Below are 106,817 nucleotides of genomic sequence, written 5' to 3'. Positions count from 1 at the left end.
TAATAAACATCTTAAATAAATTATAAATTTTTAAAGCTGTGAAGTTGTTATACAATTTCAATTTAATTCAATTTATTTAATTTATGTAGCACCAAATCACAACAAAGCTGCCTCAAGGCGCTTCACACAAGTAAGGTCTAACCTTACCAACCCCTCGAGCAAGCATACAGGCAACAGTAGTAAGGAAAAACTCCCTCTAATGATTTGAGAAAGAAACCTCAAGCAGACCAGACTCAGGGGTGACCCTCTGCTTGGGCGATGCTACCGACACACTTCATACATTTTACTTATGTAAAAGGCACATGTATAACAAGCCGTGAATTAAGTTGGATACTAAAGAAAGCAAAAAGGATTTGTATTGAGTCACAAGACAGAGGGACTGAGTTCGAAATAATGTGCAGCAGGCTAGGGTGATAAAGGATCCAGATGGAAATGTGCTGATAAGCAAAGAGAGTGTGTTGAGAAAGTCAAGGAAGTACTTTGAGGAACTGTTAAATAAAGAAAATGAGAAGGAGAGATGAATGGATGATGTGATGTGCTACATATCAATAAGGATGACATATGGACAGCTGTGAAGATGCTGAAGAGATGAAAGGTAGTTGGTTAAGATGATACCTGAAAACTCAAGGAAAAGTTTACTACCAATTTTTAAGAAAAAGGGTGCTGTGCCAAAAAAAAAAAAAAAGGGTGCTGTGTGCCAGGGGGCTTTGTGCTCCCTGTAGGGTCTCCCAAGGGAAACAGGTCCTAGGTGACGGGTCAGACTAAGGGCAGCTCAGAACCTCCATGACCAGTGAAAGATCAAGGACCGAGACGTCGCCCGGTATGGCGGAGCCGGGGTCCCACCCTGGAGCCAGGCCTGGGGTTGGGGCTCGTGCACGAGCGCCTGGTGGTCAGGCCTTAGCCCATGGGGCCCGGCCGGGCTCAGCCCGAAGGAGCAATGTGGGTTCACCCCCTGTGGGTTCACCACCTGCAGAGGGGGCCATGGGGGTCGGGTGCAGAGAGGATTGGGTGGCGATCGAGGGCGGGTGGCCCAGCTGCCCGGTCCATGCTCACAGCCCATGGCTGTTGGGACGTGGAATGTCCCCTCGCTGGGGGGCAAGGAGCCTGAGCTTGTGCGGGAGATTGAGGGATACCGACTAGAGATAGTTGGGCTCACCTCCACGCACAGCATGGGCCCTGGTACCCAACTCCTGGAGAGGGGCTGGACGCTTCATTTTTTTGGCGTTGCCCACGGGGAGAGGCAGAGAGCTGGGGTTGCATTGCTTATTGCTCCCCAGCTCAGTCGCCATGTGTTGGAGTTCACTCCGGTGAACGAGAGGGTCGTGTCCCTACGCCTTCAGGTTGGGGACAGGTCTCTCACCGTTGTCTCAGCCTACGGGCCAAGCAGCAGTGCAGAGTACCCAACCTTCCTGGAGTCTCTGGGAGGGGTACTAGATAGTGCTCCGACTGGGGACTCCATTGTTCTCCTGGGGGATTTTAACGCCCACGTGGGCGGCGACAGTGAGACCTGGAGGGGTGTGATCGGGAAGCACGGCCTCCCCGATCTGAACCTGAGTGGTGTTCAGTTGTTGGACTTCTGTGCTAGTCACAGTTTGTCCATCACGAACACCATGTTCGAGCACAAGGGTGTCCATAAGTGTACGTGGCACCAGGACACCCTGAGCCGGAGGTCGATGATCGACTTTGTAGTCGTATCATCTGACCTTCGGCCACGTGTCTCGGACACTCGAGTAAAGAGGGGCAGAGCTGTTGACCGATCACCACCTGGTGGTGAGTTGGATCCGCTGGGAGGGGAGGAAGCCGGTCAGACCTGGCAGGTCCAAACGTATCATGAGGGTCTGCTGGGAATGACTGGCGGAACCCTCTGTCAGGGAGGTCTTCAACTCCCACCTCCGGGAGAGCTTCTCCCAGATCCCGGGGGAGGTTGGAGACATGGAGTCCGAGTGGACCATGTTCTCCACCTCTGTTGATGCGGCTGCTTGGAGCTGTGGTCGCAAGGTCTCTGGTGCCTGTCGCGGCGGTAATCCCTGAACCCGGTGGTGGACACCGGAAGTAAGGGATGCCGTCAAGCTGAAGAAGGAGTCCTACTTATCTTTGTTGGTAGGCAGGACCCCAGAGGCAGCTGACAGGTACCGGCAGGCCAAGCATGCCGCAGCCCGTGCAGTCGCAGAGGCAAAAACTCGGGTCTGGGAGGAGTTCGGGGAGGCTATGGAGGAGGACTATCGGTCGGCCTCAAAGAGATTCTGGCAAACCGTCCGACACCTCAGGAGGCGGAAGCAGCTTTCCACCAGCACTGTTTACGGTGCAAGTGGGGAGCTGTTGACCCTGACTGGGGATGTTGTTGGGCGGTGGAAGGAGTACTTCGAGGATCTCCTCAATCCCATCGTCACGTCTTCCGAAGAGGAAGCAGAGACTGGGGACCCAGAGGCGGACTCATCCATCACCCAGGCAGAAGTCACCGAGGTGGTTAGAAAGCTCCTCTGTGGCAAGGCTCCTGGGGTGGTGGTGGAAATCCATCCTGAGTACCTTAAGCCTCTGGATGTTGTGGGACTGTCTTGCCTCTGCAACATCGCGTGGCGATCGGGGACAGTGCCTCTGGATTGGCAGACTGGGGTGGTGGTCCCTCTGTTTAAGAAGGGGGACCGGAGGGTTGTGTTCCAACTATAGGGGGATCACACTCCTCAGCCTCCCCGGTAAGGTCTATTCCAGAGTACTGGAGTGGAGAATTCGACCAATGGTTGAACCTCGGATTCAGGAGGAGCAGTGTGGTTTTCGTCCTGGTTGCAGCACACTGGACCAGCTCTACACGCTCCATCCATCGGGTGCTCGAAGGTTCATGGGAGTTCGCCCAACCAGTCCACATGTGTTTTGTGGATCTGGAGAAGGCGTTCGACCGTGTCCCTCGGGGCACCCTGTGGGGAGTGCTCTGGGAGTACGGGGTCCGGGGTCCTTTGCTAAGGGCTATCCGGTCCCTGTACGACCGCAGCAGGAGCTTGGTTCGCATTGCCGGTAGTAAGTCAAACCTGTTTCCAGTGCATGTTGGCCTCTGCCAGGGCTGCCCTTTGTCACCGGTTCTGTTCATTATTTTTATGGACAGAATTTCTAGGCGCAGCCTGGGTGTAGAGGGGGTCTGGTTTGGGAACCACAGAATCTCGTCTCTGCTGTTTGCGGACAATGTGGTTCTGTTGGCTTCATCAATCAGGACCTTCAGCGTGCACTGGGGCGGTTTGCAGCCGAGTGTGAGGCGTCTGGGATGAAAATCAGCACCTCCAAATCCGAGGCCATGGTTCTCAACCGGAAAAAGGTGCTTTGCCCTCTTCAGGTCAGTGGAGTGTCCTTGCCTTAAGTGGAGGAGTTTAAGTATCTCGGGGTCTTGTTCACGAGTGAGGGACGGATGGAGCGTGAGATCGATAGACGGATCGGTGCAGCATCTGCAGTGATGCGGTCGCTGTATCGGACCGTCGTGGTGAAGAGAGAGCTGAGTAGGGGGGAAATGCTCTCGATTTACCGATCGATCTACGTTCTGATCCTCACCTATGGTCATGAGATTTGGCTCATGACCGAAAGAACGAGATCGCGGGTACAAGCGGCCGAGATGAGTTTCCTCCGCAGGGTGGCTGGGCGCTCCCTTAGAGATAGGGTGAGGAGCTCGGTCACTTGGGAGGAGCTCAGAGTCGAGCCGCTGCTCCTCCACGTCGAAACGAATCAGTTGAGGTGGCTCGGGCATCTTTTCCGGATGCCCCATGGACGCCTCGCTGGAGAGGTGTTCCGGGCATGTCCCATTGGGAGGAGGCCCCAGGGAAGACCCAGGACACGCTGGAAGGATTACATCTCTCGGCTGGCTTGGGAACGCCTTGGGGTTCCCCCGGAGGAGCTGGGGGAGGTGTGTGTGGATCGGGAGGTCTGGGCGGCTTTGCTTGAGCTGCTGCCCCCGCGACCCGACTCCGGATAAAGCGGAACAAAATGGATGGATGGATGGGTGCTGTGCCAGAGAATTAAAGCTGATCAGTCACAGCATGAAGTTTTATGAAAGAGTAATGGAAATAGACTGAGAGGTCAGGTGATGATCCTTGAAGAGCAATATGTCTCCTACACAGCAAATTCACCAGTGTAAAACTAACACTGACAGTATTAAATAAACACTGCCGGTGTACATATGGCCCTACTCTGGCCAGAGTGGGACCATATGTACGCTGTCAGTGTTAATTTAACACTGGTAATTTTACTGTGTACCAGGAAAGAGCACTGCAGATGTCATATTGTCTTTGAATGAATGAATTAATTTATTTCTTTTATTTATTTATCTTTGAAAGTGTTGATGGAGAAGTATAGAGAAGGCCAGAAGTAGCTGTATTGTATGTTTGTGGATTTAGAGAAGCTTATCAGAGGGTGCTGATAGAGAAGTTATAGTATTGTATGAGGAAGTTGGTAGTATGTGAACGTGGCACAGAATATGTATGCGGACAGTGTCTTAGTGATTAGGGTTGTGATTAGAACAACAAATGGGTTGAAGATGGAGGCAGAGTTGCATCTGAAATGTTGATGCACAGGTTGACAGACAAGATCAGACAGGAGTCTACGTTGACTATGATATTTAAGGATTTGCATTGTGATCTGTAATGAGAGGTAACAAGTTGAGGCAAACCTGAGGAAGTATAGAGTAAGGTTCTAGAGAGGAGGGGAATGAAAGTCAGTGACACAAGATGGTGTACATGTGCATGAAAGAGAAGAAACGCAGTAGAATGGTATGGTTGCAACAAGCAGATGTGGTGAAGGTGGATGAAGAGAATGCAGGGAGGGTGGAGTTATTGGAGGACTGTGACAGGTGTGATATATGACAGAAACATATCTACCAGAGTGAAAGGGAAGATTTACAAGATGGTAGTGAGCCCAGCTATGTTGTATGCCTTAGAGGTCGTAGCACTAATAAAAAAGAAAAGAGACGCAGCTGGAGGTGGCAGATCTGAAGATACTGCAATTTTCCTTGGAAATAGTGAAAATGGACAAGATTACGGAGGGGCAGTGGAGGTATGACCATTTAAACCAAAGTGAGAGAAGCCAGACTGACTTGGTTTGGGGCTGTGCAGAGGAGGAATACAATGTATATCAGGAGAAGGATGCTGAGGATGAAGCCATCAGGAAGCAGGAGAAGAGGAAAGGCAAAGTGGAGGTTTATGAATGTGGTGTAGAGGTGGGCGATACTGGGAATTTTGGTATTGATCCGATACCAAGTAAACACAGGCCCAGTATCACCGATATCGTTACCGATACTTTTTCATATTTAAGCTTCATAGATCCAAAGGATCCAAAAGACCTAGGATAGAATTTCGCCAAACATTGTACGTGACAACAAAATATTGTATTAACACAATCAACATTTTTGTTTAAAAAATATCACTCAACACAACTTAAAACAAAATCTCCTGAGGTAGAGGGCTGACTCGAGAAGAGCGCTGAGTGGGTGGGCCAGGCTGAGCCTACCTGCATGGCTGTTGGCTGGCGCCGCTGAGCCACGTGATGGCGCAACAACAAAAGACCAGAGGGGGGAGGGTGCGCTGCTCTGTGTTGTGTGACACAGTGCAGAGTTGCTCTTACAGACAGAGAGTAGACTTTGATGAATCTGCATGCGCAGCAGTCAGTGCGGAGAGAAAAAAAGCTTGAGTATCGATCTTTTTACACGAGGATCGCTCGATATCAATACCAGCATTGGTATCGATATTATCGATATTAGGATCGATCCGCCCACCTCTAATGTGGTGGTTGGTGTGACAGAAGAAGATTCAGGAGACAGGGTGAGATGGAGATGGATGATCTGATGTGGTGTCCCGTAATGGGAGTAATGATTATGCTATCATTCTAACGTCACTGTAAATATAAGCAATGAGTCAGCATTTGGCTGTACTTCACAGTGCAAGTGATTATTTAGATCAGGATTAAACAAAATTTACATTTAAACAGATGAAATTGGTGGCTCTTTCTACACTGGTGTTAACAACAAGCAGGATCTAAGCCTGTAACCTGGAAACCAGGTAGTCAGAATAAAGCTGTCCTAGTCTAACAAAGAGTCAAATCCACTCCTTTATTAAAACGGGAGTTCATGTGCTCCTGCTGTAAATCCTTTTACCCAGCAGAGGTGATACGAGAACAACTGAAGCAGAGCTTCAAGCATGAACTAGTTTCAACACATTTTGTTTGGAAAGCTTCATTGCTTCAACAAGGCTTCATTTACTCATCACTCACTATAACTTTGTGATGCTGGATAGAGCGATGTCACTTCCTTACGGCAGATTAGGGGTAGGGCGTCACCACCGAGCTGCCAACGAACCTTTGTCTGTAAACACACACACACACAGTCTAGATGGAAGTATTCTGTTCGTGTCTGTGTGGTTTTATTTTTTTCACGGGTTCGGGTTTTTGCACAAAAATACTTAATAACAATCTAGTTTGTGGCCGAAGTTAATTTTATTTGTGAAATCTAGTACTGTAAAGTAAAACATAACCCATATTCATCAGTTTAACAAACCAGGAGCAATGTTTGCTTTTACCCATATATCCAAACCAACACATTTTGGACCAAGCCAATGATCACAACTGACTGATGCTTTTGTCTTGTAACAGTTATTTTGCAGCAGCAGCAGCAGCAGCAGCAGCAGCAACAACAACAACAACAACAACAATAATAATAATAACAATAACACAATGTGAAAATGCTTTACAATATCAAAATAATAGGCCATTAACACAAAATTAACCACAAAGATCAAAGCAAACAAAAGAACAGAGAGAAGCCTAAATACCAAAAACCCACTTAATTTAAATATATTTAATTGATTGTTTCTATGTAATATGGAGTTGCGTCAGAAGGACATCCAGCGTAAAACAAGAGAGCAGCCGAGGGGACTTTTACTTGTTTTACAGATCAGCGCTGCAGGCCGTCAGCCGCCATCTTTGTACTCCTCCTGTTTTCACGCTTTTGTTTCTCAGCTGGGAAGCTCTCTTCATAATAAAAGTCTGTGGTTTTAACATAACAACTATAGACTGGTGCGTTTGTACAACTGTTCTCTGTCCCACCGCTCATGGATAATCACTAAATTCATTTTTAAATCGTAAAATAGGTAAATAAACAAATAAATAAAGAAAGAAAGAAATGCGGGTAATAACAGCAAAAGCTGTATGTTTTCCCTGAAATGATAGCATATTTATAGCCTTTTCAAAACAAGTGTAGTACTGCTTATGTATTTGTGATATAAACTCATAATACTGTGATTTGGACATGTTTTAATGAATTAATTAATGGTTGCTACAATTTACAAGATAATTAGTGCTAATACTACAAGCATTTTGTTGTTTACTTATTGATTGTGATAATATAGACTTAGTGCATGATAAAAGGACATTTCAGAAGCCACCCCCCCCAAAAATACAATGTGCTTTTATTTTGAAATCTTACCTGGATGTATTTGTAATGCAAACATTCCGGATGCCAACCGCCAATAAATACAAGAAGAAGAAGAAGATGGCTGTATTTGTTACTTTTCAGTCGGCTCAAGTCTGATGCGTGAAAACCGATGACGTCTCAACACATTCCCATTATATATTAAAAATATTTTCAGTAGGAGCCGACCAGAAGATTTTTGGAGGGGGGGCAGTAAATATTTGAAAAAAAAAATCTGTCTATGATAAAGTTTGTCATCGAGCTTCAAGAAATGGCTGGAAAGAAGTCTTCTCTGCGGAAACAACAGCATGGAGAGGATGACGATGATCCCATGAAGGACAAAACACAACCCAGCGGGTAATTACGTATGGCTAATTGGTGGCCAAGTGGTTAATGCGCTTGGTTTCAGTCAGAAGGTTCCGGGGTTCAAATCCCACCCCTGCCACTATTTCTCCATGTAATGGGAGTTGCGTCAGGAGGGCATCCGGCGTAAAACCTGTGCCAATTCAACATGCAGATCCAACTTGGATTTGCTGTGGCGACCCGAGTGCAAACAAGGGAGCAGCCGAAGGGACTTACTAAGTTGTTAGCTTATTAAGGCAACAGAAAGTTGCCGGTTCTCCCCCTGAGGAAAGCATGTTTAATGACTCATTTAAAATCAACATTGTATGTTATTGTCATATACACAGCAAACACAGTCTGCATAGTACAACGAGATTAGGGGTGGAGATTAGGGGGGCTGCCTCCTTAAAATGTGCACGCAATGCAATCCCAGACAATATAACATAATAAACAACAATATAACATAAAGAAACATGCGAAGTCCTTTGCTGAAATGTAAATTGTGTAACATATGGACAGTGCAAACAGTGCAGCAATTGAGAGAGTGCAAAAGGAAATGTAAAACTGTATGACAACTATAGGCAATATAAACAATGTAACAATTGAAAAATGTGTAAAAGTCCTGTGCTACAAATGAGATAGATATGGTGTGGCTCAGTACTAATATAGTCCCATTTTTAATGCAGATTATTGTTCAACATGGTGATGGTTTTGGGGAAGAAACTGTCTCTGAGTCTGTTTGTCCTGGCCTGTATGCACCTGTAGCGCCTGCCAGAGGGCAACAGGTTGAAGAGGTGAAAGCTGGGGTGTGTATTGTCCTTGAGAATGTTCTTGGCCCTACTAAGACAACGGGAGGTGTAGATGGTGGAAATGGGGGGGCAGAGGACAGCCAATGATTTTTTTGGGCAGTGTTTGCTACCCTCTGCAGTCTCTTCCTGTCAGCTTCAGTGCAGCTGGAGTGCCACACTGACACTGCGTAGGTCAGCAGGCTCTCTATAGTGGAGCGATAGAAGGTCACCAGCAGGGTGTGCTTAATTGCTCCTTCCTAAGCACACTCAAGAAGTGTAGTTGCTGCTGGGCCTTCTTGACCAGTGCTGTGGTGTTGACTGACCAGGAGAAGTCAGCAGAGATGTGAACCCCTAGGAACTTAAAGGACTCCACTCGCTCCACGCATTCGCCATTGATGTACAGGGGGACAGGGGCAGCTTTCTTTCGATGGAAGTCCAGGATGAGTTCCTTAGTGTTTGTGATGTTTAGTGCCAAGTTGTTGGCTGCACTCCACTCAACCAGTTTTTGGACCTCATCTCTGTAGGCCGCTTTGTTTCCCCCTGTTATCAGCCCCACCACTGTTGTGTCATCAGCAAATTTGACGATGATGTTCTCTGAGTGGGTGGGGGTGCAGTCAGATGTGTACAGCGAGTAGAGGAGTGGGCTCAGCACACAGCCCTGGGGGGAGCCGGTACTGAGAGTACGGAAGGAGGAGAAGTGAGGGCCAAGCTTCACCTGCTGTGGTCAGTTGACCAGGAAGTCTTTGATCTAGGAGCAGGTAGGCAGTGGGATCCCCAGGTTGGATAACTTGGGGATAAGAATGTCCGGTATTATGGTATTAAAAGCTGAGCTATAGTCAATGAAGAGCATCCTGACGTAGCTCCCTTGTTTCTCCAGGTGAGTCAGTGCTGAGTAAAGGGCGGTTGTTATTGCATCTTCTGTGGATCTGTTAGACCGGTATGCGAACTGATGCTGGTCCAGGGTAGGGGGGAGACAAGCTTTGATGATAATGAAAGAGAAATATATATATATATATATATATATATATATATATATATATATATATATATATATTAAACATTAACATTGCGTAGGAAGTAGCGGGGAGACGTCAGAGAAATAAGCCATTTCACAGTTACGAGTGCGCATGCCTGGGAGAGCCTATAGCACTTCTGGGTCAACGGTCACAGGACCCTAGCACCGGTGCCACAGACCGAACGGTTCTCCCGTAAAAAATGGGTCCACCCTGTTTCCACTGCGCATGCATCATTTTGGAGCTCTGAGACAGTCTCTTCACCCAAAGCGATCAAATGGATTAATGGGATTATTAACCATCAGATGACAAGGTAAAACCTCCTACATCATTCTACAGTCGGTTTTAAACAGAAACAAGACGATACTTGGTGACGCTTTGAAAATGACCAACACGCAGTAAACGCATCAGCTGGCAGCTCGTGTAGCTGCGGCGCTCTGATTGCTTCCTCCGTATTTTAGGATGAAATAATGCTGAATCTATATGGAAATGATTGTTGTACAACAGCTTCTGATAGCTGTCTCTGAGATAGATGATGACTGGAGTGCAGTTTGAAGCATAAATGTGGTGATAAACAGTGAACCGCGGCTAATGATGCTTGCGCAGTGAAGGCAGGGGGGACGGATTTTCGGTCTGCGACATCGGTTGCTGCAGGCTTAAACAATACGGCTGGAGTTTGCGTGCCACGGCTAATGACGCTTGTGTAGTGAAGGCAGGGGGTACGGATTTTTGGTCTGCGACACCGGTTGCTGCAGGCTTAAACAATACGGCTGGAGTTTACGTGTCTGCTTTCTTCTTCATTGCTGTCACAATTACCCATGTTTTTGCTCAATCTCGCTTGGCTGAAGGCCATTTGTCCCTCTAAGAAGTTGACGCCAACCGCACAGGACCGCGTAACTAGTTAGTATCCCGGAGTCTCGTTTCTTATCAGAATTAACCAGACAAATCGGTCCACCAACAAAGAACGGTGAGAATAAACACTGACAGGAGCCGCTGGGAGCAAAAGAGCGATTGATCTGTTTATCCTTTCCATGTCCGGGCCAGGTGAGGTTTCCCGTGTTGAGTCAAATTAATCCACAGGCTCCTGGTGGTGCCCTTCCGTCTCTACCTGTCTTCCCGGCACGCTGGACACTGCACGGCGGGTCATGGGAATAATGCTGCTGGATTGCTAGTCGGCATTGCTTATGGTCCGAACTACGACGGTATCTGATCATCTTCGAACCTCCAACTTTTGTTCTTGATTATTGAAAACATTCTTGGTCCAATAATTTCACCTAGCCCCCAGCCTTCCGTCTTAATCATGGCCCCAGTTCAGAGAAGAAAAAACACAAAATAGAACCGCAGTCCTATTCCATTATTCCTAGCTGGGATATCCAGGTCTCCACTTTAAAACACTGTAATTTTCATAGTAAATGCTTCATACCACATTATAACGAATACAATCCCCCCGACTCATTGAGAAAATGATGTAATGCAGATATTGTTTTCTTTGGAGGTTTGTAAACGCTTCGTTATTACATCTGATTACATCTGATTCTTTGTTATAGATACTGAGAGTTGTCAGTGTATTCCTTTGTTCTATTTTGCTCTAATAAAGTCCTAAAAAAAAAAACTCTTCAGACCCCGCTGGACACTCAGTTAAGAGCACCGAGATCCAACTACAAACTTTTTAATTGCAGCAACTTTTTTTTTTTAACCACAGCTGCTGGCAGCAGACAGACACAAAATACCAGACAGAGAGAAATTACTTGGATTTAAATAGCTCCGCTCACACCCGTTGGCTGTCCCACAATGCAGTGCGTCACCTGAGAGTGTGAGATGGCTTATTCCCAGTGATGTCATAGAGGAAACACAACAACAAGAACAAATTTGGCTGCTGTTGGTGATGAATTTTGTGTGTTTGGAAGATGAAAACATACCCATTTATGTTACAAAACACTATTAGTGTCATCTGTATATCTAGGCAAACTGTAAAGCATGAATTGTTCTTTGTATTTGTCATTTATTTGAGATGTGTGAACTATCCAAGTGCACCTTCTATTTTGCTCTTAGTCTTTGAAGTTCAAGTCAAATCAGACAAAGTCTGTTCCATAGATAGCCCAGATTCATGTGCACAGTACATCAAAATATCTAAATGTCCCCTTGAACTTTACTAGGTTGGAGTCATGTTTGGATCAACCCATGGATTCAAGCAGCATCCATGAAGTCATCAAGTACATACCATCATCGCTATCAGGTTAGGTGACTTAATCCAGAGTAATTCACAGTTAAAAGATCTGCAGAACAGACTGACCTGCAGTTCATGGCCCACTGAGAACTGTAGTTCCATAAGTGCAGTTGGCAAGTGTTTGTTTTGAAGTGCTGGAGAATTAGACTAGTTTTGATAACTGTAATGAAAAGATAATTTAAATATGAACAGGGTGTGATTATGACTGGGGCTAACTAGTTAAGATCAGGTCATTTCTACTCATACAGGAAATCCAATGTTGCCACTCAGTATGATAATGATAATGAGTGTTCTTGAATTTCCCCGTGTAAACATTAGTGTCAGTAATATATAACTAACATTTCTACCCAAATGGTTTTAAGCAGTTGTACTCTTTTATGTGTTCATGGACACTTCCATTTCTTCTCCAAGACAAACATTATGATGCTGATACCACCGAACCAATCAGCTGTGGTCTTCAGACATTGGAGGAGCTGTTGTCATGGAAACGGAGTGAGGCAAACCCCTTAAATGTGGCAATTGTCCCTTTGGCACCTCGGGAGCCTCCTTTGGCCAGGTGTCCACGACGGACCCTTGTATCTCATGATATGATGGGTGGATATATAGATGACAGGTATGAACACATGTAAGACTCCTACAGCAACATATATTCAAATTTGAAACTTCTCATACAGTGCAGCCAGTGTTAATTTTGGTGTATTCATGGGGTTCTTGATAATAACTAGATAAAACAATACTTTGTCTTAGAAATGTGTTAATGTCATCAACCTGTGAAGTAGGCATGACAAAAACTTAAGATCTGCATGACAAAAACTTTAGATCTGCCAGACTGAGGTACTCTTGATCTTTTTTGAGTTTGTTTAATGTTGCTTAGTATAATAACAATACATCTCACATGGAATGGAAGCCAGTGAATTGAGGCTAGTTTGGAGTAATATGGTCACATGTTGGTTACAAGTCTTGCAGAATCATTTTCAACCACAATGGAAAAAGTCTGTTGGACTTACATACACACACATACACACACCGGTGACAGACTCCTGTCCTGTCCAGGATGTAGCCTTCCTTGTGCTCTGTGACTGCTGGGGTAGGCTCCAGCCCCCTGCAACCCTTAATTGGACAAAGTGGCTGAAGATGAGTGTGTGTGTACACACTATCTGTTTGTGCGGAATAACTAACTGTTTCCATTTTATTGATGAAAGTCTGTGCATTTCCAAATAGGGTTTCCTTTAAATCTCCATTTTCAACTGCTTTTTTCTCCATTGAAAAAAAAAAAAAAAAAAAACACTTACTGGGTTTTGCATCTGAACTCTTCATATATATGCACTATAAGGCAAACATGGTCATGTTTATTTATTTTTTAGTTTTGCCAGAAGTTGTTTACACATGTTTTCCCCCCAGTACTTTTTATAAAGCAAAAGTAGATTATGGACAGGTCTGTAATTATAAGGAGAAGCAATACTGTGTTTAAAGTTGTTTTTAAAGAAGTGGTTTAACCATACCAGCAGGGTGGGTTTTCTGCTATGAGCCATTTTTTGTCACTGTGGTCAATATGTGTATCACAACAAACAGTAGAATATGCCACATAATGCAGTGTATTGTTGTTTTCATAACACAAGAATATCAGGTGCTATTTTCTCACACCTAATTTGTGGATATGGTGATTTGACAAACATTTCTGCCATGAAGATTCTTGTGTTTTTGATTTATGCTGCTGCTCATCTATTCCAACATGAGATTCTTTGTTGTTTTCCTTTCATAATGGTGTGTCTAAATTTTGTGTTAAGGTTTGCCCAGGGGACAAACTCAGAAGCTCCCTATGCCTTCTACCACTGGCAGTATATTGATATCTTCAACTACTTCACACATAAATTGGTGACTGTTCCTCCAGTTGTGTGGACAAATGCTGCACATAAACATGGAGTTGCTGTCTTGGGTGAGCAGAAAAAGACAGAATCACTTACATACTGGTAACTATTTGTGTAGATCTGTTGGTGTTTGAAATTCTGAATGCATGTTTGACAAGTTAAAATTGTATATCTGAACTGGAGCCTGATTTGGATGGAACTGACTTTCACTTTTATATTCTGAATATGTGAGTTTGGAAACTGATCAAATTAAATGAAAACGGATTACAGTTTTAAAAAAAATCTTTTCCCATTGTGATGACACAATTAATTTACCTTCATGTTTCTGTTAGCTCTGTTAGATATTTTGACTCGGCTCACTCAGGAACGAAACTTTAATATTTTCCCACATGCAGATGAGCAATAGTAGTGTTTTGACAAAAACAAAAAGAAACACATTGTGGGTAAAAAATGAAACATGATTCAGGGCTGTTTACATGATACTGCATGCCTGACTTAAGTCTCATGGAAGCCATAGCAATCTGAAGAATAGTTTATAACTTCATGGAGCATGATTTTACAGCCCTGGAAAGTTTTCAGAAGTTTACTTATTGATTTGATTTAGCACAACCCTTGATTGATGACATTTTGTGAATTGCTGAAAATGGGTAGGGTGCATGTGTATGTTTATGCTCACAGGGTTCTCACAGAGCCTTAAAAAGCTTAAAAGGATTGAATTTGTTAATCTAAAAATATGGCCTTAATTAGTATTAAACTGCCTTAAATCGGTTGTTCGGAACTCTTCAAAATGCGAAGACATGAGCAGTAGGATTTTATTATGGTGGCTGGGAAGTGCAAAAACAGTTTTACAATCAGGAGAAGACTTTTGCAAGAAGTCTCAAAACAAATTTACAAATGACAGATTTTGACGGAAAGGGAATGTACCAAATGACAAATATTCCTGTTCTGTCACATTAACCATTTGGTACATTTACTTTCTGTCAAAATCTGCCGTTTGTTAATTTGTTTTTGGACTTGTAAAAGTGTTGTGCTCTTTGTAAGTGTTTTGACATTCGGAATTTTGATTTGCATTTCCCAGCCACCGTATTTTATTCATATTTTCTTCTGACATTGCAATTAAAAATATCAAAATAAATGGCAAGTTCTGTTTTTAATAATTCAGTGAAATCCTCTTGTAATGTTGCGTAAAGCAAGATGACAGAATGATCAGAGCAGAGACGCTTTCTGCTAGTGAGACGTAATATAAGTGATGATGTGTTACAATAAACATTTGGGCAAATTTGTCCGTAGTCTTTAGCAATTTTTATTGCCCCCCCTTCCCCCTTTTCTTCTTATTATTGTAATGTTCTTAGATTTCTTTCTGACTGTTTCAAAATGTCTTTAGTCTGTCTTGTCTTAAGCTGTCTGTATTCTGTGCACAGGAGAAATGAAAGCTCTTGCACAAATAATCATCAGAAAAATGTTTAAGAATCATCAACATGTGCCAATAATATTGAGAGTTTTACAAATAATTTTAATCAAAAGTCAAAGAAATTAGTTGGTTCCACAATATAACAGATCAGAATAAGTAATAAACAAGAGCAACTGGAGATTTCTGACGTCTGCCACTCCGGATCCAGATCACCTCCAAAATTCAGTGGAGTCTTCCATGCCCTAATACCTATCTGTGGTGCAAATTTGGTAATAATCCATGATGTAGTTTTGACGTAATCCTTCAAAGCCTATATAAAGTGAAATTTTGATCCAGAATCCCGATCCAGATCCAGATCACCTCCAAAATTCAGTGGAGTCTTCCATGCCCTAATATCTATCTGTGGTGCAAATTTGGTGAGAATCCATGCAGTAGTTTTGACGTAATCCTTCAAAACCTATATAAAGAGAAATCTTGATCCAGAATCCCAATCCGGATCCAGATCACCTCCAAAATTCAGTGGAGTCTTCCACGCCCTAATATCTATCTGTGGTGCAAATGTGGTCAGAATCTGTTCAGTAGTTTTGACATAATCCTTCAAAGCCTATATAAAGTGAAATCTTGATCCAGAATCCGGATCCGGATCCAGATCACCTCCAAAATTCAGTGGAGTCTTCCATGCCCTAATATCTATCTGTGGTGCAAATTTGGTGAGAATCCATGCAGTAGTTTTGACGTAATCCTTCAAAGCCTACATAAAGAGAAATCTTGATCCAGAATCCCAATCCGGATCCAGATCACCTCCAAAATTCAGTGGAGTCTTCCATGCCCTAATATCTATCTGTGGTGCAAATTTGGTGAGAATCTGTGCAGTAGTTTTGACATAATCCTTCAAAGCCTATATAAAGTGAAATCTTGATCCAGAATCCTGATCCGGATCCAGATCACCTCCAAAATGTAGTGGAGTCTTCCATGGCTTAATATGTATCTATGTTGAAAATGTATCCGTTAAAATCCGTGCAATAGTTTTGACGTAATCCTGCTAACAGTAATCCTTCAAAGCCTAAATAAAGTGAAACTTGATCCAGAATCCGGATCCAGATCACTTCCAAAATTTAATGGAGTCTTCCTTGGTCTAACATCTATCTGTGGTGAAAATTTCATCAAAATCCGTGCAAACGTTTTGACATAATCTTGCTCACAGACAGACAGACACACAGGGAGGTGATGGTTAGTGATTAAGTGTTGGGCTTGAGACCAGAGGATCCTTGGTTCAAATCCCACCCTGATCGGAAGATTACTAAGAGCCCTTGGGCAAAGTTGTTATTCCCCTAGTTGCTCCTGGTGTGTAGTGGGCACCTTGCATGGCAACAGCCTGACATCGGGGTGAATGTGAGGCATTGACGTGTAAAGCGCTTTGAGCGTCTGATGCAGATAGAAAAGCGCTATATAAATGCAGTCCATTTACCATTTACAGACAGACAAATAAATAAACAAACACAGATGATTTTATTACGTCCTTGGCGGACGTAAAAATGTCCAATTGAGAAATGAATCCTCTCATTTTCTAGAAATATAATGTAACAAAAGAACAGAATTTCAAAATCCATGTCTTAGAAATTAAAAAGCTTTTTTTGTTTGGTGTACTTTCTTTCTGTCTCCCACTCTCTCGCTGCCGTTGTGTCTTGTTCTGACATGTTCCTAGCTGCTTCATGTAAAAATCATATTGTGTAATAAACCTGCTTTTCCAGGAACGTTCATCACGGAGTGGACTGACGGAGCCGCTGTGTGCGAGGCCTTCCTGAAAGGGGAGGAATCTTACCGATCAGTGGCCGATAAGCTCGTCCAGATCAGTTGTTATTATGGCTTTGATGGCTGGCTCATTAACATCGAGAACACCCTGAGTGTGAGTTACATTTGTATGCTGTGCATCAAGATAAAATCATTTGCTGCTTAAAATGCAGTTATCCTTTAATTTTACCACGCACAGGCGCTCACGAGGCAGCACTGATTTCGGTCCTGTGTGTCTGTCTATGTGGTAGAGTTTTGATCTGATTTGGACCAAATGTGGTGGCATGATTGAGGGTCAGCCAAAGACTGTGTGATTTAATCTTGATAAAAATGGCTTAAGAGTCAAGGCCACAGGGCAAGGTCAAAATGTGCCTCAGGTCTGAGAGTTGCTCTCATTTGGTATAAAAGCTATAGATCCTTTGCTAATTAACTAATTTCCCATTAAGATTAAGAAATTCTGACCCTGATTTGTGACCTATCATTTCAAATAGTGGGGTGTCTGGGTCTTGAAGGTACTGCATGATTGCCACTCCCTGGTGTTTGGAGAGTAGAACAGAGACAACTGCCACAGTGGGCGCCATCTGTGTTTGCATCAGGGCCAGTACACACCATGAACACTCACTCTTCACACTCCTACCATCAGGCTGATGCTACAGGAGTCTGAAGTCCAGGACTACTAGGCTGGTGAACAGTCTGAAGTCCAGGACTACTAGGCTGGTGAACAGCTTCTGCCCACAGGCCATTAAGCTCCTCTATAACTCCCTAACACACTGACCCCTCCACCACCTGAGTGACTGTTATTTCACTGTCATTCTTCTCCTCATCATTTTTACTATCGTCCTCTACGTATTTATCGTAGATCCTATGTATTTATTATAATAGCTCTGTTCACTATTTATGCACCCATGCACCTTACGACTCCTGCACAGCAGGAATGCTGCTTAAAACTACACAATATTGCACAAAATTGCCAATTCTGCATAAACTGCACATCCGCACATCCTCTAAAATGTACATCCCTTAAATAGTGTATATAGTACATTCTTCAGTCTAATAATGTGTATTTTATAATGTGTTCTTTTTTTCTTTTTTTTTTTACTCATCTGATGTGAACTTTCTACATGCAAAGAATTTCATTGTGTGGAATAACTGCCTGTTTTACTGTGCACATGACAATAAAAAAGTCTTTACAAAGTCTAAACAAAAAAGTCTTTGGTTTTCAATTTTGTAGTAAACTTTAAAGTTAGGGGAGGTGATGGTCTAGTGATTAAGCATTGGACTTCAGACCAGAGGATACTCAGTTCAAAACCCAGCCAGACTGGAAAATCATTAGGGGCCCTTGGGCAAGGTCCTTAACCCCCAATTGCTCCCGGTGTGGAGTGAGTGCCTTGCATGGCAGCACCCTGACATCAGTGTGAGTGTGAATGGGTGAATATGAGGCATTGTAAAGCGCTTTGAGCTTCTGCTGCAGATGGAAAAGCTGTATGTAAATGCAGTTACCATTACCTCAAATTATTTATTTTAAAAAATGTAACTGAAAAAAAAAAAGCTATATGATTTTGCTTCCCACCTGTCCCATCTGTGTGCAGTTTGCCTTTTCTACCTGTTTGTGTGGGTTCCTTCCGCATGCTCCGGCTTTCTCCCACATCCTAAAACATGCATGTGGAAACTTTAAATTAACCATAGGTGTGTGAATGTGTTTGTCTGTTTAGATGTGGCCTTCTGATAGATTGGCGTTACATTCAGGGCGTACCCACCTCATGCCTTATGACTGCTGGGATAGGCTCCAGTCCCCCGACACAACTCCACATTACAGGGAGACTGGATGGGGGTGGCCTTGAACTGGAAACCTTTCACTTTGGAAACAAGCGCACTTTACCAATTGACCACCGCCCCGCGACAAATGAGAAGCTGAAGGGACTTACTAATTTATCGTCAAGCAGACAAAAAGGACTGATCACACAACCTCTCAATGGACAGATGTAATAATAAGAACACAAAATATGACAACAGACATAAAGTTTGCATTTCATTCATCCTATAAAGCTAACACATTGTGTTTGCAGGAGGCTGCAGTGAAGAACATGCCTTTGTTCCTGCGCTACCTGACAGACCAGATGCATGAGCGAGTCCCCGGTAGCCTGATTGTGTGGTATGACAGCGTGATAGCAAGTGGACAGCTAAAATGGCAGAATGAACTTAATGAGTCCAACAGGTAAAGACAGGTGCATTTACAAGTGAATAAGTGTGCTGAAGTGCTTGCATGTCACAAACTGTGAATTTACAGATACGTTTCTGCTGTATGTTCAGCTCAAAGCCTCAGAATATTTGTGTTATGAAGATGGGAAACTGAATCTAATTGAACAAACATCAGCAGTGTCTTTGGACAGACCAAGAAGAGGAAATGTGAGCTGAACACACAGTGTTCAGTTCTGCAGTCACTAGAATGGAAGAGAGTTAAAGACAAAAATTACAAATCATCTACAAAAATCAACTAACAAAACCTACAATTCTGCACAATTTATGCTAATCACAAACCACAGTTTACGGACCTAAAAGAAGGCAACAGGACACAGGGAAAGAAGTACAGCATTTTTCTGTTTTAAATGTGATATAAAGTATACAGACAGTTTGGGTAACATAAGCAAGGAGGGATATACTTAAATAGGGCTGAGGAAAAATATATAATCACAGATGGACAAAATTTTTGATGATGGCCAGGCTCACACATAAACAGGGCGTTCAATCACAAGAGCTTAAGTTTAAAAACAAACAACAATCTATGAATAGGCAATGACTACATGGGCAATAGGTATACTGATAGGGGTTGCGTATCGCCTAGTTAGCAAGGATGTGAACAAAGTGATCAGTTGAGGTGGAGCAGGTTAAGATCAAGTGTTGAGATGGATATAAATTTAAACTGACTTTGCCGATACCCTATGTATGATGGTCTACTCTTCATTTGGAATTCTTACATGCGAGATAAATCATCTTCAGATGCTGTGGTTGACTTGTCTAGGAAGGGCTTGTGTAGTATAGGTACCAGTATCTCATATGTCCTTCATCCATGTCTCCATTATAGGATGTTTTTTAATGCATGTGATGGTTTTTTCACCAATTACAACTGGACGGAGCAGAGTTTGGAGTCGATGAGCAACTACAGCATGGTCCAAGGTCGCCAGGCTGACATCTATATTGGGGTGGATGTGTTTGCCCGAGGCGATGTGGTGGGAGGCGAGTTTGAAACAAATAAGGTACACACTGCATATCCTGACTGTCTAGGTTGAACTTTTGTGCTTTCTTGTTTGGCAGAAAAAAAGTCTGCGGGTCAAAGAGTCTTCTCTTTCCGTGCCCCTGTCTTGTGGAATGGTCTCCCAAGCCTCAGTAACACACTCAGATTCTGTGGAGACTTTCAAGAACAGACTTAATGTTGGGGAAGTGTAATGACACGGACCCACAACAGGGAGCGCAAATGAACGGTCAATGGGTAGTCAAATAAATACAATTTATTGTGGCAAATGTGCACAACAGGTCGAATACTATTTTTAGACAGTCAATTACAAAAGTCAACAGGTGACGTGTGGGCAGGTCCGAGGGTAGGAGACGCCTATCCAGAGAAGAGCCGGGACCCACAAGGTTCCGCCGCCAACGAAAACCTGCAGCAAACCGAAGCCGCCAAGTCCCGAGTCCCCAGGTGACCTCTACTTCAGCTGTCAGATCCGGTACTTCTGGCAGGAACAGAAGACAGGTTAATGGTGGGTGTGTGCACACCCAGCAGAACAATCAGCAATTCAGTTCAGTTCCTTTTGTGGGAGAATCTCCACCTCCGACACAAAAACACAGAAACGTGCAGAGACCAACTGTTACTTCTCTGGTTTGGAAAGAGGAGTGAAGTCCGTCACTCTTCTACGTCCAAAACCCAGCTCCCAGCTGACTGAAGATAACTGGTACTCCTGCAAAGGTTTTCAAAAGGCAATGATACGTGCGTTCAGCACAGACACGGCTGAGAGTTTTACCTGAGTGGTAAACTGATATATATCGGCAGAGATGTGGTGTCTCCTCCAGTCTTATATGGGATGGGATGGTGATGAGATGATTTCTGACAGCTGGTAGTCCTGGCTCCTGGGTGGTGACTGCGCCCTCTGCTGCCTGAAACCCGACAACAGGCAGGGCGCCCTCTGGCATTGGCCAGCAGTACCTCCTCTTCGGGTGGCCCACATAACACTTAAGACTCATCTTTTTTCTCAGTCCTATGGTTAGCATGTTGTGTTAGCATTCTTTTTAATTTTTTAATTTTTTTTATTGTGCTTTTTTGATCTTTTAATTGTGCTTTTTGATCTTTTAATTTATTTTATATTACTTTTTAACTCTTTTGCGTGAGATGCCTTGAGGCGACGCTGTCGTGAATTGGCACGTTATGAATTGAATAAATTGAAATTGAATTGGCACCAGCTGTCATCCATCCTTCCATCCATCCTTCCATCCATCCACTCCTTCACTCTTCCGTCTTTTCTTTGATGTTACAGGCTTTGGAAGTCATTCGGAAGCACAACTTCTCTGCAGCTATATTTGCTCCTGGCTGGGTGTACGAATGCCACGCTAAGAAGGAATTTCGGAAGAATCAGGACAAGTGAGAGCAAACAATGCCTTAAATCATACGTAAATACATACATAGACTGTTTTCTAAAACATACTAAGCTTATGTTGAGAGAAAATTCCAAACAGTAGAGGGACATGACTAGAGACAGGTTCTAAACTGAACCTGTCTTGTTTGCAGGTTCTGGTCTTTGCTGTCAGAATACCTGTACATCCACCGGCAAACATCTCTACCTTTTATTAGTTCCTTTTGCCAGGGCTTTGGGAAATCTCTGTACTGGAGGGGACAGGTAGGTAAAGAAAAACTATTAGGTAACAATATTGAATGTCAGCACCAGTACTTTACTTACACAATGATAAAATTTGAAGTTTTATATCTGTAATGTCAGAACTATAATGATTTTTATTCCAGTCTGCTTTGTAGAATAGACCAATACTTCATCTGTGGTCTACCTAAAAATATAATGCACTGACTCTGATTACTGCAGAAAACTGTGGTTAAGAGTTTTAACAAGACAGAGATCATTTAATCAAATTGTACCAATCTTTGTATCTCCAAATTGTATTCTGATTCACATTAAAAGAGCTTGCAAAATTTTTAAAGCTGCACTGTTGATAATGTAAATCCCTGTGTTGTACACTGCAGTGCATTTGAGTATTTAAATTGTTCGTTGGTACTCTACATGTCTTTTCTGTTAATCCAATAATTTTCTTGGTAAATAATCCTTCTGTATAAAGGTTTTTTTTTTGCATAATAACTGAGGCCTTGTCTTTATGCAGAAAGAGGTAAAAAAGAACTGGTTCAACCTGAGTGCGCAGGAGCTCCAGCCTTTGTACCTCAATATGGAGATCAATGAGGGAGGTTGGTGGAGGAGTCACGGCTGCCCAGAGGATGCTTGGAACGGGGGCTGCTCACTGTTTCTCGAGGGCCTCATTCCTGCTACTTACACATTACCAGTTTGTACCAAGTATGTGGTTTTTGTTTTGCTTGTTCATGTCACCTTTACTTTAAAACAGTGTGTGCAGGTTGTAGCAGGTCCACATTCCTCAATGTGCTATCATTTGTGTGTATGTATGTGTTGTACAGGATCTTCTCCCTCCATTTACCTCTTGCAGCCAAGACCCTAGTAGTGTTCATCTATAAGCAATCGAATGGAATCTCAGTCTCCCTGAAACTGAATATAACAGATGTCAGTCTTTGCACATATGGGGACATACAAGATGTCAACTGTGAGTGTCTGATATTGTAAGATGAAAGGTTAAAGTACTTTAAAGTTAAGTAAAATGCAGCTATACAAAAAAACCAAAAACTCATTTGGAAATGGGAACAACAATTAAGGAGTCTAGAAGACACAAAGAGCTTTACCCCTGAGAGCCCTTAGGGTGTTTTCTTAATTTTACTATACCTTAAGAAATTCCACTTTTAAGATACTTTCTTTTGGTATAATGCCCATATGTTGCATATCAAAATGTTCAGAAAATCATAGCTTTTTGAATGTGATACATATATTTGTCTAGAACACTGTGTAAAGATATGATCTATTAATACTAATATGATGAAATGTTGAAGAGGACGCAGGAGAGCATCATTAGGACTCTGAGGGTTAAAGAAAAATTAAGTATTTGGCCATCGATGATCTCTGACAGGAAAGGCTCAGTGGTCTGTAGTTTTGATTGTGTCTCATAGAAAACTATCCATCCATTTTTTGAACCCACTTATTCCAGTTTAGACTCATGGGGAGCTGGAGCCTTTCATTAATTCATTTCTTTCTGTCATTGGGCAAGAGGCAGGGCACAATCTGTACATGCCACCAGTCTATCACAGGACAGATGCAGATAGACAATTTTGAGTCACCAATTCACTGAACTTGCTTGTTTTTGGCAGTGAGAGGAAGCCGGAGCACCCAGAGGGAGCCCATGCAAATATGGGTAGAACATACATACTCCACACAGAGAGAGGACCAGGTTAGAAGCAAACCTGGGACCTTGAAGCTGTCAGGCTACAATGCTAGCCACTAAGCCACCAGGCTACCCCTCACCGGAATCCTAAACAAATAAAATAAATAAAAATAATAATCTCTTGAGTCATAGGAGCCCCAAATAAGTTAAGATTAAATTAAAATCAGCTCTGACGCACACCCATTAACCAATGTAGAGAGGATAACTTTGAATAAATATTGAAGCTTGGCACTGTTGCAGCTGGTGCAAAGGCCCAATCCCAGTACACTTCCTTCACCCTACCACTTCACCCTTATCCTGCACATTCTCATCAGTGTGTAAAATGAAGGGAAAGTGTGAAGTGGTAGGGTGAAGGAAGGGTATTGGAATTGGGCCAAAGTCATCATTGATCATCGACTTTACTTTTTATACATTTGTTGGCTTTTTAAACTGCATTCCTGAGTGTGCCTGTCCAACTGCCCCAGATAGTCGATGCCTGTAGTTTGTTTTGAATGATTGGTTTTGCCCTTGTGCAGGGTTTCTCTTTGTTGCTCATGCCTTCCTCCCTTTCTGCTGCTGACTTGCTTGTCCTCGCAGTTTGCAGGGCCTCTTGGCATGGGGACCCTGGCGTCCACCTTCGGCCCCGTGTTGGTCCCATGTCTTGTGGTTATGGACACGTCCTGTACCTTGGAATCATTGGAGTGGGTCTGTTGGGTGTTTTGGTTCTTTACTTGCTTTGCCTGTGTTGGGTGGGGGTACGTAGAGACATTGTTCTCTGGATCTGGGGAGCTGTCAGGGACCTGGGGCTTCACATGATTGGTTTCAGTCATCAGCTCAGCATTCTTGTGTCTTTGAGCAATCTGTTTGGTGAGGGGACTCACTTCTTTAGGAGGCATTCTGTTACTTCTCTGCATGTCTATCAATGATAACACTCTCTTGGATGATCTTATCTTCACGAAACAGCCTTGATATGAATTGTTTTCCTCTTCACCCCATTCCCTGCTGTTTTTTTTTCTGATCTCTTATTGTTGACTTCACTCCTTGCATAAGCACATGTGTGTGCATAAGGGTCTAAAGGTGTGAACCAGATGTCTACAGAAAAAACAAAAACACATGATCAGTCATTTTCTTAAGATTTGTTTGTCATGAAAAAGTTCAAGTATTGTAACAGTACATATTTTTGCTGTATAGTTTTAATAATTTATTATTATACTACTTGTCCTGCAGTAGACTGGCATCCTGTCCAGGGTCTAACCTGACTCATGCCCTGAAACTGTTGGGATAGGCTCCAGCACACTCATTACCCTTGATTGGAGTAAGTGGGTGTAGAAAATGAATAAATTAATGAACTACTTCTTGTCATTATTAAACAAGGATGTAATATCATTACAAACAGTTAAGAGTGATTTTTTCCCTCCTCCAAATATTTACCATAGATGTCATTGTCTGCAGTTACTAGTGTGCTTCCTGTGCCGCTGGATGAAGACCACCAGCTGGTGAGCCAGGTTTCAAAGATATGTGGTGGATTAAATCCAGGTGGATGGAGTGTCAGGTAAAATCCATAACGCTTGTTTTAGGACTGAATCACCAAGCTGATTTTTTTTTTTTTTTTAGCACAAAAGGGAACTAGGAGAATGAATACATTTGCCAGGAACCAAAGTATCCTTCATTTCATTCATCTATTTTCTGACGCTTATCCAGGTCTGGATCGCGGAGCAGCAAAGTATCCTGTCTTGCAATAATTCATTATTGCAGTCATTTTTTAAAATAATCATCTGCACCAGAAATTAGTTGTTTCTTTTCCAGGCCAGTCTTTTCATGAAGTTTCATGTGCATCAGTTGATGACTTTTACTTAATAATCACACTAATATTTCAACAGACTTGGGTGAAAACACAAGTTCTTTGGTGGTGGAAAATAGGTAGTTATTAAAACATGTTACATAGACTGTAGCAGTTTAGGAAACATGTTACAGATAGTCATAGTTATAGCATACTCATAGTCCAAACTGTTCGCTTCACCTCCATGAAGAACTTGCTAACAGATGGTCCGGTCGTTAGCTGGTAAGCTTTCAAACTGTGTTTTTTCAGATGCTGTTTAGATATTTATGGACCGGGAGCACATAACTAGTACTCATTGTGCGCGCGTGTGCTTCAAATCATTGATCTGCAGACAGCACACAGAGGAAAACGCTTTTCCTACAATCTGTCATTGCTTTCCTCCTGTGAAGTGCTTCCCTTGTGTTTTCTGCTCTGCCTCAGTTATTTTTAGAATGCATAAGCCCACTGAGTACCAGTTATGTCCATGCCTGTTTATGGAGTATGTTTATGTCCGACTTGGATTTTCTAATAGTATTTTTTGCTTCCTGATTAGTAAAAAAAAAAAAAACGCATTGCGGACCGATTGTCATGGTAACCGGTCCGGATATGAGAAAATATCCGAGTGGTAATCAGTCAATCAGAACGCGAGTAGTGTCGCAGCCATTTAATAGTTGTAATTATTGTATCTCTGGACATATATTAAAGAGTAGGTGACACCAAAAAATGTGCACAAATAATCACTAAAAATTATGTTGATATTTTCAAAAATCCTGAACATTAAAAGTTGATAAGTGCGCAGGTGAAGGATAAACAGCTGTCTGAAGCCTGCGCTCTATTTCAGCCCTCAGCCGCAGCCATATTGTTGCTATGTAAGAGCAGGACCTACTGATTCAAGCCCAAATCAATTGCAAACACAATGGAGGTCGAGCTGCTTTCTGACAGTTTTTTTTTCATGGACATTGTCAAGCTGGTAGTATAGAGAATACTTTTTTTTTTTTTTTTTTTAGAAATGGCATGTGAAATCATTGATGGACTCTGACAGCGATTTGATGCTGCCCATTCTTCTTGCTTTGACCAGGTGTTCACTGTTGGAGTTGCACGGTTGTGCTCTTCGTGAAGTCTGTGTCAATATCCAGCGGGATGGAGAGCCCAAAGATACGCCCTTCAGCTGCAGGCTGGGAGAAATCATGGTGAGTCAATGTTTTCAAGGTGAAAATTCTGGTCTTTGAATAATCACAGCGGTGTTGGTCGCAGTATATACAATTGTCAATAATAATAATAACAATAAACTTTATCTGGATAGCTCTGTCGCTGAGTATGCATTTCAAAGTACTTTTGCAATAAAAAATAGCACATTCACAAATCTAAATTATTGTACTCAAAACTCAGATTAAAAACAAAACGAAAAATACATCCAGTAATTGACATAATATCAATGACTCTCAGTTTACAGCACCCAGTCCCAGAAATGTAATCAGACAGAAACAACCTCATGTGAATACCGGACCCAGCTGATTAGCATTAATATATTATTTATATGATACGAGTTATATGTCTGTGAGAAGAGATGTCCTAAGTCTTGATTCTGTTGTGAAAGTGTAGGAACACGGACCCACAACAGGGGGCGCAAATGAACAGACAATGGAGGAGTCAAATAACACTGTTTTTACTGTTGTGAAAACAGGCACAACAACACAGCCGATTACAATATTGAGACTGAGTCCAATTACAACAGTGTCGTGTGGGCAGGCTCGACGATAGGAGACGTCTGTCCAAGTCGAACCGGAACCAACCCGATTTCCTCTGCCACCGAACCCCGGGAATACTGGAGCCGCCAAGTCCCGAATTCCCAGGGGGCCACTGCCTCCGCTCGTCGGATCCGGTACTGCTGGCAAGGAACAAAAACAGTCAGGTGTGGATGCGGCTGCACCCAGCAACACGGAGGGTGGAGAGTCCACCTCCACCTCTCGTTAACAACAATACAGGAGTGTAGGAAGGTGAGTACTTATCCAACTGTTGTCCCGTAGTCTGCTGTCCTACTAATACTCAACAAGAAATACAACAATGGTTATTTATATGTTCGGGCAGAGATTGTTACCTCTTTGGTTAGGCGATATCTCGGCAAATGAGGTGGAGATGCCGTCCTGCTGATATACCTCCCTGTTGATTAGAATCAGCTGTCTCCAGTGATGGGTGACAGCTGTCATCCTGGCTGCTCCTGTAAGGCGGCAGCGCCCTCCGGTGCCTGGAGCCCGCACTCCAGGCAGGGCGCCCTCTAATGGTGGTGGGCCAGCAGTACCTCCTCTTCAGCGGCCCACACAACAGGACCCCCCCCTCAACGGGCGCCTCCTGGCGCACAACCGGGTTTGTCTGGGTGACGACGGTAGAAGTCGGCCAGGAGGGCCGGGTCCAGGATGAGGCCCTTCTTCACCCAGGAGCGTTCTTCGGGGCCGTACCCTTCCCAGTCCACCAGATACTGAAAACCCCGGCCCATCCGTCGGACGTCGAGGAGCCGGCGTACGGTCCAAGCCGGCTCTCCGTCGATGATACGGGCAGGAGGTGGTGTCGGACCCGGAGTGCAGAGGGGTGAGGTGTGATGGGGTTTGATCCTGGAGACGTGGAACACTGGATGAATCCGCAGTGAGGCCGGAAGCTGGAGCCTCACTGCGGCGGGATTGATGATCTTGAGAATCTTGTACGGCCCAATGTATCGTTCCTGTAGTTTTGGGGAGTCCACTTGTAGGGGAATGTCCTTGGTGGACAACCACACTTCCTGCCCGGGACGATACGTGGGAGCCGGGGCCCGCCGCCGGTCTGCATGGTTCTTCGCCCTCGTCCGGGCCCTTAACAAAGCAGAACCGGCGGCACGCCACACCCGACGGCATTTCCGTAGGTGGGCCTGGACCGAGGGCACACCGACCTCTCCCTCAACCACCGGAAACAACGGAGGCTGATACCCCAAGCACACCTCAAAAGGGGAGAGGCCGGTGGCTGATGACACTTGACTGTTGTGGGCGTACTCGATCCAGGCCAGGTGGGTACTCCAGGCCGTCGGGTGCGCGGCTGTCACACAGCGTAGGGTCTGCTCCATTTCTTGGTTGGCCTGTTCTGCTTGTCCGTTGGTCTGGGGGTGATACCCGGATGAGAGACTGACCATGGCCCCCAGTTCCCGGCAAAAGCTCCTCCAAATGTGTGAGGAGAACTGGGGACCACGATCGGAGACAATGTCTGATGGTATCCCATGCAGACGGACGACGTGGTGGACTAGGAGGTCTGCTGTCTCCTGGGCCGTTGGTAGCTTCGGGAGGGCCACGAAGTGGGCCGCCTTGGAGAATCGGTCCACTATCGTGAGGATGACGGTGTTTCCCTGGGACGGCGGGAGACCCGTGACAAAATCCAGGCCGATGTGGGACCAGGGGCGATGAGGGACGGGCAGTGGCTGTAGCAAACCCGAGGTCTTGCGGTGATCGGCCTTGCCCCTGGCGCAGGTGGTACAGGCCTGGATGTAACCCCGGACGTCGGCCTCTAGGGACGCCCACCAGAAGCGCTGCCGGACGACTGCCACGGTTCTTCGCACCCCAGGATGACAGGAGAGCTTAGAACCGTGACAGAAGTCCAGGACTGCAGCCCTAGCCTCTGGTGGGACGTAGAGTTTATTCTTCGGTCCGGTTCCGGGGTCCGGGTCTCGTGTCAGGGCCTCCCGGACGGTCTTCTCCACGTCCCAGGTGAGGGCGGCCACGATAGCGGACTCCGGGATGATGGGATCCGGGGGATCCGACGACTCCATTTTGACCTCATCTTCATGTACCCGGGACAAAGCATCTGATCTTTGATTTTTGGTCCCGGGACGGTAGGTGATCCGGAAGTCAAAACGGCCGAAGAACAGTGACCAGCGGGCTTGCCTGGGATTCAGCCGCTTGGCGGTCCTGATATACTCCAGGTTCCGGTGGTCAGTGAAAACCGTGAATGGCACGGACGTTCCCTCCAACAGATGTCTCCACTCCTCAAGAGCCTCTTTCACCGCAAGGAGCTCTCGATTGCCGACGTCATAGTTCCGTTCGGCTGGGGTCAACCTGCGGGAAAAATAGGCACACGGGTGAAGGACCTTATCGGTCTTCCTGCTCTGGGACAGCACGGCTCCTGTCCCTGAGTCCGAGGCGTCCACTTCAACCACTAACTGGCGACTAGGATCGGGCTGCACCAGAACAGGTGCAGACGAGAAGCGCCGTTTCAACTCCTTGAACGCGGCTTCGCAACGATCCGACCAGGTGAAGGGGACTTTTGGTGAGGTCAGGGCTGTCAGGGGGCTAACTACTTGACTGTAGCCCTTAATGAACCTCCTGTAGAAATTAGCAAAGCCTAGGAACTGTTGCAACTTCCTACGGCTTGTGGGTTGGGGCCAGTCTCTCACCGCCGCAACCTTGGCCGGATCAGGAGCGACGGAGTTGGAGGAGATAATGAACCCCAAGAAGGACAAAGACGTGCGGTGGAACTCACACTTCTCGCCCTTCACAAACAGCCGGTTCTCCAACAACCGCTGCAGGACCTGACGTACATGCTGGACATGGGTCTCAGGGTCCGGAGAAAAGATGAGTATATCGTCTAGATATACGAAGACGAACCGGTGCAGGAAATCCCGCAAGACATAATTAACCAACGCTTGGAATGTTGCGGGAGCGTTTGTGAGACCGAACGGCATGACCAGGTACTCAAAGTGACCTAAGGGGGTGTTAAATGCCGTCTTCCACTCGTCTCCCTTCCGGATCCGAACCAGGTGGTACGCATTTCTAAGATCGAGCTTGGTGAAAATTTGGGCTCCATGCAGGGGTGTGAACACTGAATCCAACAGGGGCAACGGGTATCGGTTGCGAACCGTGATCTCGTTCAGCCCCCTATAATCAATGCATGGACGAAGTCCGCCGTCTATTTTACCCACAAAAAAGAAACCTGCGCCCATCGGGGAGGTGGAATTCCGGATCAACCCGGCAGCTACCGAGTCCCGGATGTAGGTCTCCATTGATTCGCGCTCAGGCCGTGAGAGGTTGTACAGCCTACTGGACGGGATCTCACTGCCCGGAACCAAATCAATGGCACAATCATACGGACGGTGGGGGGGAAGAGTGAGAGCCAGATCCTTGCTGAACACGTCGACAAGGTCGTGGTACTCCACCGGCACCGTCCCCAGATTGGGCGGGACTCTGACCTCCTCCTTAGCACGGGAGCCGGGACGAACCGAGGAACCTAGACACACCCGATGGCAGGTCTCGCTCCACTGAACCACTACCCCGGACGGCCAATCAATCCGGGGATTGTGCTTCAACATCCAGGGAAATCCTAAAACCACACGGGAGGTGGCCTGAGTCACAAAAAACTCGATCACCTCCCGGTGATTTCCTGACACCACCGGAGTTACAGGTGGTGTCTTATGCGTGATTGGAGGGAGTAGGGAGCCATCTAGTGCCCGAACCTGTACAGGCGAGGTAAGCGCCACCAGAGGGAGCCCTATCTCCCTGGCCCATCTGCTGTCCAACAGATTCCCCTCAGAGCCCGTGTCCACCAGTGCTGGGGCCTTCAGGGTTGAGTCCTCATAAAGGATCGTAACTGGGAGTCGTGTGGCAATGTGGGTGTGTCCCACGTGAATGTCTCGGCCCACCCCTAGCCCAGTCTCTAGGGGCGGGCGTTGGAGTTTAACCGCTCGGGGCAGTCTCTCATATGGTGCTCTATTGCACCACAAGCAAAACAAGCTCCGTGGGCCCATCTCCTCTGTGCATCTGGTGCCCTAAATGTTGCCCTACTCGTGTCCATAGCTTCGTCAGCAGGGGGAGCTGTGACCCCACGGAGCGCAGGGGCCGTGGAGCGTGGGGAAGGCGGAGCGCGGTCGGAACCGGAAGGGAGAGGGACGGCGCGTGCCCGGCCACGCCCTTCGTCTCATTCCCACCGACGTTCTTCTAACCGGTTGTCTAACCGTATGACAAGATCGATGAGCCCTTCTAAATCCCGCGGTTCGTCCTTAGCCACCAGGTGCTCCTTAAGAACCAAAGACAGTCCGTTTACAAAGGCGGCGCGGAGGGCAGTGCTATTCCAGCCGGACCTCGCAGCCGCAATGCGGAAGTCGACTGCATAGGCAGCTGCGCTCCGACGCCCCTGTCTCATTGACAGTAGCACGGTTGAAGCGGTTTCTCCTCTATTAGGGTGATCGAACACGGTTCTGAGCTCCCTCACAAACCCATCATATGTCAGAAGGAGCTGTGAATTCTGCTCCCAGAGCGCTGTAGCCCAAGCGCGTGCCTCACCGCGAAGCAGGTTTATTACATAAGCTACTTTGCTAGCATCAGTCGAGTACATGACGGGACGCTGTGCGAAGACGAGCAAGCACTGCATAAGAAAATCTGCGCACGTCTCCACACAGCCTCCGTACGGTTCTGGAGGGCTTATGTAAGCTTCAGGGGAAGGTGGGGGGGGTCGTTGAACGACCAGTGGAACATCGCTGTTACGCACAGGGTCGACGGGAGGGAGAGCCGCAGCGGCGCCCGGGGGGCGCGCTTCCACTTGTGCGGCGAGAGCCTCCACCCTGCGGTTCAGGAGGACGTTCTGCTCGGTCATTAAATCCATCCGAGTCGTGAAAGCGGTGAGGATCCGCTGCAACTCACCGATTACCCCTCCCGAGGACGCCTGCGCGTCCTGTTCTTCCATTGCCCGTTCAACAGCCGGTTGACGCCCCTCGGGATCCATGACGCTGGCCGAGATATCCTGTTGTGAAAGTGTAGGAACACGGACCCACAACAGGGGGCACAAATGAACGGACAATGGAGGAGTCAAATAACACTGTTTTTACTGTTGTGAAAACAGGCACAACAACACAGCCGATTACAATATTGAGACTGAGTCCAATTACAACAGTGTCGTGTGGGCAGGCTCGACGATAGGAGACGTCTGTCCAAGTCGAACCGGAACCAACCCGATTTCCTCTGCCACCGAACCCCGGGAATACTGGAGCCGCCAAGTCCCGAATTCCCAGGTGGCCACTGCCTCCGCTCGTCGGATCCGGTACTGCTGGCAAGGAACAAAAACAGTCAGGTGTGGATGCGGCTGCACCCAGCAACACGGAGGGTGGAGAGTCCACCTCCACCTCTCGTTAACAACAATACAGGAGTGTAGGAAGGTGAGTACTTATCCAACTGTTGTCCCGTAGTCTGCTGTCCTACTAATACTCAACAAGAAATACAACAATGGTTATTTATATGTTCGGGCAGAGATTATCTCTGTGGTTAGGCGATATCTCGGCAAATGAGGTGGAGATGCCGTCCTGCTGATATACCTCCCTGTTGATTAGAATCAGCTGTCTCCAGTGATGGGTGACAGCTGTCATCCTGGCTGCTCCTGTAAGGCGGCAGCGCCCTCCGGTGCCTGGAGCCCGCACTCCAGGCAGGGCGCCCTCTAATGGTGGTGGGCCAGCAGTACCTCCTCTTCAGCGGCCCACACAACAGATTCAGCTTATCTCAGCAAGCAGACTGTTCCGCATTATATGAGAAAGCCCTTTTGCTCACTGACTTTTTCTTTACCTTTGGAACACATGGCAAACCTACATTCTGAGAGCACAGAGCATGGGCCGGTACGTAAGGTCTTACAAGGTCTATCAGGTAGAAGGGTGAGCGCACAATTTAAAATGTTATAAGTTAACAACAATCTGTAAAAAATGTACCTTCTCATGAACAAGAAGCCCATGAAATGAAGCTAAGGGTTTCTCTTTCTCTTTCTAGTTAGAACTCTTGCAGTAGCATTCTGAATGAGGCAATCCAGAAATAAAGACATTAAAATAACATATTCTAGATGAAATAAAGATATGGTCACATTAGTAAAACACAGATGCTCAAAATGAGAGCAACAGCTGATTTATTTTATTTTATTTTTTGTCAATATTGTTGTAAGGTCAGGATGATCACTGCCGTCTTATTGTGATTTTAAATATTCTCTTTAAACAAGATCTGTGTAGTGTAGTGTTACTTGCATGCAAGCATTGTGGTATAATTTTTACCAAAGACAAGCGATGCACAAACAACAAATATATTATGATGATGTGCAAATACCAGAGATGATTATGTTGTGTACTGCTGATAACATTTAACAGATGTTTAGAAGGATAAGCATATACTACTTAATAGTGTTTAGAAGAACACATCTGATATATTCAGTGGTGGGCACAGATAACCAAAAAATTTACTTTGATAACAGATAATCAGATAACTGAAAAGTTATCTTTGATAAAGATAAACCGATAAACCACACAAAAATGTATCGGAAGTTACAGATAACCGATAAATTCCAGTGTTGTCTCTGGTACATTTGCAACTACTAACAAGCTGAATTTGAGTTTTAACACCACGATCGCTTTTAAAAGCGACAAGACTCAGTGAGTCAGCATTTTTATGTTTGAGCATGCTGCCCCCTGCTGGAAGCTACACGGCTACAGCACTGAAACACCCTGAGAGCAGTCACAAAACCAGCTCTCTACCAAGCACAATGCTCCGGTCAGGCGGTGGTCTTGAAAAATAAAGGCATCCTGACTTATGGTTTTGTGTGAATACTGATAGAATAACGCCATTAATGTCAATTCTGTCATTTGTACAAAGTTAAAATATAACATATATCTTTTAATGTTGAATAATGCACTAATTCTGAGGTTTTGTAACACACACAGACAGATCGCAAAGGATTCTGGGTAAAAGGTGCCTATGCTAAACACTGATTGGTTCAATCATTCATTATGTAAACCAACACGTTAATGTGACGTGTGTCGTGTGTTGGTGTTTACAGATAATTGAGATAAATGTGCTTTTGTAAAATATTCCATTTTTTATTTGTAAAAATAGGCATTTTTACGGAGCCCTGGAAGTGTCATCGCAAAATGTTTTACATGTGGAGAGAATGTGCGCACGTTTTATGATGTTGTAAAACGTGCACTCAATACTGTTGACACATAAATGTTGGCTTTACATTGTACGATAGAATTTTTTGGACCGAGTTTCAGGTTAATCGCGCGTCCTGCATCGTGTAGTGTACATGGAGTAACAAGCTGCGTTTAACATCTGACGACCACCTCCTGATCGCCGATCGTATGGTCGAATGAAAATCAAACCTGTTTATTATTCTGGTCGGCCGTCATGAGGGTATCCTGCTGCTGCAGAGCTACAAGTGTCCAGCCGTTCGCACTGTGCCTGTGCAAACACTGCAGAGCTGTCTTGTTGTTGTTGTTGTTGTTGTTTTTAAACTTAATTTGTAAAAAAAAAAAAAGAGATACTGCCATGAACACCACTGGCCAGTAGATGGCAGTAGAAGTTTGCAGAGGGTAGAACTATATACATGTGTTAGGAAACGTTTAACAGGTGGGTCTCAACTGTTTTTAAATTTTAAAAAAATGTTTGCTGTTGTTCAGCTGGGTTTACTGCGTTATCGGTCTAAAAGTTATTGGAGGACAATTCATTGGAAGATAATTAGTCCGATAATGGTTTTTAAAGTTATCTAAAAAGATAATCCGATAACGAAAACATTATCTTCGATAATTATCTGTATCAGATTATCGGAAGTGTCCCCACCACTGGATATATTCAGATGTTATATGCAAAAACATATGTTGTGTGGAAAAAATGTATGCTATTTTTTGAAAATGCTATGAGACAAGAAATTGAAATTAAGGGTGAAAATTAAGTTAAGAACTTAAATTTTTAGAAAGGAAAATTGAATTAAATCAAACATACCAGTGGAAAATTATAATTTGGGGTTTTATTATTATTATTTAAAAAACTGGATTGAAGAAAGTTCTCACAGAGGGTCGAAGCAGGAAGGAAAAATAAAACAAGGCTTGCATGTGCACAGCCCTGAATGGTGAATTTCCATGACTCAGAATTGAACTTGCAAGACCTGGGTACATTCCAGAAAACCAATCCTGGATACCTCCCAAAAAAATGACATTGATTTTAGAGTAAGTGTTATGTGTCGGGCGCAGCTCGGAGAACCGACCAGCGTTTGAAGGACCCAGTATGAAATAAGCAGAGCACGGTACAAAGGCTAACTGAATTTAATACATAACAGTGATACAAAAATAACAAAGTGCGGTCTGGCGTGGTGCGCTCCCAGCAGCGCTAACGGTCCGGAGCCAGAAGCTGTTCGGACCCAAGGACCCCGCCGACACCCCCCAGGTGGCCGCAACAAACCGAGTCTGTGAAAGAAGGAACCATTATGTGAGTCCACACTCTACACACAGAGAGAACACTTAAAGGTGTACAAACAGCAAACACTTCCTGGCTTGATTACTAATCAGCTTCCCAACCTGCAGGCATGGAACATCCAGTTCACAAAACTCCACTGCAGTGGAAGCCGATACATGACTAACATACAGCTCAATATAATAAAGGTGTGAGGGACACCACATTTACTGACTGTATAAATGTTAGTCACAAAATCTAACGTACCTCAGGAAGTGTGCTGACGAGTGTGAGACCTCACCCCCTCCTCTTTCACAGACCGTGCATCAAACCCTGGACGTTCTCTGCATCCACTGATGATGAGATGGCTCCCGAGACGACGATCTCACCCGTCTGGTCACAAGGTCGAGTCTCTGGCAAATACACACTGTGCACTCCAGTCTTAAATGCCACCATGTTCCAATCCATGCAGATGCACCACAGCTGTGAGTCCTGATGAGCCTCAGGTGATCAGGGTGAGGTCCTGATAAACTCAGCAACACAGCCACTCAGTTCCAAATGCAAGCCACCTGGAAGGAAAAACAAAAGACAGAAACAAAAAGGCAGCCAGGCCCCCCAGCCATACAACAGTAAGACTTGCTATATTTATAAAAGTTTGTTTTTGATTACTGTGAATTTACTTCCTTTGCCGGCAAATAAAGGCTGTTACTTTGGGACTTGGATCTTTTTCTGAATTTTCTGGACATTTTCTTTTTGAACAGTTGAGCACAGCTAAAACACTTTGACTCGTCTGGTGATCAAGGACTTTCTCTGAAGTCTCCTATACACTTTGAGCATGAACGTGAAGATGAAAGTTCAGTTCTCATTTCTTCTACTACAAGTTAAACATCTTAGTGCTGTAATATGGCAAACAACATAATCAGGAACCCAGCAAACATAACGCTGACATTTTGCCACCTTGCCAGATGTTTAAATAAACATGAATTTTATTCTGTAAGGCCAAAATAGAATATGTCTAATTAAATGTAAGTTAAAGGTAACATCAGAAGAACCATTAATTCATCATAGTCTACCATCTGATTACAGTCTGAGTTGGTTGGACAAACCCTAAAGTGGGATTAAATAGTTAAATATTCTGATGTGAAAAATCATTTCCTTTGAATTTATTTGGGAACATATTTTAATTTCAGTAAAACTGGGGAGGGTCTCCTTCTTTTGCCTCTAAACTTTGAAGTCACCAACACCCTCCCGTCTAGAAAAGTGTGAATTAGCTTTCAATGGGCCAAGAGGAGACTGCACAGATACTGTTGCACTGTTACTGAACATCACCTTTATGATCTATTTAAATATAAGACATCTTGTTCTTGCTTTTCTTTAAGATCTTGGATGCAGCCAGTCTTCAGATGCCCACTGAGCAGGTTCAGGGTTTGTGCATTTATGACATTGTGTGGCTACGTGGTGTTGGTCCGTCATCAGAATCTACCTCCCCCCTTCTACATCTCAATGCCACCCTACACTGGGACTACCCTGCTGAGCTTGTGCGGCACTACAGAGTGTACTGGCGACGACTGAGAGGACATGATCCCCGAGTCCCAGCAGGTCAGCTGGGCTTAGTGGCCCGGGCATACGGAAATCTGTTTAGGGTGACAGAACTCGTGGTCCCAGAGCCCCCCTGCCTGATAGAGCTTGTGGTTGAGCCGGTGACCAAGAAGGGCTTCCCAGTCCCTGAAAGCTACTGGGGAAGAAGACGTCTCAGCTACACAGAGGACCAGATGGTGAACATGTGAATAGCATCAGGCTGCTTCTCCTGAGCTTCATATTAAATGATGCTACAATACAATAACTTACCTCTGACTCGAAACACAAGGTGATGGTACGTGTAAGCATATCAAGACAGTAAAGGCTATAGCAAGGTGACATTTGACCACAGTGACCTTGACCTTCACTCAATTGAGTGACCTCTGGCTGACCTTGCCAGGGCAATTCTGTAATCCACCTGTGTGCACCATGTTTGGGCCAAATTGGGTTGAAAATCAAATTTCTTGACCTTAACCTTTGCCCAAACAAAACTTTTAATGCCAATTTTGGAGCCAACTTTCAATGACATAGAAAGATACAACACAAACAAATGTTTCTCTAATTATAGTAGCATTTCAGTATTTTTTTTTAGTTGCCTTTCTCTTTGGATTAATTTTTTTCTTGGCTTAAATGGCAAGAGAAAAAATTGAAGTGCTTCTGAATGACCAGTTATTTGCACCTTGATTTGTTTCAGGAACAAATCTTGAATCTTGACCAAAAAAAAAAAGTCCCTGATATGAAAAAGATCTTTTGCTTTAAAATGACACATGTTGTTACTTTGTATACTGTATTCAAGGTTATCATGCTTGTTCTGACATTTGTAAAAGTTGATTTGAATTGCATGGACTTAATATAATTATGCAATATAATTTATTTACAAATCAGATCAGATTATACCTTTTTATAGTACAGCGGATAGGCAAAATGATTGTGCATTTTGTGATGAAAGCGTGAGATTTGGCACACACATTCAAAATTAAATGAATACTACGTAATTTCAGATGTGGAGGTATCCTGGAGCTGATCTCTCATGACCTACAGGGGTCTATATTAAAAAATGTTCCAATCATATTGAAAGGTATATCATATGATTTGTCTGATCATAATGATTCCAAAGAGGTATAGTTTAGAATATCCTTGACTAAATGTTGTGGGGTCTTCTTTGTCTTTCGGCTGTTCCCGTTAGGGGTCGCCACAGCAGATCAATCGTTTCCATCTCACCCTGTCCTCTGTATCTTCCTCTGTCACACCAACCACCTGCATGTCCTCTCTCAGCACATCTATGAACTTCCTCTTTGGTCTCCCTCTTCTCCTCCTGCCTGGTGGATCCATCCTCAGCATCCTTCTCCCTATATACCCTGGGTCCCTCCTCTGCACATGTCCAAACCATCTCAATCTCGCCTCTCACTTTATCTCCAAACCGTCCCACCTGAGCTGTCCCTCTGATATGTTCATTCCTAATCTTGTCCATTCTTGTCACTCCCAAAGAGAATCTCAACATCTTCAGCTCTGCCACCTCCAGCTCTGCCTCCTGTCTTTTTGTTAGTGCCACTGTCTCTAAACCATACAACATAGCTGGTCTCACTACTGTTTTGTAAACTTTCCCCTTCACTCTTGCTGATATTCTTCGGTCACAAATCACTCCTGCCACCTTTCTCCACCCACTCCACCCTGCCTGCACTCTCTTCTTCACCTCTCTACCACACTCTCCATTACTTTGAACAGTTGACCCCAAATATTTAAACTCATCTACTTTCACCACTTCTACTCCTTGTAACTGCACTATTCCACTGGGCTCCCTCTCATTCACACACATGTACATGTCCTGCACTACCCTAACATACTTCTCTGCCACTCCAGACTTCCTCATACAATACCACAACTCTTCTCTTGGCACCCTATCATAAGCTTTTTCTAAATCCACAAACACACAATGTAACTCTTTCTGTCCTTCTCTGTACTTTTCCAACAGTATTCTCAGAGTAAACATTGCATCTGTAGTGCTCTTTCTCGGCATGAAACCATATTGCTGCTCACAGATCTTCACCTGTTTTCTAAGCCTAGCTTCTACTACTCTTTCCCATAACTTCATGCTGTGGCTGATCAGCTTTATGCCTCTGTAGTTACTGCAGCTCTGCACATCACCCTTGTTCTTGAAAATAGGAACCAGCACACTTCGTCTCCACTCCTCAGGCATCCTCTCACTTTCCAAGATTTTATTAAACAATCTGGTTAGAAACTCTACTGCCATCTCTCCTAGACATTTCCATGCCTCCACTGGAATGTCATCTGGACCAACTGCCTTTCCACTCTTCATCCTCTTCATAGCAGCCCTCACTTCTTCCTTGCTAATCTCTTGTACTTCCTGATTTACTCTCACTACATCATGTAGCCTTTTCTCTCGCTCATTTTCTTTATTCATCAACTCTTCAAAATATTCCCTCCACCTTCTCAGCACACACTCCTCACTTGTCAGCACATTACCATGTGCATCTTTTACCACCCTAACCTGCTGCACATCCTTTCCAGCTCTGTCCCTTTGTCTGGCCAATCGGTACAAGTCCTTTTCTCCTTCCTTACTATTCAACTTCTTGTACAGCTCTCAATATGCCTTTTCCTTTGCTTTTGCCACTTCTCTTTTCGCCTTACGCCGCATCTCCTTGTACTCCTGTCTACTTTCTTCATCTCTCCGACTATCCCAAAACTTTTTCGCCAGCCTCTTTCTCCTTATGCTTTCCTGGACCTCTTCATTCCACCACCAAGTCTCCTTGTCTTCCTTCCACTGTCCAGATGTCATACCCAGTACTACCCTAGCTGTCTCCGTCACCATATCTGCAGTACTTTTCCAGTTGTCCAAAATTGCTTCCCCTCCAACCAGTGCTTCTCTCACCTGCTCGCTAAATTTCACACAACAGCCTTCCTCCTTCAGCTTCCACCATCTGATCCTTTGTTGAGCTCTCACTCTCTTCTTCTTCTTTACCTCTAAAGTCATCCTACAAACAACCATCCTATGCTGTCTAATGACACTCTCTCCTGCTACCACCTTACAGTCTGTGATTTCTTTTAGCTTGCATCTCCTATAAAGAATGTAGTCCACCTGTGTGCACCTTCCTCCACTCTTATATGTTACCCTGTGCTCCTCCCTTTTCTTAAAGTAGGTATTCACCACAGCCATTTCCATCTTTTTTGCAAAATCAACTACCATCTGTCCTTCCCCATTCCTATCCATTCCATATCTACCCATTACTTCCCCATCACCTCTGTTCCCTTCACCAACATGCTCATTGTAGTCCGCTCCTATCACCAATCTTTCATGCTTGGGCACACTCTCCACCACCTCATCTAACACACTCCAGAAATCTTCTTTCTCCTTCATCTCACACCCTACCTGTGGGGCATATGCACTGATGATATTCATCATCACCCCTTCAATTTCCAACTTCACACTCATCACCCTGTCAGACACTCGCTTAACCTCCAACACACTTTTAACATACTCTTCCTTTAAAATGACCCCAACACCATTTCTCTTCCTGTCCTCACCATGGTACAACAACTTGTACCCACCGCCGATGCTCCTGCTCTTACTTCCCTTCCACTTGGTCTCTTGCACACACAATATGTCTAACTTTCTCCTCTCCATCATATCAGCCAGCTCTCTCCCTTTACCAGTCATACTACCAACATTCAAAGTCCCCACTCTCATTTCCACCCTTCTAGTTAAATTTGCACCAATTTTGGTAATAAAGTGACTATTGTCGTCATTCTTGCTGTTTTTATCCTGTAACTCCACAACATTTAGTCAAGGATATGCTAAACGATACCTTTTTGGAATCATGATCATACAAATCATATGATATATCTTTCAATATGATTGGAACACATTAAAATTTTGACCCCTGTGTAATTTTCATCTGAAAATAAGTATTAGTTAATTTAGAATATGAGTGTCAAATTTGGTGCTTTAGTCACAACATGAACAATTGTTATGAAAATTTTAGCTAAGGCGCTCCACTATTAAAGAGACCAACCACCACATCATTAATGAGTTTGGTGGAAATCTCTGTTGGCTGACATCTACAGGAAGAAAATTTGTTTTGGCTTTTCAAAATTTTGTATAGTTTCAAATACATTGAACAAGAATGTCTGTTGTGTGTAATTCCAATTTAACAATGTTTATATGTATTTTATTAGCCTCATAGTAATATCTAATTCCCAAAAAATATATCACCAAGTGTATTTATACATGAAGAATATCAGTAACATTTGTGAGTCTTATGCATGTCATAAAAATTATCCATTGATATTTGCTCAGAATCAATCAAAGATTAACAGCACAAATCATTAAAATATGCATATACATGTAGAGTGCATTAGGTAGGGCATCTGTTGTAACACGTGTGCCAAATCAACAAGCAGATCCATGTCAGATCTGCTGTGGTGACAAGGAGCAAAAAGGGACAAACCAAAAGAAATGACTGTGTATGTTATAAAAATGTTTATGGTGTAATCCTTTGCAAATGAGTAACGGAGCTGTCAGTCAAAATTGGTAAAAATAAAGAGGATGCACACTCGTGTGTCAGATGGCTTAGTGTTGGCTTAATCTCTTAAGTAAATAAAAAAGAAGATCCTCCCTCAAACATGCCTTTTATGTTTAGATACTTTAGAAATAAAAATAACCAGCTCTGTTGTGGACCTAACCGTACTACAACATTGGGATTTGAGTAAAGAGAATATTGACGGTTGTGCTTTCAAAACTTAAAGCTGTAAGATTTATAACATTTTTTGGGGGGGGGGGGGGGGGGGGTTGGTTACTTAAGGTGCTGCGACAGACTGGCATCCTGTCCTGGGTGTATCCCGCCTCACGCTCTATGACTGCTGTGTTAGGCTCTAGCCCCCCGCGACCCTTAATTGGACTAAGTGGTTGAAGATGAGTGAGTGAGTGGTTACATATGTGATATGAAGAAGAGCTATGTGATACGGAGGACCAAAAAAAAGGCTTCCTGGTATAAATTCTATAATATACTGTGTTTAGGGCAGTACAGTGACTTAGCTGTTAGCACGGTTGACTCACAGCAAGGTCGGATCACTTCCCACCTGTGCCTTTTTGTGTAGACTTTACATGTTCACCCTGTGTTCATGTGGGTTCCCCCCGGGTGCTTCGGCTTCCTTCCACTTCCAAAGACATGCAGGTTAGGTGAATTGGAAACTTTAAAATTGTGTTTGACTGTCTACCTCTGGCCCTGAGACAGACTGTCATCCTGTCCAGTGTGTACTCCTTCTCTCACCCTATGGCTGCTGGGATAGGCTTCAGCTCCCCCCCACCGCCCCTAAATGACCCTTAATTGGAGGAAGTGGGTATAATAATAATGAGCATCTTTTAATTGTTGATCGATATAAAAGCCACAAGAGCGTTTAAAAAATTTTTTTTTTTATTTGTTCTTATGGCTAAAATTTACAGAAGTGAATCTTTAAATCAAAGACTGACCATCTTATTTTGGTTTAGCAGAGAGCAGATTATAAAAAGCTTGGGATTGATTTGATTGTCGGCGACAATATAGCTGGCATCCCAGAGGCAGTGTCACGCCTGCTGTATGATCATCTTCATCATCTGTAGGGCCATCGGGCCCTGGTCTGAGGGAATCTGACAATACACAGGGACATTGGCAAAAAAATGGTATGAAACACTTTAGCAACAAACAGCAACAGGATCAAAAAATAACATATAATCAAGAGACTAAAGAAACAAACTACAAATATGTCGACACAGGACTTGAGCAAAAACAGCTCCTTCTAAAGTACAGGCATTTTAGAGCTCACCATGTGTCCAGCTTTCAGGATCCAGTAGAAGGAAAAGTTCTTGTAGATCTTGACAAAAGCTCCTGTTAAGCCCGGGGATGTCGGGTCATCCAGAGCAGTCCATCTTAGCTTGTTAAAACCAGGAAGCCCTGCCCACTTCAGCTGCTTCATCCACAACTCCTGACCTGAAACAAGGCATGTTGATTCATGTGGGTGTTTACAGGATGGTTTGTGCTTCAATCAGCAAACAGAGAACATAGATCTTCTGTAACTTTTAGTTTAATTTTAGCTTCTGATTTGGGTTCCTGTTTTATTTTGACAGACATTTCACTTATTTTTCAGTTATTCACTTCCTTTTGATTTCGCACACTGGTAGATCATTCCTTCACTTGCGTTAATTTGGTTAATGCTCACGTCTTTCAGTTCCCAGAGCCTGAGTGTTTCCAGCCTTTGCTAAGACGTCTTGTGTAATTATTCTTCATGTTTCTTGCTTAGCTACTGACTTCATTCTACTGACTCATCTCATGTTTTCGTGCCTAACCTCTATTGGATACCTTCTGCCTAGTTTTGGATTGTTTTCTCAAGGACTATCTTGCATGTGTCAGACATTCCCTATTGGACTGATCACCTGTTGCTGTAGGTTTGAGGACTTTGCTCACATAACATCCTGTGTCTGGATAACATCGGTGTGTGGATCGGGAGGTCTGGGCGGCTTTGCTTGAGCTGCTGCCCCCGCAACCCGACTCCGGATAAAGCGGAGAAAATGGATGGATGGACATCCTGTGTCCGTCTCTGCGTTTGGGTCTTCCTTACTGTGTAAAAGCCATCTTTATTCATACTTTGAATTTTTTAAAAGATTGGTGAGCAAGTAAACTCACAACCCAACATCACATGTATCACTTAGCAACAAATTAGAGATACTAAACAAATACTATATCCCAGTGTTAAGTGCTGGACATCATAGCCAGTCTGTGCACAGGTACTGTGTGTGCTTTATGTGCTGAGGAAGAATCTCTGGATTTTTCCCAGTAAATACTGATGTTCATCAGGGATGTGTTCTGGTTCCTACACTGTTCAATGCTTGCATGGACTGAGTGTTGGGTTGGGTTGTGGAAACCAGCAGCCTGGATGCTTTTGACTTCATGGACAAGGCTGTGATCTTTGCATAGTCAATCAGTACCCTGATTGCAGCTCTTGAGAAGAGAGAGGAATGAGAGTGTCTGGGTTTGTAATTGTTTTGCATCAAGACTAAGATTCAGGCTTTCAATGACTTCAGTGACCTTCATGTCTTTGGGTCTCTGGCCATGAAGATTGAGACACACCTGGAAAGAGCTTATGGAGTTATGAGGTCGCTGGACAGAGATCTTCTGATGATGACACTGTCTTTGCATGACAACTAAGGTCAAAGTCTTCAGGGTTTTGGTGCCTCCTACTTACTGTATGGTTGTAAGACCTGGACACTAACAAGTGACCTAAGGTGATAAACGGATATCTTCAGTATGAGGTCTCTTCAGAATATCTCTGGGTACCACTGGAATTACTGTGTTAAAAGAACAGTTACTTAGGGAGACTGAGATGAGTAGAATCACTTGCACTGTGATGGAACATCAGTTAAGACATGGCCATGTGATGCATTTTTCTGGGCATATAGGTGTCTCAATGTTGAGAACCACAGTGACTGGACAAGGTCAAGGGGACATTCACATTTCACCTGCCTGTGGCTTATGAATGGTTCTTCTCAAGTGGTGGGAATGAATCAGTTGTCTGCCTAGGTAGCTAGCATCTAGGACCCTGAGCACTGTTGCAGATTTTGCAAGGACACATGCTCCCAGATGTGGCCAGTGTTAAATAGATATTATAATTACCAAATAATCTCACAGGTTTTAATCATATCACAAACCACTGGTGGTGGTCAATCACACAGCTTAGCATCTACAGTTGTGCTCAAAAGTTTACATATCCTGTGCAAGAAGTAGAAGAGTGAGAAAAGCCACCAAGACACCCAGACAACCCAGAAGTTATAACCTTATGTGGCTGTGATTGGAGAAATTATGCACAGTGCAAGCTTTGCATTTTGTATCACCAGTTATACAGCTTCATGATGAAGTGGCATAGAGGAGGATTTTCTTAAAAAGAAGACCTGAAAGTTTAGTTACAAACTGCCAGAAAGTACATCTGAGATGCAAGCCTGGATTTGATCTGTTTTGGTGAAAGAAAATCCTTCTGTGCTCTACTCCACTATGAAGCTAAGAGTAGTGATGCAAAATGCAAAACTTGCACTGTGCATAATTTCTCCAATCACAGCCATATAAGCCCATAAATTCTCCTGAGTTGTCTGGGTGTCTTGGTGGCTTTCCTCACTCTTCTCCTTCTTGCACAGTTATTCAGTTCTTGAGAACTGTCTACTCCATGCAGATTTACCATAAAGTGCCATACTGTTTGTATTTCTTTGTAATTAATGTAAATAAAGTCCAAGACATATTCAGTGGCAGTTTTACCATCAGAGAGCCTCATCCACAAACTACCACAAAAGACTCCAAGCTGTCATTGATGTTAAAGGGGGCAACACATGGTATTAAGAACAGGGGTATGCAAACTTTTGATCAGGGTCATTTGGGTAGTTTGTGTTGTCATTATGATTTCAAAAGAGTAAACACAGTTGTTTGACAATAAATGGCTTCACCCAACCACTAACCGTGAGTGAAACAAAGTTTTTGTGTTATTATTCATATTCTCTGAAAAATGGCCAAAAAAAACCCCTAAACTTCTGCCAGGGTATGTAAACTTTTGAGTACTACTGTAGATAGAAGTCAGGATGCAAAGTGAGTTACCCATGGTGTCCACAATGAGGTCCAGCTGTCCATTGTAGACCGTGACGTTGATGCCAGCAGTCAGCAGCTGGTCCACAATATCGACCACCGGCCTCATAAAGTCTCCTGCCATGTTGCTGAACACTTTCTCTGCTTGACCTGAACACAAAGCCAAGAAATAGTTCAACAAACAGAATTTAGAATAAAATGTGTCATTCAAAATAATGCATCTGCTGTGGCAACCCCAAGAGAAAAAGGAAGAAACTGAAAGAATTTGCTTTTTAAATATTTATTCAACATATTACACTACATGCAGAGATGAGGTGAAAAACTAGAAAAAAAAAACGTAAATATACAGGAAAATGTTATATTTTATGATGGCGCGACTTACCTCCCCAAGTGACATTGTGGGGGATGATGCCAAGTTTCTTCCTGATTGGTCCGTTCATCAGCTCACTCAGTGACTGGCCGTGTAAGCGCCAGATGTGGCGACGTGTCAGCAGAGCTGGTTGAAATCATTTTCCAAACATCACAAGTATGCAAAAACCTCTTAAAGGACATTTAGAAAATGCAAACATCTATAGATAAGCCATGTCAATAACCAGCTTGAAATCATTAAGCTTCATAACAGTTCATTAGACTGAAATAGTCACTCAGCACAGCATCTTACAGATGAAGTCCTCGTCCGATGAAGTGTTCACTTTGTCAACTGGCGTCTGGGTCAGTATGTTGTAAAAGTTGACGTTATTGGTGTTCTGACATGAAACCAAAATAAAAGCATGTTATTACCATTTCTAGTTTTTACATTATTTATTACCAGCACTACATTTGATCACTTTGTCTATTTTTGATTTTACTTGGTGCTACATGTGTGTTCTTGGTCTTATCACTATGATGTCTTCATGTTTGATTTTATTGTTTGTATTTTGTGTGAGCTTCATAATTTTTTAATGCCTTTGCAAACTACACTTTTTTGAAATTATAGTAATAAATATGAAATCAAAATGTACCCATCCTGTGCAGAAGCTGAACTGTATGATAATGACAAAGTAGTTTTTTTAAAGAATAGACATTATTGTAATTATAGTGTAAACATGACAAATAAGTCTGACAAAGATTCTGAAATCACATTTTTTTTCTCCATACAGTAACAGATGTAGTTCTTAACCTGATTAGAACCTGTACACTGGTGATATCACCACTTACAAACAAAAGATCAAATGTTGTGAAAAAAAAAATTCTGATTTGCTCCACTTTAGCTGGTAATGTGAACGCAGCCAAATGCTTTTTTTTTTTTAAGTTCAAGACTGAAATGCTGTAGGACAATTTAGCTATTTTTGAAAAATAACCATAACACCATCCGAATTTTCACATAATTATGCGCAACAACAATAACTATTACACTTGTCTTTAACAAATGTATAAATAGAACTTAAATTCAAAGAAATACCTTATAATGGAAGTGATGCATAAGGCTGCATTGTTTTACAGGGAAAATGTATTGGTTCTTTCAAACAGCCTGTGCATGATGAAAATGAACCTGACAGTGTTAAGAAGTTTGCAGTGTGGAGCTATTGTCAGCTGTGGATCCTGTACCTGCTCCACCACAGACTCAGTCACAGACCATAACTCAGTGGCTTTCTCAAACTGCTCCTTTTCCACAGCTTGCTTCACAGCATCCACTGCACTGTTCACGTCCGCCAGGCCGTAGTCGTCCAGCAGAGACTGCACAGAAAAAGCAACACTGAAAGTACACTATGTGCCCAATAAGAAAACAATGATCGATCACTTCAGGTGTCACTTCAGAAAAGAGCCTCCTGTTAGCACAGAGAGCTACTCTACACTCAAAACTGACATTCTGATGCCAGCATCACTACTCAGAAAATTTATGTAAACCAAACACAGATGGAACTCTAAAGTGTGTTTAAAAAGGCAGTGATCAGACCACAAAAAGATTATTTCAGCAGCAACAGTGTGTTCAACCAAAAAGCCAGCATAGTACTGTATTTACCGCCATACTATGTGACTTAATCGGCAACTAACAGACTGACAGATCAACAAAAACTAAAAACAACAACAATGGAGTAAAAAAAAAAAAAAAAACTCCAATTTGTTACATCCATTTTCTATACCAGCTTACTTATTAAGGGTAACGGGGCTGGAGCCTTGTTACATTTAAATTAATTTCAGTAAATTTATTATCAGCAAAAAGAGTATGGAACTTACTCATTGGGGATTAATCCCTGCACATCACCAGTACAGCCCAAGGTGCAAGCATAATAATGGGTAGTCAAGTCCATCCCAAGAAGAAACTCTAATCTAATGCAACTTCTATGCCACTCTAGTCAGATGCATCTTATTTATAAAAAAGTAAGTCCCTTCGGCTGCTCCCTTGTTTGCACTCGGGGTCGCCATAGCAAATCCAAGGTGGATCTGCATGTTGATTTGGCACAGGTTTTACGCCGGATGCCCTTCCTGACGCAACTCCACATTACATGGACAAATGTGGCAGGGGTGGGATTTGAACCCAGAACCTTCCGAATTGAAACCAAGCGCATTAACCACTTGGCCACCACCCCTGCATGCATCTTATTTATGAAAGTTGTTTAAAACAAATTTAAAAATCTTTACCGTAGTGTAGAGGTAAGGTCCCCAGGTCATGACAGAGTCTGTGGATAAATAAGTCTTTTAGTAACCAGTGTCGTCATGACAACAGTAATGATGAAAGTAAACTTAAAAACAAACACACACAACTTCTTGCCATATTTCATAGTGACTGCTAAATTATAATGTTTCCTTCTGCCAAATACAGTCTGTATTTGGGAGACACCTGTTCAACTGAAGGAACCTGATTTAGTTCATGATGTGTAGGACACATAGGATCTGCAATGTACAGGCACTTAAAGTTTGACATATTAGTTAGTTTTACACTGGTGATTTTACTGTGTATGGTCAAACGTTTCTGATGCTGTTAAGCATGTTCAACATCTGAGTGATACTGACCTAGAGGGGAAATCCACGAGTCCCCAAGTGCCACACCAGCAAAGTTACATTTCATTGTTCCTCGAGCAATGGCCTGGACACACAACAGACATGTAGAACATGAAAATATAATGTCTTGATTCAACACTTACTTTCATATCAGTAAGAAGTTTCAAGATCCATCATACCTCACAGCACTAATGTGTGTTATGGACTCAACAGCAATCAGACTTTGTCATATTCTGTCAACATATTTACACACTGTTTTGTAACCATAAAATTGTGGTTTACTACTAGAAATTACAGGTAAACCCTGTCGAATTGTACTTTAAATCCTGTTTTAGTAATATTCATCTGGCAGTTAATGAGGGGACTTTACAATCTAACTGGTCTCATGTTCACTGAAATAAAATGTTAATATGAAAAATGGTCAAATTCTATTGTTAGTCTCACAAATTAAAGTTCTCACCTTGGTGAGTTCCATGGAAATAGCTGCTGCCATCTTTCCTCCATAAGACTCAGAAAAGATATAGAATGGTACACTCTGCAGACATTAATATTAATTCACATTTACAACTGGCATGTGAGGGTTTCTTTTAGCAAACATGAATTTTATAGATCTGTTTATAATGTAATTATGTTTCTTAATGGAAGGGCAGATCACTGTAAATACTTATTAGTGATTATTATGAAAGTTGATGACACTGATCACTAAAAAAAACCCTACAACTTTATAGATTTGTTAAAAGAAGTACTTTATAAGATGAAAATGAACAAATAGAAAATTTTATGCCATGTTAGCTGGCTATCTAAGATAAAAACTAAGAACAATTTAATTTTAAGCCATGTTAGCTGTCTATTTAATATGAAAATGAACAAATCATCTACTTTTAAACTGTTATAACTGCCTATTTGACAACTATAAGTTCTGCTTGTCAAAAGAAATTGCTGTCTGTATGGCAAAAAATTCCCTGTCCTAAAACTCAAGAGCTGTAAAACCCTGAATCAAAATTTTTATATAAGGTCTCTCGACTGTTTATTCATGTGATAGGTTAAGTTTTGGTGAAAATAAGACTGGCTGACAGCCAAAAATCAACTTAGTTGTGTCCTTTGCCCTTACGGGCAATTTACTTGTAAACTATGTTATCTGGCTATCTAATGTGAAAACTAACAAATCATCTAATTTTAAACTATGTTAGCTGGCTGTCTTAACATGAAAATTAACAAGTCAGCTAATTTTAAGCCATGTTTTCTGGCTATCTAACATGAAAACTAACAAATCATCTACACTGAACAAAAATATATGAAATGTAACACTTTTGTTTTTGCTCCCATTTCCCATGAGCTGAACTCAAAGATCTAAAACATTTTCTACATACACTAAAGGCCTATTTCTCTGAAATATTGTTCACAAATCTGTCTAAATCTGTTAGTGAGAACTTCTCCATTGCTGAAATAATCCATCCCACCACACAGGTGCGGCATATCAATATGCTGATTAGACGGTATGATTATTGCACAGGTGTGCCTTAGGCTGGCCACAATAAAAGGCCACTCTAAAATGATCAGTTTTATCACACAGCACAATGCCACAGATGTTGCAAGTTTTGAGGGAGCATGCAATTGGCACGCTGACTGTAGGAATGTCCACTGGAGCTGTTGCCATGAACTGAATGTTCATTTCTCTACCATAAGCTGTCTCCAAAGGCATTTTAGAGAATTTGGCAGTGCATCCAATGGGCCTCACAACAACAGACCACATGTAACCACACTAGCCCAGGACCTCCACTTCCAGCATGTTCACCTCCAAGATCATCTGACCAGCCACCCGGACAGCTGCTGCAACAATCTGTTTGCAGAACCAAAGAATTTCTGCACAAACTGTCAGAAACCATCTCATGGAAGCTTATCTGCATACTCGTCGTCATCGGGGTCTCAACCTGACTGCAGTCCATCGTTGTAACCGAGTTGAGAGGGTAAATGCTTACATTTGATGGTGTCTGGCTGCTGAGCAACTCTATACAAAGGAGATGTGTTGGACTGCGTGAGGCAAATGGTAGTCACACTTACTGATTTTCTGACCCCCTCCCCCGACCCTCCCAATAAAGCAAAACTGCATATTTCAGAGTGGTCTTTTATTGTGGCCAGCCTAAGGCACACCTGTGCAATATTCATGCTGTCTAATCAGCATCTTGACATGCCAAACCTGTGAGGCGGGATGGATTATCTCAGCAATGGAGAAGTTCTCACTAACACACATTCAGACAGATTTGTGAACAAATGTATACAAAATGTTTTGGATCTTTGAGTGAAAAATGCGAGCAAAAACAAAAATCTTGCATTTCTATTTTTTCAGTGTGTATTTTTAAGTCATGTTATCTGGTTATCTAACATGAAAACTAACAAGTAGCTAATTTTAAACCATGTTTTCTGGCTATCTAACAGAAAAAATAAGTCAGCTACTTGGCTGACTATGTGAGATCAATGCTAACAGGTTGACTTATTTTAATCCATGTTAACTGGCTACTTAACATGGTTTAATTAAATAATTTCTAAGATAATATTACAGGCTTGAATCACCTGAAATTTATAGCCAGCTAAGTTGTCCTTCAGTTCTGACTGTATTTTTCTAATGATAACATTAACATGAAATCTCTGTTTTTATGGATGAAGCTTAATTATATGAAAAGTATTGTTTTGAATGGTTATCAAACTTCTAAATATTGTCTGTCTCAGAACTGGATAATGCCACTGACTTGAGTCAAATCTGAAAAACATAAACAACTGTTGATTGACAGACATGCAACCTTTGAACTTAGACAATTTTGACAGTGTGCAAACATTAAGCAGATATACCTGAAACTCTGCCTTCTCTGTAAAGAAGTGTTTGAGCAGGACCAGCATGTCTGATGCCACCATGGCAACATTGGTCGCATAACCATCTGATTTGTCTGTGTAGCTAAAGCCGGTGCCCACGGGATTGTCGACGAACAACAGACTGGCTGCCTGCACCTGGAAGAGCCAGGGAATCACCATGACAACCAGAATTTCCAACATTTATACTTATGGACAGCATCCTTTTGTACAATACATCCAATCACTGATAGCCTATGAAAACAATCACAAAATATGTTCATCACAACACTCTAGTATCACAAAAGAAATGAAATGCAAAAATCTGATGAGTCTGCAGCTACTACAAAGTTATGAACAGCAAAAAGTCAGGGTCAAAAGAGATTATTCATACAGACATAAGTGAAAGCTCCCAGTTACAGTTTGCTTCACGCACACTTTGCAGAGCAGGTAGCTCAGTCTGGTGTCCCCTCCAGGAGGACTCACATCCACTTCATGCCACAGAAACTGGAGATAAATACAGACCCGATGAGCCTCAGGGCCTATAAGGACTAACTACTTCATGTGCACTTTACCTGCAACTAACTTAAGTGAGGCTTGATCTGGATGTCCAACATTGCAAAGACCTTCAACAAAAGTACAGCACGTCTCAAAGTATAATAAAATGTTTAATGTAACAGCTGAATCGACTGTCCCATTTGTTCCGAGATACAGATCGGAAATATGTACAAACACGTGAATGCAATAGTTTTAATCACTAAATTCTTACTTATTGGACTTACCCAGGTTGTCTTTCTGGGTTTTTGGTCAGTAGTTAAAGGTCCAATCTCCTCAAAGTTGCCAAAGCCGGTTCCTGAGCCTCCCGGTCCACCCTGAGGACATATGGGGACACATCCTCATTATCTTTGAACATTTAAATCAGAGGTCTCAAACTGATTCCAGAAAAGGCCAAGAGCGTGCAGGTTTTCTTTGCAACTACCCACTCCACCAGGTGATTTCACTGATTAACATCACTTTGAGCAGATACAATCAGTTATAATTTGCTGTCACAAATTTTCAATTTTAAGTCATCTGGAATGCAGCAAACAGCAGCTTCTTTGCATTTAAAAACACAGACACACACACAAACAGTAGTTCATTTCCATTTGCAGCAGTGGGCACAGTAACAAAGAGCCCTCTAAGCACAATAGGGGAAACCAGGGCACGGTGAATCAAGCAGCACAGTGAATCAGTAGCCATATCTGCAAAACTACATATATATTTGCAGCAGTTATGCCATATTTTTATGCATAAAGATATCCCCCTTATAAATTAGTGTTTTGTTTTTGGATACATTAATGGTAAAACTAAGAGGCAAGTGAAGTCAGTTTTTTCCTATCTAAAGGTAAATTTGTGGATGTCATTGTCTTTGTATTTATTTCTCAACAGAGGAAAGGTGGCCCAAAAATTTATTAGTTAGAAGACTACCCCGTCCAACTGATGAGCATGTGTTATGTCTTCTCCAGACTATCAGCTATTTGATAACATGACTCGTGTGTGTCACATGCCCCCGGGGCACAGTGAATAAGTGCAGAAAGTGATTTACTAAGCCCCAGTATCAAATGGATGAAAAATATTATTTGTTGAAGCTTATACATTTATTTTTCCATGAATTAATTCTATAATTTGTGTATATAAACAACCGTTTTCATGTTTGAACAGAAATGATGACAGTTATAATAGTTTCTAAAGGACTTATATCACTATATAAGACTCTCACACATTACATAGCTGGTTTGCTGGATTATAGTTTGTATATGCATCAGCATATATTTAATAATTTTGAAGAAATCTTTATAATCATGTGTTTTTTCATTATATTCTAAGTTGATTCACTGTGCCCCATGAATTAGTGTCCGGGACACAGTGAATCAAACATTTTAAAATCTATTTTAAACACCTTAAATTACACTTAGGGAGATATAAATAACACAGCCTTATAAACAATAACTTGCTGTATTAAATCCACAACAAAATGACCTAAACCTATGCATAATGTGTTTATGCTGCCACAAAACAACATTTCTGATCCACCGTGCCCCGGTTTCCCCTAAATTTGGTTAGGATCACTGTGGATCTGGTCCTACCTGCAGCCACATAATTAGGGGCAGGTTCTGGTACCCTTCAGACTGACTGTCAGCGTAGTAAAGCCACCAGAACATGTGCGCCCCATCTCTTACTTCCACATAATTCCAGGCTTCTTTACCTGCCAAAGGCTTGGGCAGAACTGCAAAAACAGTTCAACACATTTGTTATTTTCACTCTTCAGTTCCTAGTTGATATAATACAACTCAGTGACTAGGACAATAAACGTTTAAGTAGCCAGTAATGACACCCGATTAGTTACTTCCGTTTTGCAGTCCGCTGATGTAACTTTAGCTGAATGTTAATGTTAACGGAACAACACACAGGCGAGCACCGTACCTTTACCGACCATATAAACAAGTAAAATCACACCGACAGCTGCATGTGATCGGCCCATTGTTACAGAGTAAAGGGAAGAAAACGTCACATGATCACATGAGCTGACCCGAGGTCAGCTGACCGAACTTTTCCCACTGTCACGTGATCAAATCACCACTGAGACTGGTTGGATTTTCAATATAAAAGCAGAAGCGTTTAAATATGTTAAAAAAGGTTGTAATACTGGCAAAAATTTGTCTTTTTTAAAAAACGTAAACTTCATTTTGTCCATAAAACACAATGACAAACCATGAGGGAAAATAGTAAATAAAATAGTTTAAAAATGTTTACAAACATATACATCATTTAAAAAGATGTCTACTGGAGAAACATGTGCCACATTTTGTAATAATTCTATCTTTTGATTTTTAATTTTTCCTTTTTGTTGATTTTGTTATTTTATATTAAAGCATTATAGAAAAACAAAGAACCTTAGTCATACTTGTTGTGTTGTTCTTAAAACTAATTCAGTGAAAGCTGCTCTGATTCTATGTTCAAGAAAAACAAACAGACAAAGAAACAAAAACTCTCCCCTGTTCTGTGTTTACTTTTGCAGGGAAACTTTTCTTGTTCTCCACTACAAACTGATTGCATGTGCATTGCCAGTTGTCTTGTTCTTGAATGGTCTTAATAGATCATGTCATTAAATATCTAAGCATTTTTGAATAATTCCACATTTATAAACCACAAATAACCAATTTCTTGCCAAATTACATATGTTTTGCTGGTAAACTTCACTCTCCACAATATATTAATGAAAGAATATCCCTTTTTTTTATTGTTAACTGAATTGTATCCACAATTATTACATCCATCAGCCAAAAGAAGACAGGTGAAGGTTATGTGATTTCCCCTGTATTTGACTAAAGGTAAATGTTTAAAAAAGAAAAAGAACAACAATGTGTCAAAAAAATTCTTATTAAATTTTGTGTAAATATTTTACATGCTTTTCTAATTTGGCAACCCAGCCGATAACATTCTGAATGTTTACGACGTCAACATTCATATAAACAGGCCTTCTGGCCCCCTCTGCAAATCATTCATGGACATTACAGATGTATTTGGATTCCAGCAATGCATTCAGGCTTCGACACACATTAGTGGAAATACCCTGGATTTGGTCCTTGTTCATGGTATCACTGTCACAGATATTAACATTGTGTCTCTTGTGTCAGTGGTTTCAGATCATTCACTTGTTAATTTTACAGTCTCTTTGCCTTGTACACTGCAACGAGACACTTATTTATCATCACCCCCAAACATACTCGCCTTGGTTCAATGATTACTTACGTGGCCTCAAGTATAGAGATCTAGAGCGAAAATGGCATAGTTCACAATTAGATGTCTTCCACCTCTCGTGGCATGATGCTGTTCTAGACTAGAAGCATGCACTACGGGCTACAAAATGGGCCTATTAGACTAATTTGATTAACCCTCTGTGGTCTGCCGGCCACAGAGGCTTCTCTTATCATTTTGTGGAATGATTTCCCTGCAGAGATAAAACAGTCACATTCCGCAGAGACATTCAAGTCCAGACTTAAGACATATCTATCTCCCTCCCATATGGCTAGCATACTGGCATAATATGGAATTATGCATTCTATCCCTTTAACTCATCTTATTAGCAACAGAACAGGTCTCACCCTCACTTCATCTAAATTCTGGGTCTGTTAGTGAAGCTCAAGGCTAGCTGCCAGCGATCACCGTAGTATTGGCCCTATTGAGGTTTCAAATCCCACAAAATCTCTCAAAACTTTGGAGAGGTCTCTGTGCTGCGAGATGTCAGCAACAATGAAAACTGCAATGAGACGCTTTGATCAGGCTGCACTTTAACTGCTGCACACGGACAGCAGCATTAACATCGCAACATAAACCTCATTTAATATTGTGCCCAAAACTCTTGTGAATATATTATCTGGGTTTACAGACATTGTTATTATGTTTGTTTTACGTAAACATGCGAGAAGCTCAGGTTGTTCCTCTGTTATTTTCAATGGGAATCACTGTGAGCTGCGATTGCTTGCTGTTCACGTCGTTCTGGGGGAAAGTGAAGTTTGCTCTTTAACGTCCTGCTTATTGTCTTTTACAGCATTGTTTGTCCTCTTTGTTCCAGAGTAATATATATAATATGTCTGAAATTTGGTTTGCGTTCATGAAGCTCCACACCAATTAAATGTAGCAGATACGGATTATTTGGAATATTTGTTTTAGCAAGTTTTCAGGGTCTCATGCATGCAGTCTCTTATTAATGTGATGAAAAGAATAAAAATTACATTTCAGTAGTATAATGTTCATTTGCAATTGTCATCATGTGGATTCTCTGTGTTGTTTAGACTACAGTGACTCTTTGGCACGCAAGTGATTATGGGATATCTCAATAGGGCGAATTGCGCTTTCCTGTCAATTTACTGCTAGTGAACTCATACCTTAGGTGCAGTTGACTGATTCTGCTGTTTTATCTCTCTCCGAGGCACTGATGATATTGCGCAAGGCTGACGGCTGTGCACCACAGGGTGCTGGACTGATGACGAGATGCCCTGGCTGAAGTTGACGCAGCACAGTGCAATGTGCTTTTGGAATGTACTGTTCCATGAGGACAGCTTGTGCTGTGGCTTAATGATGACCTGATGGATGAATGCTGGCCCTGCACCCCAGGTTGCTGGATTTATTTCATGACGCCCTGCGATGCCAGTGACTGTGTGCTCCTGTCAATAATGCACCTTTGTTTTTGATACTATTCTGGTTTTTCTGTTTCCTCTTTCTTCAGCTTGATAAAAACTTTGTGAAAACCTTGTAACTGTTAGAATGGCCTAAGCAGTGGGTCAGCCCTGTGTAGCGGCTGCACTCCGCATTGTGTTGTTATGACTCCGCCCATTCGCTCCCCTCGGGATGCGAACTCACGATCCTCTGCATGGAAGTCAGACTCTCTAACCAGAAGGCTAAAACCCAAGGCTCTGGCCTTATGACCAGAGAATCCTTTTGAGCTGTTGGGAGTGAGGTTTACTAACTACATCTGCACAGCGACACCTGCTGGCCTCCATTACACTTGCTTACAAGGACCTCCTGAAGCACAACCTCAAGAACTGCCCCATCGACTCAAACACCTGGGAAGAATAAGTGAGGTACCAAACCAGCTGGCGAGCAATCAACCACACCGGAGTGGAAGTCTTCAAAAAGATGTGGACAAACAACACAGAGGAGAAGAGGAGAAAGAGCAAGGAGAGAGAGCGAGCAAGATCCTGACCGGCAGAAGCTTCCCGCAGCTACTATGTGCAGCATCTGTCAGAAACAGTGTGAATCAAGAAGACTGGGCCTGTTCAGTCATCTCCGCTTTCATCATCCCGTCAGGGAATTGATCAAAAGACAATCTTCGCCACTACTGAGGGACTGCCACGATGTCTCCTACTTTTTGTGTGAAAGGTCCTAATATAAATTTTTCTCATTAACTTGGACACAGTATAGTTCGTAGATACTCTCAGTTTAACTGATTAGTGTTTTATTTCCGCAAAATGTGCTTTTTTAACTGAACAGAAAGCGCGTTCTTATTTTGAAAATATCCGGCGGAACACGTTGTAGCATCCGGCTGTGATCATGGCTGCCCACAACAACTCGATTCGCGTGCGTTTATTCTTTGACTATCCTCCGCCGGCTCTCGTTGGCTGCCGCATGTGTTGGCTTCTGGTGGATCTGAACAAATGTCGTGTGGTGGCGGATTTGGAAAGCATCATCAGGGAGAAGTTTGATATCAGCCGCAGGAGCATCGTCAACCTGTTCGTGGAAGACTGCTACCTGCCGCACACGGAGAGCGTGCACGTGGTGCGCGACAACGACAGCGTCAGGTTCGAGACAAAACTGCTCATTCTGACGTGTAAAGGGGTCTCAGTGGCTAAAATCAATATGAAAGATAACCTTTGTGGTTATATTTGACTGAGCTTTCGCTTTAAGTCCCATAGTTAAACGTGCGTGTGTGTGGAATCTACCAAAGACAAGTAAATATTAGGCCTGAAACGGTTTCTTTTAGACTTGTGTAACGTATGTCACGGAAATCCATGATTATAGTGAGGCACACTACACCCCCTTTAACACTTAGGTTATTAGCCATGGTCTCAGCAATATTGGAAAATGGCCCATTCACCCTATTGATATCCCACAATCCCTTGCACGCCAGAGAGCCACTGCAGTCAAAAGAACATGAAGAAATCACATGACAACAATTGCAAATTAATATTATACATCAGCAATAAAGGTTTGAAAGGGTTTGAATTTTAAACAATACTTCTGATACTATCCAACTTTCAAATCTGCATGTAGCCACCTTCAGAGTTATGCAACAGCTTTGCACATTTCTGGATATCTTGTTCTTGTGCTTTATTGGAATTTTGATCAAGTCTGGGTCCAGTCTCACAAACTGTGCAGAAGATGCATATCTGCTTGTAGTACTTGTGCCTAAATTGCTACATGTGCATTAGTGTTTGTACAAGCTTAGACATTTTAATCCTTCAGCCAACATTTTATCCTGCAGCCAACTTCCTGAAGGATAGGAAGCAGCACGTGAGGCTGGGGAAGAATGTCTTGGACTCCCGGACCACCAGTATCAGTACTCCTCAGGGCTGTGTCCTCTCTCCTCTGCTTTTCTCCCTGTACACCAACTGCTGCACCTCTGATCACCAGTCTGTCAAGCTTATCAAGTTTGCAGATGACACCACCCTTATCGGACTCATCTCTGATGGGGATGAGTCCGCCTATAGGCTGGAGGTCCAACAACTGGTGTCCTGGTGCAGCTATAACAACTTGGTGCTGAACACAGAGAAGACAGTGGAGATTATTGTGGACTTTAGGAATAACACAGCCCCCCTCCCCTTCATTACCCTGTCAGACACCCCCATCATCATATAGTGGACACCTTCTGTTTCCTGGGAATCACTCTAACCCTGGACCTCAGGTGGGAGTCCACCATTACTTCTGTTGTCAAGTTGGCCCAGCAGAGGATGTACTTCCTGCGGCAGTTGAAGAAATTCAACCTGCCAGCAAGGATCATGGTGCAGTTTTACACTGCCATCATCGAGTCCACCCTCATCACCTCCATCACCGTATGGTACACTGGAGCCACCACCAGGGACATACAGAGACTACAGCGCATTGTATGCTCTGCTGAGAAGGTGATTGGCTGCAACCTTCCATCTCTTCAGGACCTGTACATCTGCAGGACACTGGGGCGTTCAGGTTAGATCAGAGCCGATCCTTCTCACCCTGGATATAGCCTTTTTGACCTCCTCCCCTCAGGCAGGAGGTTACGATCCCTTCGGACCAGAACCTCCCACCATAAGAACAATTTTCCCCTCTGCTGTTAGCCTCCTTAACAAGAACCTTTAGAACTCTACATTGTTGCTATCACCACTAACGACCCTGTGTTATGTACTCTGTTTGCACAGATCACATATGGGTGTGTGTGTGTGTGTGTGTGTATATGGGTGCGTATATGTATATACATCTTATATATTTATCTTAGCTTATACATTCTGTACATTTTGTGACATTGTTATAGTGTAAAGTTTTATTATACGAGGTCTGTTAGAAAAGTATCCGACCTTTTTATTTTTTTCAAAAACCATATGGATTTGAATCACGTGTGATTGCATCAGCCAAGCTTGAACCTTTGTGCGCATGCGTGAGTTTTTTCACGCCTGTCGGTTGCGTCATTCGCCTGTGAGCAGTGGTCCACCCCTCTCGTCGGATTTTTATTGCGAATAAATGTCTGAACGATTTGGAGCTTTGCTGCATCAATTTTTTCCAGAAACTGAGAGAGACCTCCAGATGGACACCATTCGGAAAATTCAGATGGCTTTCAGGGACGATTTTATGGGGATTACACAGATTAAGGAGTGCTCCAGCCGGTTTAAAGCCCGCCCACAGCTGCTGAGAGTGCGCCGCGCTCCAAGCGCCGATCGACAGGCTGAATCAACTAGATCATTTCCAACGTGAAGGCTTTGTTGATCCGGGACGTCGTCTGACTTACACAAAAATGGCAGGAGATGTGGACATCAGTACTTTTTCGGCACATTCCACTGTTACAGGAGTTTTTTTTTCATGGAGAAGTGGGCGATGCGCCACAGAGCCATTCATGGCGCGGCACAAAACCACCTCCGTGTTGGTCTCACAGGACGGCTTTGAGGTGGCTTTCAGGCGGCTTTCGGTGGTTTTTCAGTCGTGTGACTATCTGAGAAATTGTGGATGAGCCTGGACATGCCAGAACATGTCCTGTGAGGCTTTATCACTGCGTTGCTTTGCGCCATGTGGCACCTCCGCGACGCGCGGAATTCCTCCACACGTCTGTCTCAATGTGCCGAAAAAGTGCTGACGTCCACGTCTTCCGCAATTCCTGTGCAACGTCCCGGATAAAACACAGCGTCCAGTTTGGAAATGAACGGCACATTCCACTGTTACAGGAGTTTTTGTCATGGAAAGAGGAGCGCACCCCCTCCCTCGCAGTGTGCAGCCTGTTGACTCCGCGCACGCAGACACACAGACGCACACCAACAGCTCCGCATTTTAGACGGCTTTTGAAGAAGACGGCCACCGTTTTAATCGGCCGTCTTATCCAAACAGCAGGACGGATCACTCTTCAGCCTCCATGTTATTGTCCCGCATTAAGACTAGAGCGAGGCTGCAGCACAATGACGTCAGATTCTGTGTCGTTTTATGCTTTGTGGATAAAATAAATAATTCACGGTAATCGCGAATATGAAAAATAATCGCGATTGACGAATATTGTAATAATTGTGGCAGCCCTAGCTGTTGGCACTCTTTAAACCGGCTGGAGCACTCCTTAATCTGTGTAATCCCCATAAAATCGTCCCTGAAAGCCATCTGAATTTTCCGAATGGTGTCCACCTGGAGGTCTCTCAGTTTCTGGAAAAATTTGATGCAGCAAAGCTCCAAATCGTTCAGACATTTATTTGCAATAAAAATCCGACGAGAGGGGTGGACCACTGCTCACACAAAGCCTGCTCACAGGCGAATGATGCAAACGACAGGCATGAAAAAACTCACGCATGCGCACGAAGGTTCAAGCTTGGCTGATGCAATCACACGTGATTCAAATGCATATGGTTTTTGAAAAAAATAAAAAGGTCAGATACTTTTCTAATAGACCTCGTATATTACTTGTTTTACTGCTCTATTTTTTTATGTTAACACCAAATACCGCAGCAATTTCCTAATGTTGTGAACTTGTTTACTCATATGGCAGTAAAACTTTTCTGATTTTGAAGACTAGAATACAGTTAACAAAAATAATATAATGAAAAGGAAATGCATGGTTATCTGCAGGGCCTCAGGATAAGACCTCTATATTAACTTGCATTATTTTTTTCAACCAGATGTTAAAATTTTGTAGTGTAGTCTTTAACGCATTCTTGCATTTTATTTTTATTTAAGGAAGTCTCACACCTGGCTGTGTTTGGCACTGCTTTGGTCCATATTGAGTCGGGTTGCAACTTGGCTCACGTCAGGTGTTTTCCTCCCAGTGGGGTGAAGCAGCTCTGGCTGTGTTTTGGTGTAGAGTGTTTCTGAGTAAAGGCTCTGCACAATTTGTATAGCTCGGCACAAGTCGTACTGGTTATGAAAATGTTCAAAGTTTTTGGGTTATTTTCTCAAGAACCTGATAAGTCCCTTTGGCTACTCCCTTGTTTTGCACTCGGGGTTGCCACAGCAAGTCCCAGGTGGATCTGCATGTTGAATTGGCACAAGTTTTATGCCAGATGCCCCTCCCGACGCAACTCCACATTACATGGGGAAATGTGGCTGGGGTGGGGTTTGAACCGGGAACATTTCAAACTGAAACCAAGTGCACTAACCACTTGGCCACCATTCCTGCCCTTCAGACACCTAACTAACTCTGCTTAATTTGTACTTAACTTGCGATACCTTAAGCCTGGTTCACACGACAAGATTTTAAAATTATCTGTAGGTTTCCAAAACCTGAGAGACCACACACGTGAAGATAAAAAAATCATAGATCTAACAGTTTTGGTCATAAAGTGTGTGGTGTGCAGCCACACGGTAAGGACAACAACACCACACATGAACAGATTTCACACACGAACATTCTCAGGTCAGACAGGAAATCTTGCAAAATCTCTTGAGATTAAACATGACTTCAGAGTAAACAAACAGTGATAGTTTGTGGAGGAGGAAAAAAAAAGATATAAAAAGAAAAAGAAAAGGCGTTCTTTAAAGGAGTGGAGACAGCGCGACCACCGGACTTTGTGGTAAGTCAGAACAGCTGTTATGATTTTAGATTTTGCTCCGTGCATCCGCCACCTCGCTTTCTGATTGGCTGCACGTCACATTCAGCAGTTGGGGGACACCACACACACTGCAATATCGAGCCAAGACAATCCAACATGTTGCTTATGCCCGATTTGCGATCGGAGCGCTCCTGGTGTCCTTTCGAGCAGATCAGAGCGCTCTTAACACACCACGCACGGCAGGAATATCTGGTAAGATTATCTTTAGCATCGTCACGACAATCGGGGCATCCTTAAGATTGTCGGAAGGGGAAGATCGGGTCTGATGTCGGCCTAATTATCTTGCCGTGTGAACCAGGAATTAGGGTAAGCTTGATGCAACTCTGCCAAGCTTCAGGTCACCTCGAGTCAACCCACACTCAACTACGGACAACTTAAATTGAACCTGGAATCGCTTTGGGTGAATTCTTTCCAGGGATGGGGTTAAAATTGAATGACCAGTTAAGCCAAGTGTACCCCAAAATATCCTGATCTGAGTATGGTTAAAGTTAATAATTTGACAGAGTTCTCAAAAATTTTGGACAAGTTCAAAACCAGTGCGAGTTTAATCCACCTTACCTCATTTGGACCAATGGCAGGTAGTATGATTAGTTCCCCCAATTTATGTAAAAGTTGTGTAGAGTCATCATTACTCAGAAGGCTGGGTACAGAAGTTGGCTTGGGATGGGGAGCTGCTTTAGAACATATATTACTGTTCATGATGTTAAATTCCTGTAGAGATTAATAAATGTGTGGTAAACAAACTGACCAGTGCTAATTCAAAGCCTTATGTAGTGTTGATATAAAGGGGTGTAAAAAAGAATACACCAAGCTGGTCAGATTTCTTCAGATGCTGTTGCACCACCAGCTGACAATTTCATTGCTATTTTGAGTGTATGATGGAGTTTAACTTATGATACAGCTGCCCCATTGATTTGTATTAATTCCTTACTATACCTTAGGGGAGGTGATGGTCTAGTGGTTAAGCTTTGGGCTTGAGACCAGAGGATCCTCCTGTTCAAATCCTGGCCTGTCCGGAAAATCACTAAGGGCCCTTGGGGAAGTCCTTAATCCCCTCGTTGCTCCCGGTGTGTAGCGAATACTTCGTATGGCAGCACCCTTACATTGGAGTGAATGTGAGGCATTATTGTAAAGCGCTTTGAGCATTTGATGCAGATGGAAAAGCGCTGTATAAATGCAGTCCATTTATTACTAAACTGCATTTTCAAAAGTATTTCTTATAATGGAAGTAACGGGTTGACTGGTTGTATGCCTGGATGCTTCCCATCCAGGACCCACCGCATTCTCAGACTTGACTTGACTTGAAGTAATTGCCAGTGGTGAGTGGAGCGCTTGGAGATTCAGGTTAAAAAACAAATAAACGGAAAAGAAAATGACGTACATCCTTTTAAAGTATGAATGTTGTTCTTTTTTTGACAGGGTGAAAGTTGACTTTCTGACTCAGGTGAATGGACACGACAGCTGTCCAGACGTGTCTAATGTAAGCCGTAGAAAGACACAGAGAGACAAAGAGGGGGACGGCTCAAGAGACAGTGGAGTGAGTGTGGACAGGAAGAAAAAAAAGAAGAAAAGGAGTGAGGAGAGTCTGGAGAGGGACACCAAGCAGGCAGGCGATGCAAGGACGAAGTCACATGGAAAGGACGAGTCACATGGAAAGAAACCCGAGTCACATGGAAAGAAACCCGAAAAGAAAAGGAGGAAGGTGGTAGAGGAGAATTGCCCCACGCTGACTCCCAATCCACCTGCTCCCACAAAAAAGATCCCTACTAGTTTAGACCGGCCAGTTAAGAGAACCAAGAAGGCCTCGGCACAAAAAACAGAACTAAAGAAAGTTTTCTCTTCAGAGTCCAGTGAAATCAGCAGTGAAGTGGATAAAGCGCCTCAAAAAACAACACACAAAACACCAGCTACTACTCCTGCTCCTTCCAAAACACCTCCAGACACCAATCAACCCCAGACAAAAAAACATCCTCACCCGTCATCCTCCTCAGAAACAGACTCGTCCTCTGATGAGGGAGCCAGCAAAAAAACTCTACCACAAAAGACACCTCTACCTCAAAAGACACCTATTCCTGAACCACCCATCTCCTCAACTCCTAAATCAAAAACGGACGATACAAAGTCCCAGCAGACGTCTTCTGCGCCGCAGTCCAATGAGCGTCCACAGAAACAGACTGCCAGCTCACCTCTTACCCCTGATGAAAACGTCACGGAAACTGAACCTCCTGAGCCAAACAGTGACAAGGAGATCGAGCTGGTGATCCGACGGCCAGCGCACCACCCAGGTTATGGTTTAATAAGTGACCGGGGAAGATCCAGCCGTGGTGGTCGTGGGGGTAAACGTAGAGGAGGCATCAGAGGACAAAATGACAACTTTGTACTCGGCAGTGACAGAATTCTGCCATCCTACGAGCAGGATTCTCTTACCAACAAGTCGGTGGTCCTGCAGGTCTGTGTGTTTTTGCATCACTATGATTTTATAACTAGATGTTTATAGTTGCGGCCTCTGTAGAAGAGTATGTTTTACTCCAATTTGAACTTGAATAACAATGTTAAGTTGATATAATCGATTCCTACCTGTAACGTAAGCTGTCCTGGAGGGTTGTTTGACGTCATACCCTCAAAGTTTGGATGCTGCAGTTTCACTTCACTTCTGCCCTCTAGTGGTCAGATTTAAAAACCTTCAAAACAGACACTCCAGTCACCTTGTCCTTGTGGCTGATCACTGTCATGAGCTGCTTAAATCCATTTTTTTTTCTTTTTTGTGAAGCCACAATCGACTGCACCTGTGGGCATGTGTTGAGTCGCCGTTTTGTCTGCCTCTGTCGCCGGTTAAAACGCTTTTGAGGACGCCAATGTGGGCTCTATCGTCGTTTTACACGCCGTTGGTTAGGGATACAACGCCGGCCGCCAATTACGGCGGTGTAAACTGCGGGACTACAGGAAGGGGCGGGATGACACGGCGATTAAAAAGTATCAAACGCCGTTGTTCGCGTTGTCTCCGTCGTCAGGCCACTTCTCCGGGGGCGCTCCCGGAATTATTCGACATGTTGAATAATTTTTTCGACGATTTTCGGTGAAGCCGGAACCAAACCACGCCCCGTGCGCCGGCGTTAACTACGGCTTATGATCCCTAAAACGGCCCGGAGGGGGCAAAATCTCTGCCAGGACGCTTCCGGGAGAGTTTACCGTCTATGTGTAAACGGGGCTTTTGCCTGAAGTCAGATTGCTCTGCATTAGTTTGTGTGCTAATGGGACCATGCTGTGATTGCCAGGGGCAGATTCAAATAGCCATGGGCTAACAGGCCATTCTAGTCTTTGGGTCCCTTGTGTGACATTATTTGTTCCATTGTATGAGTGATGTCACCATGATTTTTGTGCAATTCTTCTCCCATACATTTCATTCAAAACCAGGAGGTGTAGGTGCTAATGGAGTCATGCAATCTTCCAAACAGCTTTACATAAAAGTGCTTCCATGATGTGAAGAAGCTAAATCCAGCATCTGCATTGTTTGCTGTTACATCTTTAGTTGTTGTTGAAACACTGTAAGGTGAAGAATTGGGGAAGTTCTTATTGCAAATTTTTGCTGGAGTTAAAAAAGTAAACATTTATGCCTACAGCTGCCTGTAGGACAGAGTGAACCGCTGTGGCCCCCTGCCCTCTGATTCTTGATACCAGAAGAAACACTTCTCACTAATTTTACTTCAAATATCAAATGATGCAGATCTATTTAGATGTCATATAAAATTAATAATAAATGTTTTCCCTTTGTGCAATGGAAAGAATATTTACATTCATGGAGAGTATGTAAGTATCTCCATGATATTCTTGTGTAGAAAATTAGAGGGCCTCATGATTTGGGGCCCCTGGACATCAGCCCAGGCATGCCAGTGCATTATTGTAGGATAAAATATAACTCTACCTCGGCCTATATATATAGGGTATATAACTATACCCTCAGCCATATGAGCATAAAAATAGGAAATGGAATGTGACCTTTTGACCTCTTAAAATAGGTCAAGGTTAGCCATCTTTGAACTTGTCCAAGGTCTGTGTCCCAAGACTGGTCCCTGTGAATTTGAAGACCATGGCAGTAATACAACTGGACTTAAGCTGCACTGACATTTGCATGACTTTGATGCACACACGTCGTCATGACGATCCCACCCGCTGTGTTCCCAGCTGGACGCCGTGGTTTGTTCCACTGCCTGCCAGTTGCTCTGCAGTGGACACTGCATGAATAAAATAATTATTTCATAGCGGATTAATCATTTCCTCTGCAAGTTGTCTGTTGAAAACGGCTCTAATCGCTTCCTGAATCGCAGAGGACTGCTCCAACAGCGCCGTTCGTGCCTAACTAGCTGGAGAAAGTATTTGGAGCCGTCTAAAAACGTTATCATTTGTCATGTTTACATTGTCATGGCTTGGTAAAACAGTTGCATGTTCTTTCCTTCTTGTGTGCAGCTGTAAAAGTATGTTTATGATAGATTTAACATCTTATAATCCTTCAGGCGAGCTGCGCTCTGATGTGGTCCGCTGACGCAACCACTCACTCTGTTCATTTCTTCTTTACTCCACTTGACGAGCTGCACGTCGTGTTGGCGAGCAGATTGCGTCACGTAGCACGACATTCATGCATGAAGGATTTTTGTACATTTCAAAATACTCTTTGCGCAATTGTGTGCACCAGCACCCCTCTCACGTTCAGTCTGCGCCTGTTAAAGATGAGTTTACTTTCCTGCGCGATACAGGTCGTGCAAGTGCATGAATCAAAGTCATGCAAGTGTCAGTGCACCTTTACTCTGAGCACGGACGGACAGATGCAGTGTCTTTGCAATACCAGTTGTCCATATTTTGGCCTTGGGTAAAAACTATCACTCTGGCAAGCATGTCACCAAACATCGAAACTTGCATAGAAAAAAAACCCTACATCATCTTCTTGCTCTGACAGCAACTTACACACTCTTTCACTGTAATCAAGATATACATTTTAAAACCTTTTAGGGATCAGATTCACTTTATAAACTTGCATCAGGCTCAGTGATCTCCTGGGTTTCTATGTTTTTTTTGTGTGTGTGTGTGTGTGTGTGTGTGTGTGTGTGTGTGTGTGTGTGTGTGTGTGTGTGTGTGTAGAATGAAGCTGAAAGTGCACCAGAGTTGGATTACAGTTCCATGCCCCTGCTAGCAGCTCCTCCACAGGTGGGGCAGAGAATTGCCTTTAAGGTGAGTCTTTGGTCAGCTTGCCTTATCTGGATCACTGTGTTCTGGTCTGTACTTTTGGTTTCCTTGTCATTCTGGTTGTACAGTTTTTGTTCAGCGTATATTTTGCAGCTGTTCTTTCTATGAAAACAAGAAAACATTCACCCTCCAGCAGAAGTAACTGTCAATCGAAAAGGGCTATAATGGTGCAGGCAGCACTGGAAAAAAAAAATGTTAAAACCAGTTTCCTAAAGAAATGCATAAATAAAACACTTGTTTGCTGAATTTTCATCAGCATTCTCCAAAGTGGCAATAATGTTTTTGCTTGCAATGGATTCAGACACCACTACGGTTCTGTTGCTGTTAGATCTCAGTGCTGCATTTGATACAGTGGATCATCATATTCTACTTGATAGGCTGGAAAATCATTTTGGGATTACTGGGAGTGCCCTTGCATGGCTGACGTCATACTTGACCAGTTGTTCTCACTGCGTTTTGTACAGTATTTATCTCTTCTAGATTGGACTACTGCAATGTTTTCTGGTTTACCGCAGTCTAGCATTAGGGGTCTCCAGTTGGTTCAAAATGCTGCAGCCAGGCTTTTGACACGAAGCAGAAAGTTGGACCACATTACACCCATTTTGGCATCTCTTCACTGGCTTCCTGTCCCAGTGAGATCAGATTTTAAGGTTCTGCTACTAACCTATAAAATTATTCATGGACTGGCACCTCCCTACCTAGCTGACCTAATTAAACCTTACGTACCGGCCCGGGTTTTACGTTCTTAGGGTGCAGGACTACTTTGTGTCCCTAGGGTGAATAAGAAGTCTGCGGGTCACAGAGCGTTCTCTTATCGTGGCCCTGTTCTGTGGCATGATCTCCCTGCGTCGATAAAACAGTCCGATTCTGTGGAGACTTTCAAGTCCAGACTTAAGATGCACTTATTTTCCCTTTCATTTGGCTAACATACTGGTACAGTTTTGTTTTACGCTTTTTACTCTTTTAATTCATTTATTAGTAATTGGAGCGGGCTGCGGCCTCAACTTTACCTAAATTCTGGGTCTTTTAGTGAAGTTTAGGGCTAGTGGCCGGCGATCACCTTAGTATTTCTCTGTTTTTGCAAATTACACAGTATTTTTTGTCTTTCTGATGCCTGATTCAGTTTTTTTTCTGTCTGTTTAAGGTGCAGCTCCATCCAAAGATGGGAGTTGTATTCGTGTTGGCAGTCCTCCTGCCCTGTGCGCCTATAGCATTTCTTGTATATTCATCCGTGAATTGTTCTGTAATTTATGTTTGTAGCATGGCCCAAGCAGAGGGTCACCCCTTTGAGTCTGGTCTGTTTGAGGTTTCTTCCTCAGAGGGAGTTTTTTCCTTACCACTGTTGCTCTGGGGGTTGGTAAGGTTAGACCTTACCTGTGTGAAGCGCTTTGAGGCAACTCTGTTGTGATTTGGCGCTATATAAATGAAAATAAATTGAAATTAATGTGATCAGATCAAACAGATGTTGCAAAATAAACCCCAAAACCTGCGACTTGGATGCATTTAGACACAGTGGGATTCTCAGTGGTTCCCAACCCTGGCCCACGCTCCCGGCTAACATGCACATTTTCCAGCTCTGCCACAAGCTGATTAGCTCATCCAGGTACTGTTACTTCCTGATTGATTGTGCACACCTGAATGAGACAATCAGCTTGTGGCAGATCAGGGAGCGATGGAAAATGTGCAGGTTAGCAGGACCTGAGGTCCAGGAATGTGAGTCACTTTGTCTAGGTAATGACATCAGCTCTCCTCCACTGAAACAGAATCGGCGTGGAGCATTAGGTCCTAAATGGAGTCGGTAAAACCTAGAGAGGGCAAACGTTCCCTTTGAAGCGGTTGTCTTTGGTGTGCCCTCTTCAAAGTGAATATAAAAACCATCTCTTGCTTTTTTTTCAGGCTGGCAATGGGAAATGTCATTAAATGTCACTTCTCACAGAGGCTCTGACTTGGGGTTCCCCCTCATCAAAGGTGCATTTAAAGGTCTGAGTCCAGACACTGCAGAGCAAACTCATACGATGGATGTGACATGTCCATACGGCATATCGGATTCACAAAATGTGTTAAAAATGAAATGGAAACTTTCAAAATGCTAAAGAAGTGTGGCTGGGAAATGTTGCTGATTCAGAATGTTACATTGGGCACTGTCTATTAGACAGTGACTTGCACCTGTTTTTAATGCAATGGAAATGTGATCTGATTGGTGGAGGTCAATATCCTTAGTTTGTTCACAGCATTTTGTTTGTGTTTTCACAGCTGCTGGAGCTAACGGAGAGCTACACGCCAGCGGTGTCACAGTATAAAGTGGGTATAATGCTGTTCTGTGAAATTAGTCATTAATCCTGTGTTGAAGTGAGTGTTTTAATGAGCGTAACTGTGCAATGAAGACTCAGATTAAACAATTTTTTTCTTTAGGAGGGAAAGCTTTTGAGTGTTGACCCAGCCACCAATCAGATTGAGGTGGAGTTAACAAATGCTTCTGATGGTAAGATACTTATGGTGCTGCTTCTTTTCAAACAGGAAACAGTTTGTTTGAGGACATGTTTGATTGAACAGATAAAACAGACAAATCTGCTGTCAAACTAGCAACAGTGGCTTTAGTGACCTCCACGTCCCTGCAATTGGCAACAAGGCAAGAAATATGAAAGGCCTGTTTGTCTTTATGTGTTTTATATGTTAAAAGATGAAACTTGACCCAAAATAAGAAGTTCACTGGTTCTCATCTGTATCTTTGAGAGCCCCATATTTCAAAGCTGTATATGCAGTAGTTTGAGTTACCTATGAAAATTTTGTGGACCTACTCAACAATTGACTGAATCAATTAATCCTATGCTTCTGTTAACTGCAGGGAATCAGCTCTACTTGTTTCCATTGTGATGAGTTGTGGGTGTGTTTTTGGAAACGTAGTAGCAATCCAGAAGTCATTTTGTGAATGATACACTCATTGAAAGACTGATGAAGGTATTGTTGAAATAATTGGATTGAAAGCAGAATCATAAATCGAAGAATGTTTTCTCGGCCTGTTCCACATGAGTGACATGTGATACTGCAAAATTTGATATTGATGGGATACTGTATAAATAAAAGGCAGTTTCACAGATATGATACTTTTTGCTTATAAAAGCAGCTTATAGATCTTAGTGCAGCAGATAACTGAAACAATCCTTCAAATGGTGATGTACGCACCAAATTCAGCAGAAATACTCCTTAGACATTACTCTTTTGAAAAAGTAGACTGGCCACTTGAATTTTCAATAGGTGGCCAGGGGTCAGTTGAAGTATTACACTGGGGTCACAATTTAAAAATGCTCCAGTCATATTAAAAAACTATACCACATTATTTGTCTGAACATAAAGATTCCAAAAAGGTATAGTTTGGACTATCTGTGACTTAATGTTGTGGGGTAAAAACAGCAAGAATGGTGACAAAGGTCAATTTCAGTAAAAAAAAAAAAAAAACATTTAAAGTAACAGTTTGCATAAATCTTTTTGTCAGTAATTCAGTCTCAGTCATTGCTTACGTAGTAAATGTGTCAGGACGGGAGGGAGCCCGTCACCAGGAGCGGCTGGACCCCGCAATGCAAAACCCCAGACAAGGCTTTGGTGTGGGAGAAATCATGGTCTTTATTCCAAGCTTGGTTTCGGTACACATGTAGTCAGTCAGCGTGGCAGAGGTACAAACAGGATCAGGCTGAGACGCAGTCACAAACGAGCAGGGTTCAGAGGCACGAACAAACTCAGACATCCGGGATGAAGCAAAAGGCGTGGTCGAGGTACAGAGCAAAGTTCAGAACACGGCAAGACAAAAACAGGACTGTGATGGGTGCTGGAAAGAGTACAAAGACTACAATCTGGCAAAGAAGTGAAGGACTGGAGTTTAAATACTTGTGGACTTAATTAGTGAGAAGTGAGGGACAGGTGGTGTAAACGAGGTGGAACAATCTAGAAGGGGTGTGGCTTCTGGCTAAAGAGTAAGACAGGGCAAAAGTGTGAGGAAGGGAGTGAGCAAAGTGGCGTGATGTAATAGACAAAGACACGGGAGCAGGTGCAAGAGTGTGAGTGAACAGAAACAAACCAGACTGCATCAAAGTGAGGGAAAAAACATAATGTCAGGTGCAGGGTGTGGAGTGAACAGAAGTAACTGGGCGTGAGACCAGGAATGAAGACATGATGGGAGGTGCAGAACAGAGCAAAATGGAAATCAGGGTCAGAATGTAATACAACAGGAACCAAAATCAAACGAGCATAAATACAAAAGCAACTAGAACTGATCAGAAAATCAATACAAAAGCAGAATTAAACAGGAACAGACTAATCAACAGAAATCAAAACCCGATATAACAGTATAACAGAAAACATATACAGATGAAAGCTAAATGAAAAACAATGAAAACACAAACTGGCTGAACAAAACTAAAACAGAACTTGACAATGGCTAAAGTATGGAAAGTAACAAAGTGATAAGAAAAACATAACAGAATAACCCATGATGAAAATAATTACTGATAAATCAACGCTGAAGCAGACGGAGAACCACAACAAGGGGAAAAACAAGGGCTCAGTGCCCTGACCCAGCCAAATCCCTGACAAAATGTTTAGTGGTGAAATGTTTTGCAGCTAAATAAGAAGTCCAGTTGCCTCGACTAAGCTTCAGGAAGCTTCTGATCTTCGCCTGGATGACTGAGAACCTAAAGTTATTTTGCTTCATATTTGATGATGTGGGTCATCAACCTGTTTTTTTTTTTTTTTTCTTTTCATCCTGAAAATGCTTTCAGTTTAAGTTATACCAACAGACTCCATGAAACATTTTTTAGAGTGTCCCTGGTTCTTCTTTACTTCTGCCAGTGAAGGTTGTCTCTCTCTGTGCCAAGGAGGGGGATTGTTAATTTCTGCAATTCATAGTTCTCTTTTCTGTGGATTTCAACGCCATTGCTTTATAATTTGGTGGTGTTGCCACAGGCCTAAAATATGTCTATACGGCTCCATGTGCTGAGTTCCCTCTCACCCCCGCTGAGTCATGTGACAACACGAGGAGGGCAGAGAGAGCAGAGGAGGAGGACAGAAACGGCGTTCCTATCGATCCTGGTGATAGCTGATAAAATCACCTCAAATTACTGACTTTTGATGTCGCCCTTATTCTATGAGAATTGATCATAGACCAGAAAATGTTATTTTTTTTAGATCAATACGCACATCACTCCTACATACTTTTAAGCTTCTTTTTAACATTCTGCTTTTCCCTCAGCTCCTTTAGAGCCTGGAAAGTTTGACTTGGTGTATCAGAACCCAGATGGGTCGGAGAGAGTAGAGTACGCTGTGTCCAGAGGCTCTTTGGTAAGCATAAGCCCTATGTACGAGGTAATAGTACCCATGAACATGAAGACAGTAACAGCTACAGCAAGCTGACATTTGACCTGTTTCTTCACTCTTCACCCAGTTGATTGACCTCTGGGTGACCTTATCAGGGTAATTCTGGAATCCACCAAAGTGTGTGCCATACTTAATCGAAGGCTGCTTGAACATTAAAATCCCTGACTTTCACCTTTGCATCTCAGAGCAGTGGCAGAACAATCGGACACACAAACAAATGTTCAGTTTATACTATGATTTCTTAAAATCGGTCAAAACAGTCTGAGGATCTGTGTAATTTCAGCAGAATTAAATTATCCAGAAGTCTGAAATTTAGGGTATGTGAGACTCAGCAGGTTTGGTGGCCAAGTGGTTAACTGCGCTTGTTTCCAGTGCATAATGTTCTCTGGTCAAACCCACCCTTGCCCATTTTCCAATATGGAGTTGTGTCACAAAGGGCATTCGGCGTAAAACTTGTGCCAAATCATCATGCAGATCCACTTTTGGCTCCACTGTGGTGACCTCAAGTGAAAACAAGGGATAAGCCGAAGGGACTTCCGCACCAAATGCAACACATTGAAGGCCCCTTCACACATAGCATGAATGAGGCCGAATGGCACACGGAGGAATCGCATGCCATTCGTGAAAAATCGGAGCTGCCTCTAACGTTTCGTACACCTGTCGCCACAACCATTCGCGCACACCAGTGGCCGAAAGACAGAGTGCCCTGCGAGTGCCCATTTGATCCCTCTCTCGGCATGTGTTAGCCAAATTCCAGGTGGCACACATGAACATCCAACACTGCTTGCGGAAAACTTATGAAATATGTGGCCATTCACGCAGTCAGCATGAAAATAGTGAGCAGGCGACCACTGTTGAGCTGGCTATGAAATTTGTCTAAGTGCCCCGTGAGGGTGGTTGCCATGCAACACACGTGGCATGCCAGAGTATCGGCTCCCACGTCAGCACGTGGCGTGCGGGTGTGTCACTCCCCCCGTACAACACACGTGGCATGCGAGGGGGGAGGCATAATATGCATGTACAACCATGATCACATGGGGACCGACCAGCCACGACAACACGCCTTTCAGCTGATCGCCGGCCAGCCACTCACTGACAGCCAGAAATGACGGCTCTGTGCACACGACGTCTTACATTAAACACAGAGACCAGCGCCAGGACAGGTATATAAATAATTACTACAATAACTACATACATAGTTATATAACAGATAACTAAACAAAATGATCACAGAGCAAAGAAAAGGAGAGTGACACTTTGTTCTGTGGGCTGATTGGACAGGTGGGCGTGTCCACACGAGCTGCTGCTGTTGAGATCTCTGGACCTGGATGTCGCAGCTGGAGAACACATACCGTGTCTTGAAGGACATGACCTTGCAGCTGTCCACTGTGACACACGTGTGTGTGCATGTTGTCCTCACATGGAAATACAAAAAAAACATATCGCATTTGGGACGGGCTGCAGCGGTCGCACACAGCGTACTTCGACAGACTGCTCCATGTGAAATGGGCCGTCAGATCATGTGAACACTCAGCTGGTGATCTGAATGTGATGTCACCCACGTGTGAGCTTGACAAACCGTCACAGCGAGATCGTTCACGCCTGCCAAGAACAGGTGTCCCTCCCAACGTTGGCTCGATGTTTTCGGGGTTCGCTCTTTCGGGCTGTTTCACTGTGATTCATACCTATTCGTGCTATGTGTGAAGGGGCCCTGAAAAATGTTTGTTTTAAAATGGGCTTTGTGTGTGTATGTGCAAAATGTGATTGTAGTGTGTGTTGGTTGCCACATTTCCATTGCTTATTTAGTCAGAATATCTTTCTCTGATATTTATTTTACCATTTATACGTTTCTGCTTTAGGTGACGGAACGGTGGGACTCCCTGTTGGAACCAAGGCTCATCATTCAAACATGACAAAGCACTGCTTATTAGTCAATTTAAAGGGGAAAACAAACAAAAACCTCCAAGTCATTGAGTTTGAGTGACACCAGCTTATGTTTGTTGGAGAATCTTCTGGAATTAAGAAAACATGAAGGCAGATACTTTACTCATTTTAACACAACTTCTGTTCTGAACTTAACAGTTTGTAGGTCATGTGACATCTGAGGGAGTCTGTTATAAATTACATAGATTTCTCTGTGTAAATAAACGAGTGATGCACAAAGGTTTTGTCATATTGCAAATTATTGGAAATATTTTTAATTAGATGCTCACTTTGAAATAGTGTTAGGAACTTGTGTTTAAGGTGAAATGCATAATTTCCAATTATTTGATGTTTTATGTTTAAAATAATGTATGTATGTTTTTTTTTCTTTTTCAAATTAAACATTTGGACTGCGAAATAAATGTCTTGTCAGTTGGTATTGCTGTTGCATCAATATGATGACAGGATGTTGTGCTGTACTTTGAACAGTTATATAGTAATGTGCAAAAGCAGCCTATTGTGATGGTTTAGATTAGCGGTGGACTAATGTTAAAGAAACTGGTTTGTGATGAGTCACAATTTCAATTCCCCAGTCAAGAAAATCACAAAGCTGCCTTTGAGCAAGGTCCTTAAGTTGCTCCTGGTGTGCAGTCTAGCACTTTGCATGATAGTGTTTTGGTTTCTGTGCTTTTTTTTTTTCCTTCTTTATTCGTAGTTTAGTACCAGTCTAAATTTGGCATTTCTACATGTTAATTCTCACAAAAAAGTTGTGTTCAAAATAACAGCATTGTGTTTCAAAAACTGAGTAAAGCTCAAAATCTTTATAATAGCTTTTGTGTGCATACAGGCAAATGCATTGGGAACACTGCACATTCTATTCCAAATTGAAACAAAGAATTTTTTTCATCAATTTCATTACTTTGCAAAGTGAAGAAAAAGGAATATTGGGATGTTCAATATAAATGGCAGTGTATGTGTTTTTCTTTACAAACTCAAACATTTACTGTACAAACTGAAAAATGCTTGAAGATTTATCTTTCCTGTGAATCACTGAACTGATATTTAGTTTTACAACCACTGTTTTTGAGAACAGTTTCACATGTGTTGTATGGAGATGACCAACTTCTAGCACCTGTGAGCAGGTATTCCACTCCAGGATGATTGGACTACATTCCACAATTCTCTGCATTTCTAGGTTTTGCATCAGAAACAGCATTTTGGATGTCACCCCATCCAAAATTGGACTATAAAGGTCTGGGGATTGGGCTGGCCACTCCATAACTTTAATCTTGTTGGTCTGGACCAAAGATGCTGCTCACTTGATGGTGTGTTTGGGGTCATTGTCTTGTTAAAACACCCATTTCAAAAGACAACATGACCTCTTCAAGTTTTTTGATGTATTCAAGCTGATCCATGATCCTTGGTATGCTATAAATAGACCTGACAGCATAATATGATCATGATGCTTGCTCCATCATGGTTCACTGTCTTCACAGTTTACTGTGGCTTGAATTCAGTTTTTAGGGGTCATCTGACAAACTGTGGCACCTAGACCCAGAAAGAAACAATCTTGCTTTCATCAGTGCACACAGACAGATGGATGGATGGATTGATGCAAGGTCTTTGCAATACCCAATGGTCGTTTTTTGGCCTCGGGTAAAAATAGACTGTTACTTCATTTTTTTTAGATTTTTATTTTTACATTTTAAAAAGAGGAAATAATGGATGAGTCTTGTAAATATGCTAGTTTTGATGATGTTTGAAAGTCTTTAAATAATGCAGGTGGACTAACGCACCTTGGTTATTAATTAATCGGGCATTTCGTCACCGGATGTTCGTGCTTGGTTCGTAAGCGTTCGGCCTTTTCCGTCGTGTGAGCGCTGTTGCTGATGTCACAGCAGCATCAGTCGGTCGGACTCTGAGCGGAGGACGACGAGGTGGGGAAGAAGATGATGTCGACCTCCAAACCGTTTCTCCCACAGACCGTGTGAACGGAGAGGAGTTCTGACTGGGGGATGGACGGACACTTTTTCTCCGATCAGGATCACCTGCTCCGGTTTGTCAAGAGGCTCAAGGAGGTTTTTGACGTGTGCGACAAGGATGCTGACGGCTACGTCTGCGTGGAGCACCTGGTCGATCTCGGGCTCCAGTTCGGTCAAGGAGACGAGGTGAGATCCTATATGGGGAGGACATAGTATAAAAAATAGGGGGGGGGGGGGGGGGGGGGGAACAAAACAGTAACCTTAAGAGAAACGATTAATATTCGAGGAAAGACGAAGAAGTCGTGCGTCATCAGACAGGTGTATTTGTCAGAACGGCCTCCAGACTCGTTAAACACAACAAGAAACCGAGTTTTTTGAAGCTATAATCACATTCACTCAATCAGTGTGTGTTGATCTGTAGAAAAAGCCAACAACTGTTTTTTTTTTTTTGTTTGTTTTTTTTGATTGATTTATTGGTTGATTAACTATCGTCATTTATCAAGTGCTAAAAAGCAAAACATTCAACGTTCCAGTTGATAAAATGACAGGATTTGGCGGTTTTCTGCGTTTTATAATATAAGTGTAAGAATGTAAATAATATTAATAAATGATTGATAAATAATTATGCCTAGGCAGAACATAATGATCGAGCAAGAAATGTTTGATAAAAATCCAAATAGTTGCTGGCTTTTTTCAGTTTTTTATTAATTATTATTATTAATAACTTCTTGCTATAATATTTATAACTTTTTTTTTTCAGTAAGGGAAATATTCATGATTTTTAAAAGATTTAATTGCAGTTTTACAAAAACAGGAATACCACTAAATCCTGACCTTTGATCATCTTGAGTCAATAATAATAATCAATAATAATAAAGGGGAACAATCCTATTGACGCACCTTTAATTTTATTTCCTCACTGATGCAGCAAACTGTCTCGTTTGTGGTGATCCGTGGTGCTGTCAATGGTGCTGAAAACGCTGCAGACACGAAGCAGCACATAATGATCGAGCAAGTCCTGATTTATTATGTCCAGGGAGATTTTCACCTGTGTCTGATAAACTGTCATCAAGCTGAGCAAATTTCATTAAATGTGGTGTGGTGATGAGGCATGGGCCAAGAAATAGCCCATTAATGCAGCATATACTAGAAGGATAAAGCCAAGTTTGTCAAGGGACTGATTGCAGCATAATTCATATTCGTATCATTGCCATTAGTAGCTAAGTCCCTTCAGCTGCTCCCTTGTTTGCACTCGGGGTCGCGACAGCAAATCCAAGGTGGATCTGCATGTTGAATTGGCACAGGTTTTACACCGGATGCCCTTCCTGACGCAACTTCACATTACATGGAGAAATGTGGCAGGGGTGGGATTTGAACCCGGAACCTTCTGAACTGAAACCAATTAACCACTTGGCCACCACCCCCTATTCGTATCATTGCCATTATTTTATTTATTATTGGCTATTTGGATTAGGCTGTACTCAGTACATGTACCAATATGTCCCTTTCTTGCAAAATATATAAAATAAGTTCAATACAAAAAAATGCTTGGAAAAGGTATATTTTTAAATCCACCCTGCACTGTAGACAGACAGACAGACCCACCCAGTGGCTGTTTAATAAAGTGCTGCTGTCTGACCCCAAGTAATAATTATTGAATGACAGAACTCCCAAAATGAGACCTGTATCAGTATCATTCAGTTGTCAGTGTCAGTGTTTCCTCACATCCATAGTACACAGACTAATGACCTGCAGAGAGGAAGAACAAATCCAGCTACTCCTAGAGGCTGATATTCTTAAAACTACCTTCATTGTTGGAGTGGATTTTCCATTAAGCTGTCATGGCGGCTGATCACCCAGAACATAAGACTAAAAATAACTCAGTCCTACTAAGAGGAAGCTTCTTCTTTCTGGTCCTCCTCTTGTCTCCTGACTCCTCGCCTCTGTGTTCTCTGTCACCATGGTGATGTGAGCCTCACAAGGAGCGTGTGAGCGGATTGGCCACTTATTGACTCACGAGGATATACTTAAGAGGCACACACACTGCTAAAACAGCCTATGAGATGATACTTATTTACATGGAGTCCCGCTGGAAGATATGTTGATGCTGTCAGTGAGATCAGGTTCTGTGCAGTCTGTACTACAGGCAAAGTAAAACCTGCATCCATCTGTGCAGGAACAAATAAACACCAATATGGATTTTCTCTACGAACTACAATTATCAACAAGAGTGGCACTTGTTAGAATACATCCCCTTACCAAGAGTTAAAAAAAAAAGGTCATTTTTGGGTGTCATTGTCTAAAATCATCTTAAACAAAGATAACGACAGTAACTACTCATTTACTCCAGTTTATGTGCAAATATATTGAGTTACTGACCTGAATCACCTATGACTTTTCTCTGTTATAGGAGGAGAAAATGAACTGCTGCAACATCATCAAAATTTGATTGGCTCTTTCTCTTATAATGAATATTCCCACAAATTTCAATGAAATCAGTTTACAAGATCAGTTTTGTAACCCATGAAAATCAAAGCACACTTTGTGTGTTGGTGATATTTTATTTATCTATTTCACAATAAAGTCACAGTATATATGATCCCAATTGAAATTAAGAGAAAATGCAAGTGAGCCCGCATGCAAAAACACAGCTTTCTTACACCCCAAATGATGCCACTTTTAGGAGTTTAACTTTTAAAGTCTTTCACTGTAATTTCATAATCGAATTGCAGAAGAATTGTTTGATGGGTTGGTGGCTTTATTGCCTTTTTTAATATTAGTTTTTCACATTCACACCTTGTTGGAAAAGTTCTTGTGCCTTGTTATTTTTCATTATTATCATGATGAGAGAATGTGGAGTTTTCTTTGAATTGATATTATATATGCTGAATATGTATTGTGCTAACTTTTCATTTAAGTGTGAACACTTAATGCTGTGGGTCTTTCATTTGAAAAGACAAAAGACAGCTCTCCCCTCAGGGAATAAGATAAGTGAAGGTCACTCTCCCCCATTTGAGAAAAATATGTTTGTTTTGACCAACTTTGGGTTAGATAAGTCTGGCACCTGTATTGGTGACGTGGGGGAGTTATGACTGGTGAAACTGTTGCTAGGTAATATATGATACAGGCTGTATGCTGTCTGAGGTTTTGCTAATGTGCTTCAATAATGGCACTCCCGCCGTAATAATTGGACTGCATTAATATAGCGCTTTTCCATCTGCATCAGAGGCTCACATTTACCCCAATGTCAGGCTGCTGCCATACAAGGCAACCACTACACACCAGGAGCAACTAGGGAATTAAGGACCTTGCCCAAGGGCCCTTAGTGATTTTCTGGTCAGGCTGGGATTTGAACCGAGGATCCTCTGGTCTCAAGCCCAATGCTTAACCACTAGACCATCACCTCCCCTAATAAAGACTTCAAATTCAAGCAAGACATCTGTCTTCCTCTTCCTTTGCCGCAAGTCAGTGTTATTATTATTTTTTTTCTTACACACCTTTAGTCAATTTAAAGGATCCAGTTCACCTAATGGGCATGCCTTTGGGTTGGGGGGGGGGGGGTGGACCCAACCCAACCTGGGACCTTCTAGCTGTGAGGTAATAGTGCTAACCTCTAAGTCACCGTGCTGCCCTTACTATAATTGGTTTTGCATCGGTCACATAGGCAGACCACCTAACTTCTTTGTGCGTTGTGTAGGAGGGTACTCTGAAATTACCAAACAATTTTAAATATATTTTCAATTATTCTCTAAGTGTTGAAATAAGTATTTTGTTTAACATTAAAGGAATGTAAGGTGTATATTGGTAGTATTCCTGGAAAGCAAAAGAAGAAACCAAGTAAATAGTTGTTTTTTAAAATTATTGTTGTGAACACGAGGTAAAACCATCTTTCAAATTTGGAAGCGTATTGCTCAGACACAGAATGTGTTGCAGAGGAGCAGAATCACACAGACATAATGGCATATCATTCTATAATGTGCTGCAGCTTTAGCTGTGACTGAGCTGAGCTGCAAATAAGCTGGAGTCCTCATAAATTTTAATTATTGTTACATAACGTCTTACAGACGCAGTTTGAAAAGGCTTAGGCTTGTAAGTACAGTCCCTTAACTGTAAGTTTACAACCTTTCTGACATTAAGTACTCAGTACGCAAAAAAAGACAATAAAATATAAATTGCATACTTTATCATCTTATCAGTTTGCCCATTCATCAAGCAACAATGTGTTATTGCCATATTGAGGAGCATGCTGGAAATGATTGACAGTGATGGTTGTGTCCACTGGCTGGTTTCAGAGCGATAACTCAGGTATAATACAACTGTTTTTATTGACATACTGTAAACGTCTGTTTATGACAACAGGAGACTGTAACTTCACAAGTATACAGTGGTATAAAAAAAGGAAAAATGCAAATTGGAATTGCTGGAATACAGCAACAAATGAGCAGAAAAAAGTCATGAATATCAACCTGTACACCCAAGCAGAAAGTCCTTGGTTCGAGTTGATGCAAACACCACACAGAACCGAATGTTGCCTGAGCAGACCTTTCATTTTTCATGGTAGCTGATGAACCTGATCTAAGTAATCAAGAAACATGCTGGAATGAGTAGTAGCTCAGGTCATCATTGAACAGGATTCTGCTCAAATTGCACTTATGTCCACTCGCCCCTTTCTGTGTCTTTCAGGTGAAGAAGTTGTCCACGTACCTGGATCCTAACGGTCATGGGAAGATCAGCTTCAAAGACTTTTGTCATGGAGTAATTGCTGTCAAAGGTACAAAATGTACATCTGAGTGAAGGCCTGAAGGCACTGGGGAGGCTTTAGTATTTTTAAGTGTTGTCCATTTTCCTTGTTTCAGGAGGAAGGTCATTAAAAGACAGTTTTACTATGTAGTAGCACATTAAGGTTTCCACATAGATTTTTCATTTGGATTTGTGCTGGACTTGCAACATTTATTTTGGAACAAAGTTTGGAATGACCTGATACTGCTTAAAGTGAATTGTCTGCTTAAAGGCTGCACCTGGATTTATGGCCCTGCAGCATTTCCTTCCCCAGTTATCTGAAATTTACAAAAATATAAGAATATATTGCATATATTAAATAACACTGTCAGAATGGTGGCCTCTCCTGGGTGTACCCTGCCTCTCTAAGCGGGTATAGAAAATAATGAATAAAATAATATAATATATCTCTCTGGCTTTTGCATCGAACGATGACGGTCTCAGTTGTGAGCGGGTCTTGCGCTACACCTCCTCTCATGGCTCACACGACCATTGTTGGCTTTGCACGGTCGGACACAATAGCGGCATGGGTAGCTGTCGGCTGTAGCAGGGACAGGGTCATACCGGCATCTCTCTTCTCAGCCTGCTATCAAGTCTTGGTCTTACTTGGCAGCACCTTTATGGATGGCTGATTTCCATGGGCTTCGGTCTGATGCGAGGGTCTCCCATGAAGCTGGGTCAATTGCATAGTCTTTCATGGTCGACTTGCAGACATACTTGTATATAATAATATAATATAATATATGGCTGTGATGCTATGCGCGTTCTGATTGGCTGATTTCCAGTCTGATATTTTTCCATATCAGACTGGTTAACCTGACAGTCGGTCTGGAACACGTATCACGTTCGTTACAAATCAGAAAGTTAAAAACATGATTAGAAAAACCAAGTCGGACATGAACATACTCCATAAATATCTTAACAGCATTGGAAAAAACACAGGTTTTAAGCTTACCAGCTAACGATTGGACCACCTGTTAGCAAGTTCTTCACGGAGGTGAAGAAAGTGAACAGGTCTGACTATGAGCCCAAAATAGTTAGCAGATTTCAAATTCGGGTGATACCTTAAATTTGCATGTTTATATATGTATAATAGCCATATAATAAATGAGTTATTAACCTCGCTTGCTCAGTTAATAATCCTTTAATATCCATTCACTCATTTTCTGTCACTTATCTGGATCCAGGTTGTGGTGGCAGCTGACCAAGGAGCTCATCCCACACTTCCCTAACCTTGGCCAAGTCTTGTAACTCTTCCCGGGGAATCCCGAGACCTTCCATTATAATATAATATAATATAATATAATATAATATATAGTGTATAAGGGGTGCTGTTTTAGGTTAGTGGAGAAAGGTCAAAGGATTACCTCTCATTTATTCTTGCCTGTGTGTCAAATGGTCTTTGTGGAGAACACTGAACCCTGCATTGCACTCGGTGAAACACACAGTGCAGAGAAGCTCTTGGAATTGGTATATTAATGTCATGGTGCAGTGCTTTGGATAAAAGTGTCTGCCAGTTGCATTTGTGATCATAAAATTTCTTTTCTCCTCCTAGGTTGTGATGAAATTCTGAAGATGGCTCTGGTTCCTCGCACCCTCACCTCCAACCAGCCAACTGTCACTGACAATGGATACATTTACCAGGTCAGACCATTGCACTCTGATTGACAAGCAGCAGAGTGGGTGACTAGATCGATGATGCTAAATTGCGCGTGTCAATCTACCATACGTGTGAATGGTTGTGTAACTCTGTTGTGATGGATGGACAACCTGTCAGGCCATACGTCACCTCTCATCCAGTGTGAGCTGGGATACACTCCAGTTGCCCATAGCAACCTTCAACAGGATCAGCAAGTATAGATTAGATTATAGATTATAGTGTGAAAGTGACTTTAGTAAACAATGAAGGGACCTTTTTAAAATAACATCAGTCCTTAAAAAATTTTATGGGAGGCTGGAAAAAACCTTTAGTGCTCATAAGCTGTGATGCATATTGTTATTGGCGTCAAATAGGAGCAAACGTGAGGCGTCTGTGCTCCAAAAAGACACCTTTGTTTTATACAGGATATTTTTTTCTGTTTGCAATTTCTTTGGTGTAATTGCATCATCTAATGATGAATTTCAAAATGCAGTGCTATGAAAAACTCTTAGCACACAAGTGTTTCTATATAATTGTGACTTTTAATGTTTTTTTTAATTAATGTTAATAAAATATATTTCCAGATGTTTTAAAAATGTCACACGGTTTTGTTGATTTAAAACAAACAAACAAAAAACTAGGTTCTAGAAACCATGGACATAAAGACAGTAATTCAGTTGAGTTTCAGTTTATTTCATTTATATAGTACCAAATCACAACAACTCTTCTCAAGAAGCTTCACACGATAAGGTGTAACCTTACCAATCCCCCCCCCCCCCCCCGCCCCCAGAGCAAGCACACAAGTAATGGCTCTGGAAATCTGATATATGCTCACAATGACCTTGACCTTCACCCAAATTATTCACCTCTGGCTGGCCTTGCCATGGAATTCCCCTAGGCCCTAGGTGTGTGCCACATTTAGTCCAAGTAAGGTTGAAAATCAAATTCCTTGAAATTGACCTTTGACAAAATTAATATTTTAACTGAAAGTTTTGGGTCAATCTTCATTAACAGGCCAAGTTTGAAATTACCAAAGGATCGTTGACCTTTCACCCTGAAATTTTGACTTTTTACTCTAATTACCTCAACTCCAATGACTGACTGTTGGCAAACTTGATGCCACTTAGGCAATTTACGGGGACCCTAAATGGCCACTTAGGCATTTAGGGGGAATCATAATTGTGACCTTTGACCCCAAAAACATTGACATTTGCCAAAACAAACCATTTAAGTGTAATTCTGGAGTTGACTGTCACCAAGTGCTGCCTTGAAAAAGTGGCATTGATTCAGATTACTGTAGATTGCTGTAGAATACTTTGTAGATTTCCAGTCCAACCCATGATTCCACATAGACAGTAAACACAGGATACGAGTCAGTGAATGATGGACTGATTAACATTAACATTCACTTGCATTAATAGAATCAGTTGAGGAGATTACAAACGCCATAGACCACAAATTACATTCAGTTGGAATATTTATAGACCTTAAAAAGGCTTTTGATACAATCAATCATGACATATTAATCAATAAACTTGAACAGTATGGGATCAGGGGGTTGGTGTTGCACTTGGTGAGAAGCTACTTAAGTAACAGAAAACAGTTTGTGAAGTTGGGGGAATACATCATCATGCTTGGACATTGCTTGTGGCATCCCACAGGGGTCAGTATTGGGTCCAAAACTATTTCTAATTTATATAAATGATATTGTCAGTGTTTCCAAAATATTAAAATTAGTATTATTTGCAGATGACACGAGCGTTTTTTGTTCAGGGGGGATATGCAGGAGTTACTGAGGAGGATCAGTATAGAAATGGGAAAATTGAAAATATGGTTTGACAGAAACAAATTATCATTAAACTTAAGTAAAACAAAATACATGTTATTTGGCTATTGTAATACAGACATACAGGTTCAGTTACATGTCGAGAAGGTAGATATTGAAAGGGTACATGAAAATAAGTTTCTGGGGGTGATAATAGATGATAAGATAAACTGGAAGACTCATATAAAACATATACAAAGTAAACTGTCAAGAAGCATTTCAGTTCTAAACAAAGCGAAACATATTCTGGACCGCAACTCACTCCGCAATCTTTACTGCTCACTGGTTTTACCATATTTACAGTACTGTGCAGAGGTATGTGTTGTGTGGGCCGCTGAAGAGGTGGTACTGCTGGCCCACCACCACCAGAGGGCGCCCTGCCTGGAGTGCGGGCTCCAGGCACCAGAGGGCGCTGCCGCCTCACAGGAGCAGCCAGGGTGACAGCTGTCACCCATCACCTGAGACAGCTGACAGCAATCATCAGAGGGGTATATCAGCAGGACGGCATCCCCACCTCATTGCCGAGATATCGTTTCTACCGAGGAGGTAACGTATCCAGCCGACTATATCACCTTTGAATACTTTTTGCCTTTATACAGAGAGAGAGAAGAGCAGCAGGAGACAGTATTGGATAAGTACTCACACTCCTGCACTTCAGTGTTTACTTGACGAGAGGGGGAGGTGGTGTTACCACCGTCCGTGTTGCTGGGTGCAGCGCACCCACCTCTGACTGTTTTTGTTCCTTGCCAGCAGTACCAGATCCGACAAGCGGAGGCAGTGGTCACCTGGGAGTTCGGGACTTGGCGGCTCCAGTATTCCCGGGGTTCGGTGGCGGTGGAAATCGAGTGGTTCCGGTTCGACTTGGACAGACGTCTCCTACCTTCGAGCCTGCCCACACGACACCATTGGAATTCGGCTTATTCACGAAATTATCTGTTGTGTTTGTTGTGCGAGTTTCACAACAGTAAAGCTTTGTTATTTGACTTACTCCATTGTCCGTTCATTTTGCGCCCCCTGTTGTGGGTCCGTGTTCCTACACTTTCACAACAGTATGGGGTAATACTTATAAAGGTACAACACAGTCACTATCAGTAATGCAGAAAAGAGCTATAAGAATCATTCATAATACTGGCTATAGAGATCATACAAATCCACTATTTTTACAATCCCAAATCTTAAAATTCACAGACTTGGTTCATTTTCAAACTACAAATCGTGTATAAAGCAATAAACAATTTACTTCCAGCAAATATTAAAAATATGTTTTTTTAACAGATCAGGGGATTGCAATCTGAGGGGGAAATTTAATTTAAAACATCAGTGGGAACGAACAACATTAAAAGGTTTCTGTATTTCTGTCTGTGGGGTGAGGATGTGGAACAGATTGGGAGTGGGGCTCAAGCAATGTCCAAGCATGAACCAGTTCAAACAGCGGTACAAAAATATGTTTTTTTCTAGGTATAGGGAGGAGGAAGGGTAATGAGGGTTAGGGTGTTTTTGTTTTTTGCTTCGGCTTGTAAATATGTAGTATTTTGTATGTAAGCAGGTATGTGTAGGTGTATATTTATGTTTGTGTGTGTGTGTGTATATATATATATATATATATATATATGTAGGAATCTATGTGTATATGTGACAAAGGGTATTATTGGTTGTGGGGAAGAAGGGGTAGGGATAAATAAGCTGATGCTTCACCCTACCCCTTTTCGGACATGTTGGGTACACATTAGGAACTTTTTTTGTTGTTGTTTTCACTGATCTATCTTGTATTTGTTGTTGTAGGAAATGTTCAGAATAAACAGTTTTCACTTCACTTCACAACATGATGTTCTTACAAAACCCATGGGAAAGTTAATTCAAAATACTTTTGTTTTCACAATAAAGGGTTGTCACACAAGACATAATTTATTTTCCCTTTAATGCTTAGCACTCTTTATTCTAAGTTATTTGGTATTTTAGAGGTTTCCACTGCGGCATTTTTCTGGTTGTGCCTCAGATTTTTTCTCAGACACGCCTATAATAAATTAAACGCCTGCTTGTTGCAATGCATGACTGCTGATGTTGTGGCTGAAGATCAGACTAACTGAATAGTTGCCTAGTAACAAGAGGGGGATGGAGAGATGGAAAGAAGTGTGGCTTTGCCCCAGCAACTGTTTCCAGTGCTAAACCCTCAGTGTGTTTTCAGGCCAGTTTGAAAGGACTGCAGCAATCTGTGTCACACGTGCATGAAATCTGTGTGCTGGAATTACGGTAATGCAATTTAACTCCAAGCTTCAAGAAAACAGAAGATGTCAGTGCTAAGTCCAGCAAAAAGGCTATTGCATGTGGACAAGATGCGACATAGTAAGCGATAAGGCAGGTGAATGGAGAAGAGATATGTGACTGCATGATTGGCAACATGCATTTCTGGGGCAGACTGAGTGAAAATGATGTGACTGGGGGACCCTTAATTGGAATAAGCATTACAGAAAATGAATGATGACTGAATTGGCCCTTGGTTCAGAACAGGTTTAGAAGCTGGTGGATCTAGGACCATGTTGCAACTCTTTCTGCCTGATCCAGGATGCAGGTGTCTTAGTGGTGAGGACCCCATTAACTGGTTAAGGCCAATGGGATGACAAATATTACCTGGTTGCGACAGATAGATGGTTACATTCAGGAAGTGGGGATGGAACCATTGTCTGCCTTGGTGGATTCCAACTGGCACCTAGGGTGGTTCTGTAGTGTGTTGGATCTTGCGACACATGGCACCAGCACATCTTTCCAGATCTGACTTGACTTTAAGCGTTGGGTGCAAATATTCCCGTATACCCTATACCCCTCTGCATGGACAGAGACAGAAAAGTCTGGTAATGCATTACTGGAAAAAAAATCAACAGCAGAGTCTTGAGTGTTGGCTTTCTTGACAACTTTTATTTGTGCATGTAGAACGGTGAGGCCAAGCTCATCCCTCCTGTTATCATGTGCACACGATCGTGCCCAGAATGTAACACTGAGGATTGTGGTGCCAAGGGGGAGAGTGACATGGACAGCAGGCTGGAAACACCAACAACTCAACAAAACAACACAGGTCAGTCATTAGAAAATGTCTAAGAATGATTTCTTTCTTGACGGCTGTTTAAACCTGTGAATGAAGCAATTTTTCTACACCCATTTTCTCCACGAACTTAATACATTTAGTCCACTGATTTGTCTATTTACCACCAACCAGCTTTTCTTTTAAAGTACCTAAATTTATCTATCCTGTCCTACCAGTTGTACTCAGGAATTTAAACTTATTTGCAAGGCAAAAAAGTAGTTTTCAGGCAAGTCAGTGATTTAGTTTGTCTAGAATAGCATACTGGCTGAGCAGACGATGACTGGACTCACCAACAGAAAGGACATACACCAGTCTCCCATGAGTTGTATGTAGGTTTGACAGACAGACCAGGGTAATGGAGATGATGAATTCAGGAGGTGATCAGGGAGATGAATGCCAGGAGACGAGAGCATACTTGATAGAAAGACCCAGTGAAAGTTGCAGGCCATAACCCTTGACCAGCTGCAGAGTGACAGAGAATAGTGTGCATGGACACACTGTGACAAAACTAATTGCCAACGCTTACTCAAAACATCCAGCCATAATCTGATAACCTGCAGTAATGGGGGGTGGATGAGGAAAATGGGGAACAGGTGAGTGAGTTAATGGAATGTGATTGCAGGTGTGTAGACAGAGAAATAGAGAAGAAAACACCAAAACTTCAATAAAAACACCAGAGTGAGACAGACACAATGTGAAAAACATACAGGAATAACAGTGATGGACCAGCCCACCCGCCACCCCCCACCACCACCCATGTAAAAGCAGTCTAAAGACCAAAACTCATAGACCTCCAATAACAGACCGATTAACTTTGATGTTAGTTTTAGAAATATTGCACATTTAATACTTCCAGACAATAAAAACCACAATAAGAGCCACTGACAGATTTTATTTTCTGAAATCAGAGCCGATCCTTGGCTTCTTCCTCCTATCATTTGAATCAGCTGATATTGTACTTCGTGCTGCTTTCACTCTCCAGCCACCTGATTGGTTTCAGCAGCTGCCTCTGTCATCTCGGGAGAGGAGCAATTTGAGGACTATGGAGAGGGGCTGGATGTGGATTTCACTCCTAGCAGCCCTTGCCCTGAAGATGATACTCGAACAATGGCTTCTCAGATCTGGGATCCTCGCTTCCCTCCAGGTTAGCGATTAGACTTCGATGCACACGCAAAACTCTGAATTGCATGTTGAGGATATGTTTTAATAGTAATACTAACTTCTAAGGATTCTAGAATGAGTGAGAGTGACTTCTAAGGATGCATGAGTGTTCATACACTCACTGGCCACTTTCTTAAGTAGACCTTGCTACTAACAGGCTAGACAGACTCCTTTTTCCCTCAGAACTGCCCGAATTGCTTTAAATCTACATGGTACATATTCAAGCAGGTGCTGGTAACATTCTTCAGGAATCTTGGTCCATATTGCATGATTGCATGAAACATTATCACACCACTAACCAAGTGACTTGTTGATGGACTCTGGAATGGCTTTCCCAAAGCTCCAACCTCAATCCTATTGAAAATTTGGGCTATGCTGAAAAGCCAGGATTTTGAGAGGAAACACCCATTTAAATGAACTCTTCTGCCAAGAAGAGTGCTCAAATATTCAGCCAGAAGTATGGCAGAAGCTTGTTGATAGAAGCTGTTGGCTACCAAAGCATCTGGTTGAAGTGTAGCTTGTTAAGGGACATTTAACCAAATATTAGTGGGGGTGTATGTATATAATTGAGCCTGTATGTATAATTTTGACCCTGTGTGGATGAGAGGAGATCCAAAATCATTCACACTGTGCACCTATTCTTATTCTTTAAAGTCATGAATGCTGTATGCTATATAATCATTCCACCCTGACAAAAGAAAAGTTCAAGGTCATCATTAATCAGGACATCATTCGTGCTCATGACACGCCGATGTAAACGTTCGACCACAACTGTAGATGACATCTTCATAAAATTTCAGCTGAATAATGCTTCCGAACACATATCAAAATATACCCTTGGTGTCTTCTTGGACCCCAGGTGTACAGATTGGGGTTAAATGCATTGAGTTTCAATTTGTGATGGCTGATTCGATAGTTTTTTGAATGAGGAGTTGAACAGGTGTACCTAATGAAGTGGCCTGTGAGTGTGTCTGCATTGATGCCAAGCAGATTTGTCAGTGATGCTTGGTGTGAATACAGCTATAGTCGTTTGTGCAATAAGTGCTGCACAGAGACAGATGTATTGAAGTATTGTTTGGAATTGCAGTGGGGGACAGACACCTCAGAAGATGCGGCAGCTGTACAACAGTGAACTGTTGGACATCTACTGTTCTCAATGCTGCAAGAAAGTTAACCTGCTCAATGACCTAGAGGCTCGACTGCGAACCTGAAAGCCAACAGGTACAGAGGATGGCAAAAACTCAAAACAAACAAAAATAACAGCAATGAATCAAACACTCACTGATGCGGTCGAGTTTGCTCCGACCTTTGGATGGAAAATGACATTTAAAAGTCATCTTTATTAGATCAGTGCTTTCTCTCTGCACTCACATACTTTTTTGCTTATTCTGTTCTGACCAATGTTATAAGTATAATGATTTATATAAATAACTCATTATGTGTGCATGCGTTTCAGCCCCAACAAAAAGATTTCCAGCACGGCGTTTGGACGGTGAGTGCCCCGAGTGTCCTGCTACCCGTCACTCAGATGCCCGATCACTTCATGGCATTCACCACATCAACTAACAGAAACAGAATTTATTATAAACTATCTGAGGTTACCCGTTTTACGCACGGGTAATAGAGATGAATTTTAGCTATGTTATTGTATATTTCATGTCACTTTAGTTAAGGTGTAGTAAGTTGCATTACATTGTGTGTATGTTATCGTCATTAATTTTCATAGAAGCAATTTGTGACATTCATGAGACTGAAGTGAATGATGATAAAAAGGTGATAACATGTAATATCACTGCAAATGCTCTGGCATGCTGTAACAGTAGGTACATTTAATTGGAAAAAAACCCACCCTTTAACAGGCACACGCTGGCCTGATCAGATTGTAATTAAAGTGCACCCTAGCCGCTGCTATTACTATGTTAGTACGTAGTAAATAAGTGTGATGCTTGCTACTGACCTGAGTACCACGTGAACTGCAAAAATAAGGGCTCCACTGAGCGGGTTGTGATTTAATATAAGTCTGATCGTGTGTGTGTGTATGTTGGCTGCGGAAGTAACCTGTGATGGAGTGTAGTCTCAATCAAGAGAGTTGTGAACTCTCATCCGCTGTAAGCTACAGTATTTAGGTAGATGCACCAGCATGAAATGGGCTTCAGGGTGTGGCAATCCCTCAGAAGGCCTTTATGATGTCATAATGCAAACTAAAATTACAATTAAGGAAATATTTTGAAGCAGATCCAGTTTGCCACCACAATTTGTTTTATATTTCACTGTCCAGAAGAGCTTTTCTTCATAAAATTTAATCAATATCAGTCCTCTGTTGTTGTAGATAACTTGTTGATATGCAGACAACAACCTTTGCCCATCCTCTGTCACTAGGTAATAACAATAGTAGTAATAATGTAGAATGTGAAATGATGAAGTGGTTTAGGATTTGATTTGATCTTATCCTCTCTCTCTTTGCATGCTGTTGGTGTTCTGTCCTTTGTCCTGCAGTCAGCTCTTCCAGGCCAACCACAGTGTGTTAGGCTCAAGTCAAGGCAGCAGCACTGAGGATCTGTTTGCAGACAGCATGGACTCCTGTGACCTTGACATCACAGAGAAAGTACAAAAATCTGCACATAAAAAGAGCATTATCCTATAGATCCCTCCATCATCTCCAGACTGCACTGAAAGTCTTTTGTGTTTCTTCAGGTCAGTTATCTGGAAAAAAGGTGACAGAGTTGGAAAGTGACAGTTTGGCCAATGGTGACCTGAAGTCCAAACTCAAACATGCAAACACACAGCTTGTGCACAGGTAAGAAAACATGTTCGCTAGCCACACAGAGACGGTGATAGAGCCATCTGCACTCATAGCTAACCAGGTGATCTGCATGTCATCTCTGTGACAGGGTTCACGAGCTGGAAGAACAGGTGAAGGATGCAGAAACAAAGGCAGATCAGAGTCTGGAAGAGGAGTCGAAGAGACACAGAGAGGCTTACAGTAAGATGGAAAGAGACAGAAACACAGAGATAGATCTGCTGTGCAACAGGTAAACACCATCAGAAAATCAAAATATGGTGCACGCTCCAGTTATTGCTCACACAAAAGCCTTTGATATTTCTGGACAACTTAATTCTGTACGATGAAGCAAATATTTAATCATGTCCAAGCGATGGCACTTTGGGATAGTATCCGTCACGATGCTGCTCCTGTTTGTGTTGTTGAATTCAGGGTGCAGCAGCTGCAGGATGAGAATGATGAAATGAAATTAAATGTATGCAGACTGAAATCTCAGACAGAGAAACTGAATCAGGTGAGTGTAATTCAGTTCATGCAGTATCATTGGTTAAAAAAATCCTCTACCTTTATTTGCTTCCCTTTTATTATTTGTATTTAGTTGTGATCCACAACTACATGGTTAGATAGATACTTAAGAAATATACAGTGATGTTTATTTGCTTTACTAATAGAAGCTTTAAAAGTTTATTATGTTTGTTCAGTGCATTAGGAGCATCAATTACATGTGACAGAAAAACGTCTGTGGTGTGTTGATGTTGGGTGTAACTGTTTAGAATGGTGTCATCTCGAAGATACTGATCTCACGCTGCAAACATGTCACTTCCACTGTTGTGAAGTTGAAGATTTTGCATGATGCTGTTGTACAAAAAGCACTGTTTGACAAGACAAATTTCATTTCTCTGTGCAGGAGAAGCAGAGGATGACAGACAAGCTGGAGGACACCAGTCTGAGGCTCAACGATGAGATGGACCTGTACAGGAAAATAATGGACAAACTCTGGCAAAATCGCCACGAATTTCAAAAAGAAAAGGAAGCAATGCAAGAGGTGGGAAATGCGCATTGTTGAATAGTTGTGGTGGGTGGGGTGACAACACAACACGGTGACAACACAATTCTTCACCGTGACGGCTACAGATGGATGAATGGGTGGAGATGTGGTCGACTAAAATAGCCTGCAGCATTATGAGAGGATATATTAGAGTGGAGATATTTGCCATAGCACAGTAGCAGTGAACCACCATTCATTTATTTGTTTTATATAACAGCTAAAATCGATTCTCCTCATTTGATATTTTATTAATTTAGAAACAACAGAAAAGGGGCTTACATTTGGTGTTCCACTGGTGTTTTGATGTCAGCAGTCCAACATGAACTTTAAATTGGCATCCAAAATTGATCTCAGTCAACTTGGAAAAACAGTTAGATACAGTAGTTCAAAAAACTGCAACAGTGTAGTCCGTGATGCCGTGCACTGACTTTGTGTACTTCCCCCCCCAAAAAAAAAAAAAAAAAGTTTGTACTTCCTCAGTCCAGCGAAAAATCATATCAGGTTTTCATCCTAACAGCTCTTCATGCCTCCAGACAGGTTAAAGCATAGTGGATTTGTTTGTTTTTTGTGTGTTAGAAGAATTAGCAGCGTCAATTAGCTTCTTCAAATCGTCGTCCGCCAGCAAAACAAACTCCACCATGTGTAGCTAAACACCGCCCCCGGTGGTGTGAATGTGCGGTGGTCGGGCGTGCAATAGCACACGTCATATAACACCAAAATTGCACGCTAAAAAGAACTATTGCACGGTAAATGAAACACAACGGCAAATGGTATGAATAATCCATGTCACGTGACATACAACCCACCATTCAAATGACAAGGATCCAGTCAGCCGTTATAAAAATGTGCATTTAAGGGAACTGTGCAATAACTAATGGATGTAGATGTTTGTCTGTCTGTCTGTCTGTGTGGGTCTGTCTTTTATGTGTTTTTATTTCTCTTTACCCTTCCTTTTAGAGTTCAATATCTTTGATATTCAGCATATATTTTTATATTTAATGTATATGTTCAGTATATATATTTATCACTTTTTAATGCACTAAATAAGGTCATGCACTTTAAATTTCATTCTATTATTTGCAATGACAATAAATGATATTCTGTTCTGTTCTATTCTACGCAGTGTTTTACTGTTTAATTTAATCAATTCAACAGCTGATTGATGATCTTCGTCGAGAGTTGGACTATCTTCAGTTGTTTAAGCTGGAGATGGAGCATCCAGGAAAGGGCAGGGGGCTGTCAGAATACAATGCCAAGACCAGAGAGATCGAACTGGACCATGAAGTCAAGAGACTGAAACAGGTTTGGACACAGACAGACTCAAATGTGTTCTTCTCTTCTATCAGGTGAAAGTCCCCTCCAGCTAGACCAGATGTAGACATCTGACTTTCAGTGCTGAAGAGATGCTGGATTTATGTGCTAAGTGCACAAATAGTCCTGCCACTGTCAGAATGCAATGCACACAAACAAATTTGTCTCAGTCATGTTCATTCATACTGAGGCTAAAGAAAATATGTTTCAGAAATTTGCTCATTGGTGTCTAGGATCCAAACAATCTGACTGGATAAGTTAACACACTGCACCCCCCCCCACTAAAACATCATGTAAAATAATTTTAACTTGTCACCACAAAAAACACATGACAACTGATGACCAAATAGCGCAAAATAATATTTGGAACAGAGTTGAAACTACTGGATTATTGGTTAGAACTGTTGGCTCACAGCAAGAAGGTCATGGGATCGATTCCCACCATTGACTTTTCTGTGTGGAGTTTGCATGTTCTCCCCATGTTTGCGTGGGTTCCCTCTGGGTGCTCCGGCTTCCAAACGCATGCAGGTTAGGTGGATTGGAAACTTTAAAATAATGCAATACTAAAATACCCTCTGCCGTATGAGCATTATGTTCTTTATAATTTGCATTTGTTTAATTGGTATCCCAGTGCAAAGTAATTATAAAGATCTTATTATAAAGATCTTATTGTCTTATTTACAATTTGTACATGTTCTATGTTGTGACGTGATAATTTCACAAGGACCACAATGGAAATAAGTGTTGCTGCTTTTTGTGTTATCCGGGTATCATTGATACATTCACCTCTGTATGTTTATATTGTTGTTGCAGAATAAACTCAGTCAATCAATCACAAACAGTATTTTATTTCCATTTTAATGGTGTCTGCACGATGGTGTGCGTGTGCGCATACATGCTTATGAAAAGAGCGGATGTTACCTTTGACCGCGTGTGATATGTGTGTGCACACCAGCGTCAGAGAGATGTCTTGTAATTCACTTCAGAGGTGTTACCAGGTTACAAAAACAGGGTTTCCAGCTTTATAACTGTTTATTTCTCGCTAGCTTTTGCATAATTTACCAGAAATGAAGCGGCTAGCAACTAGCTACACCAGGAAGTGACATCACCACGCTAACATCCATGAGATGTCTTGTAAATCACTCCAGAGGTGTCATAAGGTTACAAAAACAGGGTTTCCAGTTTTAGAAGTGTTTATTTCTCACTAGTTATATGAGAAAGGTGTTAGATTTAGCTAGAAATAAAGTGAAGTTAGCAGCTAGCAACACCAGGAAGTGACATCACTACTCTAACGGCTGTGAGATCGTACCATAAAAATAGGAACAGAATGTGACATTTTAATCTCTTAAAATACCTCTTAAAATAGGTCAGGGTTAGCCATCTTTGAACTTGTCCAAGATCTGTGTCCCAAGAATGTTCCCTGTGAATTTGACGACCCTGGCAGTAATAGGACTGGACCTATGCTGAGCACAGTCAGGCGGACAGATGGAAGGACAGACTGATAGACAGAGGGACACAAAGCCTTCGCAATACCCAATGGCCATATTTGATTGCCTCAGGTAAAAATGTGATCTAAATTCCAGTTCAGTGATTTCCTTCTGCAAAGAGTGAAACATGTGCCTTACATAGTTCATAATGCACGTAAACCCTATTTGCTGAAGACAGTATATTCCACCATTCTGCTATGAGTATCTGTTCAGTGATGTTGTTCCATGATGGAAAAAAGCAAACAACTCAGTGAAAAAGCTGGCACAGCTGCAAAGCTACAGAAGATTTTAAAAGGATTTTTTTTTTTTTTTCAGGAGAATTACAAGCTTCGAGATCAGAACGATGACCTGAATGCTCAGATTCTCAGTCTGAGTTTGTATGAGGCCAAGAATTTTTTTCCTGTCATACCAAGGCCCAGTGCTTGGCAGCTGAGATTGACAACGCCTCCAGAGACGAGGTTAGTGCACGGTACTGCTGGATCAGAAGGTAACAGTGAAATCTACACAGCAGGTTTGACTATAATAACATTGTCCTGGTGAATTTTAGCTTATGTTAGCTTTTGATTGGCTAAGCACATTTTAATGAGCTAATCAGCTCTTGGCAGTGAGCGTAATCACCTTCTATCACCTTCTCTCGACCTTTGAACCAACCTGGTTCACATGCGTATTTCCAGAGTGTGAAAAGGCTTATACATACAAATGCACAGATTTGCACAACATGAACAAATGATGATTTGATTGAAGGAGGGATCCACCTTCACCTCTGGCTCAGGTGATCCCTCCGCCATCCCCAACGAACTGGATCCTCCGCTCATATTGCTCCCCAGACGCAACATAAGCATTTTGGCTGATTACTGTATATGCAACAATGTTTTACAATAGCTGCTGAGCCGCTGAAAATCATTTTCTCATGAACAGGCCATGAATTATTCTCCAAGCGGGCAGGGATGTCCTCCTGTTCGTCACTCGTTCGAGATAAGTTATCCAGCTGCATTCCTTCCACTTCTCCGTTTTGCATGAAGTTTTAGCATGAAATCATTCTCATTAAATGCAAAGGTCAGCACAAAACATTTGTAGTACAATACCGGGTTACATAACGATAAAGGTGTTACAGTCATGATCAGATAATGATAAAAGACATATACGTTTACATTTTATTTTAAAACAATTAATTTTCCACAAGTTTAATGAAAATCTTTTATAAAACCCCCCAGAAATAAATATTGCTGTTGAAAGACCAAAGAATGGTTGACATCAAGTGAGCTCAATTTGAGTCTGGGAGCATGCAGCCCAGTCTCATGTTTTGTTTTTTTTTGTGCTACTGTCACGAAATGAAATTTTCGTGACAGGTTTTTTTTTTTTAACTCACTATTCCTAACCCTACTCCTGAGCATGAGCTGGTACCACGTCCACAACACCACGGTGCCAGCTTACGTCGTGGATGGCAACCACTCAGCCAGACAACCAAGCCCATCTTCACCTCTCAAAAGTAACCATCTATGTATCTGCTGCAGCCAGGTGAAGCGTGGGTGTCCTCTTGGTCTTCAAATTAATTTACATCAGTTGGGCTTTTAGTTTAGTTTTATTCATGATCATGGAGCCTGTTGTTGAAATCACACTGAGGACAATTGCAAAACAACAACAAAACTCCATTTATGATGCATACATTATGTTTTAGGGCAGCACGGTGGATTAGTGGTTTGCACTGTTCCCTCACAGCAAGGAGGTAGTGTGTTTGATTCCCACCATGTTTATTTCTGTGTGGAGTTTGTGTGTTCTCCCCGTGGTTGCGTGGGTTTTCTCTGGATGCTCCGGCTCACATCCAAAACCATGTGTGTTTGTGAAATGGAAACTTGAAATTGACTGTAGGTGGGGTGTGAATGTTTGTTTGTCCATATGTGACCCTGTGACAGACTGGCATCCTGTCCAGTGTGTAACCCGCCTCATGCCCTATGACTGCTGGAATAGGCTCCAGCCTCTCGTCATCCTTAAGTGGAGTCAGCGGGTATTGAAGATGGATGGATATTGTTTTTGCGCGATACAGGTCGTGCAAGTGCATGAATCAAAGTCATGCAAGTGTCAGTGCACCTTTACTCTGAGCACGGACGGACAGATGCAGTGTCTTTGCAATACCAGTTGTCCATATTTTGGCCTTGGGTAAAAACTATCACTCTGGCAAGCATGTCACCAAACATCGAAACTTGCATAGAAAAAAAACCCTACATCATCTTCTTGCTCTGACAGCAACTTACACACTCTTTCACTGTAATCAAGATATACATTTTAAAACCTTTTAGGGATCAGATTCACTTTATAAACTTGCATCAGGCTCAGTGATCTCCTGGGTTTCTATGTTTTTTTTGTGTGTGTGGTGTGTGTGTGTGTGTGTGTGTGTGTGTGTGTGTGTGGTGTGTGTGTAGAATGAAGCTGAAAGTGCACCAGAGTTGGATTACAGTTCCATGCCCCTGCTAGCAGCTCTCCTCCACAGGTGGGGCAGAGAATTGCCTTTAAGGTGAGTCTTTGGTCAGCTTGCCTTATCTGGATCACTGTGTTCTGGTCTGTACTTTTGGTTTCCTTGTCATTCTGGTTGTACAGTTTTTGTTCAGCGTATATTTTGCAGCTGTTCTTTCTATGAAAACAAGAAAACATTCACCCTCCAGCAGAAGTAACTGTCAATCGAAAAGGGCTATAATGGTGCAGGCAGCACTGGAAAAAAAAAATGTTAAAACCAGTTTCCTAAAGAAATGCATAAATAAAACACTTGTTTGCTGAATTTTCATCAGCATTCTCCAAAGTGGCAATAATGTTTTTGCTTGCAATGGATTCAGACACCACTACGGTTCTGTTGCTGTTAGATCTCAGTGCTGCATTTGATACAGTGGATCATCATATTCTACTTGATAGGCTGGAAAATCATTTTGGGATTACTGGGAGTGCCCTTGCATGGCTGACGTCATACTTGACCAGTTGTTCTCACTGCGTTTTGTACAGTATTTATCTCTTCTAGATTGGACTACTGCAATGTTTTCTGGTTTACCGCAGTCTAGCATTAGGGGTCTCCAGTTGGTTCAAAATGCTGCAGCCAGGCTTTTGACACGAAGCAGAAAGTTGGACCACATTACACCCTTTTGGCATCTCTTCACTGGCTTCCTGTCCCAGTGAGATCAGATTTTAAGGTTCTGCTACTAACCTATAAAATTATTCATGGACTGGCACCTCCCTACCTAGCTGACCTAATTAAACCTTACGTACCGGCCCGGGTTTTACGTTCTTAGGGTGCAGGACTACTTTGTGTCCCTAGGGTGAATAAGAAGTCTGCGGGTCACAGAGCGTTCTCTTATCGTGGCCCTGTTCTGTGGCATGATCTCCCTGCGTCGATAAAACAGTCCGATTCTGTGGAGACTTTCAAGTCCAGACTTAAGATGCACTTATTTTCCCTTTCATTTGGCTAACATACTGGTACAGTTTTGTTTTACGCTTTTTACTCTTTTAATTCATTTATTAGTAATTGGAGCGGGCTGCGGCCTCAACTTTACCTAAATTCTGGGTCTTTTAGTGAAGTTTAGGGCTAGTGGCCGGCGATCACCTTAGTATTTCTCTGTTTTTGCAAATTACACAGTATTTTTTGTCTTTCTGATGCCTGATTCAGTTTTTTTCTGTCTGTTTAAGGTGCAGCTCCATCCAAAGATGGGAGTTGTATTCGTGTTGGCAGTCCTCCTGCCCTGTGCGCCTATAGCATTTCTTGTATATTCATCCGTGAATTGTTCTGTAATTTATGTTTGTAGCATGGCCCAAGCAGAGGGTCACCCCTTTGAGTCTGGTCTGTTTGAGGTTTCTTCCTCAGAGGGAGTTTTTTCCTTACCACTGTTGCTCTGGGGGTTGGTAAGGTTAGACCTTACCTGTGTGAAGCGCTTTGAGGCAACTCTGTTGTGATTTGGCGCTATATAAATGAAAATAAATTGAAATTAATGTGATCAGATCAAACAGATGTTGCAAAATAAACCCCAAAACCTGCGACTTGGATGCATTTAGACACAGTGGGATTCTCAGTGGTTCCCAACCCTGGCCCACGCTCCCGGCTAACATGCACATTTTCCAGCTCTGCCACAAGCTGATTAGCTCATCCAGGTACTGTTACTTCCTGATTGATTGTGCACACCTGAATGAGACAATCAGCTTGTGGCAGATCAGGGAGCGATGGAAAATGTGCAGGTTAGCAGGACCTGAGGTCCAGGAATGTGAGTCACTTTGTCTAGGTAATGACATCAGCTCTCCTCCACTGAAACAGAATCGGCGTGGAGCATTAGGTCCTAAATGGAGTCGGTAAAACCTAGAGAGGGCAAACGTTCCCTTTGAAGCGGTTGTCTTTGGTGTGCCCTCTTCAAAGTGAATATAAAAACCATCTCTTGCTTTTTTTTCAGGCTGGCAATGGGAAATGTCATTAAATGTCACTTCTCACAGAGGCTCTGACTTGGGGTTCCCCCTCATCAAAGGTGCATTTAAAGGTCTGAGTCCAGACACTGCAGAGCAAACTCATACGATGGATGTGACATGTCCATACGGCATATCGGATTCACAAAATGTGTTAAAAATGAAATGGAAACTTTCAAAATGCTAAAGAAGTGTGGCTGGGAAATGTTGCTGATTCAGAATGTTACATTGGGCACTGTCTATTAGACAGTGACTTGCACCTGTTTTTAATGCAATGGAAATGTGATCTGATTGGTGGAGGTCAATATCCTTAGTTTGTTCACAGCATTTTGTTTGTGTTTTCACAGCTGCTGGAGCTAACGGAGAGCTACACGCCAGCGGTGTCACAGTATAAAGTGGGTATAATGCTGTTCTGTGAAATTAGTCATTAATCCTGTGTTGAAGTGAGTGTTTTAATGAGCGTAACTGTGCAATGAAGACTCAGATTAAACAATTTTTTTCTTTAGGAGGGAAAGCTTTTGAGTGTTGACCCAGCCACCAATCAGATTGAGGTGGAGTTAACAAATGCTTCTGATGGTAAGATACTTATGGTGCTGCTTCTTTTCAAACAGGAAACAGTTTGTTTGAGGACATGTTTGATTGAACAGATAAAACAGACAAATCTGCTGTCAAACTAGCAACAGTGGCTTTAGTGACCTCCACGTCCCTGCAATTGGCAACAAGGCAAGAAATATGAAAGGCCTGTTTGTCTTTATGTGTTTTATATGTTAAAAGATGAAACTTGACCCAAAATAAGAAGTTCACTGGTTCTCATCTGTATCTTTGAGAGCCCCATATTTCAAAGCTGTATATGCAGTAGTTTGAGTTACCTATGAAAATTTTGTGGACCTACTCAACAATTGACTGAATCAATTAATCCTATGCTTCTGTTAACTGCAGGGAATCAGCTCTACTTGTTTCCATTGTGATGAGTTGTGGGTGTGTTTTTGGAAACGTAGTAGCAATCCAGAAGTCATTTTGTGAATGATACACTCATTGAAAGACTGATGAAGGTATTGTTGAAATAATTGGATTGAAAGCAGAATCATAAATCGAAGAATGTTTTCTCGGCCTGTTCCACATGAGTGACATGTGATACTGCAAAATTTGATATTGATGGGATACTGTATAAAAAAAGTTTCACAGATATGATACTTTTTGCTTATAAAAGCAGCTTATAGATCTTAGTGCAGCAGATAACTGAAACAATCCTTCAAATGGTGATGTACGCACCAAATTCAGCAGAAATACTCCTTAGACATTACTCTTTTGAAAAAGTAGACTGGCCACTTGAATTTTCAATAGGTGGCCAGGGGTCAGTTGAAGTATTACACTGGGGTCACAATTTAAAAATGCTCCAGTCATATTAAAAAACTATACCACATTATTTGTCTGAACATAAAGATTCCAAAAAGGTATAGTTTGGACTATCTGTGACTTAATGTTGTGGGGTAAAAACAGCAAGAATGGTGACAAAGGTCAATTTCAGTAAAAAAAAAAAAAAACATTTAAAGTAACAGTTTGCATAAATCTTTTTGTCAGTAATTCAGTCTCAGTCATTGCTTACGTAGTAAATGTGTCAGGACGGGAGGGAGCCCGTCACCAGGAGCGGCTGGACCCCGCAATGCAAAACCCCAGACAAGGCTTTGGTGTGGGAGAAATCATGGTCTTTATTCCAAGCTTGGTTTCGGTACACATGTAGTCAGTCAGCGTGGCAGAGGTACAAACAGGATCAGGCTGAGACGCAGTCACAAACGAGCAGGGTTCAGAGGCACGAACAAACTCAGACATCCGGGATGAAGCAAAAGGCGTGGTCGAGGTACAGAGCAAAGTTCAGAACACGGCAAGACAAAAACAGGACTGTGATGGGTGCTGGAAAGAGTACAAAGACTACAATCTGGCAAAGAAGTGAAGGACTGGAGTTTAAATACTTGTGGACTTAATTAGTGAGAAGTGAGGGACAGGTGGTGTAAACGAGGTGGAACAATCTAGAAGGGGTGTGGCTTCTGGCTAAAGAGTAAGACAGGGCAAAAGTGTGAGGAAGGGAGTGAGCAAAGTGGCGTGATGTAATAGACAAAGACACGGGAGCAGGTGCAAGAGTGTGAGTGAACAGAAACAAACCAGACTGCATCAAAGTGAGGGAAAAAACATAATGTCAGGTGCAGGGTGTGGAGTGAACAGAAGTAACTGGGCGTGAGACCAGGAATGAAGACATGATGGGAGGTGCAGAACAGAGCAAAATGGAAATCAGGGTCAGAATGTAATACAACAGGAACCAAAATCAAACGAGCATAAATACAAAAGCAACTAGAACTGATCAGAAAATCAATACAAAAGCAGAATTAAACAGGAACAGACTAATCAACAGAAATCAAAACCCGATATAACAGTATAACAGAAAACATATACAGATGAAAGCTAAATGAAAAACAATGAAAACACAAACTGGCTGAACAAAACTAAAACAGAACTTGACAATGGCTAAAGTATGGAAAGTAACAAAGTGATAAGAAAAACATAACAGAATAACCCATGATGAAAATAATTACTGATAAATCAACGCTGAAGCAGACGGAGAACCACAACAAGGGGAAAAACAAGGGCTCAGTGCCCTGACCCAGCCAAATCCCTGACAAAATGTTTAGTGGTGAAATGTTTTGCAGCTAAATAAGAAGTCCAGTTGCCTCGACTAAGCTTCAGGAAGCTTCTGATCTTCGCCTGGATGACTGAGAACCTAAAGTTATTTTGCTTCATATTTGATGATGTGGGTCATCAACCTGTTTTTTTTTTTTTTTTTTTTCATCCTGAAAATGCTTTCAGTTTAAGTTATACCAACAGACTCCATGAAACATTTTTTAGAGTGTCCCTGGTTCTTCTTTACTTCTGCCAGTGAAGGTTGTCTCTCTCTGTGCCAAGGAGGGGGATTGTTAATTTCTGCAATTCATAGTTCTCTTTTCTGTGGATTTCAACGCCATTGCTTTATAATTTGGTGGTGTTGCCACAGGCCTAAAATATGTCTATACGGCTCCATGTGCTGAGTTCCCTCTCACCCCCGCTGAGTCATGTGACAACACGAGGAGGGCAGAGAGAGCAGAGGAGGAGGACAGAAACGGCGTTCCTATCGATCCTGTTGATAGCTGATAAAATCACCTCAAATTACTGACTTTTGATGTCGCCCTTATTCTATGAGAATTGATCATAGACCAGAAAATGTTATTTTTTTTAGATCAATACGCACATCACTCCTACATACTTTGAAGCTTCTTTTTAACATTCTGCTTTTCCCTCAGCTCCTTTAGAGCCTGGAAAGTTGACTTGGTGTATCAGAACCCAGATGGGTCGGAGAGAGTAGAGTACGCTGTGTCCAGAGGCTCTTTGGTACAGCATAAGCCCTATGTACGAGGTAATAGTACCCATGAACATGAAGACAGTAACAGCTACAGCAAGCTGACATTTGACCTGTTTCTTCACTCTTCACCCAGTTGATTGACCTCTGGGTGACCTTATCAGGGTAATTCTGGAATCCACCAAAGTGTGTGCCATACTTAATCGAAGGCTGCTTGAACATTAAAATCCTGACTTTCACCTTTGCATCTCAGAGCAGTGGCAGAACAATCGGACACACAAACAAATGTTCAGTTTATACTATGATTTCTTAAAATCGGTCAAAACAGTCTGAGGATCTGTGTAATTTCAGCAGAATTAAATTATCCAGAAGTCTGAAATTTAGGGTATGTGAGACTTCAGCAGGTTGGTGGCCAAGTGGTTAACTGCGCTTGTTTCCAGTGCATAATGTTCTCTGGTCAAACCCACCCTTGCCCATTTTCCAATATGGAGTTGTGTCACAAAGGGCATTCGGCGTAAAACTTGTGCCAAATCATCATGCAGATCCACTTTTGGCTCCACTGTGGTGACCTCAAGTGAAAACAAGGGATAAGCCGAAGGGACTTCCGCACCAATGCAACACATTGAGGGCCCCTTCACACATAGCATGAATGAGGCCGAATGGCACACTGGAGGAATCGCATGCCATTCGTGAAAAAATCGGAGCTGCCTCTAACGTTTCGTACACCTGTCGCCACAACCATTCGCGCACAACCAGTGGCCGAAAGACAGAGTGCCCTGCGAGTGCCCATTTTATCCCTCTCCTCGCATGTGTTAGCCAAATTCCAGGTGGCACACATGAACATCCAACACTGCTTGCGGAAAACTTATGAAATATGTGGCCATTCACGCAGTCAGCATGAAAATATGAGCAGGCGACCACTGTTAGCTGGCTATGAAATTTGTCTAAGTGCCCCGTGAGGGGTGGTTGCCATGCAACACACGTGGCATGCCAGAGTATCGGCTCCCACGTCACACTGGCGTGCGGGTGTGTCACTCCACCCCCCGTACAACACACTGTGCATGCGAGGGGGGAGGCATATATGCATGTACAACCATGATCACATGGGGACCGACCAGCCACGCAACACGCCTTTCAGCTTGATCGCCGGCCAGCCAGCTCACTGACAGGCCAGAAAATGACGGCTCTGTGCACACGACGTCTTACATTAAACACAGAGACCAGCGCCAGGACAGGATATAAATAATTACTACAATACTACATACATAGTTATATAACAGATAACTAAACAAAATGATCACAGAGCAAAGAAAAGGAGAGTGCACTTTGTTCTGTGGGCTGATTGGACAGGTGGGGCGTGTCCACACGAGCTGCTGCTGTTGAGATCTCTGGACCTGGATGTCGCAGCTGTAGAACACATACCGTGTCTTGAAGGACATGACCTTGCAGCTTGTCCACTGTGACACACGTGGTGTGTGCATTGTTGTCCTCACATGGAAAATACAAAAAAAACATATCGCATTTGGGACGGGCGGCACGCGGTCGCACACAGCGTACTTCGACAGACTGCTCCATGTGAAATGGGCCGTCAGATCATGTGAACACTCACTGGTGATCTGTAATGTGATGTCACCCACGTGTGAGCTTGACAAACCGTCCACAGCGAGATCGTTCCAGCCTGCCAAGAACAGGTGTCCCTCCCAACGTTGGCTCGATGTTTCGGGGTTCGCTCTTTCGGGCTGTTTCACTGTGATTCATACCTATTCGTGCTATGTGTGAAGGGGCCTGAAAAATGTTTGTTTTAAATGGGCTTTGTGTGTGTATGTGCAAATGTGATTGTAGTGTGTGTTGGTTGCCACATTCCATTGCTTATTTAGTCAGAAATATCTTCTCTGATATTATTTTAATTTACCATTTATACGTTCCCCTGCTTTAGGTGACGGAACGGTGGGACTCCCTGTTGAACACAAGGCTCATCATTCAAACATGACAAAGCACTGCGTTTATTAGTCAATTTAAAGGGGAAAACAAACAAAAACCTCCAAGTCATTGAGTTTGAGTGACACCAGCTTATGTTTGTTGGAGAATCTTCTGGAATTAAGAAAACATGAAGGCAGATACTTTACTCATTTTAACACAACTTCTGTTCTGAACTTAACAGTTTGTAGTCATGTGACATCTGAGGGAGTCTGTATAAATTACATAGATTTCTCTGTGGTAAATAAACGAGTGATGCACAAAGGTTTTGTCATATTGCAAATTATTGGAAATATTTTTAATTAGATGCTCACTTTGAAATAGTGTTAGGAACTTGTGTTTAAGGTGAAATGCATAATTTCCAATTATTTGATGTTTTATGTTTAAATAATGTATGTATGTTTTTTTTTTTCTTTTTCAAATTAAACATTTGGACTGCGCAATAAATGTCTTGTCAGTTGGTATTGCTGTTGCATCAATATGATGACAGGATGTTGTGCTGTACTTTGAACAGTTATATAGTAATGTGCAAAAGCAGCCTATTGTGATGGTTTAGATTAGCGGTGGACTAATGTTAAAGAAACTGGTTTGTGATGAGTCACAATTTCAATTCCCCAGTCAAGAAAATCACAAAGCTGCCTTTGAGCAAGGTCCTTAAGTTGCTCCTGGTGTGCAGTCTAGCACTTTGCATGATAGTGTTTGGTTTCTGTGCTTTTTTTTTTTCCTTCTTTATTCGTAGTTTAGTACCAGTCTAAATTTGGCATTTCTACATGTTAATTCTCACAAAAAAGTTGTGTTCAAAATAACAGCATTGTGTTTCAAAAACTGAGTAAAGCTCAAAATCTTTATAATAGCTTTGTGTGCATACAGGCAAATGCATTGGGAACACTGCACATTTCTATTCCAATTGAAACAAAGATTTTTTCATCAATTTCATTACTTTGCAAAGTGAAGAAAAAGGAATATTGGATGTTCAATATAAATGGCAGTGTATGTGTTTTTCTTTACAAACTCAAAACATTTACTTGTACAAACTGAAAAAGGCTTGAAGATTTATCTTTCCTGTGAATCACTGAACTGATATTTAGTTTTACAACCACTGTTTTTGAGAACAGTTTCACATGTGTTGTATGAAGAATG

At 42.4% G+C, this 106,817-nt stretch overlaps 3 protein-coding genes, 1 long non-coding RNA gene and 1 pseudogene across 5 annotated transcripts; 4 read left to right on the top strand and 1 right to left on the bottom strand.

Annotated features, from left to right (window-relative positions):
- Nucleotides 1–7,524: 7,524 nt before the first annotated feature.
- Nucleotides 7,525–37,781, top strand: engase (endo-beta-N-acetylglucosaminidase). Its single transcript, XM_034189683.1, has 14 exons — nucleotides 7,525–7,792; nucleotides 11,735–11,814; nucleotides 12,217–12,418; nucleotides 13,593–13,741; nucleotides 16,836–16,990; nucleotides 18,942–19,090; nucleotides 19,958–20,129; nucleotides 21,402–21,505; nucleotides 21,653–21,761; nucleotides 22,252–22,439; nucleotides 22,559–22,701; nucleotides 24,862–24,961; nucleotides 26,307–26,418; nucleotides 36,810–37,781. Exons 1-14 carry the CDS (start codon nucleotides 7,677–7,679, stop codon nucleotides 37,215–37,217), a joined length of 2,187 nt encoding a protein of 728 aa, XP_034045574.1. The 5' UTR covers nucleotides 7,525–7,676; the 3' UTR covers nucleotides 37,218–37,781.
- A 4,637-nt stretch (nucleotides 37,782–42,418) lies between these two features.
- On the bottom strand, nucleotides 42,419–54,061 carry scpep1 (serine carboxypeptidase 1). The gene is made up of 13 exons (XM_034189684.1): nucleotides 53,916–54,061; nucleotides 53,579–53,718; nucleotides 52,235–52,324; nucleotides 51,456–51,611; nucleotides 49,069–49,143; nucleotides 48,621–48,693; nucleotides 48,249–48,286; nucleotides 47,214–47,342; nucleotides 46,288–46,372; nucleotides 46,009–46,122; nucleotides 45,639–45,776; nucleotides 42,829–42,992; nucleotides 42,419–42,652 (listed from the first exon to the last, which is right to left on the bottom strand). The coding sequence occupies exons 1-13, from the start codon at nucleotides 53,971–53,973 to the stop codon at nucleotides 42,590–42,592; spliced, it is 1,323 nt and encodes a 440-aa protein (XP_034045575.1). The 5' UTR covers nucleotides 53,974–54,061; the 3' UTR covers nucleotides 42,419–42,589.
- Nucleotides 54,062–57,497: 3,436 nt separating this feature from the next.
- Nucleotides 57,498–74,825, top strand: coil (coilin p80). Of its 2 annotated transcripts, XM_034190735.1 has the most exons (8): nucleotides 57,500–57,793; nucleotides 63,683–63,890; nucleotides 63,927–64,712; nucleotides 67,397–67,486; nucleotides 69,755–69,802; nucleotides 69,914–69,983; nucleotides 72,744–72,856; nucleotides 74,728–74,825. In XM_034190735.1, exons 1-8 carry the CDS (start codon nucleotides 57,546–57,548, stop codon nucleotides 74,779–74,781), a joined length of 1,617 nt encoding a protein of 538 aa, XP_034046626.1. In that variant the 5' UTR covers nucleotides 57,500–57,545; the 3' UTR covers nucleotides 74,782–74,825. The 2 variants fall into 2 exon arrangements, with proteins under 2 accessions (XP_034046625.1, XP_034046626.1); XM_034190734.1 differs by having other exon boundaries at nucleotides 57,498–57,793; nucleotides 63,683–64,712; nucleotides 72,744–72,832.
- Nucleotides 74,826–76,695: 1,870 nt separating this feature from the next.
- LOC117528702 lies at nucleotides 76,696–96,375 on the top strand (annotated as a pseudogene).
- A 1,913-nt stretch (nucleotides 96,376–98,288) lies between these two features.
- Nucleotides 98,289–103,766, top strand: LOC117528167. The gene is made up of 4 exons (XR_004565688.1): nucleotides 98,289–98,396; nucleotides 100,663–100,710; nucleotides 100,822–100,891; nucleotides 103,645–103,766. It is a non-coding gene; the product is annotated as an uncharacterized LOC117528167 (long non-coding RNA).
- Nucleotides 103,767–106,817: the final 3,051 nt, after the last annotated feature.

This window comes from Thalassophryne amazonica, chromosome 16, assembly GCF_902500255.1.
Source record: "Thalassophryne amazonica chromosome 16, fThaAma1.1, whole genome shotgun sequence".
Lineage (NCBI taxonomy): Eukaryota > Metazoa > Chordata > Actinopteri > Batrachoidiformes > Batrachoididae > Thalassophryne > Thalassophryne amazonica.
The sequence above is the reverse complement of the archived record's forward strand: the minus strand, read 5'-3'. Positions and strand labels throughout refer to the sequence as shown.

Coding starts and splice junctions, on each gene's coding strand:
- engase (XM_034189683.1), top strand. CDS start 7,677: ATGATAAAGTTTGTCATCGAGCTTCAAGAAATGGCTGGAAAGAAGTCT. Junction 7,793..11,734: donor GACAAAACACAACCCAGCGG/GTAATTACGTAT, acceptor GAACTTTACTAG/GTTGGAGTCATGTTTGGATC. Junction 21,506..21,652: donor TTTCGGAAGAATCAGGACAA/GTGAGAGCAAAC, acceptor TCTTGTTTGCAG/GTTCTGGTCTTTGCTGTCAG.
- coil (XM_034190734.1), top strand. CDS start 57,546: ATGGCTGCCCACAACAACTCGATTCGCGTGCGTTTATTCTTTGACTAT. Junction 57,794..63,682: donor CGCGACAACGACAGCGTCAG/GTTCGAGACAAA, acceptor TTTTTTTGACAG/GGTGAAAGTTGACTTTCTGA. Junction 72,833..74,727: donor CTGTGTCCAGAGGCTCTTTG/GTAAGCATAAGC, acceptor TTTCTGCTTTAG/GTGACGGAACGGTGGGACTC.
- scpep1 (XM_034189684.1), bottom strand. CDS start 53,973: ATGGGCCGATCACATGCAGCTGTCGGTGTGATTTTACTTGTTTATATG. Junction 48,287..48,620: donor CTCGTGGATTTCCCCTCTAG/GTCAGTATCACT, acceptor ATTTATCCACAG/ACTCTGTCATGACCTGGGGA. Junction 46,123..46,287: donor ATCGGACGAGGACTTCATCT/GTAAGATGCTGT, acceptor GATTTCAACCAG/CTCTGCTGACACGTCGCCAC.